A 132,634-nucleotide genomic window follows, 5' to 3' on the forward strand; every position below is an offset into this window, starting at 1 on the left:
CGTCTAGGAGCTAGAGGACGGAAGTGTAAATAGGCCGGAAATTACGAAAAGGGGGCCACGGTGAGTGGAAGTTGGGCAAAGGGATTATGATTGATTGACCGATTAATTGTTGGCTGCTAACAGTCCAGTGGCAAAATTTTCATGCATGTTCAGTGCGATTTTAGGTTGTTATTTATTTACTCATTTTTTTCTTGATACTGTTAATTTAGAATTCAATGAGTGCATTTATTATTGCGAATCCTAAACAACTAGGGAAAATATAAAATCTAAATAATGCGATTGGAATAGTTGCATGAAGGATAATCACTATTGAAATTATGACTACATGTATTTATTATTTCGAACCTGATACATTATTTTCATTGATAAAAACTTCGTTATAATTTCTGAATTTACACAGAAGCATTATAATTAATCAACAAAAAGTTCAGGTTTTGGCTTATAAATCAGATAAAAGACAAGATAGTTGTACAACAATTAATTTTGTCATACAACAGCAGTGAATGTTTCAATAAATGACAGAAATATAGGCAGGTGGAGGTGTAAAGGTATCTGGGAAATTTAAGATAATGACACTACTCCCTTGTTATTAAATCAAATTCCCCTTTTTATATCGGATAACGTCGTCTCCTATCTTCGTAGCTGATGTCATTTTTTTATGAGAAGACTATATATCTAATACTTATAAAATCCTAAAGTTTAATCGATATGTTATGATGTAATAATTAAAATAATATAATATCATAAGTGTATTCAGGAGTTGGGAAACTTCCGTTTGCAAACTGAAATTTCCGTATATTGATATGTATTGTCGAGAGCAAAAAAATAATGTTTTAGGGGAGGTATTAAGATGATGGTTTTTTAATGAATTTATCGATATGTCATGATATATAATAAATGTTCATGTTAACAACATTAACTATCATGAGTTAATCCAGAATTTGAGAACTATTTACAGACTTAATTTCCTTATAATCGAGTATATTCGAGCATCGCTCTAACCCTTTTAGAATTTACAGACCCCGTATATATCGTATTTGATCACAAGCACACTATGTACATGTAACTAATAATATTTTTTTTAATTAAGTAGCGAAAATACTAATGAAAGTATTTAGACATTGCTTTAAATGAGCGATCAGCAAAATCAAGTCTCGAGTAAACAACAGTAAAGAGGTCCATGTATATGGTTAAACACGAAAACGACATATGCATAAAATATTTGTGACATTTCATGTAAAGCAAACAATGATATATCAATCTTTAAGTTATTCGTATTTTTTTTCACATGCACTTGAATATAGTGTTATGAAACGTTAAATATCTTTTCCATCCTTATACGTCATTTAGTATTGAACAAAGATACCAGGAAACTAACAATGTTTACTTTCAATATTTATGGAATATGATATGTATTTAACTGATTATCTTAATTCATTCAGTTAAGATTAACACCCACTAAAATAAAATAAAAAAATAAGATAGAAATTTCCGTTTAACTGAACTCCCAGTCAATAGTCCATCAATTATTTCCGTACTATATGAACTTTTACACGCCTATCGATACATACTTCACGTTATTAATAGAACTCGCTACCTTTTCTCGTCCGGGGTGTTTTTTTAGCCAAATGTAAACACATACCCATATTATGAACGATTGTAAAAACAAAGGAAAGTTGTGGCCTTCACGTTAGGATGCAGCAGCCAAAAATTGATAAAAATTAACCTATAATGTCAAGCTCTCACTCAACCTGAGTCTATAAAAGAATACATTAGGGTCTGAATGATATGGGAGGACTTTCATTTCTGTAATCTATGTTTTTAATACCATCTATTCTTTGTACATTTAGCCATTATTCTCTATTCTTAATATTTTAGCACCCAATTATTAAATGTACTTTTTTTACAGCCAATTGCATTAAGTGTGAATGGACAAAAATAAACTAATAAAGGGAAAAGGGCGAAACGTAATAAGAATTCAGAATATTACAAATACGAAAAAAAGAAAAAAAATGGACATACAGCTTTAAAAATAAAAGAACAAATTAAACAAAAGGTACCTCGCCCGTCCATGACTCTTTTATGCTTCGTAAATGGATACATTATTTAAGGTTGTTCTGGGTTAATGGGAAAACAATACCCTTCATACAGAACTACGACAAAAAAGTATGAAATTTTTTCCACATAATTATATAATAAAAAAACAACTGTCCAATTTTCTTTTTATTGCACACATTTTAAATTATATGTTGTTGTAAACCTTTGATTCAAATTGCACATGAGAAGCGCAAAAGGACGGGTGCACAGTTACAGATACAAGGACGCACACTTTAACCCCCCCCCCCCCCCCTCTTCCAAAAAAAAAACAAATGTGTGTGACTATTTCTATTACTTTACACATTTTCCAACATAGGCATACATTATAAAAGAAAGTAGAAACAGGTTAAACGGGATACGGGACGGACATATGAACATTCGGACAGGAAAACATAATATTTTCTACTATTGTTGGAAGAGTGTATAAAGAAAGAAAACTTCCTTTCTGTTATTATTCACGCTCCCTGTTTCAAGTTGATGACCTTAAACATTATTTAATGTATTTCTATAAACGATTAAAATCTTCTTCCTGTTGTAAAAAAAGACGACTATTTCAATAATTAAAACATTTTCTGCTTAAAACGTCGATTTTTAATGATATGAAAGATTATGTGAACTGAAGGTCGTCAAGAACTTAGAAAATATCGAAACGCATCTTTTTCTATTATCTCTAAAAATAATATCATACGAAATTGTCAACATTCAAGTCTTTCCAAAATTACTTGTCAGGATTTTTTTAATAGGGTCATTTTAGACAAATCCCACACAGATCTTCTTATTTTTTTTAAATAACGTTTCTCAAAGCCCCCTCCCCCTTTCCCCCTCCACATGAAGCTCAGAATTCACTACGAATCATTATTGCCAGATAAGCTAAATAGTTGCTATCTGTTTTATAACATACAAATGCCCTGGGTTTTTTTTTTTTGTGTAATTTTTAACCGCACGCGCTTTGGTGCTTTGGGAATGGATAGGCTATTTTTCTAAATTTTTGGTTTATGTTTTATTCATTGGTTAACATTGATTAATATTTTATAAACAAATTTCACTTATTTAATTTGTTCTTGCTCTTATTCATTCGATTTTACAATTATAACAGTACTTTAGATATGGTACGCCTCTGGCCGGTTTTTATTAAATTTTCAATAGTGGTATAACCTTTACAATAAATTATATATGATGCTCTAAAAATGAAAATAAGCATAAAGGGTCTTTCTATTAAAACTACTTGTATTGCTAAATTGTACGCAAATTAGCAAAATCACATTAAATAAGTGAAAAAAGTAAATATATAATTAAGGAGATTTAATTTTTTATTTGTTGCCCTATTTTCTCTAATATTTGTCCATATTTCTGTATATTTGGAACATAATCTCTATTCTGTAAACCCAATCCATACCCTTAAATATAGACTCGGTGGCATATGTTGGGTGGTTATTCGTCTTTTTAAAAAAATGATTGCCAATGAGACAACTATTCAGAAGAGACCAAAATAACACAAAAGTAAACAACTATGTGTCACCGTGCGGCCTTCAACAATGAACAAAGCAACATACCACAGAGTATATTAATAAGTGTAGGAAGAGACTAACCTGTTGAATAACCAGTTGACATGTTTTGAACTGGAGGTTTTGATGGTGTCAGCACTGGTGTCTGGGATTTCCGTATCGACTCTGATTTTGAGATTTCACACATTTCACAAACTGTTGATACAGAATTGTGAAAGGTACAGTCACTGCAAGTCCAATCTGAAAATGTATGAAAGTGAATTTATATCACTCTGAAAGATCGAAACACTAGTTCCTTTGTTGAAAAAAAGATTTTATCTGAAGCGTTTCAGCATAAACAACAATGAATACATCACATATATGTGATATAAATCGTCAAAATAAAACAATGGTCTTAAAAGTTCCCGGAAATAACAGATATTTCTGGACAGAAAACAAAGGAGGTACATGTAGCAGGAAATATAAACTATTTGCTAGTTTCATTTCTTGTTTTTATATAGAGTAGACCGTTGGTTTTCCCGTTTGAATGGTTTTATACTAGTAGGTTTTGGGGCCCTTTATATAATAGCTTGCTGTTCGGTGTGAGGCTAGTCTCCGTTTTGAAAGCCGTACATTAACCTATAGTGGTTTACTTTAATAAATTGTTAATTGGATGGAGAGTTGTCTTATTGACACTCATACCACAGCTTCCTATATCTATCAGACTCAAAGTAATTGCCTTTAATTGACAAGTTTTTTATATATATATCTATAAGTTTGATCATCTAGGGGTCTCCTCGTGGGGTTTTTGCTTATTTGATTACTTGTCCGTTTTATAGTGATTATTTGATAACTAGTACCAGACCATTATTTTATAATCTCGGACTGTATTTACGATTACTTAATTTTCTTGTTTAAAAAATAATTCCTGATTATATGATTGTAGTGGCAACAAATACAGTATGTGTAATGTTTATGTGATTACATGGACAGCCCCATAAAGAGCCTCATCTAAAACGATATTGGGTGCTTCGCAGAATCGTACATTACTAGTCCAGTCAATACAGCGGATAACCTCGAGGTAATTGCAACAGATTTTTTTTTATTTGCACATTACTAAAGAAGCACTATGAAAAAATCGGAAAAGGGGAAAGTGTTATAATTTCACCTGGTTTTTTTTTTACATGATACCTTGTAAAATCGTCACAGCTACATGGCAAGCAATAGCTTCGAGTATTCATTTATCAACATTTTAAAAAATCATTGAAATAAGAAGGTGTGGTATGGGTGCCAATGAGACAACTCTCCATTCAAGTCACAATATGTAAACAACTTAAGGTCAAAATTTCGGCATACGCCGCGCATTGAGTCTGTTTTCAAAAGTAGCATGAAATGAAATTACAAGATAATAGAACATTTAGAATGTTTTCAGAATTCATGTAGACTTAATACATTTTTTGATTCAAATATAGAAAAAAATAATTCCTGACTGTATGTTAATAAGGGGGTCTCATTGGGGGTTCTGATCCCGGATCCTGATTACTGTTTTGTCGGATTCCCGTATCCCGCTTACACTATGTGCGTAAGAAATTCTCATTTTTTTATGATTTCCCTTGAGACCTCATTTCCCGTTTTCACGAAACAATAATTTGACTTTGACACGCTTACAAAAGATAGGCAATCCCGCGTCACGCTTAGACCCCAATGAGACCCACTAATAAGAAGATGTGGTATTATGAGACAACCAAATAACATAGATATTATATATCAACTATAATGCAAATCACCACGTACATTTTGGTATATAAACATGCATGCATAGGTACATGTATGTATTTCAGAGGATCATGGTGTTTGTACCTTAACCTGTTATCGACATCCTAAATTAAATTTGTTAACTATGCAACTTTTTCAGCATCAACAGTTATATAAAAATTACCACTACTTTTAAACAAACAACACAGTTTTCTCGTTTGAATTGTTTTACATTGTTATTTCGAGGCTTTTTATAGCTGATTACGCGGTGTGGGCTTTGCTCATTGTTAAAGGCCGTACGGTGACCTATAGTTGTGTCATTTTGGTCTTTTGTGCAGAATGGTCTCATTGGCAATCATATCACATCTTCTTTTTTATAGATCCCAATACCCGAAAAACATACCAAAACAACCAACCAACAAAATAAGTTCCAAACAATACTAACACAACACTACGCCAAAGATTGGAAATGTATTTCATTTCAAATTACAATGCCAATGCAATCTTATAAATGTTCCACAGATGGAATAGAAGAAAAACTGTCGGTCGCTGCAAATTTAATAAATCTTCCAGATTATCAATCACACTTACAATAACAAAATGAACTAAAAAGAACACAAATTTGATGAACATACCTTTATCTGCTGTCGGATCTGATCCTGTATGTTTCAGATCAGATGTGTCCGATCCTGGGTATTTAAGTTCGGAGGTAGCGCCATTTTGGTCCATGCCACTATTATCAGGGTACGTTAATACTGCATTAGGATTTCTGAGGTTACACGTAGGACATATATCGACTGTTCCTTTATTTAACAAAGTACAAGACGAGCATTCCCAGTCAGACATGTTGTAAAGAACACAGCCTCTTCCTCGTTACCAAGACATATATGACAATGGCCGATCAAGCGAACACTTTTAAGTGTTTTAATAAATCAATTCTTCATCCTTCACTTATATACTCAACGATGACTAAAATAGCAACTGAAAATTGTATCTATTGTACGTAATACTGATTTGTCATAATATTTTCCTCGTATAAAGTAATTATAACGGTTATTTCCATTTCTGTAACCTTTTTAAGACATATGATATATATATCAACAGTAGGCAATGATCCATCGTATGGCCTCTTCAGTGGGAAATTCCAGAAACTCCTTCAACTTCATAAATATTTCTATATAGGTCTGCTATGTTCTTGCAGTACATACATTGTATTACCTTTTAAATTCAATTTATTCACGAATATGTATACTAAATAAGATTTAATTTCAATGTTGTGTTTTAAATATTGCGCCCATCCCTCGTCGAACCTCTACGTTTTACGTCCTCTGCAAATTAATACATTGGTAATTTCCACAGATTAAAAATATATAAATGAAACTTTAGCTTTCACGTGTCAAACATTTGCATTCTAAAGCACAGTATATGTTACTCCAACACTAGTATCATTCATGATACGAAACTAAAAGTTTATAAAAGTGAAACCAATGATAGCCAATTAACACATTGGACCAGCTGTATACAAAGTTCGATGTTTTTATTTTTTTACGTTATTTTGTAATGACAATAAATTGTGTAAGGTAATAAATCTATACGTACAGGACATATTTGGGGCAAATTATGTAAATAAACTGAGGAAATAATATTTTTGTCAATTTGTCTATTTCCCTTAGCACAGATAACATGTGTTGTTTTATATATCTATGATGTATTATATCGATATGAAAAGCTTGCATAGAAAAAGGTTTAATCATGTACTTGAGATCATGTATTTAAATCTGACTGACATGTACAGCCCTGCATTATAGTGTTCTATTGATAGTTGTCTCAATGGAAAGTCTATATACCACATTTTAGACCGGGGATTCCTGATCTATATTTGCGCTGTATTTGGAGTGCTGTATCCTTAGAACGCTTCACAATCTCCAAACCGGGGATTCTGTTCTGCATGCAGTTGTTGAGTTCGGAGTTATTAGTAAAATTACCAAGTTGAACTTAGTTTTAGGACCGTATACGGAGCATAAATTCGAAAAGCTTATTACGTAAATACGATAACGCCGCAACGTTTTCCGCTCTTTGAATTGGCGTCATGCCCGTCTCATAGTACTCGTATGGATGGAGCCCGGGAGGATATACTTTGGCTACAATTAACGCGTACAATACATTCAGCAAACTTCTTTTATTTAAAACAGTTAACTAGTTTAACTTATCTATTTTAATAAATCAAGGATGGAAAAAAAAAAATTGTTATACAAGTCATGTTTCTGTTTTTTCTTGTTTCTATTATCTCATACTGCCTAGAACTGCGAACCGTTATTAACCATTAACGAAATTGGCCAACATCTTTTTAAAAAGTTGTATTGAAAGATAAATCAGGTCGAGCAGTCATCATTGCTGTTTTTTCTCTTTATTTGATCAAGTTTTAAAAAAAATATGCCAAAATTGCAGTTTCGTCCTCTATTTTCTATTTGAAGCAATGTTAGTTGATGTACCTTGACGAAAATCACAAACAACAAGACATTAAAGCATAGAAACATTGACATCATCATGATCCAACCATGTATTGTCGGACCGATTATAGACCAGTTGATCCGTCTAAAATCTAGTACTCGTATACACCCTTACATGAAGATACCAAAATCCGATATCTATAATTTATTTATTCTATTTTTCAAAAAGTAAAACCTTGTCGGGTTGAAATGCAAACATGATATACACAAAAAACATGTATACAATACAAGTATAAAACAAGTCAATAGACTTGGTAATAATAAGTGTATACTAGTATACAATGCAAGTCTTAAACAAGTCAATAGACTTGGTAATAATAAGTATATACTAGTATAAAATGCAAGTCTAAAACAAGTCAATAGACTTGGTAATAATAAGTGTATACTAGTATAAAATGCAAGTCTAAAACAAGTCAATAGACTTGGTAATAATAAGTATATACTAGTATAAAATGCAAGTCTAAAACAAGTCAATAGACTTGGTAATAATAAGTATATACTAGTATACAATGCAAGTCTTAAACAAGTCAATAGACTTGGTAATAATAGAGCTTTCTTACAAATTGTCGAAAGGTACGTATGCTTGACGAATCATACGTAAGACTCGTTTAAGGGATCCTTTATTTTGACATATTTAAATAATAGTCGTGGAACTTCGGACAATTATCCTACATGCAACGACAGTTTTTAAATTGGACTTTTCCGATATATTTATAGGATGTCGGGACGTACGATATGTTAAAATATGATACCACCAGGTCGGATGAGATAACACTACAAAATATCCTAAATATATCTAGTAGTCAGACAAAAAAAATGCCCCTAAAAAACTAAAAACCGACCCCTCCCCTACGTATACTCTTCAATATTACAATGTTTTGAATCATCGCCCCCCCCCCCCCCCCCTTAATGTGTATATATGATATACCGGGGCAATGGAACGAATATTTTAGCGTATAATTGCGTTTTGCCTATAGTCCTCAACATTCATCAAATATTAGCCACTGGACGATAAGTGATAACTTCGCGTCTATCTTCCAAACTTGTGTATTATTAAATCGTCATTATAAAATCCACAATGTATATGGTGTAAAATCGTAGATTTATTTTCTTGATATACAAAATCTGTTTTTCTAGATTTATTCAACATTACTTTTTCATCATTTTTGTTTAGCAAATCTCGATATTCCACTTTGACAATTTGCTGAAAGTGTACTATAAAAAATAAAATAAATGTTAATCTTGTCGTTAAATTTAGACTAACGTACTTCAATAATGCCATTGAAAAGTTAATCGTGAAACTCGTGCTTAAAAATTTCCCGCGGAAATGTGTGTTCTCGTGGTTTACGTAAGTAAACGTATCGGACGTAAGTGTATTTGACACTATTTTTCTCTGTTTGATTATATTAAAATCGTGTATTATTTGCGATATTATTCTTTTTTGAAAAATAAACTTGATTTAGAAAAGAATTCTGTTTTACTGGATAAAACACAGACTCTTTTAACAGTTATTGTGGAAATGAAATACGTGCTCCCTTTACGTTCGTTCGTACCTTTCGTCAATTTGTAAGAAAGCTCTAATAAGTATATACTAGTATACAATGCAAGTCTTAAACAAGTCAATAGACTTGGTAATAATAAGTATATACTAGTATACAATGCAAGTCTTAAACAAGTCAATAGACTTGGTAATAATAAGTATATACTAATATACAATGCAAGTCTTAAACAAGTCAATAGACTTGGTAATAATAAGTATATACTAGTATAAAATGCAAGTCTAAAACAAGTCAATAGACTTGGTAATAATAAGTATATACTAGTATAAAATGCAAGTCTAAAACAAGTCAATAGACTTGGTAATAATAAGTATATACTAGTATACAATGCAAGTCTTAAACAAGTCAATAGACTTGGTAATAATAAGTATATACTAGTATAAAATGCAAGTCTTAAACAAGTCAATAGACTTGGTAATAATAAGTATATACTAGTATAAACTGCAAGTCTAAAACAAGTCAATAGACTTGGTAATAATAAGTATATACTAGTATACAATGCAAGTCTAAAACAAGTCAATAGACTTGGTAATAATAAGTATATACTAGTATAAAATGCAAGTCTTAAACAAGTCAATAGACTTGGTAATAATAAGTATATACTAGTATACAATGCACGTCTAAAACAAGTCAATAGACTTGGTAATAATAAGTATATACTAGTATACAATGCAAGTCTTAAACAAGTCAATAGACTTGGTAATAATAAGTATATACTAGTATAAAATGCAAGTCTTAAACAAGTCAATAGACTTGGTAATAATAAGTATATACTAGTATACAATGCAAGTCTTAAACAAGTCAATAGACTTGGTAATAATAAGTATATACTAGTATAAAATGCAAGTCTAAAACAAGTCAATAGACTTGGTAATAATAAGTATATACTAGTATACAATGCAAGTCTTAAACAAGTCAATAGACTTGGTAATAATAAGTATATACTAGTATAAAATGCAAGTCTTAAACAAGTCAATAGACTTGGTAATAATAAGTATATACTAGTATAAAATGCAAGTCTAAAACAAGTCAATAGACTTGGTAATAATAAGTATATACTAGTATACAATGCAAGTCTAAAACAAGTCAATAGACTTGGTAATAATAAGTATATACTAGTATAAAATGCAAGTCTTAAACAAGTCAATAGACTTGGTAATAATAAGTATATACTAGTATAAAATGCAAGTCTTAAACAAGTCAATAGACTTGGTAATAATAAGTATATACTAGTATAAAATGCAAGTCTAAAACAAGTCAATAGACTTGGTAATAATAAGTATATACTAGTATACAATGCAAGTCTAAAACAAGTCAATAGACTTGGTAATAATAAGTATATACTAGTATAAAATGCAAGTCTTAAACAAGTCAATAGACTTGGTAATAATAAGTATATACTAGTATAAAATGCAAGTCTTAAACAAGTCAATAGACTTGGTAATAATAAGTATATACTAGTATAAAATGCAAGTCTTAAACAAGTCAATAGACTTGGTAATAATAAGTATATACTAGTATACAATGCAAGTCTAAAACAAGTCAATAGACTTGGTAATAATAAGTATATACTAGTATACAATGCAAGTCTAAAACAAGTCAATAGACTTGGTAATAATAAGTATATACTAGTATAAAATGCAAGTCTTAAACAAGTCAATAGACTTGGTAATAATAAGTATATACTAGTATACAATGCACGTCTAAAACAAGTCAATAGACTTGGTAATAATAAGTATATACTAGTATACAATGCAAGTCTTAAACAAGTCAATAGACTTGGTAATAATAAGTATATACTAGTATAAAATGCAAGTCTTAAACAAGTCAATAGACTTGGTAATAATAAGCATATACTAGTATAAAATGCAAGTCTTAAACAAGTCAATAGACTTGGTAATAATAAGTATATACTAGTATAAAATGCAAGTCTAAAACAAGTCAATAGACTTGGTAATAATAAGTATATACTAGTATACAATGCAAGTCTTAAACAAGTCAATAGACTTGGTAATAATAAGTATATACTAGTATACAATGCAAGTCTAAAACAGGTCAATAGACTTGGTAATAATAAGTATATACTAGTATACAATGCAAGTCTTAAACAAGTCAATAGACTTGATAATAATAAGTATATACTAGTATACAATGCAAGTCTTAAACAAGTCAATAGACTTGGTAATAATAAGTATATACTAGTATACAATACAAGTCTAAAACAAGTCAATAGACTTGGTAATAATAAGTATATTATACTAGATAATTGGCCCTTTCAGAAACTAAAGGACTGTGGGTAATTCAATTGTTTGTACCACAAAATAAAAATAACGTCACGTCATTGGTTGAATTTCATTGTTTAGGGCGTGTTTAACCAATCACGATGCTTTGGTGTACGCTTTTGAAAATATTACCCAGAATGCATTAGATTCTGAAAAGGCGAATTGACTAATGAGAACCTAATTATTTCGCATTTCCATGTATTGCTCTAGATATATAGCCTACAACACTAGACAAAATATATATATTTTTAAGATCTAAAACAGTTTTATATTTAGAGTTTGAATCAAGTTAAAATTAGGATAATGGTTTTTTTAATTGCTTTTACAAGGGGAATTCTAATATAACTGTTGATTTGGCAATGAAGGAAACAGTTATCCTCATCGTCTAATTTTTTACAAGCGTTACACGCTCTGTGTTCTCTTTTAATTTTTTTATCCTAAGTTATTGTCCCTTACACGGAATTTGGTTAAAAGTTGACGACTATTACGTGTTTTTAAGATTGCATATGCAACTAGTCTCCTAGTTTAATTTCATTTTCAAGTTTTCGTAAAAGGTGAAGTTTTGAACTGTTATCGATATTTGATATTTATATAGTAGTCTTAGTAGATTTTTTTAAAGAAAAGATAAAGGACTATCTAGTCAATAAAAGAGCTCGGTTTCTTTGTATTAGTGTAACAATTTCGACTTCGAATAAGATTTACGTATTTTAACTTAGTCTGTCGACGAACACCAAGCGGACAGACGCAAAGTAAAGATCACACAACACTACTGGACAGGTGCGCAAATAGAAAATAACATACAATGAATCATACTGAGAAAGATATCTTTAAAACACCATACAATAACTGTTATATTTTTCCTGGTAGTATATATGTGGGCTGACCACTCCGTTAGAATGTGCATGCACGGAACTCACGACTGACCACTCTGTATGAATGTGCACGGAAGTCGCATGTACATAGTCTTTCTTTCCATGTCACAATTACAATATGGGTCAGACCACTTTGTCTGAATGTGCACGGAAGTCATATGTGTATCATTTCCATTTCAAATTTATATATACATCTTATTAATAAAAGGAGCATGATGACGTATACATGTTATAAGGCAAAATACTACAATAAGTCACATGTATATTTTCACAATAAGGAAACTAAAATCAGCAGGTGTTGGAGAGTTCGTTTTGGTACATCCTTTAGATTTTTGTGACAAAATAAGCTTCCTTTTCTCCCTTATATTTAATATTAACTACATCGCTTGATCATAATTGATATTTGATAATTGTTTGATGCTTCAATTTCCAGCAGCAAATATTACATACAAAAACCATAGTAAAGATATTAAAATAAGTGTTTGGTATAACTTGTAACGGTAATTCTAAAACTGACATTTAAGGATCAAAATGCGCCAATAATTTATGACATATATCTGGGAACAGTATTCCTGCATATATGAACAATTATATGCCACAATTCCTTTTAGAAGTAAGGACCACTTTTCTGTTATCAACACCAAATTCTTTTGATAAAATAAATCAACTTTGAACTCCAAGATTTATCTTCTACATTTCTTAATTGGCAGCGACTTCACTACATTTCATTTTTCGTAAACCAGTGATGGAAAATAAAACTAGAAAGGGCTATCTCGTATTTATCGTTCTTTTGGAAGTTGTAAATCATTCCCTTTAGTTTCTAAGACCATACTGGACATAAGTGTTTTCACACAACAGGACATCCGCAGCAATGTAACAAAGAATATCTCATTAGAAATAGTTCTAGGGAGAAACAAGACTATGTTTCTATGTTGCCTATTATGGAAGATTCCCAACCTTATTCCTTTTAAAATATCCAATTATATATATAAGATAATAATTAAAGAATGATTGCCAATGAGAAAACTATCTCCCACAGTTCAAATGAATTGGATACAAGTAATTATATATGCAACCGTGTGGCCTTCATCAATGAGAAAATTCCATAAATACTCTTTTGTAAATTTATCCTAAATAATGCTTCTGCTTACCATTACAGATCTATAAATACAGTGAAAATTAAATAAATATCTTACAAATTTTCTTAATAAATACTAATTACAATTTTAAATAAATAATAATTTCTCTGACTGTTAAATGCATTGTGTAATTAGGATCAAAATCGTAATTAACATGTGTATTTACTGTCAAGTTGATATCAATAGATATAGGAAGATGTGGTATGAGTGCCAATGAGACAACTCTCCATCCAAATAACAATTTATAAAAGTAAACAATTATCGGTCAATGTACGGCCTTCAACACGGAGCCTTGGCTCACACTGAACAACAAGCTATAAAGTGCCCCAAAATTACTAGTGTAAAACCATTCAAACGGGAAAACCAACAGTATAATCTATATAAAAAACGAGAAACGAGAAACACGTATAAATTACATAAAAAAACGACAACTACTCACGTTACATCAGATTCCTGACTTAGGACATGCGCAAACATTCGCAGCGTGATAAAACGTTTTAATGGTATACCAAAGACTTCATATATATAATATAGTAAACTACCTTACTAAAAAGCTTTAACCTGCTTTTAGTATCGAAACAAGTGCTTCAAAATTACAAATTGTAAAAATACAATAAAATTGAGAATGGAAATGGGGAACGTGTCAAAGAGACAACAACCCGACCAAAGAGCAGACACAAAGACTTGTTACATGTTAAGGGAGGGTCGAGGGCTCACAACTATTTTTAACCATGTCTCATTTTGTATATGCCTATCGAAAGTCGGGAGCTTGTAGTTCATTGGTTGTCCTTGGTTCAAGTCTGTCATATTTGTGCTTTGTAAATTTTTGTTTTTAATTAGGCCTTCAGTTTTCTCAATTGAATTGTTTAAATTTCTTGTTGTGGCCTTTTATAGCCAACAATACAATGGGTTTTTCCTCGTTGTTGAAGGTTGTGCAGTTGCCTATAATTGATTACATCAATTTCATTTGAACTTTGGTGGATAGGTGTCTCGTTGGCAAGCATATACAGTTAGATGCTGCTAGAATACTAATTGGGCATAGAAAAGGAACACCTAGATGGATAGTGTACAAGGAATATAAGGTTGGGACTCTCTCTAGAATATAATAAAGGTTTTCTTAAGTTCATCACCCACAGAAATGTCAATTTTTATCACCATCTTCTTAAACATAACTGATATTAAGAATTGAACTGTGACATGAAGCACAAGACTGTGTACCCTATGTTTCTTATTGTCTTAAGATATGTGTGACAAGCCGTATTTGTTCACTACCTTTTTGAGTTTCTACAAAAATAATCAGCCATATGTTTGGTAAATTGGCAGGATAAGTATCTTAAAGAAATTAGTTAATGGTGTATTGTGACTGGTCCTTTTTTACATTCATTCATCTAAATGCTGTGATTTTTTTTTTAAAAGTCTGTAATATGATGTATTTACAACAACTATCACAAAATATTAACATTAATCAATAAACCATGAAAATGAGGTCAAGGACATGTAAACCCTTCCAGACAAAATGTACACTTTAATCCCGTACACTAAATAATACTTTCTGATAAACTGACAAAACCATGAAAAAATAACAATGACGAAAGTGTCATAAAATAAGGTCAAGGTCAGATGAAGCCTGCCAGACAACATGTGCCCCTTACAATCATTCCACACACAAAGTAATGTGGTCCTATTGTTTATATCATGTTAGAAATATACAAAAACCATTGAACCATGAAAATAAGATCACAAATGTTAGATGAAAAACAGCAGTCAGACGTGTTTCTTGTTTCTCATTTTTTTACATAGATTATACCGTTGGTTTTCCCGTTAGAATGGTTTTACACTAGTAATTTTTTGGGGCACTTTATAGCTTGTTGTTCGGTGTGAGCCAAGGCTCCATGTTGAAGGCCATACATTGACCTATAATGGTTTACTTTTATAAATTGTTATTTGGATGGAGAGTTGTCTCATTGGCACTCATACAACATCTTCCTATATCTGTGTACAGTTTACAAATTCCAAATATTGTTATCATATTGCTTATAGTATCTAAGATATAAGATTTTTCCAAGTAAATTAAAATTAATAATTACGGGTCCAAACATAAGGTCAGTAGTATTGATTTCATATATTTAATTCAATATCTTTAATTTAATTTGACCATATCATTGTTTCTGAGATATATAACTTTTCTACGTTAATGAACCTTGATCACTAGTCCAAAACTGAGGTCAGTAGTATTCTTTCTTAGTTTTAATTTAATAATCCAAATACTACAGATATTTGTGGGAATTTACAGTATCATAATATTGACTTTTTAACCCGAAAATTTCTTAATCTATTATATAAACCCAAACTATATAAATACAATGTCCTGGTTTAAGCAGGGAAATTATTCTTTGTCATGATAGTGTTGACATATTTCACCACTTACGGTCATCAGAACAATAGAAACAGAGGAAACAAGCACTGAAGTATATTTAATCCTTTTCTATCTTTACATTGTCGTGAAGTATCTTTATTTAGATTAATATAAATAAATCCATTGTTTTATTTCATATCTTTCTCATGTTTCTATTGACTATGTGGTGAATCATGTTGACACAATAATTTAAATGGTATCCTTTTATCATAATTCAACATTGTTTTTGGTTAAATCATCATGATCCTGTTACCATGCTTAGTATACAGGCTAAAAATACAAATCTACCTACCCAACCCTATAAGTAACAATAAGAAGATGTGGTATAAGTGCCAATTAGACAACTCTCTATCCAAGTCACAATGTTTAAAAATTTAACAAAGCATGAATAGTCAACACCAAACAAAAGTTGCAGTGGTTTCTTTATACATTTTATTGGTTGGATTTACATGTATGTACCAGTATGAGTTTTAATGTCAACCACAGCATATTGCTTATCCATCCTGAATTAACATGTTAAAGCTAATTACTAGTTTGAATCAGGTGATGCTAGTTCACTTGACTCATTTATCATGTTTAATTAATAAACTATTCAATATGTCTTTCATAAATTTTATTACATTTTGTACTGGCTAAAATGCTAATGCTGTCTCAAAAAACAAATGTTTAGAAAATTTCTCTGTTAATGCTGGTTATATACATTATATATTACTCTGTTTGACATATTTTCTGAATCAAATTTATAAAGTGTTACTTTCATTCACTTCATGATTGTATATACATTTGAGGGTCCAGATAGTGGGGATGGAGTATTCATTTTATTTTTCACACCCTTTTTCTCAGATCTTTATTTAGCATCTTTGGTCTCCCCATTTTATATTCAAATTTTTAGCTTTCCTTTTTTTTTCACACATCTTTCTGAAGTCTTGCCCCATTTTTCTATATATGTAAATTCTTTAAATATTAGACTCAACTGATTCAAATGACTTTGCAATTTCAAGTGCAACTCTATTTAACCCAACAGAACCCATATTAGTTATAATAGTAACAACAATCCCTTGTGGTGGATCAGGCTGCTTTCCATACTTTTCTTCTGAGCTTGTCTCTTTTTGCTTGCCATAGTTTTGAGATGGTAAGATAAGTAACACACTGCTAGCACCTATAGCACCCCCTGTATGGGACACATAATGCCTTTGCTGTTTACAATATCCATTTTCATACTTTTCTGAAACCACAGCCCAGCCCATACCGTAAAACCCATCTTTGTCCCATGAACACTCAGTTTTATCTACTGGGGCAAAAATCATATCCATTGTTTTTCTTTTCAAATATCCTGGTAAAAGTTTTCTCTCTGAGTTATGTCCCTTGTCGACAACACTATTCACAGTTTCTAACTTATTCTTTGATCTAGAGTTATCTTCCTTAGTTTGATTATCTTCCTTAGATATATTTCCAGTTATTGAAATGTCGGCATCATACTGATAGCTGTACAACATAATATTCCCAAATTTGAGCAAATCTGTGACATCTGATATAAATCCACCTCCGGCCCACTTGTAAGAATTGTTGACATATGGAGCATTTATCAGTCTTCCATTCTTATTTTTCACATAATGGCTGCAACAAAAAAAATCTAGTGTTTTAATACAAAAAGTCGGATAACCACATTAATTTAGAAGAAAAACAAGAATGTGTCCATAGTACATATAGATGCCCCAATCGCACTATCATTATTATCATTTTCTATGTTCAGTGGAACGTCAAATTGGGGTAAAAACTCTAATTTAGCATTAAAACTAGAAAGATCATATCATATGGAACATGTTTACTAAGTTTCAAGTTGATTGACTTCAACTTCATCAAAAACTACCTTGACCAAAAACTTTAACCTGAAGCGGGACAGATGGAGGGACAAACAAACAAACCAGTAACAAACGGACAGACTTACAGACGGACTGACCAGAAAACATAATGCCCATTTGATGGGTCATTTAATGTAAAAATGCTAAATCTGATAGTCTACATTGGTTTTAATACATGTATATGAATTCAACAATTTGAATGCTTATCCTTGAATCTGGCAAGAATGCAAACATTATTAAATTCTCTAAACTATTCATTCAGCATCCTATATGAACATTCGTATAGGCTTTTAGTAACAGATCAAGAATGTTTTAAATGTCACTCTGAAAAATAAGGAACAGAAGGATTTGGAGACTTTAATTTTTTTCAGTTTTCTCCCATAAAAAAGCAGGGGATGGAAGGGGGGATTGATTGGGGTTAACTTTGCAAACTAAATTTACCCTTTGTTTTTATCTCATTCATATCAAAATTATAAGTGTGGTTCGTCTTCATAAACAGGTTCATCTTCATAAAGTATAGTCTGAATCTTTAAACAAATTGATCAAACTAGTTTTTATTCAGATCGGAGCCATCTCTGAGGACCCCACTGTTAATAACGTGTGGTAAAAAATTTGTATCTTTACCATAGGACATGGGGTTTTCAACCTTGACCTCTGAAATAGGAAGTTGTAAATACATTATGACACACTCCCTGTTGTTGGTTAATATACATGTCAAGTCTAAATTTTTAAATTATAATGGTTCTCTAGATATAGAGCCGACACGTTCTTTACCATAGGACATGGGGTTGTCAACTGAAAACAAAGTTTTTGAAATTGTCCTTTGACCTAGGAAGTTGTACATACATTACAACACACCCTCTGAAACATAAACTTTGAAATCATTACGGTTCTCAGGATATAGAGCGGACATGATCTTTACCATTGAACACTGAGTTGTCAACTAGAACCAAAGTTTTTGACCATGACCTATGACATAGGAAGTTGTACAAACATTATGACACACCCTCTGGTGTTAGTTGTAATACATGTTAAGTATAAAGTATGAAATTATAGACATAGAGCAGACACAATTTGTTACAGACAGACGGACAAGAGGGTTTTCACTAAGGCAAGTTTATGTGTTTAGGACTCATGAAAATCTGTCTGGACGAACCATTTTCAAAACTGGTGAGTCCAAAGATGCATCAAGATTGAAATATTTTGTATAGATCAACACACATATCATCATTTTATTGCAAAAGTTTAAAAGTAATCTGAATGTTATGTCATTGCATTGCAATAAAATATCTTCTTCTCACTGTTGGACTCACAATGGCTAAATAAGATGATTCCCTGGACTCCCCTTCAAAAATTCTAAGTTAGAACCCTGAATTGAACAGACCGATCACTATACAGTGTCTGCCTTTGGGGCCCATTCAACAGATGCCCTAATTATCACAACTACAAGTTTTAAATATACAGTAAATTCAGACTATTGTGTACAATTTATTATTGCTATTTTTGAAAAAAATAAACAAGAATGCAAGTGTAAATATTGCCATCTCAGGAAAAGCAACAGACAGATATCAATGCTCTTATTATTGCAATTCTCAAGAAGACACAATATTCACATAATAAAAACCACACAACAAGTTCTGAATATACATTTTTAAAATCCTGAATTACCTCCCCCTGTTGTAGATCAGTGGATCATTCTCCTCCAGATATGTATGTTGAAGTCCTAATGTATTGAAGTACTCCTTCATCAGTGTATCAAATGGTTTATTGGCAGCCTTCTCCATCACAGCACTAACTAAGGTCCATCCATGTGAGGTATATAGAAATTTACTGCCTGTAAATATAACAGTCTTTAATATATATGTCCTTATTTTATACTGGTCTATTGGACTATGTAATTTGGACCTTGTTGGATAGTTGCCTCATTGGAAATGATATCTTGTCTTTTTATTTCATATCTTGTTTATTGTTTGTGGTGGATAGTTGTATCATCACAATTATATCACATGTCCTTATTCTAAATTACCTCCCGCATTCAAGATAAATACAATATCATAAGATAAATGAATGAATTTATTTAATCAAAGTGCTGGATAGCACCTCTGGAAAGTTTGCAACTGTAGCTGTGTATTATTCCAAAAAGGTTATAGACGTGCATTATTTCAAAAATGTATTTCATCACAGCTTGGATGTTTTAAACTAAACCATTGTCTTGTCAGTAATTATCAAAAATCACTTTTTTTATGTTTGTCATAAAAAGTTTTGATATTTTCTATTGCAACCTAAAACTGTAGATCTAAAATATTGAAATATACAGAAAGCTCTGATAATTTCTTTTTAAGTACCCATGCCATGTCAACATCAAGGGCCTGTGAATTAGTATTTTTCTATTGGTTTAGATCCTTCATATTTGTTTTTAGTAAATTAACACGTAAGTTTTTTTGTTTGAATTGCTCCACATGTTTCCTATCGGGGCCTTTTATAGCTTTCTGCATGTATATGGTACAGATATTTCTCATTATTGACGACCATATGGTGTCCTATAGTTATTAATACATTTTCCTCCTTTGAACTCTTTTGGATAGCATTGGTTCTTTGCAAAAAATACCACATCCTTTTTTATAAATAAGACAGTTACAGTAACTTAAATCAATACAAATGTAATGAAAGTGAATTTATATTAAAGGCTTTTATCTAAAATAGGGAACGTGTCCATGGGACACAAATGATGCCCCCGCTAGCATTAATGTTATAAAGGGTCACAACTCAAGAACTGTAAATGTGCATGACGCTACCAAAATGTGTACTTGATCTGAGTTATGGGGTAATAAGCATTGTGTATACATTCTAATTACACAGTATTGCACAATAGATTTGTTAGATCTTGACATTTGTTTTGTGTCAGAAACCTATATATTATGTCAAATATTTGATCGCAATCCAAATTCAGAGCTATATCAAGCTTGAATGTTGTGTCCTTTCTTGCCCCAACTGTTCAGGGTTTCGACCTCTGTGGTCGTATAAAGATGTGCCCAGCGGAGCATCTGGTTCCATTTGTAACGAGGCACAACCCTAGAACAGTAAAAATTTCTCCATCAAAATTCAAGATTGATCTTTGTTTTATTGTTAAAAGTATTAACACTGTATTAATTTCATAACATTTGGTTAAGCGAACTGAAGTTAGATAACTGAAACGAAAATAGTCAGCAATTTTTTACATATGTAAAGGGGCATAACTCTAAAATGGTATAACTATCGCCACCAAAATTCAAACTTGATCAGTGTTTGTGGTAATGAGCATTGTGTATAAGATTCATAGCATTTGGTTAAGACAAACTAAAGTTAGAGAACAGAAACTAAAATTTCAAGCAACTTTCCTTTTTGTAAAGTAGCATAAAATGCTAGAATGGTAAAAGTGACGCAACTAAAATTCAAACTTGACTTGTGAATTGTGGTTATAAGCATTGCGTATAAGTTTCATACAATTTGGTTCGGGCAAACTAAAGTAAGAGAACAGAAACGAATTTTGGGATGTACGGAGGTACATGTACGTACAAGTAAGGGAAGGACATACATACTTACAGCAGAACAAGGATAAAACTCAATACGGTGGGAGCATAACAACAGCAGTATGACCACAGGAATAAAAAGTTTATATACACTAGATTCATAGAGGTGCTTATAACCTGTAACACATTTAGTTGCTGTTGTGAAATTAAGCATTGTCTTATGAGTTAAGAACATTTGAGAATTTTTGTTTTAAGCCATTCATTTGATATATTACGGTAATCATTGCCTCTGTGTTTGGGTGACAAAGCAATTGAAATCTATTAATATAGGGCATGGTACGCCTTAAAACTTTTCCAGATGCACAGGCCGCTGTTTGTCTGTAATCTATCTAAATTTTGAGGTGAAAATGCAGCCATTTTAGCCAAAGGGTACACATCATGAACCTTATAATCATTTTTATCTTTACTCGTCCTTGGCGTGAGACGTTAGACATATAATATAATTATCGAGTATTTTATATTCTTTCACCTGTGTTTTGTTTAAACAAACCGTTATCACTTTTCAATTATCCGACGGCTTGGTCAAAATGTCAACTTGTTCTCGCATTTTAATCAGTCATTCCCGATTCTTTCGATACACTCGAGATTTTACCACGTTTACGTACGTACATATAGTAAACAGGTAAAAGTAGAGCGGGGAAATGTTCATTCATGAAATATTCATGAATGAATGAAAACGCAATCTCGCGTAGATTTCTTGTGATTTTCTCTACAGCGCATGGCAGATCCGCGAAGTAGTGTTTGTAATACTCATTTTTAAAATGAAGTTAAATTCATCTGAATCGTCAAAGAATATTCATTTCTTTTTATTCAAGCTGTAATCTTTTCAGTCAAAACAGTAGTTACTCAAAATTTTAAAAGAATCTTCCAAGAATCAGAACTTTTACACTAGTACTACACTATCTCGGAGCAGAATATATTGCGATAATCTGTCAACCAGAAGTTTGAGGCCAACGCCTAAGGAAAGTAGAATAGCAAGCTATAGCAAACTTTCCAAAAACAATCATGGTTTGTGCTCATACAAAAGTTCCTTTCAATCTTAAAGATGATGATGGTTTTCATGATTTAAGGATAAATATAACAACTATCTATGTCTTACCAGGTTTATGTACCAGAGGATCATCTTGGAAAAGAGTCAGACTCTCTGTTATAGATTTATAAGCCTTCTGTATGTAATACTCCTTGTTTTCAAATTCAGATTTCTTTTTTTCATTTTCATTCTTCTTTCCATCTTTACTTTGTTCCTCTTCCTTTTTATCTGATGTTTGGTTTTTGTCTTTCTTTACTGCTTTGTCAACAACATCTTTTGTTTTCGTGTGTAGAGATTTTTCTAAGTTTTCAATATCTTTATTCTGAAAATTAAAAAAAAAATGTCATATTCAAAGTTTTGTTTGATCTGGTATTAAACAAAATCAGGAACTCTACATTAGATGCACCCAACCCTAACACAACAGTACACGGATGCCCCACTCGCATTATCATTTTCTATGTTCAGTGGACCGTAAAATTTGGATAAAAACTCTTATTTGGCATTAAAATTAGAAAGATCATATCATAGGGAACATGTGTAATAGGTTTCAAGTTTATTGGACTTCAACTTCATCAAAAACTACCTTGACCAAAAACTTTAACATGAAGCAGGACGAACAGACATACTGATGAACGAACAGACAGACAGAGGGACGAATGGACATACAGACCAGAAAACATAATGCCTCTCTACTATCATAGGTGGGGCATAAAACTATAAGCTAATAAGCTTGAGCTTTATTAAAAAGTAATCATACACTAAACCAATAAGCTGAAACTTCTAAACTAGAATAAGCTGCATGCAGTAATCTGAAACTTCTAAACCAGAATAAGCTGCAGTAATCTGAAACTTCTAAACCAGAATAAGCTGCAGTAATCTGAAACTTCTAAATCAGAATAAGCTGCAGTAATCTGAAACTTCTAAATCAGAATAAGCTGCAGTAATCTGAAACTTTTAAACTAAAACTGTAAGTGTGCTCATAAAATAATACCACCTAGAGACTAGTACCAAATATTTCTATATTGAAATTGAAATAAATTAACATAATTATCTCCCTTGCTTACAAATTTAGATCATATCCCTTAAACATGTTAAAGAACATCCTGACATGGTGTTCTAGAACTTTATTATGTTTCATCATTTCTATCAATTTTACGATGTAAAGAAGTACATGTAGCTATGCTAATGAGGAATACGGGCGTTGGGACAGACTATGTATTTTCTATATACAAGTAAATGTTGAAGTAAGTTAATTTGATTCACATATTTAAAATATATCATTGAAACATTATTAAGTCTCAATAATACCCATCTTGCCATTTCTTCTGAAGACAGGTTAATAAGTGTATAGGTATAGAACCACTAATTCAGGCCTGGTCGCAAAGAACATACAAGAAAGTAGTACATATTTTAAACAAGCTGTATCTTTGTTAATAGTTGGAATAATTGGGTCATTTTTGTATCAAATGAAAGCTTGGGGACTTGAGATCACTACCGAACCCTTGTTAAAAGTTTTACTTGAATAGTAAAGAAGTATATGAAATTTTAATAGGAGGGCACATTTGGCCTGTTGTTCAGATCAGAAGTTCTGGTTTTTGTACTATCAAACTTCGGGGAACCAGTACGCTCTAATATGCAATTAAAGGTATGTTGATTTTTTTCAGCACAAGTCAGGATGAGGTACAGTTTTGACATGAAATAACTGCCACTTTATTTGAACTTAAGACAAAGTAGCAATAAATGCTTGAAATTGCAGAATTTAACATAGAAAGCAATGGGGCTATGAATTAGTGGTTTTATGCCTATACAATGTATTTCAATTCTTTAATCAAAACTTACAATTTTATTTTTGTTTATATAGTCTTTTTCATAATGTCTTATTCCTCCTAAGTGGGAAACCAATTGTCTTGTTGTTATGTCAACCTGTAGAAAAGGAAGAAGAAATTACAGTCAAAGTACTTTAATTTGTAAATGAAGTAGATGTGCAATGGTAAGCAATTGTACAGCCTTCAACAATGAGAAAAACCCATGTCAGCTATAAAAGTCCCTGACATGAAAAATATGGAACAATTCAAAAGAGAAAACCAATGACCTCATTTATAACAAAACAGTTTATGAAAAACAAATATGTAAACCATGTAGTGGGTCTCATTGGGGTCTAAGCGTAACGCGGGATTGCCGATATTTTATAAGTGTGACACATGAAAGTCAAATTATTGTGTCGTCAAAACGGGAAATGAGGTCTAGCGGGACCCGGGAAATGACAAAAATATGAGAATTTCTTACGTACATAGTGTAAGCGGGATACGGGAATCTGACAAAACAGTAAGCGGGATCCGGGATCGGAACCCCCCCCCCCCCCCTTTCCCCCAAATGAGACCCCCCATGTTGGTTTGACTATTTGGATACAGGTATACTATCTATGTCTATAAAATACATCAACTATCAGTCAACACACTATGACCTAAAAACACCACTTCAGACCAGATTTTACCCATCTTATCTTTAAAAAAAATCTAAACTGAACCACTTCTAATCTTTTAATTCTCATAAAAAATAAGTTTTAATATATGAAAGTTAGATCTTTGATGATGATATGAGATGATAAAGTGTTCATTTCCTGTTTTTTATAATTCTTATACGAAAATAATAATAATTTAATTTTTGGCTTGCTTTTAATTTCATAAGAATTATTTTTTACAATTCTCAGTACATTAGTACCGATAAGAGTCTTTATTAAACCTTGTAGAATGAGTAGGAAGACAGGGATTTAATTTTTTTTAGGCCAACAACATAAATACATATCTTACATAAAAAAAAATGACATTTGTGAAATTTACAAGTGTCATAAAAATTTTCAGCTACATATCATTTTTAGGTGGGAAGGTAGGCAACATTAAACAATTTAAATTTAATTTTTGGCACTACTGGCCATGGTCAGTTTTAATTTACAGTTATCTTCTATAAAGAAAATTTTCAGAACAGCATAAGACCGTATTGATACTTTAAAATATGTTTAGCCCTGGCATATCATATATGTGCCTATCTCAATTCTCTGCAATTGAGAGGTTGTCGTCTGCTGCTGTATATCATATTTGTTTTTCTCTCAACATTTTATACATGTAATAGACTGTTGATTTCCAGGTTTGAATTGTTTAACATTGTCATGTAGTGGCCTATGATAGCAGGGGTTAAAAAATCCACTAGCCCGACGCCCGGGACTACAGCATTTAGGCCTCGGGCAACCAAAACTTGTAACCCAATATGCCCGACGGACTAGTAACAAAAAATTCTTGGCGTTTCCAAAATAGAAAGTGGAATATCCCCTCATCACTATTCTATCTTAGCCAATCAGATTCGACTACGTCATCCCGGATTCCCAGAATTTGAACTAATTTTGTACAAGTTTTAAAATAGAACAAATAACTCGGGGTGGATCTCGTACTTTCAATATCGATTTGTCAGTACAGGGGGTTGTACATTGATTATGCAACCAGAAAAATATAATGTAACCTGATTGTACCTCCTTCTGAATAATTTATTGCAATATAAATGTGAATCCCTTTTGACAGCAGAAACCTGACTTTTGTCAGATATAAATTTGTAACATGTGCACATGTTATGGACGCTATTTGGTTTTTGTTTACATACTGTGAAGGAGCCTCCAGAACCATGACCTAAACATTAACAGTCTTCAGAAAACTTAAACTTGATGAAATAATATTTCATCAATCATGATTATCTTCACTGATATTCAAATGAATTCGATTTTTAAAGAAATAAAATTTATAACAAATACAATTTCAGTTTAGAGACTGTGCTCAGTTTGTAATCTATTTATAGCCCATAATTAGCTTACCTATGATAAATGTAAATATGGATATAACTGTACTTCGTTTATAAAACAATTATAAAAGACACAAACTATGGATGGTGATATTTACATGTATTCAGATAAATATTTGAGGTCATCTGATTTATTTTAATAAATAGAATTTTTAAACTGAAAACAAATATGAGCATTACATATAACCAGCTTTTAATTCTTTTACACACACGTGATGATGTATCTGATAAAAATCACTCCAATCCTTTTATATAATCGTGTATAGCAGTGGTCAAGACTTGTACCATCTCGGGATTTGTTCAACTCATTATTACAGAATAGTCAATGAATATTCAATTATCGATTAATTGAATATATCTGATAATGGGATAGTTTTTTCCTGACAAAAGTTTTGGGCATCCAATTTGCAAAAATCTACTGTACAATGGATAAAAATTGTTAAGTTTATAGAATTCATTTAATTGTAGCAAACTCTGAATTTGTAAGGCATACTCGGGCTAGCAGGTAAGTTTTGTTGGGCTAGTAGTTCTTCCATCAGGGCTAGTAAAATCCTGATACCAATTAGCCCTGGGCTAGTGAGCTATAACAAAATTTCTTAACCCCTGGATAGCTTATAACTATTTGGTATGGGTTTTGTCCATTGTTGAAGGCCATTCAGTGACATATGGCATTTCTTACATCATGATCATTTGGTATCTGCAAATCATTCCACATCTCATTTTTATACCAATACTAAGAAAGATAACTCTAATATTATTAAATTCACAAATATCATTATATACATGATATATATTTATATATAAATAAAAGCTCCCAAATCTTTATTGTAAAAAAATGCGAATCTACATCTGAAAGAGACATTAATAGTTGAACTTTGGCAACAAACAATAACTTGACTAATAGGAACAGCTGACAAATTTTATTTAAAAAAATATTGCTTATAACATGTCTAACATCTTAAATAATTAGTAAACATTGATAGTTTAGTCTTAGTTGCATGATTTTTTTATTAGTTGTTAGTGGCTTTGAACTAGCTGTCAGATAACTGTGAGTACTCTCAGATCTGTTCATTGTGTCTTTTTGTGTTGGGATGTATAAGTACCGGGCCACGTCCACTTGTATTTTTGTCAATCTGATGAGTTAAGCCTTTTTCAACTGATTTTTATAGTTCGTTCTTATGTTGTTCTGTTATACCACTGTCCCAGGTTAGGGGGAGGGTTGGGATCCCGCTAACATGTTTAACCCCGCCACATTATTTATGTATTTGCCTGTCCCAAGTCAGGAACCTGTAATTCAGTGGTTGTCGTTTGTTTATGTGTTACATATTTGTTTTTCGTTCATTTTTTTTTCTTTTTTAAAATAAATAAGGCCATTAGTTTTCTCGTTTGAATTGTTTTACATTGTCTTCTCGGGGCCTTTTATAGCTGACTATGCGGTATGGGCTTTGCTCAATGTTGAAGGACGTACGGTGACCTATAGTTGTTAATTTCTATGTCATTTTGGTCTTTTGTGGATAGTTGTCCCATTGGCAATCATACCACATCTTCTTTTTTATGTATGGTAAATTTTTGTATAAGAGCTGAAACTCTTTTATCTTTATATCATGTATATTCGAATAAAAGGACTTGAACTGTATTTGTCAATAAGACAGAAACCAAATAACAAACAACATAAAAAAGGTCCTCTTGGGCATGTTGGGTTGACAATCTCCGTAAAGTTTGTGAATAAGAAATTGTGGGCTTTGTTCATTGTTGAAGGTTGTTCAGTAACATATAGATGTTAATATTTGGTCTCTTGTGATGATTTGTCTCATTGACAATCATACCACATCTTCTTTTTTATATTCTGAAGATCGGTCACAAAAGCCAAATTTCCTTAATTTCTTTAGTTGCAAATAAAAAAGTCTGGAGTTCTTATTTGCTTTAAATATTACCTTCTGACCATCAAAATATTTAACAGGATACTGAGGCAGGTAATGTTGGACTGGTTTGTCAAGGTCAAGGGCACCATTTTCCCATAACTTAGCAACCATTCCCATGGTGATAGATTTACTGATGCTAGCTATCCTAAATATTGTGTCTGCAGTACATGGTGATCTATTCTCTACATTAGAATATCCAAGACCTGAAAATATATCATGGCTGCCATGTGTCAGTGTGCAAAAAGATAAGAATATATGAACATGTATATTGTTTAAGTATAAAATGAATCTAACTTTCACATACTGTAGATTCATTTATTTTCATAGGTACCAATTTTTGTGGATCAAGGAAAACTTTTTTCATGGATATTTAAATTGTGTGGTTTTGCCATTGTCTGCATATATACAAGCTGATAGAAAATTTGTCATACATTGTACATATAATTCTGTGGTTGACATGTACCCATGATATCCATGAAAATTCCCAGTCCCACTAGACCACAATCCCAACACGCTCACTGCAATCTAAATTAAATTCAGATCGTGGTGAGGTCGCGGTATGAGCGGCATGAAAATGTAAATTTTCTATGCTTTCACGATGCTACTACGTCTCATTACGCTTCTACAACGATCCCGCTACGATTATAACACGCTCTCATCACGCTTATTCTGTGAACTTACTACGCTTATCAAGATCTTTCTACACTCACTACGACCATACCAAGAGTTATCCAATTGCAACACGATCTTACCACGCTTCTACTGCGATTAGCACGTTCTTACCACTACGATGGTACAGCGAACTTGACGATCTTACTACGATCTTAGTGCACTCTCACTACACTTCTTCTATGACCTTATTTGGCCATGACCGCGCCACGATTGTTTTGAACATGTTCAAAGTTGGCCACGCTCATCACAATCTTGAAGACCTCACCCCGACCATGATACAACCTTACTGCAATCTACAACATGTACACCATCGTACTACAATCATCAAAATTTGCATTTTTTTCACAGATGGTAGTGCGATCGTGGCCTAGTGGGCCTGGGTTATTAGAAATAATAATGAATCCATAGTCATGACAGTTTAAGATAAAGTTAAGTAGCATGTTTAGTATTTAAATATTTTCAATTTAATACATCATTCAACTATTTTTACCAACTGTCAAGACATGAACCCTGAGCTACTGTACCAAAATATCTCAAATATCCAGATCAGTATTGGAAAAATCTGAAGTTCTTGGGATGTTTTAATATTACTTTGTTTATGTTGTAGAATGTTCATATTACATTAATATTTAAATAAGAATCAATGAAAAATTGTTAATACATGTAGCTAGCAAAACAGTAACCTAATGACTTGAAAAGAAAAAAAGCATATTTGTATACCTTCTTTCCAAATATCTTTCCCATTCACACTGACACCAACAACAATTCCTGGACTTCCTGTTTCATCCTGTAAGATATAAAGGAATAAGAAATGGTTTGTACATGTAAAAATATTGGCCACTCCCATTATGATTAGTTATAAACAAGGAGATTGTGAATTTTAAACTGACTGTTTTACATATTTCATATCTGATCCTTTGACAGATAGCTGACTATAATGGTACAGATTTTTTTCATGTAAAAAAAGTAATATTTTCTTATTTTCTTGAATTTCTTCTGACTACATCACGTACATTGCTGTAAAATAGAGTCTAGTTTGGTTTCATTTGATATAATTCTCTTCAATAGTTTTAAAGGTATAATTTCATGGACAACGAAAATATCATTAAAACACCTGGTAGGGCACTCCAGTCATGCTTCAGTGTTTTAGTAAATATATAATCAACCGCAGAAAGGGGGTGTCAGTGCCACCTTTTGGATCTGCCTATGACATGTATGAGTTTTAACTAATATTTAACCTTTTGAAACTTGTGAATTACATTTTTGGAAATGATTAAAGGGAGATAATTCAAATATTAATATTAATTTTATCTTGAAAACAAAATTAAAAGCTTGGTCTTTTACACAAAGTTTTTTTTCTATTCATATATATTGCAAACCCAATATACAAATAGCTCAAAAATAAAAGTAAGAGAGGCAAATTAAACTATCTGAAATGATTGAATTCTATATTCATCTTTTTTTTAAACAATTAAAGAGCAATTACAGACACAAAATTGTGACATAAGGAAGACAAATCATACAGACCTACCCATATCAGTTTGCATGGTTTGTATTACTGCCTGATTCAGAAAGATACTGGGAAGGCCTAAATAAATATCAAAGACTACCATCATATTTGTGTCCACATGTGTTATTGAAATTGCAGATTTTTTAACTTTTGGAGACATGGTTGTTTGTGTCGCTTTGACACATCTAGTTCAATACAAAAAAAAAAAACACAGTAAGAGTGGATATTGGAACTGATTGAATATTTCTTATGTTTAAGATTCAAGTATTTTTTTCTCAAGAATGACAAAGACATGTATATAAATATACAAATGTCATTTACCTTTATTCGCTGAATAAGGTCTCTTGCTTTATTTATAGCTTCAAACATTTCCATTGAATTATTAAAATCTCCAGACTTTTCGTCCTTCACTTTATCTGTTTCTTCACATTTACCAACAGAGAATACTTGCTTGCTTTTTGCAAGAGCCAATGCAGAAACACCAATGCAAGTTATCACTTTTAAAACTTTGGACCAAGACTCCTTTTTATTAAAATATTGTCCATACATGTATGTTGAAAATCTTTCTGTGTGTCTGTAATCTTGGTAGTTTTTCCTTTGTATAAGTCTTCTTTGAAGTCTCTTTTTGCTGTTCTTGAAGGTACATACATGAAGATTTGATATTTGCTTCATGATAAAAGGTTTGCTAACTGTAGACATTACACATGCACCCCTTACATGCCACATATTCCTAAAACTCATCGCTGAGATTCTGAAGAACAAGGATTATATCTGAATTCACGTACACTGATTTTTATTTCATGTGCATATCTGTGTTAATAATGTATTTTTAAGGCCTGGAAATGTATCTACAAGTATTTTTTGGAATCTTATGTTTCATATCTATATTTCGATGCACATTATGAAGTCCATAATTCAACAAAACATAAATAAACAAAGAATATTCAACATCAAATTATTATAAAATACAAATTTATTTCTGGGTTAAATTTTTGGAGTCCACAGTGACTTTTTCTTTGGAAGAAAGTTCATTCTTGTTGTGTGCTTCCTCGTCATAATAACCAAAATCAGAGGTTACAAAGATGTAAGATGTAACTTTGTTTATAATTAGAAGGAAGACGAAAAGTATCCCAAGTCGATAAATATAGATTGTTGCTGGTCCTAATGCAGTATATTTATCTCTCCCCCTCGTTCTAAGAGACGCGGTTGTGTGAAACGTTTGCCGGTTTGAGAACTGATATTTTGTGGTTTTGAAGATTTTCAACGCACCACCGTCACTTTTAGGACCAATAAACGAAAAGTTTGGAGCTATGAGCTTGTGGATATTGATAACAGCAACTCTATTCACTCTTAAAGAGGAGTTTTTCACTAAATTCATGTCAAATGTCAGAGACCTTGATGCTCGAGTTGAGTTCAAAATATAGGTCGTACTGGTTCCTTTATGAATTAATTTTCAACGTAGCTCTTTATTGAATTGTCAATCAGTGGTAAACCAGTTCACAATAATATAATTGATTAGTCGGTTCCGGTTACAAAACCGTAAAATATTCCGGGCAAAACATTCAGTTATTTTTGTAATTTGTATTACGTGTATTCATGTCAATCATGTCGTAATCATTTATATATCTTTATTACCAAAGTCTATATAAACTATTGGTATACAATTATATCAACATCAATAATACATGATAATTAATACATAACGTAAGGGTACCCAAATTGCACCTATTTAGAAAAAATAGCAACAAAAATCCTACAAGATTTCCTAGAGACTAATCACTTTGTATTTTTATGTTTTGATACTATGCACGTCTTTTAAAATAGGTAAACATATTTAGATATACACAAAACGTTCACAGTGTTTATCAACAGATGGACTAAAAAAGCAAAATGTACGAAAACGTCATCATGCGACGTCATCAAAGCGTCATCTTCTTAAAATTAGAAAATACAATATATTATAAGTATCCATGTCGTAAAATATGAAGAGTAAGCATGGACTAATATCCACTTGTTCAAAATATTTGAAGAAATTAAACAAAAGCTCGGTTATTAGACTTTTGACGATGTGAATTTAAGCATGAATGCAATTTGGGTACTCCTCATTACAGAATCATGGATAGATAGTTTGGAGGTTGATTCAAACCCATTTTTTTTATGACTCAATATGGATTCAAAATTAAATTGGTGTACCTATACAATAAAGAAGGATAGGGCTACAAAATAAACACAGTATGGACATTTTTTTCTTGATCATAAAAAAACGTAGGTGAAAAAACTGTCAAAATAGGTGCAATTTGGGTACCGTCACGTTACATATGATAAACGCAGACTATGTGACAGCAGAAGGTAGTAATAAACAAACATTATTTTAACATTTAGGATCTTAGATTAAAAGATCTAAAAATAAATTTACCTAAATTACACAATTCCTTTACATTATTAGTACTCATCAGTTTAGTACACTATTTGTTCTATATATAAACGATCTCACAGAACAAGTAGATTCTGATGCATACCTATTTGCAGATGACACTAAGATCTTTAGAATAATTAAAACCCAGAATGACAGACAAATTTTACAAGAAGATCTTAACAAGATGGAATCCTAAAGTGACAAATGGCTACTAAAACTTCACCCGGAAAAATGTAAATATATGAAAATAAGTAAGAAATCTAAAAGCACTGACTAAATTATAGTCTACTAAATCATCCTATAGCACAAGTTAAAGACTGAGGAAAAAGATATTGGCGTCCTTATCGACTCAGAACTCACCTTCGAAAACCACATTAGTGAAAAAGTGAACAAAGCAAACTCCATATTCGCAGTTCTTAGACGAACATTTAAATACTTGGGAATCGAGACATTCATGCCATTATACAAAACCATGGTTAGAACCCACCTAGACTATGCCAGCTCAGTCTAGTCCCCATACAAAAAGAAAGATATCGACAAAAAAGAAGGTGTCCAAAGAAGGGTTACAAAACAATTACCAGGTCTCAAAGACATGAGCTACCCAGAGAGACATAAAAAAACTAGGCCTACCAACATTATCCTATAGGAGAATAAAAGGAGACATGATTGAAACCTTCAAAACAATGAATGGATACTACGACAAAGAAGTTAGCTCATTTTTAAGAAAGGCAGATGGTTCTCAACAAAGATAAAGTAGCAGGACCAACAGTAATTAAGTCGTTCATAAAAGATTCCAATCCAATATCCGTAAACACTCTTTCTCTGTTAGAATTGCTAAAACCTGGACAAACTACCAGATAAAATAAAAAAGTCCCCATCCATAAATTCCTTCAAAAACCGACTAGACAAATATTGGTCAGACGAAGAGATATATTATAATGACTACAGAGCAGAAATATCCTTACTGAAAAAATCAGCTTCCTGCAAACATTTGCTGCAAGTCTGCTGCGAACTTGCTGCAGACTTGCAGCGAACACAGAGCCCATGTTTGCGGCGTGTTTGCTGCAAATACGCTGCAGGTCTGCTGCAAACAATTTACCATGCAAATGAGTGTTTGCTGCAGACCTGCTGCAAACGTATTTATGCAAATTTATCTTTCTCCTTCGTGTTTGCTGCAAACCTGCTGCAAACATTTATATGCAAATGAGGGTTTGCTGCAGACCAGCTGCAAAAATATTTATGCAAATTTATCTTTCTCCTTCGTGTTTGCTGCAAACCTGCTGCAAACATTTATATGCAAATTAATCTTTCTATATATAATAGTTCTTGAAAAACAGGTAATTATCCTGATATATGGACTGCCCACAGGACAGTGGTATTGACTAAGATAGTGATAATAACTGAGCCGAAGGCGAGGTCATTATCGCTGTCGCTGTCAATACCACTGTCCTACGGGCAGTCCATGTATCACGATAATGACCAGTTTTTCAAGAACTATTATGTTATATAATTTCAATGAGAAACCATGTTTTGGAAAATTCTCATAAATTCAAAATACCTACAGCGAAATCGAGTAGATGTACGATTTCTATAGCAAAGAGTGAAGACCAGTCGTAGTAATACTGCCATTCATTTTAGTGCAATTTTTCAGTATATAAATACTTAATCAAGTTATCTTTAATTTTATAATTAACGAAAACATATAATAAACAATACAACTTAAATATAAAAATAAAAACAGGAACATGTTTTATAAAAGGTACATCTCTTTAAACAGAGAAACCACGCCCGACCGGTCATTAACAGAGAAATCACGGCCCAACGGTCATTATCAGACGAAAACCACGCCCCAACGGTCATTATCAGACGAAAACCACGCCCCACCGGTCATTATCATGTAAAAGTTCCGACCGGTTTTCTGGTCCGCTTGTTTTTGTTAATGACCGATGGAATTTATTACTGAAGAATAATGAATGTCATGTGACCCCTTTTAATCCAATAAGAGAATCTTATTCTCAACCGATATGAAATAATAGTGTTTTTATGCTCCATTCATGGGCATTATGTTTTCTGGTCTGTGCGTCCGTTCGTTCGTTTGTTCGTCCGTTCGTCTGCTCGATCGTCCGTCTGTCCCACCTCAGGTTAAAGTTTTTGGTCGAGGAGGTTTTTGATGACGTTGAAGTCCAATCAACTTGAAACTTAGTACACATGTTTTCTATGATATGATCTTTCTAATCATAATGCCAAATTACAGTTTTTTACCCATTTTAACGGTCCACTGAACATAGAAAATTATAGTGTAGATGAGGCATGTACTAGAGACACCTCAAAGGGACACATTCTTGTTTCTTCATCTTTTCGTCGTATCTCTGTCAATTTGTATTAAAATTTTAAAGTCGTTATCAAAAGATATTTCATTGTTTACGAGAAATTTGCAATTTACTATCATTGTCATGAACTCAAAGTACGGCAAATAGTTATAAATAAATTGATGAAACATGTTTATATCCGCTAAGCCCCTATTGAGACAAAGACAACAAAAAGCAATGAATACAAATACGGATATTCTTAGAATTGAGGGTCATCATTTAAAAGTTACGATCATCCTTTATAAATTACAGTCATTCTTTACAAATTATACGGTCATCTTTTACAAGTTACGGTCATCTGTTTACCAATCACGGTCATCCTTGTTTTATGTTACGGTCATCTTGAAAATATCTTGATAATGATTTACGGACATCTTAGCGATTTTTTCAAATTGAATTTCGCGTTTCCTGAACATTTTTCGGTAGTAATTTGTGATTTCTGTGTGAATCTTTTATAAATTTACATCGTATCAATGTATACTTTTTAAAGACAATAATATAGAAACACTGTAACAGACAATACAGATACTGACCTAATTTTTCATCCGACATCTTGGGATGACCGTTCACGAATGCAGGTACGGTCATCAGCTTTACCCCAGTGCCATTGATGTGAAAAAAATAGAAAACAACACGTTTAATGATTTCTTGCGTCCGAAGCGCTTTTCCGGATGTACCTTTATCAGGAACACTTTTATGTGTGAGCTTTATATATCTTTTATTCTCATCATCAAATACATAGGTACAGAGAAGACATGCATGTATAATACAATATATTAACTACATAAACATAAATATACAATATATATACAACAACAACAAAGAAAAAAATAACTTATTCAGGAGGACACACTCGCTTGCTTATAATTCGTATACACTTACATAAATTAATGAGATCTGTCCTATTTGTCGACGACATAATTTCAGTAAATAATATAATATTTGGCCTTATACTAAAATTTCGATTTATAAATTTATTTCTCTCTTCTCTAAAATGTGAACAATTATTATTAACCAACTAAGTGCATTATTGCCAAGAGTGTCTGTTTATTAAAAAATACATATTTTATGTAATGGCCCTGTGTTTTTCTGTAATGGCCCTGTTTTTTCCGTAATGGCCCTGTTTTTTCTGTAATGGCCCTGTTTTTCTGTAATGGCCCTGTATTAATGACCAGTTTGTCTGTATTAAGCCCTGTTTGGGTTTTTGATAAAGTTAATAAAACTAAGTTGTAAAGAGTATAATACCTTTTTGTATTTTATTTATTTTAGTAACCAGCAACCAACATTAAAGAACCATATAAAGGGATCACTGTTCATCCTGTTTTTTTAACACATATCTCTTTCAACTTAATATCTTGGATATTTGGTATATTTAAAGCTTTATAATGGTGAAGTACAAATTATTTTGTTCAAACTAAACTGTCATTAAAAGAGTAAGACAGTACATCAAGTTAGCAGCAACACATACACTTTTGTTCAGTTGGTTAATAAATGTATTAAGAAATGGGTGTTTTTATAATGGCCCTGTTATATGTCCTCGATCAGTAATAATGGCCTCGGATGTCTGTAATAGCCCTCGACGTTGCCTCGGGCCATTACAGACTTCCTCGACCATTATTACAGACCTTGAACATATAAAAGGGACATTATAAAAACACCCATTTATTAATACCATAATAATGCAATGAAATTCATCTCCAATATCTTGCTTACATAAATTACACTTTCTTTTTTCCCTTTCTATATTGTACCATCTTCCAAGTTCGACTAGCAGTTTATGGTTACATATTCTAAATGTACATAATGTCAAAAAATCTTTTTCGTCTAAAATATTAAAATATTCTTCAAAACACAATAAATTCTTAAAAATACGATAATTCAACTTGAAGGCTTTGGAACAGTTTTGAATAGTCTCGTTCCATAAAATTGAGAATGGAAATGGGGAATGTGCCAAAGAGACAACAACCCGACGATAGAAAAAAACAACAGCAGAAGGTCACCAACAGGTCTTCAATGTAGCGAGAAATTCCCGCACCCAGAGGCGTCCTTCAACTGGCCCCTAAACAAATATATACTAGTTCAGTGATAATGAACGCCATACTAATTTCCAAATTGTACACAAGAAACTAAAATTAAAATAATACAAGACTAACAAAGGCCAGAGGCTCCTGACTTGGGACAGGCGCAAAAATGCGGCGGGGTTAAACATGTTTGTGAGATCTCAACCCTCCCCTATACCTCTAGCCAATGTAGAAAAGTAAACGCATAACAATACGCACATTAAAATTCAGTTCAAGAGAAGTCCGAGTCTGATGTCAGAAGATGTAACCAAAGAAAATAAACAAAATGACAATAATACATAAATAACAACAGACTACTAGCAGTTAACTGACATGCCAGCTCCAGACTTCAATTAAACTGACTGAAATATTATGATTTCATCATATGAACATCAGGCACAACCCTTCCCGTTAGGGGTTTAGTATCATGCCATCATAACATATATGAGAAGAACATAACCCGTGTCATGCCAACAACTGGTTTTTGAATAAATGTGTTTAGTTCCGATGCAAGACCCTATCCTATAAGTGAATCAATATTAACGCCAAAATATGCAATCTTTAATGACCTGACAACAGTCTCGTAACTATATCCCTTCTTAATAAGTCTATTCAAAGGTTTTGTTAATTTTGAGGTGAATACTGACACCTTTGTGCTTTATAAAGAATATTTCCATAAAAAATTGGATGTGAAATACCTGAACGTATAAGAAGTCTGCATGTTGAGCTATATTTACGAATGATGTCCTTATACCGATGATAAAATTTAGTAAATGTTTTGACTAGTTTGTGATATCGAAAACCCTGGTGTAATAATTTTTCAGTAATACATAAATTTCTCTCGTTAAAATCTAAAACATTGTTACATACACAAGCGAATCGTACAACTTGAGATATATAAACACCGTAAGATGGTGACAAGGGAACGTCACCATCAAAAAATGGATAATTAACGATAGGAAATGAAAAATCATCTCTTTTATCATAGATTTTAGTATTCAGCTTTCCGTTAGTGATATAGATATCAAGATCGAGGAAAGGGCAGTGGTCATTGTTAGTACTAGCTTTATTTAAAGTAAGTTCAACAAGATAAATTTCTTTAATATACATACTGAAGTCGTCATTATTGAGAGCCAAAATATCATCCAAATACCTAAAAGTATTATTAAATTTGTTTATAAGATGTTGTTTCGATGGGTCTTTGCTTATTTTTGTCATAAATTGTAACTCATAGTAATACAAAAACAGGTCCGCAATAAGTGGTGCACAGTTAGTCCCCATTGGAATTCCGATAATCTGACGATATACGGAATCCCCAAAGCGAACAAAAATGTTATCTAGTAAAAATTCAAGGGCATATATAGTATCAAAGCATGTCCAATTGACATAGTTTATTGTTTATTGCTACTAAAAAATGACCTAAAAGAGTTTGAACATATATATTCATATTCTGACTTTTTAAACGCCATTTAATTAGGTGTGTGCATTTTTTCTTAATGAGAATGTGAGGCAATGTGGTATACAGGGTAGAAAAAACTCAAAACTTTGAACAGATTTAAAATCACCAATATAAGCATGCAATTTATCAAGTACTTCCAACGAGTTCTTGACACTCCAAAAGTAATTAATTCCACTATTTTCGAAGGCCTTATTTGAACAATTTATTATCAGGTTTTTAATTGTACCAAGTGTGCTGGTAAGAAGAATAGACAATTTAGTAGTGGAACAATGGCTTGAAGACGAAATAAATCTATATTTGTAAGGTGTTTTGTGTAGCTTCGGAAGCCAGTACATAGTTGGGACTTTCATTGTATTTGGCTCTGCTTGTAAAGCGGTAGCTAAAAGTTTATGTTTGTTACAGATGTCGTTTTCTGAAAATGGAGTCAGTTGGAATGTTGGTGAATTGTTGATTTCTTTTTTCAGAACCTCAATGTAAAATTTACGTCAAACAATAATAATATTATTAGCAGCTTTATCGGCCGGGACAAAAACAAATTTCTTGGCTAGTTCTTTTAGTTTATGTTTGATACGAGAAATAGGTTTTTTGTGGTTATTGCATTAATTGTTAATAGTAAAATGTTCTTTAAATTGTCCGGTAATCTTCCATGTGAAAAACATAATATTTTGGTTTTGGATACATTTACTTTTAATTTCAAGTAGTTACAGTATTCATTAAAAAAATTTAACTGTATTTGAAGATCTTGTGGTGTTTCAGACATCAAAACAGTATCTTCTGCATATAATAATAAAATGATGCTGAGAAATACATCAAGTTCATGTTCTAATTCTTCTGTAACTGTGAAAAGGCCCTTACATTTTTTTGTTTTAAAAAAAATTTCATGTCATTTGAAAAAACTGCAAACAAAAAAGGGGACACATTTTCCCCTTGCATTTTCCCATTGTTTCACGGAAAATAATCAGACTTGCTGTTAATAAAAATGTTATTTGATTTATTTTTTTTGTAGATACTTTGAATCACATTTAGCATTTTCTCATTTACATTGTTTAACAGTAGTTTATGCCAAAGCCCATCCCTCCAAATTTTGTCAAAAGCCTTTGAAAAGTCTATAAATGCACAATAAAGTTTTTTCTTTCTTTTCTTCAGAAGTTCAAACAAAGAATTTAATATAAATAAATTATCCATAGTGCTATAGCCTTGCCTAAAGCCACATTGTGTTTCGTGTAAAATTAGGAAATCGTCAGAATATTTGTTCAAACGCGCGGCAAGAACGACCGTAAACAGTTTACCCAAACAACTGACAATGGTAATTGGCCGAAAATTTTTAGGATTATTTCGGTCTCCTTTATTTTTGAATATTGGTATAATATAACCAACTTACCAACTCTCTAATACAAATCCGGTATCAAATATCAAATTAAATAATGTTTCATAAATATCGATAAGCTGGTTTGAAGTTGCTTTAATGTATTCATTTATAACAGCATCTTCACCACCAGACTTATCGTTTTTCAAATTTTTAATACATTACAAAATTTCTCCTTTTTCTATATACAGATTCAAATCATAATTAAGATGATTAACCTGGTCTTCATCGAGAGGTGGTAAATCAGCTCCATTATCATCCGTCGGAGAAGCATTTATAGTACGGTGACCAGACCCAATATTTTTTAGATTTAATCGTCAAACATACTATATGGCTATATTATATATCATTGGATTCGGAAAAATGAGTACTATTAAAATATCGATGTCGTCAAAAAGAAATGTGGTAACAGTTTTGCATAAAATGAGGTCAAAGATCAAATTCTGTTTTTATTTCTTCTTCTTCTATACTTTCAAAATTTGAAGAAATATACAAGAATTTAGGTTAAATTCTAGATACATACATTTTCTTATATCAATTTTCAATGAATCATCTCGAAAATGTATAAAAAAAAATGAAAAAGAAATCGATTTATTCTGGAAATTGGCGTTTTTTCAAATATTAGTTCTATTACACAAGATCAACACATATTCTGTTAAAATTACTGTAGTTACCTTGCCGGCTAACATTCAACCTCATCAATAAATGATGAATATTATTTTTACCTGCATCCTTCTGTCATGAAGGCATATTTTGCATAAGACCATTCATGAAATTCATTAAAACTAAAAAGCACTCAATTACTCGAAAATAGTTACAATTCAACATTCCAATCAAAGAGATCCACACAACAGAATTATATCTTCTGGTTAATTGTCAAGGAACATGATTTGAAATTTCTACATAATTCTGACCCTTTACAGGACCAAAGCCCCGGACATGTAAGGTTTTGTAGTGAACAAGCACATGACTCTTTCACATGCAGATTTTCCTTCAATGAAGACATAAGATCCTGCAAGAACTCTGCTGAAATATGTCTTTTAAAATACACGGGGTGTAATGAATCATTTTACTCTCGCCAACCGTATTCTAAAGGTGACCGGATAGGGGTTTAGCAATGTGTAATGCGTTTCAAATTTTTAGTTTGAAACCAAACGAAGTACGTAAAACATACTGTTTCAGTGCCGTCTCGCAGGAAGGTAACCTGACTAAACTTACGTCTTACTTGTGGTAAACTTGAATAATTATTATGATGTAGTGGTTTTAAAGAGATAGCTCTGATCATAAACCTTTGAAATTATCTTTCATGCCAAAACAAGGGCTTTATCATTGTCAATATTACCGAAACTCTAAACACAACTGAAATAGTCGTGCGTGTCCTTCGAAGTATTGTAGACAGTTTGTATACCTACTCCAAACAGAGACGATGTTGCGTCGCATCCGGTAAGTACATGTGCAGCAGGCAATAGTTTACAAATTGTTGGCGAAAGACAGACACATAGTTATTGAATGGATGAAAATCTCCGCCCATCATTTACACTGCTAATGTTCTACATCTGCAACCACAACTCGCTTGTATGTGTCCTATTTTTATAGTAGCGAACACACAAAACAATTACAATTGTATAAGAGGTCTGTATGATTGTTCTTCCACTCTTTCACATTTCCCTTAACTCCGTGTCAAAGTTTAAGGCATTGGGTATAGGCCTTCTCTTAAATGCCGAACAAGTTACGACAGCCATGAACAGTGTTGGTATAAATAACTAAGTTTCAAACGTTCTGACTATGTAAAGCTCACATCAGGTGGAATCTTATCGGATTTGTCAAGGTTTTCCAGTCAGGAATACTTCTCCGCTCTATAATCTGATACACTTTGATGGAAGCTGTAGTCTTTGTGCGGCGTTCCCTTTCGGCAGACTTTATAGAGTTGTTCGTGTCGTAGCGGTCAAAAACATGTGCTACTATGTGCGCCATAGAAATTCATTGGGACATATTTTTTTAATAGTAAGCTGCAAGGTCGCCGCATGTTTTACCTTTCTTAGCATTAATAAATTGAACCAATGCCATACCATCTCTTATGTAAGTTGTGAGCGATGATATAAAGGAAGGTAGGATAAGTGCACAAGAGACTTAAGATTCGAATTGATTCACAAAATCCGACTTGCATGATTTTCTCATGGTGCCGTCATTTTGAAAAGGGGATAATGGAATGGGTGCGACAACACATGTTCTAACATCATCTCTACATTTTGCCGAAATTAGTGCACGTCTAATTAAAAGTTATGGATTTATGCGATCTGAAAGTATTTCCCCCGATTTATTTTTCAGGTTTGTGTTTGACTTTGATATTGGACTATAAAAACTCCTTGTGATCTTAAGAAAGAGCACTAATGATAAAATGTTTAGACATTTTCAAGCCTTCCTCCTTGTGAGCAAAGAACCTCGAATATGTCTTGAGCATGCATTTGAGAAGAGATATTGATAAGACATTGAGGGTATGATTCCACACCAAAGGGATCAGTCATGGATCATTTAGATGGTTCACAATGGCAATAACATGTTCTTCATCTCTGTTCATTGCTGTTGGCTTTGTTTCTTACTGTGAATTTGCATAATTTTCAGCATTTCAATCCCTTTTCAGTATTACATGACTAATGGATTCTATGAAATGTCTAGTAAAGGCCCATCTAACAAGCCCAGACTTTTGAATTGTTATGCCTACAGTGCCACCTAATCCTCTTGAGGCTTTATAACGGTCTTTTCTGTTGCCATGTCATAGTACTTTTAAAATGTCCAGGAATCTGTCTAAAAAACAAAGTAGCCATCTATAAAAGGTGATCAAATGTTCACAGAAAATTGAAGCATATCGAGTATGTAAAATGGCATCCACCTTCGTGGAGTACGGTTGGTTACAAAAATATAATTTTACATTTGAGATGACGATCTCAAAGAAGAGACCAATTTCCCTCTCGTTCTGCTCTAACATTTGACTGCTAAATGTCTACTGCTTCAGGGAACATATCCCAGTATGTAAATGTAAGTAATACATCACATCCCAATAGCGTATATGTATCTATAAGAGGCTGTATATGAGCTTCGAATAGCTCCGTCATTTGAGCGTTATGAATTTTGTCTGGCTTGAATTGCTGAAATAGTGCGTCTGAGACAAATGAATTTGATATTATTGATTAATAAAGGTACAAATGTATGGAATAACATATAAATGTTAATTATTTTACATTTTGCGTTAAAAAAATTCATGAAATTAAATTGGAACGTACTCTATTAAATGCAAAGTATTCGTAGTGTTAAACTTTTACAAAAACTCTTTAATAACGAATTAATTTTGCTAAACTTTCTTTGAAATCGTTAAAATAATATGAATAAGGTGTAACAACAATGTATATAATAACAGAAATCATATCACGGATGTTATTTTACAAAGTTGACCTCAAAACTTTTCTTAGTCGATTTTTCGTTCAAGTTAATTAACGTACTTCAAAGCCCATTTTACGAAAATTGCACCGTACGATTTTTTGACGACAAGTCAAAATGTTAAGTTTAACCTTTGAACTACCAATACTGTGATTTATAGCCGTATAGTCCGAATGACAATTAAACTCCTTAAATAAGCGACTTTTCCTTACTCGGTCACCGTACTATTAGATCCTTAAAGAAATCAAATAATTTCTCTATTGGGATATCCGGTTGGTTTTTACGCTTTCCCTGGTTAAGTACTTTCCAATATAATAGTCTCTATAATTTTTGGTTCTCAATTCTTTCAATTTTTTTTTAAAGATTTTGGCGGTATAATCTATGATTTTTGTGTAGAGTTTTCTTGTATATATGTTATCTGATCCAGCCAAATTGGATCGACTGTAGTTCGATTTTTTTTTTAATTTTTCGTCTGAATTTACGATAATTTTGTCTCGCAAATTTACATTCTCGGTTAAACCGGGGTTTATTCATAAACGATTTCTGACGTGTTTTTCCCGTTTTCACTATATATGAGAAATGCCAAATGTAGCTTTTGCACTTTCTATAAAAATTTCACATATGTATATTCACATTTACATCAAGCCTTGGGTTTTTCAAGTTATACAAAATATCTTTTATTTTACCTTGGTTTATATTTTGCTGGAATTCTAACAATTTATCACTGTCCCACTTTCTAATCCTTTCTACACTTTTTTCTATATAATCAGGTACCTTACATCCGTCTACATTTGTTGCATACACACTAATAGACAATGGACAATGTACAGCTTGTTGGCGTTATTAAGCACTAACTGAAGGTCGCTGTGGTAAATGAATCGAGTGACAAAAGGGCGAGCACCATTCAGACCAGGCTTACTAAAGCGATGGACGTTTCCAAACTCAATGAAGTGATTTACTTCTAATTCTTGACGTAAGAATCCTCAGAGTTTGTTTTCACAATTTTCAAATGACAAAGGCCTGTGAAAATAGGGTTATTCTTCATACTACGGCACTGGAGGTCTAATATTTGTTCTTTAAGTTCAATTATTTCATCGTCTTATGCCTGTTTTATAGACGATTGACAGATATTTTTTTGGCTTTGCTCCAACTTTTTTTCACTCAAAGCCATGCATTTGAAATCCGAGGATTTAGAAGAGTTATAAGTTATAACATGTACGATGTACTTTTGTTACATGTTATAACTTGTATTTTAGCATTGTACAAATTATAACATGTACAATATTTTAGTACATGTTATAACCTGTAAAAAATTGCAACTTGTACACGGCATATATATATCATGTTAAAATCACAAATGAAAACATAGTCCATTTAACTGTTGTTTTTTTTTAAATTTCATTGATCTAATTTCATCAATACCTAACATGTGTCTAATGAATATATACATATACAATCCGGGATATCAAATAATTAACCATTTTATAAACTCAAAATTATTTAAATGTCCTGTCAATGTAAATGTTTAATATTACCTCCTACAAGGACTATGTAAGTGATTTCTTTAGAATTGTATTGAAATCATAATTGCTGTTTTTGTTGCGTTCGCATTAGTCGAATTTTCATCGATTCATATAACAGGATGTTTACCACAGTAAAATATATTTACATGTTATGTTAAAGCAACCATAGTTTTATATTTTAAATTTTTTTCGATGCAAGTAGATAAATAAATCACGGACAAATTAATTTAAACCCATTTTTGTATATTTTCTCACGGAATTTTGTGATATTGATGAATATGTAAGTTTTTATACAGTTTTAGTGATTACTAAATAATTATATTAATCGTTTTTTTATACGCCCGTCAAAATTTTGACGGGACGTATTATGGTATACAAATGTCCGGTGTCCATCCATCTGTCTGTCTGTCTGTCTGTCCGTCTGTCTTTCCGTCTGTCCGGTGTAAACATGTCGCACCGTAACTTGAGAACGACTTATCCAAATTTCATGAAACTTAATATAGTTGTTTCTTATGATGGTCAAATGATCTGTATACTTTTTGGTGAAAATAAGATGTAAACTTTTTGAGTTACGGCACTTTATAACTAAAACAGGGGTGTGTTTTTTTCACATGTCGCACTGTATCTCAAAAACGATTCTTGATTATGACTTAAAACTTTAAACACTTCTTAGTTATATTAATCTCAATATCTGTATACTTTTTGGTGATGATTCAAAATTTCATTTTTGAGTTATTGAGTATTTTGTAAAAAAGGGGTAGGGTTTTTTTACATGTCGCGCCATATCTCAAAAACGATTTATGATTATTGCTTAAAACTTTACACATGTCTTTGTTATATTAATCTCAATATCTGTATATTTTTTAGTGATGATTCAAAATTTCATTTTTGAGTTATTAGTATTTTGTAAAAAAGGGGGAGGGTTTTTTTTACATGTTGTGCCGTATCTCAAAAACGATTTATGATTATTGCTTAAAACTTTACACACTTCTTTGTTCTATTAATCTAAAGATCTGTATACTTTTTGGTGATTATTTAAAATTTTATTTTGGTAATATTTAGTTTTTGTAAAAAAAAACAGGGTGGGGGGTTTCACATGTCCCGCCGTGTCTCTAAAACAATTAATGGTTATTGCTTAAAACTTTCTCATAAACTATTCATGATTATTGCATAAGACTTCCACATAAGACGTCGGGCGTATCATGCGCTCATGGCGCAGCTGTTTATTTTTAAATATTGTTATTATTGTAACCCGGGAAGGGACATGTTATATATCATTTTAATCCGTTCTCACGGATTACTGATGCGTTATAACGGACTGCTAATCCATGACCGTGGATTACTAATCCGTTTCCACGGATTACTTATCCGTTATAACGAATTACTATTCCGTATCCACGGATTACTAATTTGTTATATAACGGATTAGCACTTTAATTTATATATATTATGAGCACAATTGTTTTGTTGTTGTATTCGTGCTTTGTCGCGAGGTGTGCTTGTTTTAGTGGTTGTATTTTAAATTTTGAATTAATAAAACTGTGTTGCAAAGAATGTATATATCGAAACAACATCTGATAAACAAATTTAATAATACTTTTAGATATTTGGATGATATTTTGGCTCTCAATAATGACGACTTCAGTATGTATATTAATGAAATTTATCCTGTTGAACTTACTTTAAATAAAGCTAATACTAACAATGACCACTGCCCTTTTCTCGTTCTTGATATCTATATCACTAATGGAAAGCTGAATACTAAAATTTATGATAAAAGGGATGATTTTTCATTTCCTATCGTTAATTATCCGTTTTTAGATGGTGACGTTCCCTTGTCACCATCTTATGGTGTTTATATATCTCAACTTGTACGATTCGCTAGTGTATGTAACAATGTTTTAGATTTTAACGAGAGAAATTTATGTATTACTGAACAATTATTACACCAGGGTTTTCTATATCACAAACTTGTCAAAACATTTACTAAATTTTATCATCGGTATAAAGACATCATTCGTAAATATAGCTCAACATGCAGACTTCTAATACGTTCAGGTACTTCACATCCAATTTTTTATGGTAATATTCTTTATAAAGCACAAAGGTGTCAGTATTCACCTCAGAAACTTACAAAACCTTTGAATAGACTTATTAAGAAGGGATATAATTACGATACTGTTGTCAAGTCATTAAAGATTTCATATTTTGGCGTTAATATTGAGTCACTGATAAGGTCTTTGCATCGGAACTAAACACATTTATTCTAAAAACAGTTGTTGGCATGACACGGGTTATGTTCTTCTCATATATGTTATGATGGTATGATACTAAACCCCTAACGGGAAGGATTGTGCCTGATGTTCATATGATGAAATCATAATCTTTCAGTCAGTTTAATTGAAGTCTGGAGATGGCATGTCAGTTAACTGCTAGTAGTCTGTTGTTATTTATGTATTATTGTCATCTTCTGACATCAGACTCGGACTTCTCTTGAACTGAATTTTAATGTGCGTATTGTTATGCGTTTACTTTTCTACATTGGTTAGAGGTATAGGGGGAGGGTTGAGATCTCACAAACATGTTTAACCCCGCCGCATTTTTGCGCTTGTCCCAAGTCAGGAGAATCTGGCCTTTGTTAGTCTTGTATTATTTTAATTTTAGTTTCTTGTGTACAATTTGGAAATTAGTATGGCGTTCATTATCACTGGACTAGTATATATTTGTTTAGGGGCCAGCTGAAGGACGCCTCCGGGTGCGGGAATTTTTCGCTACATTGAAGACCTGTTGGTGACCCTCTGCTGTTGTTTTTTATTTGGTCGGGTTGTTGTCTCTTTGACACATTCCCCATTTCCATTCTCAATTTTATATTCAAATATGCAGGTTATAATTTTGGCGCATTCATGTTTATTTATGTTGAAAGAGAAAATCCCAAATTTGGTTGATTTCTACCCAATGTGAACTAGGGTAACTTATTCGAATTAACTATTCCGGTTTCGACCCGGAGCAAATATAATTGTGTGAACACTGTATAATTATGTATTCAAAATTGAATTCATGTGTCAAATCAAATGGACAATATTTCAATTTGGTTGTATGTTATATCGTTTAATGCAAGGGCAATTCTTATTTCCCCTACGTTGTTCATTGTATGTAAATGAAACGAAAACAGTAATGAAAAATCCAGGGTTGTCAGTCATATGAATTAAGGGAGATAAATTTGTTCTTATTAATGTATGCTGATAATCCTGTGATATTAGGTGAACATTTATAAGATCTACAAAAGATGATATATTATGTTAATATATGGTCAAATAAACAGGATTATTATATAAACCTAGAAAAAAAGTTTTGCCAAATACAGCTAAGGTAATCTATTCCTGAGGTAGAAAAGCCTTCGTTTTTCCAAAATTCAAAGTTTTGTTAACAGTTAATTTTTAATTATAAACATATCAATGATAACTCAAATCAACACAGAAGTGCTGACTACTGGGCTGGTGATACCCTCGGGGAAATAAATCTCCACCAGCAGTGGCATCGACCCAGTGGTTACAAATAAACTCATCATAGATACCAGGAATAAAATTTAATATTTACGCCAGACGCGCGTTTCGTCCACAAAAGACTCATCAGTGACGCTTGAATCAAAAATGTTATAAAGGCCAAAATAATGTACGAAGTTGAAAAGTATTGAGGACCAAAAATTCCTAAAAGTTTTGCCAAATACAGCTAAGGTAATCTATTCCTGAGGTAAAAAAGCCTTCGTTTTTCCAACATTCAAAGTTATAGTGGATGTCACCCTGGTCCGCTAATTGCCATTAAGTGGCAGCCATTTCGAAAATTTAACATTGAATTAACATAATAACTTAAAAAACATCTTTCTGCTAAACTTCAGAAAGTTCAAAGCATTTTACAAATTTTCATGTTTGTCCTGTTTCTACGGCAACGGCCACCATTTTTGAAATTACAAAGATGGATTGCAAGTCTTCGCATGCCAAGTAACATTTCCGTAAAGATTGATTCATTTTGGAAGACTTTCCGATTTTTCACATTATTTCTGTTTCCATGACAACGGCCGCCATCTTGGAAATGCCAACCCCCGATTGCACATCTGGACTTGAGGGTTAACATTATGGTGAAGGAAATTGGTCGATGCAATTCCAAGAAATAGTCTGGACAATAAAGATGAAAACTATAAATAGACAAAAGTGTATTTATAAAGATAAGACTGTTGGTCTTCCCGTTTAAATGATTTTACACTTGTTATTTTTTGGGACCATTTATAGCTTGCTGTTCGGTGTGAGCCAAGGTTCTGTGTTGAAGACCGGACCTTGTCATTTAATGGTTTACTTTTATAATTGTGACTTGGATGGAGAGTGGTCTCATGGGCACTTATACCACATCTTCCTATATCTACGAAAGGTCACTGTTTCCTTTCTTCAAATGTAAATTAGATTTAAATATCAAATTTATTTGAAAGTCATCTTTGCATATTTTCAATTGTGGTTTTTCATTTCAGTTTACTGTCATGCACGTGGGCGGTTTAACCAACCATTGTCGTCGGAAAATGCCTGTACAAAGTTAGGTTTATGGCAGTTGTTTATTACTTGTTCCGTTGATTGATAGCGTTTACTGCCAGTTTTTGTGCACTTCCCCATTTTGAATTTGCTTTTGATGGTTTTGTTTTGGTTTTACTTCAAATCTGTACTATATTTGATAGTTTTAAAACAGAAATAATCTTTTCTTCAGTTTATCGAGTTTATATGACAGAAATACCAGAAAATGTCGTTAATACTCATAACTTTCGAAACAAATAATGTGAAGTTTTGTCGCTAAAATAAAGGAGTATATTATGAAATGAGTTTACGCTTCAAAACGAGGGGTGATAAGGGCCGTGTTTGTCCTCACCACAAAATTTCATTTGTCAATGATTAGTTAAGTTGTGACTCTATACCACAGCCCTTTCAACATTGATAGCATTTCAGATCTATCTTGTATAGTATACAACGTGTAAATGTCGAAATAAACTCCATTAATATGGATTGCTGAGAATACAGCTTGAATATATTTATATATAAGATACAACCTGTTCAACAGCAAATGAATAATTTAATAACTGAACAAATACATCACAATTTCAATACACATTTTTTGACAAAAACACTCTAATTGTTCTCTAGCAACCACACTATCCATAACAACGGCAATTTATCTACTATTTAACAAGATCCAACTTTATTATTTTACATCAAAACAGAAAATTTATTATTCACATCTAACACCACTTGGTGTGTTATACTTCAACAAAAACTATTACTTATGCATTACCTACAAATTATACTTTTCATGATACAAGCCAACATCGCAAATATTGTAAACATTTTTATTTATGGGCAAAACACATATAAGGAGTCTTTTGGTAGTTTGGTTAAACAGACAGCAGATAGTTCTTTACATTTTAGACATTCTTTGTCTTTCGGTTTTTCTCTGTTTACAGCGGTTTTCACGATAGTAGACAACACGACAACAGACTACGACATAAGATAGATGACGGACGACGACTGACGACAAATAAAAGATCCCGGTGAAGGAAAAAAGACCACATGAGTTCTTGTTGAAAATCGAATGTAGTGATGATTTAAGTCGTAATTTCACATCCTTTTATTAAGGCCATATAGTATGAAAATACTCACAGGGAAAGTTTCAATCAAAATATGCAATTGATATATCTTTTGCACGTTAAAAAACAACCTTGTAGATTTTTAAAAAGAGCAGACGTATGCCGCTACAAGGCAGCACACGCACCCGTAAAGTGGAAAGGGATTAATATAAGTTGAAAAACTCGTTTCCCAATCCACTTTAAATAAATATGTTTAAATTTAACTAATAAATGGCACAAAGAGTATATTGTTTCTGATCAATTTGTACATGAGAATAGAAAAAAAAAATATTTATCTTCCATATTTTTTTAGTCTCTGTTAACTTTTGGAAAATATCCTGAAAGAAAATAGAACTTCTAAATAAGGAAGTATAAATAATGTCAGTGATTCGATGTAGTCGACCGTTTCAATTAAGTGTCGAAAATCATATTTTCATTGCAAAGTAAATGTTTTTGACTATTACTTTAAGTCTATTTTTGGTCATACAGCTCTTCACATATTTTCGTACGTATACATTCCTGGCTTTCAAATATTCCTTTAAACGGTTTTGAACAGAGAAGTTTTAATGTTTTGTCGTTGTTCTCCTGTTATATTTAATGCGTTTCCCTCAGTTTTAGTTTGTTACCCCGATTTTGTTTTTTGTCCATGGATTTATGAGTTTTGAACAGCGGTATACTACTGTCGCCTTTATTTAATTGTATATTCTTTTACCATTTACTCTATATATTTAGCAGATATTAAGTATCCAAATACATAAACATATGCCTTGAAGATGGGAGATCGGGATTCAAGGTATGTGTGTATCTGTTGAATTTGTATGTGCATTTACCTTTTATTTCTACGGAATTTTTTTTTTATACTTTTATCTATATATTTTTGAAAATGCCGGAGATACCAAAGGGACATTCTTAATTCATACGTCAAAGAGAAACCGAAAATAAAATATTCGGTCATCTATGAAACATATATCATATACTGGATCATAAATCATGATGGCATCCATCAAACATTCGAAGGAAGACTACCAATTACCAACTAGAAAATCATTACTGCAATGTCTTCCATGTATAAGAAATGCAATTTCTTGCATATAAAAGGAACTAGAAGATGCATGTGGATTGTTGTTACATAGAAAGACAATGCTCACAAATGGAAAGCTGACATGTTCTTTTTTGTTTTAATGATTTGTTCTAAACCGACCCTCGTTGTCAATTTCAAGATCAAAATCAAGATATGGACGGAATTAAATGTGTCTGTGGTATCGATAATTGCATCCAACTTAGAACAAAAAGAACTTGATCTCTATAAGGTTAAAGAGCAAGGTAAGCTTCTGTATGCTGTATGCTACATATAAAGACACTTGCTCGCAAGAATAAGAGGAGCACACTTGGTTCCCACAAGAATACCGATGTGTTAATAAAAACAAAATATTGTCAATAAGATAAGCAAGCATCTTGATGATGCTTCCGAGAAAGTTTCAGAGTAGATTTTGAAACGGAGTTGTATTGATAACTTGAAAAATATTTTTGTGTGCAAGGTACAGAGTTATTGTCCTTTGGTTTTCGTTGTCTTCAAATAAAGTCGCTATAGTGGACAGTGTATTTCATGAAAAATATTGTATACTCCGTCCCAATGTATTTCTTCATGGTTCATGCCTCAAGTAGCAATTAAGAGGATGAGATTACACTGTAAAAATTTGGGATCATGAATTTTAAAGTAAAGTCGTGATTTGGTCTAAACTGTGTTTTCGGGCTATTCACTTTATAAAGTTTAATTTTCTTTAATACCATAGCTTCTCTCTGGTTTTCCATGTGAATCATTTTATTCTCCAATTATTTAAAGACTCAACTTACGAAGACATATAATATATATCACATCGCATGGAATGTCAAGGAAATTATATTGTTTTAATAAAAGCTATATCTAATGTAATAAAAATGCCTATACGTGTATGATGACATAACCGATGACCCAATTAACATTATGCTACCTTAATATGAAATGTAATACAGTTAAGGTATATTGATATATCAGATACTATCGCGAGTGTAATTCTACTGATGGTTCTGTTCTGTGACATCTCAAACATTTGTCGGCCATTGCAGTCATTAAGATTGTTCAACTGTCAGAAGAGTAAGCTCACTTGATGAAAAGTATTTGTGACATTGCTCCCATGCCGATTCAAGCCTTTGTCAAATGGATGCTTAGAATCAATTAACATTTTCGAGGGCATAGCCATAATGTCCTTTTCAATCATTATATTGATACATTTCGAACTTTTTATAGCCCACAGTTTTCAAAAATATTTCTTTGTAGTCTGATATTTATTACAATCTTTTCATTTGCTAGAATCCAAGTTGACAGCACGGTATTTATCTAAACAATGGTCCCGACTGCTCTCTGATGGTGCAAATGGAATCTATGAATTAAAACTATTTTACCATCCCAACTTTAGGTTAATTTGCTAAAGATTTTCTAGTAATTTTGTTAATGGATTGTCTTTCGTACAGTGTCATTGGAATTATAAATATGTTTTACTTCAATACATAGACATGAAAAACACGATAGAGACAATCAAGGATGGAGACAAGAAAGGAGTGTTTCTCCAGTTGTTACACCAATACAAACAAAAGACATGCAAAGAAGGTTAGTTCTCATTTACCAGCTACTAGGGCTGTATAACGACATTGAATACCAATAAAGGTCTCACAAGGTTGCTATATCATTTACTAAAAGGTATAATTAGTATTTGTCAGCAATTCTATTTTTTTAAAGCGTGCATAGTAGTAAGTTTTATACATACTTCTGTTCTTTTGAAATGTCGAAAGTTGTTTGACGAATTAATATGTATGTCCATTTGCATCTTTATAGAAAACTATCTTCATTAACACAACTGCGCCAATGTAAAACATTTTACACTTAATGATCCAAAGGGTAATTAGTAAACATTTGTGTTTTTGTCTTTCAATCTACCACTATGGCCGCTGTGGCTAAAATAGAGAAAAATGCATGAAACGTTGGACATCTTGAAAAACAAAAGGATAGGGAAACCACCGGGACGAACAATTCTCTGAATGTTGAGATCTACCTCCTATCTTTCAAAATTATCTTATGACTACTTGAAAGGGCTTTTTACTTGAAAGGGATTTTTGACGCAATTTGTTTGTGTTTTTGCATATTTCGAAAACTAAACTAGAAACATAGATAATCATGATAATTCAAACAGGAGAATAATCAACTATACATAATTAACATTGATCCTTATATAAACTAATCCATTAGTGAATGACTTATTATAGAAGTTGTTGAAACTACACTTTTGATTGCTGAGCGTGTGATTCATACTTTTTTGAGCCTCTTGTGTGTTTTGTTTATTAATCTTTCAGTAGGTTTTTTTAATATTCTTAATTATTTTAAATTATAATATTTTATTTTTTTTAATTAATAAGCTTATTCAAGTTGCAAATAACATAATGTTTTGACTAGTCGGTCAGCTATTTAATGCACTCGTCCCTCAGTCATCACTTTGATGTCATTTTTTGGTCTTCAATTTCTGGACATTATTGCAATATAAAGATTTTAACTCATACAAAAACTGATTAGATCGAAAAGCAGTAAAAGTTGAAATTGGGCCACAATTTTCTATCTTGGTGATTTTGTGAAAGTAATAATAGTATATCTTGTCACAATAACAGTGCAGTCGATGTTTAAATCTCATAAACCAGTTAGGATGTCGAACCTAGGTAATAAACACAAACCTAATGAATCGCATCAACTTAAAAAGTAGCGTTACTAGGTGCATTGAAAAGGCAATCATCTCCTGCTATGCATGCATTACCCACCATTCGCATCCACACTCGTTTAAAGTGAAATAATCTGTTATTGGCCTCACTAGATAAAAATTAATGCCACAAATGATCCCGATAATCAGAAACAATATGAAAAGTCGAGCTTACATATTCGGGAGAAGTACTGCTGAAATGATTAACAACCTCATTATAGATATTCTTTCTTCCACCCGGATTGTTGCCTTTATTTTACACCAGACCTTGTCAAAATTTGGGGGAAAGTTTCCATATCAAAAACATGGGATACTAATAACCATTCCACGGGCTTTCCAGAAGGGGACCTGTAGGAACACCCAACACTAATTAGATATGTTGCGTGCTACATTTGATCTTGCTTACATAAGAATTTTTTATTGATCAAACTTGGCAACGTAGGGAAAAGCAGCTGGTCAATTATGTTAAAAATGAATCAATATACTTGTACATGTCGTAATGTGAAACTGTTGTTCATCAAATGATGGCCATTACAAAAGTAGACCTTTGTAAGGGAGGGTCGAAAAACCACTTATTCCAATATCAAACATTCTGAATTTGATATGTTCACAGCTATGGACTTTTATAGAATTGATATTTCAAGAATTTGTTTAAACACAACAATTGACCCTTCTTTTGTAATCATATTAAATTCATACGCATTTCAATAAAGACAAACGTATCTTTTGCAAGTTCTTTGACTGAACGTTTAGATACATAAATGTATAATAAACGACAACAAAATAACCCTAATGTAAACGAGTACATGTATATGCATCTCATAAATCATAGTTAATAACAATAATGTTTGCAACAAATACACATTACGACGATAAATAGTTGGAAAATTCACAACCTACTACAAACGTTGACTTATTAGACGATTTTTTAAAAATATTAAGTATAGATGTGACCTTCAATCTAATCCAATAGTTCGAGATGGCTAACGCATGCACTAGGCGTTTTCAGCTATTTACAGGAAAGGAATGTTAAAATTAAAAGAAAAACAGAGGTGAACCATTTGATTGACTCTTTGATCCACACAAAAACATTCTTATACAGTGAAAAAAATCCAATTGCATGTGCCTGCTATCAATATATTGTTATATTCATGTTGATATCGAGTAAAATTACTGTAGGCAGTCTTCGGAGGTCATCCTGACGGTTAATTATATGGCGTCTGGACTGAAATACACACAAAATGTTTATACATATTATTGAGTTCATGCATTGTAACAGTTGATTGTTCATTTTGACCTTTGTTACACAATTATTTAATTTGTAATAAGTTGCTAGATTATGTTGTACATGTTTAAATGAAATTAACTTCTTTGTTATCCACAGTATCCCAACATATTTGATAGATTCTTGTTTAACACAGTTTGACCTGCAGAAGAGTGCATCGGATTTATAATTTTGTTTTCATTCTCTCATAAACCTTCTTTGGTCTTTTGGAAAATGTTGTTTGTGCTGTATTTAGACACCTCTACCAAGACATTTGTTTTGCATGCACACGTATAATAATTGCGGGTTTCATCCAAAACAATTATAGGTTTGAACGAATTTAAACGTCTATATTTTTGTAATAACACCAAAAACGCAAATTTTATTTATAACAGGCGTATTTTGTAAACTGCATAATAAAAGGGAAATATATTATTGCTCTATTTTTCACTTTTCACATCATTGCGGTTATTCATTTATTAGGTGAAGAAAAATGTTAACAATTGGGGAAAAAGCAGAGTATTCATAACCATTTAAGTACATGTATACTTGAACCTTGATGCATAAGTCATTCTCAGACAACCGTTTAGGCAATCTTTTTTCGAACAAGAATGTTAAGTAATATATTGTACATGTTGTGAAAAAAACATTTTTTGGTATCTGTTCGAATATTTTTTAACCAAAATTAACCTAATATTTCTATAAAAAAAGTCTATTTATCAAAAACATGTTTTTATCAGTATTATTAGAAAGAATTAACTTTTTAAAATTATTTTTAAAGAAAACATACATGTCTTATATTTATTTCAAACAGAGGATGGCGTCTCGATACACTAGAAAGAAGATTGGCACACTATACACCTCTTCCTCCAATTAAACCAAAGTTAGTATTTCTCATCTATCATTGATTGAATAAGAGCTGCAGATATTTTTGATGGGTTTTGGATTAGTTGATAACATATTTGTTACTTTTGTATTGTGCTATCTTGATGGTGTTTATTTATTAAGTGAAGAAAGACGTAAACTATTGTAAAAAACATCATTTTGTTATTAATACCATTTAAGTATATGTAAACTTGATTCATAACGCTTTTCAAGTCAATCGATAAGAAAATCTGTGTTTCAAACTAGCGTGAGATGGAATTGATTGTAAAATGAAAATTTTATCTTTTATGTGTTCGTTTCGTTTCTAATCAAAATTTACGTAATGTTCTTTGAAACGGTCAACAACCAGCCTTTTCCTTTATATTATTGTTAAAACAAACATCTACTCTATTTCTATTTTTTTTAAAGTTAAGTCATACATGTGTAATATTTATTTCTTACAGAAAAGTGACTCCCAAAGTACACAAAGGAATATTTGAACATCTTTTATCAATGAAACCAGAGTTAGTATTGTAATTATCATTTATTGACCAAGAGCTGCAGATGTGTTCTGGTGTTGTTTTGGAATAGTTAAAAAATAACAAAAACAACTGAAAATCAAATTTGACTAAAATTATGTTGTTGTTGTATTGTGCTACCTTACGGTTAATTATAATTATTGAAAAAAAAAAAGATTGTCTATGACCATTTTACTATATGTACAACTATGTAAGCGTTGATTTATAAGGCGTTCCAAGTCAATCGCTTAGAAAAATCTGCTTTTCAGAAAGGCGTGTGATGGAATGAACAATCTGTTTTCAAATAGGCGTGTGATGGAATGTATTGGGTTTTTTTTATCTTGATGTGTTCGGTTCTTTCTAATCCTAATTTGCATACCAAAAATACTGTTATATCAAACAATCATCTCTATTTCTTCTTTTTAAAATTAAGTCATAGTTGCATAATATTCATTTCTTACAGAAAAAATATTCCCGAAGTACACGAAGAAAGATCTGAACAGTTTACACCTTTTTCTTCGATGAAACATAAGTAAGTATTTCTTATATGCTATTGATTGAGCAATAGCTGCTGATGTTCTTCTTCTTCTTTTTTTTGGTGTTCTTCTTCTTGATCTATGAATAAATTCTATTAAAGGCAGATTAAAATCCGAATGTTTGTGTCTTAAGTCGAGTTAATATCGATGCGTACAGTTACCTCCTAAATTACATTTATATAATGAAAACGTTTTTACTTATCATTTCGTTATTAACTACATTGTTGGTCTTGTGTTAGGAACAGTAAAGAGTAACAAAAACAACTAAAAGTTGAATTTTGATAACATTTTTGTTGTTTTTTTTATTTTGCTATCTTGATGGTATTTATTTATTAAGTGAAGAAAGACGTAAACAATTGTAAAAAGAATCATTTTGTTATTATTAACATTTTAGTATATGTAAACCTTGATTCATAACACTTTTCAAGTCAATCGGTTAGGAAATCTGTGTTTCAAACTAGCGTGCTATGGAAAGAAATGTTAAGTAAAAATTTTATCTTTTATGTGTTCGTTTCATTTCTAATCATTTACGTAATGTTCCTATGAAACGGCCAAAAACCACGCTTTTCCTTTATATAATTGTTAAAACAAACTTCTACTCTATTTCTACTTTTCAAAATTAAGTCATGCATGTATAATATTTATAATATTCCCAACAGAAAAGTGACCCCCGAAATACACGATGGAATATTTGAACAGTATTCACCTATTTCAACAATGAAACCTAAATTAGTATTGTTATCATTTATTGACCAAGAGCTGCAGATGTGTTCTGATGTGGTTTTGGAATAGGTACAGTAACAAAAACAATTGAAAACCAAATTTAAATAAAATGTTGTTGTTGTTGTATTGTGCTACCTTGATGTTTATTATTTATTTAGTCAAGAAACACCTTTTCAATTGTGAAAAATAGGTTGTTTTTTACCATTTTATCATACATAAACCTTTATTCATAAGGCGTTCCAATTCAATCGCTTAGAACAGTCTGTTTTTCTAAAAAAAGAATAAAAAAGCGTTTGGTGGAATGTATTGTAAAGAATTTTTTTTATCCAGATGTGTTGAGTCCATTTCTAATCCAAATTTACATACTTTTCCAAGAAAACAAAAGAACAACAATCACGTTTTCCTAAGTAATACTGTTATATCAAACACAATCTCTATTTCATATTTTTAAGTTAAGTCATACGTGTGTAAAATATGTATGAAACATAAGTAAGTATTTATCATATGCTATTGATTGACCAATAGCTGCTGATGTTGTTATTCTTCTGTTTGTTGTTATTATTCTTCTTGATCTATGAATACATTTCATTAAGGGCAGATTAAAACCCATGGTATGTTTGAGCCGCAAATCGAGTTAACTATCGATGCGTACAGTTATATCATAAATTTCATTATATGTAGACATTTATATAACGAAAATGTGTTTTCTAATTATTCTGTTATTTACTACATTGTTGGTCTTGTGTCTTCCACAGTTCTAATGTGGTTAAGGAATAGTAAAAAAGTAACAAAAACAACTCAAAATTGTAATAACATTTTTGTTGTATTTTTGTTGTGCTATCTTGTTCATGACCATTTTTACTGTATGTAAACCTTGATTCATAAGGCGTTCAAAGTCAACCGCGTAGAAAATTCTGTTTTTCAAAAAAGCGTGTGATGGAATGAAAAGTCTTGATGTGTTCGGTCCATTCTAATCGAAATTTACTTACTATTCCAAGAAAAAAAGATCAACAATCACATTATTCATAAGTAATACTGTTATATCAAACATCATCTCTGTTTCTTCTTTTTTAAGTTAAATCATACATGTACTATATTTTTTAACAGAAAAATTACTCCCGAAACACACGAAGGAAGACTTGAACAGTATACACCTTTTCCGTCAATTTTACCAAAGTTAGTATTTCTAATATATTATTGATTGACCAAAAGCTGCTGATGTTGATCTACTTTTTTCTTCTTCTCCTTCTTGATCTATAAATACATATTTTTAAAGGCAGATTAATATACGCGTATTTGTGTGTCGCAAATTGAGTTAACTATTGATGCGTACAGTTATTTCTTAAATCTCATTATATGTAAACATTGATACAACTTATACGCTTTTTTTTAATCATTTTGTTATTTGCTACATTGTTGGTGTTGTGTCTTCCAGACCATGTAATTTGAACTAAAAACATATTTTACATCAATCTATAGACATGAAATACACAATAGAGATAATCAAGAACGGAGGAAAGAAAATAGTTCTTATCCAATAACTATACTTTCACGAACAACAGACGTGCCAAGTAGGTAGGTACTCATTTACCGAAAGGTAGACTTACTATTGTTTTCGTTAAATTTAAAAAAGAATGAATATTCCGTGTAATCAATTCTACTTTATTTCTTAAAATCGTGCATACATACTTCTGTTCTTTTGTTATGTTGAATATTGTTTGATAACAAACTATTTATGTCCATTTGCCATCACTGGGCACCATCATGTCATCGTTATAAAGACCTATCTCAATTGACACCACGTCAACAATTTAAACTGATCAATCCCATGGGTAGCTAACATACATTGGTGTTTTTGTCTTTCAATCTACCACAAAATAATAAGGGGAAAATGCAAAAATGTTAGACACATTGATTGACAGAAGGATAGAGAAAATCAAATGGACGAAAAAGTATCTAACTGTTAAGAACTTTTTACTCTTCATATCTACCTTTATCATATGTTTAGTAGTAAAGACAGTAGTTGAATATGTGATAAATAGCCTGCTGTTTAATCCATATCTCGCAACTTTGATGCGCACCCTTTATCGCATACCCTTTATCCCACCCCTACCCTTTATTACATACCCTTTATCACACCTTTACCCTTTATCACACCCTTACTTTTTTTTTACAGTCAGTTTTTATTTATGTAATCTTAAGAAATATTTTTCCTCAAAATAGGTACGGTCATCGGGTGTGACGCAATTTATTGAATGACGTGATTGTTTCGTATGTATATGTGACGTCACGAACGTCAAGTTTTCATATTTTTTGACACACTAAATGCAACTGTAAAAAATACAAAACACACAAAAAAATACAACAATAAACAATTTTTTTTTAAAACAACAGCACGCAAATTGTAAGGTAACCCAGGTGCTTTGGATAAGTAATTGAGCAGTTCTTTTAAGGCTTTTAAAACCAGACAAAAGTAGAACTGAAGGTAACCCAGTGAACAGTTCATATAATATAACTCTCCCGTTGAAATATATAATAAAGCGTATAAAACATGGCAAAATCCGTATCACATGCCGTATCACCCTCGACCAATATCATCCCTCGGGCCTAAAGGCCCTTGGGCTGATATTGGTGTCTCGGGATGATACGACATGTGATACGGATTTTGCAATGTATTATTCTCTATATATAGCATATGGCTATTTGTCATAGTTACTTACAGGAGTAGGATTTTTGACGTATTTTATTGTGCTTTTGTCTATTATCTTGAAAACTCTGATATATATGTAGACACTGTATACCGAAGAATAATCAAGAATACACTAATTGTGATAAAAAGAATCCATTTATGCATGACTTATTGTAAACGTTTTATCCATTAATTGATGGTTTTTGCATCATTTTCGAGATTTTGTCTTTTATCTCGAAAAAATAATTGATAGGTATAAACTGTTAACAACCAAATTAATCAGTTATACAAGTTACACTTTTGATGAGCCCTCGATTCAGAATCATTTTGAGCCTCTTGTTATTTATATACGTAATGCGTAAAGTTGTAGATAGTATAATGTTTTGACCAGTTCGTCAGTTAATCAATCAATCCATCAGTCCATTGACCATTACTTTGATGTCGTCATGTTAAATTTACACGCAAACATAAATCGAAATTTGTTTCCCATGTTAAAATCTGAAAAATGAAGGATACTACTAGGATCATGATCAATTATAAAGATCGTTCTTTAAGTGAGTCCAGAAATATTTAAAGTAAGTCATTCCTCAAATATCCGTTAGACGTCAGAGCAATCTTTGACTAGGTTAAAGGTTGTTTTTACATTTTGAATAACACATCTGTCTCGTGACCTGATACATGTTATATATAGGTAATCACGTGCTTTCAACTAGTAACCTCTTTTCGTTTTTAAAACGTATTCGATAAATACATTTGCTTACATTTTTCTACATTGAGACGATAAGGAAAATATAAAAAAAGGGGAAACAATTGATTAAAATTTACAACCTTCAGCGTAAAAGGAGTAGGTCCGGTAAGGACTGATTTTGGACTCAAATTTCAGGTTCGTCTGACGAAAGATGTTGACCACTTTTTAAACACTTAAGTGTCTATTTCATTTGATTTAATTAATTTATGTGAAAGATTTTAACTAATTTAGTCCTAAAAAACGATCCGATTCAAGCTTAAACATGAAAAATCTACCAAATATGCCGAAAAATGTCACTTTCAGATGGTTTTTGTCAAAAATGAAAGTGGCGGCATCCGTGTTCATCCTCAACCTTTATATATATGATGTATTATTATCAAATACAACTTACATTTCAATATCGAGGATGAACACGGATGCAGCCACTTTCGTTTTACACGGAAACCGTCTAAAATTTAACTAAAATGCTATAATTGTGAAGATTTCAGTTATTTAGCATGACTTAATGGTGCTAGTACCCGATACATGTGCATTGTATTGTCAAAAAACAGCCCATATGTATGTAGCAGAAGCATTCTACTGTGCAATAAATAATTAACAGTTTATATTTAAATAATTTTGTAAAACTGCTATATTTTGGGGCCAAAAAGGGGTCTTACTGGACCTACTCCTTTGAATAATCCTTCGCCATCCATCACACTTCAAGCCGATCACATTATTTTCTGAAAACACTCTACTACAGGTACATAATTTTATTATTGTAGATTTCACAATTTCCAAATTAAACAAAACTATAAATAATCTTATGTTGAATATGGACCGTATGTTTTAGACCTTTACATCTTACGCCTCCATTGACTGAATGAAAACACGTGTCTGGTATTTCGTATTTATTTACATTGGTAGGTTTAGTACTGCAACAAAGGTTATTTTTTTAAATTGTAATGTATCAGAAAAACACACACCTATATTGTATTTCGTTGGAAAGAGGAAAATGTGTGCAACTATAACAGTTTGTCGTAAAAACTCAGAGTGGTCACCTTTTTGCGAGATTCAGTTCAAAGGTCAAACCTCATAAATTAAAATATCAATAAAAAAGGAGGAGTTTTCTGAGATATATTCAGTACAATGCAATAACAATGATTTTTAAACAAGCATATATACTGTAAAGGATGACAAAATGACAAGTTTATCTATTTGTATGAACCGATGCCATTACAAAATGATGACAATTATGAATCTTCTGATTTTTTCCATGCATGACAAAGAAAATGTAGATGTGTCTTGACCTTTTCACATCCATTAACCTTTACATTGCTGATCAATTTTCACGATATGTTTCATGTATTTTTCTTTATTTAAAATAAACAATTCAATCAATGAAAAATCGTCTAAAAGAAATACTTTACAATGCTTTTCAATATAAACATGGAAGCATGCGCTGTAAATTTATCACTTTGGGATACCATACGGCACATTTTGTTAATAGTGAACAAAACGGTTAAACATGCTACACAGAGGAACAAGTGATCATTATGGTGTAGTTTCTTTGAGGAAAGAGTCAAGTACCTGACAGTATTAAATGTCTAAATATTAATAATTGTTCTATCTGAGACAACTTTGTTTTCCTTTAAGAACGGTAGCGGATCGACCATATGGTACCAACTGATACCGAGATACAGCTTCAGCTTCTATTTTATGACAAAGACTGGCCTTACATGTTTCACTATGGTACCGTCCTCGTGGAAAAGAGAGATAGGCAGAGATTCAATTGAGAGCGATATAGCCTTCTTTATCAAAATGTTTTCACGACACACTACAGTAACTAGGGCAAGACAGAATACTCGTTCTGAACTAACATGTACATGTAGTATCCCTACTGACCTGCACTTGGTTTAAGACTTTTTCGTTAATTCTTCGAAGGTTTTGATTTTTAATCTTGATATTAGGCCATATAAGTCACAGTTGTCGCCTTCTTCTTGTCGCCTTCTTCCAACGCACCACTGACAAACGACTTGACAATTTTTATACCGGTCCATTAACAAATGCGTTTTCATTGAGGACCCCATTTCCTTAGGCGCGTGCATACAAATAGAGATGTTGATCAGTGACTTCAGAAGGGACTTTACATCAAATGATTTGTCAGTCTCTGGTGAGCATGGTCTATACTAAGTTTATGCTCTTCATGCTGCCTTAAGGCAGTTGGTTAGACTCATCATAAGATTATTTATCTTCAGCAGTGAATTTAGTTTTAATTTCATTTCTTCGAGTATCCATGCTTCAATGATATTTTACCGAGCACTAACATGGATACACTACAAACTACTCAGAGTCTGAATTGACAAGTTTTTGTGCTCGACCAGTAAAACCGAGCACATATTTTACTCGACTAGTCTCGACATTGTCTCAACTGTACTTAACTGTAATTAAGTGTACTCGACTATGTATCGACTTTACTTAATTTGTCTGATTCAGCACTTGATGATCTATGTGTAGTCTGAAATGGTCTTGACCAAGGCTCGACCTGTCTCGACCTGTCTCAACTAGTCTCGACTCAGTCTCAACAAGCCTCGACCTGTCTCGACTAGTCTTGGCCTTTAATAGTAGTTTTGACTGGTGTAAATCAGCCCATCTAACTAAATTAAATATTGATCTTACAGAATTCAAGCTTATTAGGTAGTTTGATTTATTGCTGTGAAATGAAAGAATTTAATTTTACAATAGGTAAAAATAAAAATTATTATATAAATTCAGCTAGGCATCTTTAATTTTTTTTATAACTTTTTCAAACCAACTTGGATTTTCGATATTAATTGCTCTTGTGGCAAACTCAAGTTCATTCGTTCTCCTTTTGTGAATAGTAGGAGTTCACTTAAAAGGACTACCAAAACTGGCCATTATAAAAAAAAGGGAAATCAAATCTTATCCAAAGGATTCGGTTAACTATTATAAAAAGTCTAAAATTTAGAACGAAAACCTAACTTATTTATAGAAAAAAGAACACCATTTCGTTATAATAAAACACCCATGCAACCATGGTCATTTTAAGATACATTATTTGAATATAATCAAATATAAAAGTAATTCATGTATCATAATATATTGATATATTTATATTTTAATTGTTCTTCAATAGATCTAGTTACTATGACCCATCATCAGGGGTCCAACTGTCAATTTAATTTTAAACTTATACGCAACTATTGGTGCTGTTTTGAGTATTTGTACACAATCTTCGTCGAACTGTAATAAATAACAGTGTTTCAGTATACGTTTCTTTATTTTACGACCCTTTTTAGTAATTCATTACGGTCAATTGATAAAGCATCAGTAATGCTATCCTCTATTTCCACGTAATTCATAACCCCTATCTTATAATTTCACTTTGGAATTAGTTAGATTGTTTATTAAAATATATAATTTGTTATGGTCACTTGTGTTTTTAATTTGCCGTATTGCTTAACCTTTATAAATCCTCTGAATACATGCTGTGAGTGACAGCTCAGGCGCGGATCCAGAGGGGGGTTCCGGGGGTTGGAACCCCCCCTTTTTTTGGACGATCAATGCATTTGAATGGGGACATGTAATTGGAACCCCCCTCTCTTTGTCCTGGGTTAGGAACCCCCCCTTTTTAAAATGGCTGGATCCGCCCCTGCAGCTACTTCTGTGCAGAAACAGATAAGAATTTATTTCTTTAAAATGTATTTCAAGGTCATGAATGCCATGTGTTGTAAATCTTTGACCTTTAATTACATCAACATCTAAAAACGACATTTTATCGTTTTTGATTTCATAAGGGGTTATAATAATTTGCTAGACGAAAAAAGTCTATAATTTCGTCTGACATTCCATCCTATATTATGAATTCATCGTCTCTATATCTGCCATGATAGAATATTTTGTCTTTATATTGAAATGCAGAAATAATTTGATTCATTATCTCGAACATAAGTATGTCACAAATTTCCGGTGAAGGAACTTCACCAATTGCCGTACTTATTATTTGTTTGTAAATTTTCCCATCAAATTCAAATACATTGTTTTCTAAAATGATTCTCAACAAATGTATCAATATATTGACTGGCGGAGCATTAACTTTGAAGTTGGATTTGTCAAAACTGTCATAGGCTCGTTCAACCGCACTCAATAACGCTTCTTGATGTAGATTGGTAAACATCTGTGTTATATCATACGAAACCAACAGGCTGATTGCCAAAGGATTTGATTTCTCAATGATATTAATGAACAATGTAGTATATGTAGACTGATTTTAAACTATTGGTTCAGTTACAGAACAACACTGTGATATAATTGGTCTGCCAGGTGGAATTATATTCAATTCATGTAATCCATCATGTTGAATTTGTTTAAACGTCTCTGTCTCAAGACGGTGAATTTGTTAAAAATTTAAATGATATTTTGTCTATTACGCCTTGGTCGTATAATGATTTATCATACACTTAATGACCTAGATTTGTGGTTCTGCCATGTTAAATGAACCTAATTTAATGTAATGTTAAGTATTTAGTTGTCTTGTGACTTTTGTTATGTAGTCTAGCCTGTCTAAGATAACATAATTTGAATTTTTATCTGCCTTTTTTATTGCTATTGTTTCATCATTTTTCAAATTGCGTACGCAAATATTTCAATAAAATAAGCCTATCCCAGCACCCAAACTCCATACATCATAAGGTGTTTCGAACATCTATTTAGACCAATTAGAATGAACAAATTGACCATGGCCATGTTTATCGTCAGGAGCCCAAGCCATTGCATAGTGACACTAATTTCAAAAATACTGTAATTTTTATTAAGGACTCGACACTTGGTGATCTGTAGGACTAATATTTTTCTATACTCTTTATCTACTTAACCTTGTTTATCAATTTAACGAATACAGTATAGAATATATTTCTATAAACTGCAACATATTAATTACCTAGAGTTCCTGATGTTACTGTGTCTTTCAAGTTTGTATGCCTACGGAAGGCAAACAGACGTCTTTTATCAAATAAAAGTTTTGCCTCTTCGTCATCATTAAGTTATCCCAGAGTTTTAAGATATTGTTCTTTATATGTGATTTCTGTCTTGAAAACACTGTGGAGAGTACCAAGGGAGGCGACTGTAATACAGATTTGGGTTTTCCTATTAATGTGTCCTTTCTTTGTTTTGCAGTCACGTCCTGCATAACAGTTTTAATTTCATTTTTTGGACATCCCTTTTTAATAAGGCGCTCAGAAAATAACTCATATTGTGTTTGCAAATCTACTGGACTGTTTGTACACCCCTCAAAACGAAGCATTTCTCCTTTAATTATGCTTCTGAAAGAAGAGGATGGGTGGCATCAGGACCTCTCTTAGTACTGATAATATTCAGTTCTTTTTGGAATGTCGTGAGGTTTAAGATTCCTGTTTCTCTAAATGTTGTGGCCTTTGAATAAATACACACCTAAAAACTGCATTTTAGTTTGTGATTTTTCTTGTGTAAATGTGCATGGCGTCTGTTATCATGTTAAAAAAATTATGCTTTTTTATCATCAGTACCTGCATTGTAAATGAAAAAGCCATCGTCCGTTAACCTATAGAGGCTTGATATTTTCTGTTTATGTTGGAAAGTCTTTAGAATACTATTTGAGACTTAGTAAACTCTCAGATCCGTACTTTCAGGTGATAAACTATTTCCCATTGGAACTTCGTTTTTGAAGTTTTATAAAAAATACCATAGAACATAAATTCGTTATTTTAAGGAACTATCTTTAGAAGTTCCAATATATATCGCAGCGGTGGTAATAGTATCGTATGTAAACATTTAATTATCGTAGGCCAAGCATGCTTGACTGCTTCAACTATTTCTATATGGGACATATTGTTGTACATTTCTTTTATGTCAAAACTAAGTAGACGTCAGGTTTTACCTGCAATTTCTTAATAATATTTTTAAATTATAATGAGTCTCTTAAATGGGTCTCTTGTTTTACTACTGCTGGAAGCATGAATTTATCGAAATACTTCCCTATTCTCTCTAAAACAGTACCCGATAATGAAACAATAAACCTTCTTTGAATACTTACATTTTGATACAGTGTAGGATTCTGTTGAACCCTTTCTATTAGTTCAGAATCCAGTTTGTGCAATTGAGGCAGAAGATACAACCTTCCTGGTTTATGATCTCTCTTAGCAGAAGTTATTTAAACGTGATTTCATCCATGACCCCTTTGCTATGCATTCCAAAGATAATAGTATTGATTTTCTGGTTGGTCTCTATTATTTCTAATTTTGCAATTTCTATGAAGTGGGTAGCACTACTCAATTGCATCAGTCCTTCATTTATATATTCTGTTTTAACCCAGATCACTGAAGTATCATTTTTATCTGCTTTTCGAATAACTATGTTTTTGTTTAGTTTCGGGAAAGAAATTGCCTTTCTTTCCAGCGTAGTGCGATTATCGTGTGCTTTTTAAATTGTTATATTATCTATCTCAATTTTAGTTTTGAATATATATGTCTCAATTGCACTGTTTGCAAGTTCCGGTTCATATCCTGATTTTGTATAATAGTCCCAGGAAGTTAATTCATATGCACTACTATTTTGTTTTCAAATATCAAAATATAGGGCTGTGTGGCATATTTTCAACGTTTATATGCCTGGAATTTTTAAGAATTTTAACTTTAACTAATATTGTGTACTACGTACATGTACCTTGTACGCTTAACTCGACCAAAAGATTTATTAATATCATATATCTCCCAAACATGGTTTGTGGAACAGCTGTACCATGTGCAATTTATAGCATGTTTAATTCCGACATTCTACCAATTTTATCAAAAGTTGAACTTAAATTATCAGAGATGATATCTGTGAAATAAAAAGAATATTTGACTAGAATATAAAGCCATTGCCCGGCATGCATTTCCCACCATCATCGTCAAGCAACCTGTTAAAAGAGCTAACACTAAGCATTTGTCTTATTTTACTTACAACCCTAGAGACTAAGTGTTTAAATTTTCGTGTGTCCCGGTGTTATTAATAAAAATCTTAAAGATTTCAAGTATAAAAAAACAGGACAACGTTCGTCATAACATGATTTCAAAACTTTCAACATCGATTTCAATCAAATGGTTTGAGTGTTCATGCCGAACGCTCACGTGGTACCAAATGAACTCAACCTTATACACATGTTATACGGGGATGATAAAACGCGATGATTCCGTTAAAAAAGTTTTGAGCGGGAAATACAAATATAAGATTTTCGATAGGAACGAAAAGATAAATAAAAATAAAATATTGCTGGCAAATACAAATAAAGATTTTCAGTCGGAACGAATTTATAGGATCGGTCGGTAAAGGGCAAACACACAATATTTTAATTTAAGCCTGATTTTTAACAAAACTATTTGCAGTTTGTCCACCAATATCATATGTTGTTAAATGAAATATGAATTAATGTTTTTGAATCATATGTTTTCTCGTTTAAAAAAACAAAGGCTTTCAATTTCCAGTTAAAAACATGCCAACTTTAAGTTTAAATTTTATATAGGAATGGTTTATTATTTATGTCTTCGTCATTCCAGTGACCCTTGCTGATAAGTGCATCTAAAATATTAACAAATTGAGCCTGAAATAAGGCATTCATTTTTTGAAAGTGATTAGCCAAAAAATTGAGGAATACCAATAAACAGGCTAAAATACAAAAATATGACGAAAGAAAGTTTTTACGACCAAACGAAAATTGAAATATAGATATTTTTCTATCATTTAAAACGATTCCCAGTCGTGTGTTATTCTGGTACATTTAACGCATTAATTAATTGTCTTTTTTAAGATCATTTGCAGTACTAGTAGATAAAGTTATAACATTTAATTTCAAAGCACGTGATAAATTCATTTTTTCCCCGTTTATTTCTATTCTGTACTTAAACAATTAATGTACTAAAAGTTGAGTCGGGTTTAAAGTAAAATATACGTCAATATTTACAAAATAACTAAAAAAATAAACAAAGCATTCTTATTTCAGCACTGGTTATGGATCAATTTTTTCAGGTACGGTTATTTGTAAGAATGAACAAATGTACATATCTATCTGAATCATATGCAATAATTGAGGTATCTAAAGTGATGCTCAAGGCCCAACATTAGATAGCTCTAATTGGATGCCTAAATCGTGGAATTGTGTCTACAACTTTTACTTATCTATAAAATATTTGATGGTTGCATGCATAGACACTATTCAGATTTAGTGTCTTTATTATTGAAATTTAAGCAATTCTTTTAGCTTCCTTCCAAAATGTCTAACCATACTATATCTAAAAACAGGCAAGTATTGAAATATCACAACAAAATTAAGAATAATAGATAAAAGACATGTTTCTTAAATATATTTTCCCGCGTTTCGGAGTATAGCGGGAAAATGTTGTCTAAAAGGAACGTTTTATAAGAACGGTATATATTTTTGGCGGGTTTTGTTATGTGTAGTTGTACACGTGGTTACGTGGACCAATCATTTGGATTGTGGTGAAAGCTGGTTTTTAATTTTCATGTGTTTGAAAATCATTCTAGCCGCAGACGTTCAACACTAAACATGTCGGAGCCGGCAGAAATAAACATGCTTATCGACCGAAAAATTAAAGACGCTTTGAGCCAGAACCAAAACGAGATACTGCAGAGATCCGTTCACGAAACGCAGAGGCAGCTATCAGAAACTCAAATGTCTAAAATCCAGCAGATGAACACCGAAAATTACGTTTTTAAGCGAAAGGGAAACGAAGAGCAGTTCAAGGTTAACACAAAAATCGCCAACAAGATGAAAGAGGCCAGAAGTATTCTAACAGAATCGCAGAACAACAACGAAAGTACAGAGGGCGCGATGAGGAACATTTGTGAAGGTTTGGACATTCTCAATCATCGACAAAAATTGATTAAGCTCGCGGATCAGTCCGAGAACGGCTGGAGAACAGTTACCGAGTATGAAACGCACAACCTAGCAGATGATTCAGAAGACGAAAAACGCATAATACGAGCTGAAAACAAAGCGTCGAGGAAAATGAAGAGCGACAAAAAGTTTAAGACACGCACAACTCCTTACAGTGCCCCACAGTCTACTCGATTCAACTCAGTTAATCGACAGAGTACAGTTAACATCCTGTGGTGCATCGACCCGGAAAATGTTATGAGTGTGGTTTGTCAGAACATTGGAGGTCAGACCATTATAAACAGGGTTGGCAAACTCAGAAAGAAAAGTCTGATAAGATAAGTACTAGATTATTTAGTAATGATTTATCTGTTAATTTTGGTAGAGAAAATGCTATAGTTTCATGTAATTCACCTGTAGGTAAATTAAGAAGTTCAATTGATTATTGACGTAATATTGTTTGCGCTAACGAGACAGTTATTGATATCATAGAACATGGATATAAAATACCTTTTCACACAGAGCCAGGTGAGGTATTTTTGAATAACAACAAATCGTCTTTAGAGAATTCAGATTTCGTAGATAATGAGATTTTAAAGATGATAGAATTAGGAGGCATAAAAGAATTTTCATGTAAACCTAAAGTAGTCAATCCGTTGACGGTAGCTAACAATAAAAACAAATTAAGATTAGTTTTAGATTGTAGACACATTAACCCACATCTTCATAAATTCAGATTTAAATATGAAGATGCTAGCGTAGCCAGTCAAATGTTTAAGAAGGGAGATTACTGCTTTACTTACGATTTGAGATCGGCATACCATCATGTAGAGATATTTGAATCACACAAGACATATTTAGGTTTTGCTTGGGTCAAAAATCGTGAAACAAAATATTACGTCTTTAATGTTTTACCATTTGGTATATCTACTGCTGGTTATATATTCACCAAAGTTGTAAGGTGTATTGTTAAACATTTACGAAATTCAGGTTTGAAAATTATCATGTATTTAGACGATGGTTTAGGCGGGGCTGACGAGATAAGTCAGGCCCAGGAAACTAGCATAGTTGTTCAGAAAGTACTAAAAGCTTCTGGGTTTTTGATAGCAGAAGATAAATGCAATTGGACACCTAGCCAAAATGTGGTATGGTTGGGTGTAGTATGGCAATTTGACAAAGGCATGGTTTCGGTCACAAAAAGGCGACTTTCCAAATTGTTAGATACTTTAAATAGAATTATACACAAAACAGGGAAAGGAGAAATACACGTTTCGGCAAGGTTTCTTGCTTCTATAATTGGTCAGATCATATCTATACAAGGGGCAGTTGGTCCTGTAGTTAGACTATGTACAAGAAGTATGTACGAATGCATTTTGTATAAAGCAAGCTGGAATGCTAATGTTCTGTTGAACAGTAGATCTCTTGATGAGATAATTTTCTGGAAGGAAAATATAGAGAAAATGAATGGCAGAGAATTGCATATTGTTGAGCAATACTCGAGTGTAGTATACACAGATGCCTCGGGCATAGGTTATGGTGGCTATTTGGTAAAAGCCATAGACGAAGAGATTATGGGTAGTTGGAACGATGGAGAAAAATTGAAAAGTTCTACTTGGAGAGAGCTTGAGGCAGTTTATAGAGTACTGCAGTCTATATCTATGTCATTAAAAGGTCAAACAGTTAAGTGGCACACAGATAATCAGAACGTAGTAAACATAATAAAAAAGGGCAGTAAGAAATCTGATTTACAAAATATTACAATTAAAATAGCAAACGTATGTGAATCAAATAGCATTAAGATCGTACCAGAGTGGGTACCTAGACAAGAGAACGTTAAAGCAGATAAAATTAGCAAAACTATTGATTGCGATGATTGGAAGATAGACGATATTACATTATATTCGTAAATATAGCTCAACATGCAGACTTCTAATACGTTCAGGTATTTCACATCCAATTTTTTATGGAAATATTCTTTATAAAGCACAAAGGTGTCAGTATTCACCTCAGAAACTTACAAAACCTTTGAATAGACTTATTAAGAAGGGATATAATTACGATACTGTTGTCAAGTCATTAAAGATTGCATATTTTGGCGTTAATATTGAGTCACTGATAAGGTCTTTGCATCGGAACTAAACACATTTATTCTAAAAACAGTTGTTGGCATGACACGGGTTATGTTCTTCTCATATATGTTATGATGGTATGATACTAAACCCCTAACGGGAAGGATTGTGCCTGATGTTCATATGATGAAATCATAATCTTTCAGTCAGTTTAATTGAAGTCTGGAGCTGGCATGTCAGTTAACTGCTAGTAGTCTGTTGTTATTTATGTATTATTGTCATTTTGTTTATTTTCTTTGGTTACATCTTCTGACATCAGACTCGGACTTCTCTTGAACTGAATTTTAATGTGCGTATTGTTATGCGTTTACTTTTCTACATTGGTTAGAGGTATAGGGGAGGGTTGAGATCTCACAAACATGTTCAACCCCGCCGCATTTTTGCGCCTGTCCCAAGTCAGGAGCCTCTAGCCTTTGTTAGTCTTGTATTATTTTAGTTTTAGTTTCTTGTGTACAATTTGGAAATTAGTATGGCGTTCATTATCACTGGACTAGTATATATTTGTTTAGGGGCCAGCTGAGGGACGCCTCCGGGTGCGGGAGTTTCTCGCTACATTGAAGACCTGTTGGTGACCCTCTGCTGTTGTTTTTTATTTGGTCGGGTTGTTGTCTCTTTGACACATTCCCCATTTCCATTCTCAATTTTAGATATTTCATTTGAATATCTTAATCAGAATTGGGGTCCACATACCGTAGATAGGTTTGCCACTGATTACAATGCAAAATGTAGCATATTCAACACTAAACACTGGTGTCCAGGTACACTGGGTATCGATGCTTTCAATAGACAGTGGGGTAAAGAAAATAACTGGATTGTGCCACCACCTTCAGACATATCCCGATGTATACACAAAATTATACAAGATAAAACAGATAGCACTTTATTTGTTCCTTTATGGGTTTCAGCACCATATTGGCCACTTTTACACAAAGTCTATGGTAATGTTGTAGAATTCGAATCGTTCATTAAAGATAGTAAAATATTACCATCAACAGTTATCAAAAAAGGCCGAGGTAGAAATGGTTTGTTCGGAAAATCAACAGATTTCAGGATGTTGGCTATGAAAATAAGGTTTTAATTTATTTCATTCTTTCCTACAGGTATCGGTCTGAAATGCAGGGTGTTGGAGGAAATACAAGATGGAGGGATTCTTTCGGCTGATTTTGACGAATTGGGACGTAAGATGTCATCGTATTTACTGCAGTCCAGGAGTGACAATACTAACAATAAATATTTTTATGCTTATAAACTATTGGAGAGATTTATATTAAAACAAGGGGGACTATCTTTGCCAGCAAAACCTATACATGTAGCTTTATATTTAACCAAACTGATAGACACAGGTTCATCTTATAGTGTAGTTCAGTCAGCGTTTTACGGTATAAAATGGGCACATACAGTTCAAGGTAGTTTCAGATCCCACAGAAAATGCTTTTGTGACCAATTTACTGGAGTCATCTAAACGTCAACCACATAAACCGAATGTTAAAAAGGAACATATTGATTCTGAATCTATTATTGAACTTTGTACAAAATATAAAGACAGTGATGATATAGCTATTTTAAGGGATTTATGTATGATTGTTCTTAGTTTCTCTGGATTTCTTAGATTCAATGAGCTTAGTTCTCTTTGATGTAAAGACGTTCATTTCAAAACTAATTATTTAGAGATTGATATTGACCAAAGCAAAACTGATCAGTATAGATTAGGGGAAAAATTAGTTATTTCAAATGGTGAGTCTGCTGCTTGTCCTTATAATTTATTGTCCAAGTATTTCAGTATTTGTAAAATTGAGTCCAGTTCTGAGCAGTATTTATTTAAACCTATTTTTAGATGAGGCAAACGGTGTTCGCTAATTTACAAGAACAAAAAACTGAGTTATACCAGAGCTAGAGAGTGTATAGTAGCTAGACTCAAAGAAGTTTGTGGTGATATAAACATAGGTTTACATTCTTGAAGGGCGGGTGGAGCCACTGTCGCAGCTAACGCTGATGTTAACGAACGCTGCTGGAAACGGCACGGTCGATGGAAATCTGACACTGCTAAAGATGGGTACGTGGCAGACTCACTTACACATCGTTTAGAAGTTACTCAGAAGCTAGGTATTTAGCATTTTCTTTTTATTGTATATCATTTACAGTTTTCCGCCCTTTCTTTGTGTTTGTAGTCTGCACGGCTAAATGCAATTTGTGTTTGTTATTATTGTAGTGTAGTTAATACATGTATTTTCCCGCGTTTCGGAGTATAGCGGGAAAATGTTGTCTAAAAGGAACGTTTTATAAGAACGGTATATATTTTTGGCGGGTTTTGTTATGTGTAGTTGTACACGTGGTTACGTGGACCAATCATTTGGATTGTGGTGAAAGCGGGTTTTTAATTTTCATGTGTTTGAAAATCATTCTAGCCGCAGACGTTCAACACTAAACTTCAATGTTTCATAATATTTGATATTGTATATTATTTTGCTGTTTTTTCTTGTGATGGAGTTTGGCATCAATATCCCGAGGCGTGCCTTTCATTTGCTCCGAACACAGGTTTCCATATCAATTTTCTTTAGTAAAGTTTTTTGATGGTTTTTCCTGGGCGGCGAGGTTACGTTAAAGACGGATAAATATACATACATGCATAAATACAAAGAGATATGGGCTGTTATTGATTCAGAGTAAACTTGTTTCAGACGTTTATTCTTTCTGTGTACCTCATTTGGAATGTATTTGTATTTCATATATGTCATGATATATAATATAAAATATAAATTAAACGCCGGCTATGTTAGTCTGCACGGCTAAATGCAATTTGTGTTTGTTATTATTGTAGTGTAGTTAAGACATATACCTTATCTACATGTATTACTTTAAGTTTTTAATCAGATATGTATTTAAAGAGGTGAGATTCTATAAAATTATTTGTTTGTTTGTTTGTAATAGATAAAAGTTGTACAATAGGTGCAAAAAAATACATGTGAATTGTTGGTAATCATATACGTGTATATATGCCTTCACCATTTCTCGAGGTCAAATACCTTATTCGTAATAAATTTTGAATAGACTAATCACTAGCTAGGTATTTAAACAAAGTTTGGTCAACTTATATTTCGTAAAATATTAAACCAGAAGTAAAATACAATCACTGCTAAAGTTACTGACGAATTTAGCGCTTTCTTCTTAAGTTTAATAATTTCACTGACAATGAAACCATTTTCAAGGATATTGCTTGGTTGTACTTTAGATTTTAATGTCTAAACCATTTCGAAAGATTAAATACCTAAGGCTTTATAACTTGTGAATATACATTATACGATCTAGGTATTTAAACAAAGATACGGGAGGTTATTATAATCAATCGAAAAGTATTCTTGCAACACAATTTTCGTCTTTGTCCCAATTTGTTTTCTTCAGTAGCAACCCACTTTGTTCAGCACAATTAGCCTGACGATAGTCGAGTTGTCGAAATTAGTTTTCATTTTGGTTACTTTAAAAACAACTTTAAAACAATGTTTTAGACCATTCTATGTCAAAAGAATTTCCACACATGTTTCCATGACAACACAGTTACATCAATATGCTGCAGGGTTAAAATTGGTTTTATACAATTAACTAAATCAATAGTGTTATTGTGACAATGTATCACTTTAATATGTGTAAATTCATCACTTATCTTCACTGAATTGTTAAAGTAAAGTATTTTTCGGGTTATTAAATCTTTGTCCAAGCAGAAATCATATTTGTATGTTTTTTTGTTAGATTTACAAATTATGAGATAGTAATAAGAATGCAAGCCCCTCGGGCAAAATATGACTCTTATTTATAGATTCCCTTGATTTGTCTTAAACAAAAGCATTAATCTAGGAAGGCTAATTCATTTGCTAAACATAATATTTAAACACACGTTAAACACAGGTCTAGTGTGAACACAGTCATGGTAAACTGCAAGTAAAGGTTTGCCTGTTGTCATTTTTGTGTCATAGGGCGTTGACGTACAAAATCAAAACTCTTTCTGTTGGATATTTTTCACATTGGATATCACACAAATATCCGTATGTCTTTCTTAAAAGCAAGAGCGATTTGAAGTCTCTCTTTTGATCTTGCAAACAACAAATGTTCTGGCTACTAGGTTTTTCAATACTCATAGAAGCTCTGTTAATCCAAATTCGATATTTCAATAAATAGTTAATTCCGTATTGCTTGTTTAATTGTAAGATAAGTTTTGATCGTTAAAATGCTGAGCATCTTATTTGTTCATGAATATATATAATGGTATTTGATATAATCGATGACACTAATTTGTTTTAGATCGTGGAATATCAACTGTTAATACTAACATTGAAGATAATAAGCAAGATGTGACATATTTTCCAGCCACCCCACCATGTAAGTACGCCGAAATTTCAAAGCAATGTTGAATTACAACAAGACAATACACATGTATGTTAAAATGTTGTAAGTTCAACGATGACTTTAAAATGTTTCAGTTAAATATTTCAACATTGAATGTCTAATATTAAATCAACTACAAATTTCGGTTGATTAAGTAGATATTTGAAAAAACATTGTAGGTGTCTAATATAGCACTGAATAAACGTTAAATGAAAGTTGATAGGTTTGGCATACAACTGCAAATTAGAAAAAGGTTTTCATGTTTTACAAAATATTGCATTGTACAACAGACGATACTAACCACGAACTCAATACTCATGATACAACTCCGATCAAAATATGTGTAAAAAAAAGCTAAAACCTATGAACAAAAATGATCAAAATAGCGTAGCAGGTTGAAGATTGATTATTTGACAGGGTTTGCTTAAAATGCATTGCAAATATTTCTCGCAAGTTAAGGACTATAACGAAGGAACAGAAAATATAAAAGATAGATCCTGGTATAAGAATTCGACCAGGTTGTAGGGCGCCTTTTTTGGAATGCACCTTGAAAATTAGTCCTTATAGGAAAGGGACCGACATTTTGCTCTGCAACAGGCCATTCACGGACCAAACACATAGTTAATGCAAGGGCTTGTTACGCACAGAAACAGTGGCATTTTCTACGCATGGTGCATCGGATTTATCATAATGATATATCAATATCATAGTATTTTATTATATTTTAACCAAAACCGAAGATGGAGTTCGATTACCAGTGCCGGCAAACTAAATTGTAAAAGTAAAAAGTAACTTTCTACATTAATATCATTAGTGAACAGAAATCAGTAAATTACCCAATTAAAAAAAAAATGAAATTAAGTACAAAAAGAAAACAATTGATTATAAATTGAAAAAAAGTCTATTTCAGCGACAGCTTTACGAAGAGTTTATCATAGGAAAGAAAACCACGATAAATAAATAGGCTAACAGATATAGTTTAATAAATATTTAAATATTTTATAAAAAATTAGACACACAAAAAATAGTTTCTTGTGCACTAAAAAGCTAGAAAATGTCATAATTTTGCATCCAGTCTTTACAGGATTGGTATCCATTTGGTCAACTATTTTATTCCAAGAAAGTGTAAAATAATTGGCTCAAATTTCCCTCAGTTTTAGTTTGTAACTCGGATCTGTTTTTTTTTTTCTCAACCGATTAATGAATTTCCAACAGCGGTATACTACTATTGCCTTTTTTCTGAACAAAATGTACATGGTCCAGGTTTTTTTAAATTTTCATTTAAACACTGAAGTATTAAATAGTAGAATTCTATATTTGTATACCCTACGTTACAAAGTTCCGTCGAGTATAATATTTTTGAGATCGTCTGTACGGCAGTCCGGCAGTCCTGTTTTTGTCATCACAACTTCTCTGAAACCACACAAAAGAATTTTATGAAACTTTGTAGATAATAAGGATATACTATTGAGATGTGCATATCGACAGGAATTTATTATTCAATTATTTTCCTGGCGTAATGTCCCTTTGAATTTACAAGTTTTGCCTGAGTGTACTAGTGCAGCAGTTTGTCATTGCAACTCCTCTTAAAGCACAGAACATATTTTCATGAAACTTTGTAAATAATAAGGACAAACTAAATCAATGTATATAGATGTTCATACTGACAGGCAATAATGATTCATTTTTTTCTATGAGCTATGCACCTTTGAACTTTCAAGTTGGCTAATATATTACTGCAACAGTTTGTCATAGCAATATTATAGATAATAAGGACATTATATGTAGATGTGCATATCCATAAAAAAAAATAATCTGTTGACTTTTGTCTTTTAACTAAGGAATCTGGTGAGATTATGTTTGCCAAGTGGCAATGAAGGGGTATGTGAGTGAGCAAGCTCACAAAGGTTCTTTAACACGGGTAGAAAGATCGTCATATCGAGGAGCGTTTAGTACAGTGATTTTGTCATAGTTTGGATATGTTTGACATGGTTAATTTATGTTACTTTCCTAAACTATTGCCTCAGTTCTATGCACACGAGCAGATGAAAAGCAAATAAGATGTTTGAATCTTTATTGGAGGTCAAACGATCTACATTGGAATAATTGTTTCACGAAATTAATGTAGAATAAGCAAGATATCGGAATTGCTATGGTTTGGTTAAGCGATTGACATGGTTCGGTTAAGAGTCTAGAAATTCGTCAAGGTTTAGGTAAAGTTTGTCATGGTTTAGATCGAAATAAATATGTATGTGTTTCACTTTAAACTTATTGGTTTTAAAACTATATGTGTAATTACAGTCCTCGGATGGGGTAAACTTCCCACTAACACCATACACCATTACACCATATACCATACACCATTACACCATACACCTTGTACCATTACACCATACACGTTACACCTTTGCACCATACACCTTACACATTACACCATACACCATACCCCATTCTATCTACACCATCCGAAATTACCCATAATGCAATTAAATTTCAAATATTGAGATTATTTTTATTGTTTATGTTCACAATCCGAAAAATTAAAATAAAAAGAACTTCGTTTTCAACCAATGAAATGTTGTACACCGTTCATTCACACCATTCCCGATCGCACGTTACAAAATCACACCATTCCTCATACACCATTACACCATTCCCCTTACACCATACACCATAAAACCATACACCTTACACCATTGCAGCATATGCCATACACCATTACACCATACACGTTTTTTTGGGAAGTTTACACCGTCCAAGAGCTGTACAATAAAAAACACTTTCAAAGTTCGGATTCAAAGTATGAAAGATCACAATTCCGATTGAGTTTTAAGTCGACATGACGTTCAAGTTTATCAATTATTATTACGAATCAATAAAAATCTTTGTAATCAGTGCATGTAATGTGCGAATCCTGAAATACCATTTTCAGAGTTTCAGTGATGAATTTCTTATGTAGAATGATAAATAAACAGACGACAAATTTACGATTTTTTAATAAAATAAGACATAATATACAATATGTACTGTTTTTATAAATTCATGATAAATGTATTTGATGCGGACCCTACAGCCATACAGGTGTAAAATTAATACACATATAGATAGATATTAAGAATAGTTAACGAACAGAGCGTACAAAAGTTTTTAAAGTAGCAGTCAAGTTTCATTTGTAGAAAAATGCACCTTTTAACATGATTAGTAATGTAGTATAACTTAAAACTGGGTTTGTTGTTCCGCTTGTTGATATTAAATCATTTCCACTTTGTTGTTTGTGTGATGAGAATCATGTTTACTGTTCAATAATGATATCAAAATTTCATTTTCACTGTAGAGCGATTCATTACTGTTGTATATGCGATGCATTTTCACAGAAGGATTTTAATTAATTTTCATCATATAAAGTCGTAATTTAGCCGGCTCTCTAACATGATTTATGAAGTCAGAAGGATTGATTATATAAGCACACTTTGTGAGTGAAAGTCTGGGGTAATATATCAATAAATGCAGTAAAAATGGCATTTATTGCTAATTTTTGAAGACCGTACGATTACCTATAGTTGTTAATTTCTGTCTCAATTTGGTCTCTTGTGGAGAGTTGTCTTATTGACAATCGTACCACATCTTCTTTTTTATATTGTCAATTCTATATTCTCTGATAATTTGTTCAGACCCATATGTAAGATTAAAAATATCTTTTCCTATAACACGCCATCATTGTTTACATATATCTTGAAAAGCTAAAGTAGCAACCATTTGATTTTCTGATGGGAGGAGGGGGGCTTTGGATTTTTTTTACATTGAGCCAAAGTAACTTGTAATTTTTTTTCCATGCAAAATAACCTGTAATTTTTTCTAGGCAAAGTTACTTGTAATTTTTACCAGGGCCAATCAAAACATTTGTGATCCGAACCTACTAGGAGGGTTTGGATCCTCCCCACCACCCCCCACCCCCCCACCTTTTTCTTCAATAACACATTAACATAGTTATTTTTCCAAAAAGAAATCTGTTCTTATATAAACAAATGTGCCATTTCAAGTAACTCAATCCCCCCACCGAAAATCAAATGATTGCTACTGGAAAAGCAGTTTACGATTTCGTTCTAAGTATACAGTACATACTTAAGACTTGCTTGCTTGGATTGTATTCATGTTTGCCTAGGCATTGTAATTGAGATAGAGCACACATTTATACTAAAAAAGCAAACAAGCCATCCAAACCGTTTAACTACAAGCATTATGCAAATAGCTCTAATGGATGCATCTATGCAAATCAAAGAGAAGTCACATAAAGATCTTCATTTCACGATTGATGAGTGGTAACGTTTTCGTTTCGAACAAACAATTGCTTTACATTTGACGTCTGGATGGCTGCATAATTACTTTTTGTAATGCCATTTTATATACATCTTATACAGTTAAGAAAGTTCGAACAATAATCAAGTCACCTTGATATATGTTTGAATTTCCCATAACTATGTTCTTGATGTTTTACTTACGAACGGTACAAAACTATGACGGGAAAAAAAACCCAATGAAATTAAGTACAGAAAAAATATCGATGAACAGTATACAATGTCCGAAATCAACCACAAGTTGGATATACCCGTGTATATTCAACGCAACTATAGTTAAAATGAATAGCATCCAGTCAACGATATTATGGATTCAGCTGCTTTAATTATTCTTTTTTGGACTTTAATCTTGTGATTATACATTAGAAAGTTATATTCTTATTAAATTATGTTAAAACATACATTAAAATAAATTATTTCGTACTTTCAAAAAGTAAACAAACGCAGTTTTTCTCATCATCCTTTATTCTACAATAGACATACTCGCATATAACAGTGAAAATGAACAATCTGGATTCGCACTATACAATGGCATTTATATTGTATAAATGCATCGTGCATAGTAGTATCACTTAATTCTTTCAAATATTTTACTTTTTATGTAATGATTTAGTATGGTATGTCCTAGAATTGAAAAATATGTTTAAATTGTACAGCTCACAATATTGGCAGCAGAAATCCATCCGAAAATTTAAAAGGAAGCTATCTTGGAATCATGATTTTTTTATAATTTGTTATCGGTTTGAAACTAGGTCCCATTAAATCAACTTGATTTTATTTTTTAAAGCCGATCTGGTAAATCTCACATGTCTGCCATATGGTTAAAACGACGAAGAGGTTCGGGAGCCCGCAAACATGTTTAACTCAGCAATATGTTGTAAATACTGTCTCAAGTTACGTTTCTGTTATGCCGTGAATATCGTTTGTAACTGTATATCATATTTTGCTATTTATTTTGAACAGAATTTAGGCTGGTGGTTTTCTTATTGGAATTCCTACATATTGAATTTGTCGTAGCCTTTTATAACTTGCAAAGAAGTATGGTTTTGCTCATTGTTGAATGTTGAAGGCCTCTTGATGAAATATGGTTACTAATATCTACGTCATTTGATCTTAGGTGGATCATATTGCATCTACTTAGAACATATTACTACATTGTATGTGCGGTCTTATGCCCTTTTGTGTTTCAAATGAAACACTTGTTGTTAATTTTGATAGCAACTCGTCATTATACACGACAAGAATTACATGACTGAACCATGTACAACATGAACTAAACCATGACACGAATGAACCAAACCATGACACAGATATTTCAGTAATTTTTAATTGACTGCAAAAGTAGGTATTTTTCAGAATAATTGACGGCAATATTATATCACGAAGAAATATGTGATGTAACAGACAGAAAGATAAACAATTTTTTTATGCACGTTAAACCAAATAGCAACTTTTAAATTTTGACATACGCAAGCTTTGTTCTGTGTTAAATCATTAACTATATGATACAATTTGTGATGTACTAACATATTAACTCTATACAAAGGTACTTACCAGCTTGAATTATTGATCAGAAGTTCCTTTTACAAAATATCCGAATGTTTACATTTTTACATTGATTGTCATCAAAAACACTTATCACAGTCATGTCAAACTTATCCAAACTATGACAAAATCACTATACTAAACGCTCCTTGATATGACGACCTTACTACCCGTGTTTAATTATTCTTAAAATCAAATAAATCGGAAATAGATTTTAATATGCAGTTGAAGATTCTATACTATTTTCTTTGTGCCTTTTATAACAACAAAAACAAATACCCTTTCACAAAATTTTGAATTACGAAAATTTATGATTCTACTATTTGATGCGTCAGTATTAAAAAAAAACACATTGTTTATGTATACGGAAAATGTATACGGAAATGTAACAAACAGTAAAGTCGCGTTGAAAAAAACGTGTACACAAAGTAAGTACCGCGTTATTTGTTGTGTCTTTTCACATGAAATGCTTGGTCTCCACACAACTGGTTCAATGGACATACATGTCTCATAGTGTTTAGAATAAGGAACTTAGTATACATTTTAAAAGTTGATTCTTGTCCGACTGCAATCGTTTTTTAGTAAATGATTTTCAAATGATATACTGTGAATGAAATTGAAGGTTTCATAGATATGGACTTTTACAATTGTGTTGGATATAATTTGACTACAACAGGTATTTTTCCTCGATTTTTTTTTCCTGAAACGAAGGAAAATTTATTTTTTCGAAAATCTTCACATTAGCATTTGCAACAAAACAGTATGTTGTAAATTATCTTTCAAACGATGATTTCAGTAAATGTAGACATCCGTGTGCGCAAACTGGTTTCACTGGTCCACTTGCGATCAACATGACTTAATGAATGGATATTATACTTCTGTGGTCGGGTCATTTCAAACAGTCTGAATTGAAAGTAATTTTGAAATTAACCAATAAAAAAATGAGAAACCATTTGTCAAGAATGAGATATATTTGACAAGTGTTCAGATGACTAATGTAATATAACTTACGGAGGAAATAGAAGTCACAGAGGATTTACGAAAATGTATCAAATTACATGTACTTAAAGAAGAAAGCTTTTTTTGACGGAAGGATGTTAACCAATTGAACTTTACAAAAGCATCAGTATCTTTACATAATAAACCAAAGTCATTTTGAATGAAGATTGATTAAAATATACGACAAAAAGTCGTTCTATTCTACTGTTTTCTTTGTTAACAGTCTTCAAATCTCGTATATGAAATACTTTTTCCTCTTTTTTCTAACCTATTCATTTTTATTGTTTTTTCTTTATATTGATGGGGTTTGTCTAATGACATTTTTTGGTCATATTTTTCTATTTTAGATGAAGAAAAGCAAACAAAAAGACCACTTGAATTACATGGATATTCTTTTGGACGAGAAAATTTCGAGCAGGCAAGTTATTTATCCATATTTAAACCTGCAAGACATATTTGAGTAGACATTTGCAAAAGAAACTTAAAATAAGATAGCAATTATAGAACATGTACATGTTAGTAATGTATCAGAACGTTTAAACAATTCTGTTATTCAAAAAATGCAAGACAAGGCAATATTTTACAATTTTATTTGTTTATGTAATCAAACAAATAAAAGTGATATGCTCTCATCACGTGTTCGACCATTCTAAGTTTATTTAGAATATCAACTAGAATATTTTGACATTTAGTTTTAAATATAATGCAAAATACAGACAAAACCGAATACGAACAATAGGTACCAGCATCTACACCAGATGATACAGGCTCCTCTTTTTGTGCATTTATTTAATAAACTTTTTCGAACATGCGGAAAGAGTCTGGTAGTACACTGGTCAGATAAACTTCACACAAATGGGCAAAATGGTTTTGTTATTTTTTTACCCTTGTGTTAGTTTTTGCTTGATGTTTGCCTGATCGAGAGGATGTGCGATTTGTGCTTTCGGCGACAAGGGTTTTTTCACGGCGTCATTGTCAAATTTTCACTATCTACAACTTTTGTGTTGGCGTCTTTGTTGAAGATTTATTTGACGTATGTTTGCTTGTTTGATCTATTAGTAGTAGTAGTGTTGTATGTCACTCTGTAATTTATGTTTACACCGTTTTGGCAGCTGGAATTCATTATTTTCACATTGACCTTTTATGTCTGTTGGGTTGCTCACAAACTTTTGTCAATTAAACGGAATGTCGTACATGTTGGAGGTTTAGCTAGCTACACAACCAGGGTTAATCCACCTTTGCTTCGTAAAATGCTCATCCCAAGCCAAGGTTATGGCATACATTTTTCACTTGTTTCGTTGATTGATATCGTGTCCGTTTATCAGTTTTATGGACTCCCCTATTTTAATTCGCCTTGGAATTGATTTTTATTCAACTTTTACACAACGTGATTTACGCCAAATACTTTGTTTGCTGAGAAAAATGTTAAAAACGACAAAAAATATATCCAAATTATTATCTGATGCTTTAATTGGTGCTGGTTTGATTGTTCAACTAGAACTTATCCAATGTGTCATATTATACAAGGCTGATGGAAGCTATGCAAATAGTGCTTAACAAATAAAAAGATATCCCTTAACACGATTGTCACTAAATATGTGAGTATTTCTATGACGTCAACGGCCGGATTTTGTGTGTTCTATGTTTCAATCGAACTCTAGAGTATTATTAGAAAACGGGCCGTGCATGCATCCATAGTTTATACTTCCGTTTTGTATGACGTACTAACCAACTATGTGATTTAAATTACCTTTGAAATGATGCTGATCATGTGTGGAACATTTTAAAAGCAAGCAAACGCAGTCGCGATTCTTAGATAAAGTTACATGGTTACAAAAATGTGCAAATCCTAACCATATTGCATTAGAAATGTTTGCTTTATTGATTGCATTTAAATTGGAGTCCTTCCATGTTGAACTCCTTGAAGAATTATTAACAAAAAAAGCAAATCCAGATATTTGAGGTGTAGATGAATCAAATTGTTTTCATTTAGTCATGTTAGACGTTCACATAAACTTAACGAATTTACATATGACAAAAATATTATCATATTAAGTGCTAGTTAAGTATGGTACTAATAATGAAGTTTTTACCCGTTAAACTACTAGTCACCGTGCAAAAAAACTCAGAAGAATGCATCAAATCGCGATAATACCTAGCAGAGAAATGGTTGATTGATATACAGAATGGCTGTATATCCAAAAAGGAGCCTTAGAAAACAGTTGATACGCGTACAAATCATTTTTGTGAGGTAAACAGATATAATGAAAATGCAAAACTTTTCTTTCTTTTGCAATATCATTTAACCATCACTAATCGGTCTCTTGTTCGAGTGTTAAGCAGACCCGTATGTCTTGAAATGGGAGAACCATGAAAGAAAAAGTTTCTGTGAGACAATCAAAACATGCCAATGTCATAAAGACAATTTTGAAGTTAACTATACTAATGCCATTTGTTCAAAAGCTATTTCATAAGCACATTCATTTCAAATCAGAATAGCAGATTATTACGTGTCTCAGCTAGTTGGCCTAATTTTAAGGGATGTCCATACTACAGACGTTACAGACAAAAAAAAACAACCTACAAATGCAAAAACAAGGTATCAATGTCATTTTCAGCTTAATTGAATTTAATAGAAGACCTTAGTAAATCAAAAATAGATATGACCGAGAAATGCTCCAATACTTGTTTACCTTGATGGTAAGGACAAGATATAGTACTACAGTCGTGGAAGGCCTTAAAAAAAGACTACAAAGCTTCTAAAATGGAACAATGTAAACCGTGCTAATGGAATCGGGGCATTGCAATCTGTACACGTTTACAGCCGGTACAAACTTGTTGAAAGGTGAAAAATTAACCTGCAGCAGATGTTTCAAGCATTGTAGCCGGGACAGACGTTAGCATAGGTGTGTGTAATGTGAAGTTCTGTTTCAAGATTAGAAAAATGACATTTATAATACATGCTTTGGTTACCAATCTATTTATTGACGGGATACCATTTTTGGATATGATGGGAAACGTATCACATGACTCCAAAACAGTTTATATCGGGAAAGGATCCAATACTAAAGCGAGACCTATCGTTTAGCGTTTTATGGAAACTGGGAATATTAGAATATCACCAGAAACAAAAACATTTTATAAAGAAAATGCTAAAAGGGACAACGCTTTCCTGGCAAATGCCTTAGTTGAAGCACAAGATCACGTTCCGATTAGATTACTTAATGTGCCAATCACTGTAACGATTTGTTTCGATTGGACGATATATCTTTTTTCTGTCAGAATTAACTTAATATGTTCAGCATCGAATTTGCGTTTTCTTCCCATTACCGACATCCCCCATATAGGTTATAAGAGCGCAATTATTTGTTTACATATTACCGGCAAGTTTTTTTTATTCCAAAGATGGTACTCAAAATAGACTCTTGTACGGCTTCTGATTGGATGATACAGGATAGGGATAACTTTTATCAAATTTTACATAAAATAGAAAACATCTTCCATTTCTGATGTTGTAGCTGTTTACAATATGCATTTTTCTTTAACCAAAAACAAAGCAGATGTTCTTCAACTGCATTTTGAGTCAGCCTGACCATATATATTTCTTTGGTTGTTATGCAACACTGGCATTTCCATTAACAGGAACTACTCCCTTTTTTCAGAGAAGTTTGCTGATGCTATTATAAATGAAATCAAGGGGCTGAAACCAATGATTGATGGTAAATATATGAGTGTCATAACCACAGTTGATGATGTGACGCGATTTTTGCTCGATCGTAAAAGAATGAACATGGAACTTGAAATGAACCCAGCTAGGATGATCAGTTCAATCGAGAGACTGTTATCCCAATTAGAGAAAAGGGAATATGCTCTTCGTAAGCAAAAGATTGGGTCATATACATTTCTGGTATAACAACATTTTCTTATAGAGGAAATTTGTTCAGTCTGACATACGAAACAGTTATTCTTTTCGATCAATGCTTATATCAAACAATACAACTTTAAAGGAAGATCAAGGAAATATAATATCTCTAAGAACAAGACAAGCAAAACTAATTATGTTAAAGTAAGTTATTGAAGGATAAACATTACTATCTAAGGCGATGTCACACGGTTACAACCTTAACAAATATTGACTATACAATGATGTTGGAATGAAGCCAAATATATATGAGAATTAACCGAAAGTTTCGTTGGTATCATGACACTGATATCCTATATATTGGTAGATTTACGGCCTTTAGTTGATTGGGTGGACACACTAAAGTAGATTTGGTTCGCAGACAAGGAGGTTGCTTTAGATGTCCCAAGGTTGGTCACATATCAAGATACTGTTCGAATTGGCAACCATGCATGCGATATCATTGATAACGAATCAGCAAAGGGGTGGGACAAATGTATCAAGCTTTTGGAATTCAAATATTTCCCTTTTAAAACACAACTTTGCAAGAAGGTTAAATCTTACGGTTAAATATGTTACCTTATATGTGACTAAGGTTGGTAACACTACAGAATATGTGTATAGTAAGGTATACGCGTTACTAGGGTAAATATTCGTAGAATTGCAAAACTATTCAATAGCGTGAAAGATATTAATGTTATTCGATCAGCGAAAAAATCGATATTTTGATAGGTAGTGATTGCTGTGTCCTTCTGCAAACAGATGTACAATTAAAGAAAAAAACAATTTAGTTACTGTTTGAGAGGAAGTCATTCTCTTCTTCAAGTGTCATCTGTGACTCATCATGACGTACGTATTCATCATGTAAATGAACAACATTATGACACTGGTAGCATACTTTTTGTAAACTATAATGGACTACAGGAAAGCTTGAATTATGTTTTCGACATTTAAAGCTTAGGAACCCACTGCAAACCAAAGTGTGGAAGCTGTCAGTGTGGCAAATGTCCGATCGGAAATGGTTATATACTATATATAGCTGACAAACCGGAACTGAACATGATAAAAAAGTGGCTTTATTATGACGAGGATGGGAAATGCATAAGAGAATCAATGCCTGACAATGTTGGAGCAGCAATACATCGCCTCCAGTCAACAGATTTACGATTACTACAACAAGCAGGTGCAAACTATGCCAATGCATACCACGATCAAATTGTAGATATGGTTAACAGGAGCTTTGCTAGAAAACATTTAGATACCAAGGTCAGGAATTATGAGGGACCAATACATTATCTGCCACATTATGAGGCAATACAACCTAACCTGTTTTCAATTCCTCCGCCATGTACATGGGACATGTGATACATGATTATTAGGCAAAGGGACAGAAAGTATTGAATGACCTGTTAGTGGTGATGCTAAGATTTCAACAAAACAGAATGGAATATCAGCGAACAATCAAAGATGTACAATGCCATACAACTCTCATTTTTTTACCAACACACATACACATATCGGTTTGTGTGGAGAGATTTTCAGGCAAGTAGAAAACCGGATCATTATGTGTTGAAGTCAGTAACGTTTGGGGACAGACCAAGTGGCACTATTGCGACAATTGCATTAGGGATGGCTGCGGAGAGATAATATATATCCAGAGGAAGCTGAAATAATTCATAGAAACAGTTATGTTGATAATATTATTTGGTCTGTCGATAACGATGACGAAGCAAGAAAGGTTTTGGAAGATACTGAAAGAATGAATTTGCCGTTAAGCACTTTATATTGGGAATCAGTCAGATCAATGGAGTGGATTACATATTTGAAATGAACCAACAGAATAGGTTTAAGGAATAAGTTTGCAGCCGAGGGACGACATGTTTATCTCTCAAGCACAAATTAATGTTTCAAGTGTTGAGGTATGCATACAGACAAGGATTAACAACAAACTCAAACTGATGACATACCGTTAATGCTCATTAGAAAAATGGTTTAAGTCAAGTGGCGATCATTTATGATCCTTAAGAATTGGCTACTTATTTTGTATTAACCTCAAAATACTTTTAATATCAATTTGCCAAGGAAATGAGGGATTAGATGATCTAATGACAGAGAAAAGCAGCAATAAGACAAAGGTGGATTGAATTCTCCAAGGGTATTTGAACTAGAATCAAGACAGTTTCCTACCTGTATTAAGCCAGCGCCTGTACTCATTGACCCAGTATGATTAATATTTTCACACGGAGGCAGTGTAGCATACGGAGCTTGTGTTGAAAAACAGGTCCAGAAACATATGAAGAAAATCTGAATATAGCAAAAAATAGGAGAGCATCTACCAAGCAATTGTCCAATCCGCGATAAGAGATGTGTCGGGCAATCATAATGAAGATTGTGGAGGAGATGGACTTTCATGAATTTATTAGAATAATTCACATTGTAGATTAAACAATAGTAAGCTCTCAGATTCAAAGGGAAAGATTTGGGTTTGGAACAGTTGTGGCAGCCAGAACAACGAACAAAGTAAAACAGAATCATCGGATAGGTGGTGGGTACAGGGGAACATTATCCTGTTGATAGGACTACAAGAGCATTCGAATTGGAATCTGTATGGCAAAGGAACTCAGATTTTTTTCATGCTTGCAGATTGAACGATGACTAATTAGGCAAGATTATGCAGATTCAAATCAATCACCAGCTGTAGTTGAAATGACAATGTCATTTGAGCATGCAGGATAGCGATTTTGTCCCGGAGTTAACAAATATTGATCGGAATCGATTTTCCAAAGAAAGAAAAATGTTGCGTTTAACAAGTTTTATTCTGGAAGTACCTAAAAAAAGACAAAGTTCAAAGGTGCAGCAAACAATATTACAGCAGAAAATTTACAATTAGCAGAAACATTCTGGATAAAAAATATTCAGCAAAAATCTACCGAAGGATTCTGCAGTGAGATTTAGAAGGTAAGGTGTAGAAAAAAACAAGATGGTATAATAACAGTAGGGCAAATAATGCAAGAGTGGATGCAACTTACTTGGATTCATACTTGATTTATTTTTTTGCCAGCTAAAGGTCTGTTTTTAAAATTGATTGTTGTTTTTTTACATACAGAAGATCATACAGGAGAAGATGCGGTATTATCCAATTAAAGGAGCAGGTACTGGATCCCTGAACGTCGAATAGAACGACACACATGTCAATGTTGCCTAATGAAAGACTGTAACCTACACCAGCGTTTTACAATTGTTCTAATGATTTATCTTGGCCGTTTATAATTCGAGATACTGTGCAGAAACGAACAAATGGTCAAGCTCATGGAGTCCTTTTCAACTGTCTGACCAGCAGAACAGTATATGTTTACTTTGCAGAGGGTTATGATGTTCGCCAATGGGACTGGGAACCAATTCAGACATGTGTTAAAGGTAAAGGAATAGACTGGCCTGGGTCGTAACGGCATCCACAGTAGTGAATCATTGGTAAAATATGTAAAAAGGAATTTGGAAGTTGTTATATGGAAATCCGTTATGACATTCTCAGAGCTACAGATTTTAATGCCCCACCTACGATAGTAGAGGGGCATTATGTTTTCCGGTCTGTGACTCCGTTCGTCTGTGCGTCCATTCGTCCATTCGTCCGTCTGTGTGTCCGTCCGTTCAGGATAAAGTTTTTGGTCAAGGTAGTTTTTGATGAAGCTGAAGTCCAATCAACTTGGAACTTAGTAGACTTGTTGCTTATGATATGATCTTTCTAATTTAAAAGCCAAATTAGACTTTTGACCCCAATTTTACGGTTCACTGAACATAGAAAATGAAAGTGGGAGTTTCAGGTTAAAGTTTTTGGTCAAGGTAGTTTTTGGTGAAGCTGAAGTCCAATCAACTTGAAACTTAGTAAACTTGTTGCTTATGATATAATCTTTTTAATTTTGAAGCTTAATTAGACTTTTGACCCCAATTTCACGGTCCACTAAACATAGAAAATGAAAGTGGGAGTTTCAGGTTAAAGTTTTTGGTCAAGGTAGTTTTTGATAAAATTGAAGTCCAGTCAACTTGAAACTTAGTACATATGTTCCCTATAGTATAATCTTTCTAATTTTAATACCAAATTAGATAATTACCCAATTTCACGGTCCATGGAACATGGAAAAGGATAGTGCGAGTGGGTCAACTGTGTACTTTGGACACATTCTTGTTTTTTTAAGATTCTAGTTTGTTCAACGAAAGGCAGATTTGTACGAAATATTCCGATCCAAATGAAGGATTCTCATGTGTCCAAATGATTTTTTATTAAGTAAAGCAATCATCAGTGTTGTGATACCGGGAACATTATGGAGAACAATTATTGTAGAATATGATCGACATTCGTACAGTAATTAGTCCTAAAATTTGGACACGAGACTTTTCCCCGACGCTAACTGTTCGTCAAAAATGGCACACGAAAACAATGAATGTAAAAGTAGGGATCGTACAAGATATCAATAATGTTTGTGAACGTTGGAGAAAAGCGAAGATGATTAAAGCGAAGATTGAAAGAGATGGGCTTGTGCAAGATGTGATTCACAAGTACAAGAATGTTGGTCAAAGAATCTCAACACATTCGTCATTCCGTTTACAGGCTTGTTGTCAAATAACCAGTTGAGGAGCACGTACAGGAATGACTAGTTGCGTAAATTGCATCGGACGATTTCTCTCTTTTCTGTCAGAATTAATTTAGCATGTTCAGCATCGACTTTGCGTTTCTCTCCCAATAAATGACAATCCCTATAAATCGGAGACAAGGCTATATAATACTAGTATTGACTTATAACTTATGTGTTTGATGAGATGTAAATGCGTAAATGGACTTTTAAATATATTAAGACATGAACATTTAGAACAGCAAATTTATAGTTTTTATGAAGATAGTACAATGACACTAACAGATTGATTGTTTGTTGGTGTTATAACGCCACTTTTAAGCGCCACATTTGGGCTATTTCGGTCAGTTTTTATTGGTGGGGGAAGAAGACAGAGTGCCCGGCGAAAACCACCGACCTTCGATAGGGAAACTGACAACCCCAGTCAATTAAGATTCGAGTTGAGTGCACCCACACGTGCGAGGTTTGAACTCACAACCTCAGTGTTGACTGACACCAAACAGAAGATTTAATTTTCTTATCAGAACAATGTTTGGTCAAATGTAACGAAGCACATCGAACGAATGGACAACAAGTTCCATATTCCTGAATTGGTACAAAGCGATTTATGTGCTATCAGATATCTATCTCGGTTGCACAAGTATCGTTCGCCATATGCATCGAATAAATATCGGAAACAAATCTACGTGTAAAACAAGCACTTTGGTAGACACTAGCAGCTATGCGTTGATTAAATCAACAAAATTGTTGCAATATGTGAGAGCAAGATGTAATTGTACCGTCTTAAGGACTATGGTCGTCAAGGATCGTGCTTGTCAAAAGAAGGACGGTTCAACTCGTGAATAATCGTCGAATCATCAAAATAACGCTAAAAATCCCGTTTCTGTTACCTCGCATTTACTTCTTTGAGTAACTACCCGATACCAACTAGTTCTCATGGTTATTTACACTAGGGCTTTGCTAATATAATTGATTATTGGCAATTCAAATATGAAACGATGACCGCGCCAATACTGCGTTTGCGGCACGACCTGCCCTCTTTCAAATTTGTGAATATTGTTTGGGATGGCATGTGTTCCTACGACGTTCCAGAGGCGAACGGAGAAAGGGATGGTTGGAATACAGTGGAATCGTTGCTTGATATATTTTGATATACAAATGAAGTCATCAGGTGTTTTGAGAGAACATGGTTGACGTTTCTTCCCCCAGGGTATAACCAGCCCAGTAGTCAACACTTCGGTGTTGACTTGAATATCAATAATGTGGTCATTTTTATAAATTTCCTGTTTACAAAATCTGAATTTTTCGAAAAACTAAGGATTTTCTTATCCCAGGCATAGATTACCTTAGCCGTATTTAGCACAACTTTTGGGAATTTTGGATCTCAATGCTCTTCACTTTTGTACTTGTTGTCTTTATAAATATTTTATATGAGCGTCATTGATGAGTCTTGAATAGACGAAATGCGCGTCTGGCGTACTAAATTATAATCCTGGTACCTATAACTAACTAACTAAGCAATTTGCAACAAGATTTTGATCGATTGACTATATATAGCTAGCCCCGGCTAAAAATCAAAAACAAATAAGTGCTCGTTCTTTTCTCTTTCTTGGACATTTTATAATTGAAGATGGCGTTGCGACGCCATTGCAAAAGTAAGACGGCATTTGACAATTGCCAAAACCGTCAGCTTTTAGCGAGTGTTCTCTTTTGTCATTTTGAAAAGTATATTGACATCATTGCGAAGATTGCGAAATGTCTGCATACATTAATAGCAAAGGGTCGAAAATTTCTCTGCACAGTTGAGTGTCAGATGGTTATCGAGAAATTAAAATTCAGGCTCCTCGGGTGCCAATACTCTTACATTAACATTTTATTAGACATGTACGAATGCAAGTTAGTACGCAATACGGATGGTATTGTCACAGAAAATAGATAGAAATTCATCACATAGCACAGTCGTACACTTTCTTAGATTGTGCGATTGTGAAAGAGTCTCTCGTCGAATGTATTTTGTCAAGTATTTAAGGAATTTTCTGTCTAGAAAAGATGTATTGTAAGAATTGGCCAAAGCTCTTAAATGTTGATAAAAACTAATGACACAGAAGGTCGGTAAGCAAGGGATTTTAAAAAGGTTCTCAGTTGATAAAATTAAGCACACTCCTGACATCAAACAGAGATGCAGATTCGCTCTGCAGGACTTCATGTAAACGCTTTGGGAGAAGAAACAGCGAGTTAAAATCGTATCACAAGCACTTATATTTTGTATTGTCATTTGTTTTTAGTTTCACTTCAGTGTGTCTGTTTTTTCGTAGTTTTCCTCTTAAACTTAATGTGTTTCCCATGGTTTTCGTTTGTAACCCGGATTTGTTTTCTCTCAATCGATTTATGACTTTCGAACAGCGGTATACTACTGTTGCCTTTATTTAGGGGAATGAAGTAGACTTAAATGAATAAATAAACATAAACAAATTTCTGTTGGTGCTTCATCAAGAAGATAAAAACAATTATTTCATAATACTTGAGTATTAAATATCAAGATACTTCTTTTTCGAAATATTTGGGTTTTCTAAAACTTGAAAAACGACAACGCTTCACTGTTTAAATAATGAAACAAAGGAGGCACAGTACGCGTCATTGTGCCTTGATCGAAGGTGTTCATATTTAGAGCCGTGGCATGACAATAACATAAACAGACATTGGGACATATTGGAATACGAAAGACAGTAGTAAAATTAAAACATAGATTTTATTGGCATGGAATACGAAGTGATGTGGTGAAATGGGGTGCAACTTGCGTAAAGAAAACGTGTACGAAAACGAAAGAGATATCAAACGCAGATTCAAACGTCAAGATACACTATTGAGAGGATATCATTTTCATTCATATAACAGCTGACAAAACCGATACATAGTGGAATTGTTTCACATTGGGAATATGGAAACAACAACGGTTGCTGATATGTTAGTGATAGAAGTTATTATTTGCAGATTATTTTCACTAATAGTTCCCCATTACGTTCAATGAGTACAGTTTGAAGGTGAATGTTTCGCGGAAATGTATAAACTTCTCCAAATCAGCAAAACCCGTACGACATTGTACCACCGGCTGAAATGTTCAATAGTGCGCTGATACAAATGATTAGCGCTTACATTGACGAGCATCACTCAAACTGCTACCAGTTCTATTCCTATTTGTCGAGGCTTACAGAAAACCTGATCATGAACCAACCATCTGGAGCCATCAGCGTATGATGATGAGAAGAACAGTTGCAACTCTTGTCGATATTATAAACGAACCTCAATGGTGCGCAACCCCCTAAGCTTACGAGTTATTGGTAGGGTTCCTACAAAAACAATATTCAGATATAACTTGTCTAGAACTTCATGTTATACAAAGAAAAAGCCGACAGCAGATTATTTACGTTGAAGGAAGGAAAAAATGCAATGACCAACATTTTTAAGGTGAGTAATTACAAGGGTAATTTAGTAAGTACTTGCAAAAACGGGGGTTCAGTTGTTTTGTTTTAGATTAATAATGTTACGAAACGCTTATGTACATGTATAGTTATCAAAGGTACCAGGATTATAATTTAGTACGCCAGACGCGCGTTTCGTCTACATAAGACTCATCAATATATATAAGATCCTGTAAATTTGTAATTTTATACATACATGTATATAATTACGTACTTTTCTGTTCTAATTGCAGATGGCAAACACGATAGATACACAATGGAGATGTCCAGTATGCCGAATTAGATGTGAATGTGAGAACGACTTAGACAAACACGTTAAAGACTTTGCCACCAGCAGAAGGGGTGCCTCAAAATGTAAAAGTTGGATGCATCAGAATCCATTAGCGACGGTAAAGGAGACAGACAGGGAATGGGAAAAGCAACATAAAGGGTATCTGTCGGATAATATAGGAGATATTTCAAAAACGAAGACCAGTAAAATGCTGACCACCGTGAAGTCAGCATCAAGTTTTTCTCGACAAATCAACTCTGGGAGGAAGAACCCTTCCCCAGCACCAGTAATACATTCAACAAATAATTATTTTCTGAAGAGTAGTAGGTGGCCATGGTCTGAGGAGATAGACCACATGTCATTTGATTTTACAAGAATTCCAAAGATCAATGCAGCTATTGAGGCACCACCATTATCCAACACGGTCTTAATTCCAAAGATGATTAAATCGTACTCGGAAAAGTCTTTCATCGCGAAGCCTGCACCACTATTGTTTTCTTCCCAACCCATGGACGTTGCTCGCATCACAGCAACTACGACAGGAACAATTCCTTTACAAACACAAGGAGCTGCACCAGCAGGGACCACTGGGTTATCAATAGTTGAGAGACGAGTCGAAAGAAGATATAGGGAAAATGGCAAGGATGTTACAGAAACAGATATTTGGAAATAGTTTAGGAAACAGACACCATTTACAAAAAATCTTAGTGTCGAGTAGGCTATCATGACATTATTCATTCTTTTATGGATATAAAATAGTCGTCATAAATTTCGTGCGTCAAAGTAAAATATCTCATCAAAATACATGAATAGTTGTGTCCAGTGATCAAAAAATATATTTTGATTTGTTTTGAATAATTATATCGTTATTGTCTTGTCATCTGAAATGTTCAAGTCTTTATTAATCTGTATAGATTGTTTGGTATTAGTGTTAAATATATTTGGTTTTCGTATGTTATGAATAATTCTATTGTAAATATGCTATTACTCGGATTATATCTTCAGAAGTAGATTTGTGTTATCCAGTGGTAGACTTTATGTTGTTTTATAAGGTTGCCAATATATTTTATTTGTAATCGTCCTTCCACTTTCTAACCACAATAAGTAGTCATTTGTTTGTTTGGTTATACATGTATGTCTATTTTTTGTACATTTGAATGTTCTACCGGAAAAAAAAGTAAAATCACAAAAATACTGAACTTAGAGGAAGATCAATTGGGAAAGTCCATAATCACATGGCAAAATCAAATAACAAAACGCATCAAAAACGAATGGACAAAAACTGTCATATTCCTGACTTGGTACAGGCATTTTCAAATGTAGAAAATGGTGGATTAAACCTGGTTCTATAGCGGCAACCCTCTCACTTTAATGACAGTCTCATCAATTTCCGATATTTTTACATTGATGCGTTAAATAAACAGACACAATAAATATAATAGTCAAAATATGGGTACATCAGTCATCATCGTTTAACAATTTTAAAAAGAACAATTTAACAGAACACAAAAACATCTACTATCTACGAACACATTTATATATTTGAGTGTCTGACGTCAGAAAATTTTATACGTCACATAAATTTGTCGTTCAATGTACGTACAAACAATTTAATTTTTTTTCCCCATGGGAATGTTAGCATACAGGGTTAAAAAATCAAAAGTATGTAAGAATAAATTTAAGAAATAGACCGGAATTATCATACTCCGTTACTATTTTAGAATTAAGCTTGTATGGATTTTTTTATAATTCGAAGATAACTATTCTCTAGCATTGTAATTTGTGTATGAATGTTTACAGCTCTTGGACGGTGTAAACTTCCCAAAAAAACGTGTATGGTGTAATGGTGTATGGCATAATTATGCTGCAATGGTGTAAGGTGTATGGTTCTATGGTGTATGGTGTAAGGGGAATGGTGTAATGGTGTATGAGGAATGGTGTGATTTTGTAACGTGCGATCGGGAATGGTGTGAATGATCATGAACGGTGTACAACATTTCATTGGTTGAAAACGAAGTTCTTTTTATTTTAATTTTTCGGATTGTGAACATAAACAATAAAAATAATCTCAATATTTGAAATTTAATTGCATTATGGGTAATTTCGGATGGTGTAGATAGAATGGGGTATGGTGTATGGTGTAATGTGTAAGGTGTATGGTGCAAAGGTGTAACGTGTATGGTGTAATGGTACAAGGTGTATGGTGTAATGGTGTATGGTATATGGTGTAATGGTGTATGGTGTTAGTGGGAAGTTTACCCCATCCGAGGACTGTACATTAATGCAATGAAATTAAACAAGATTTTTGAGATTTAAGATCACATGTCAAATGTTATCCTTCTGAGATACTGTCATCATTTAGCGTCCACCGTCCAATATTTCCGTCATTAACTGTTTATAAAAGAAGAATTCCTCGGCAAGAAGAAAATGTTTAAGAAAAAGATAATCGAAAAATCTGTACGATCCAAGACGAATACATAAGTTTAAATTCATTTGTAGAAAAAAATATGAAAATGTCAAGGCCTATTTCAGCCTTTATGTTTAATACTTAATGGCCGTTTCCTTTCAAAATTCTAGTTTTATTGCATTAACATATCAGTTGGTGTATATTGGTATTTTTTTCTCTCTATAGTCTTGATAGTGTTGTTCTCCTGATCTTTTTGGGGTTCCAATACGTCGATGATCCTATAACTGTATTCATTCGATATTTCAATTTTTGTAACCCAGATTTTTCACCAGTACTCATTTCACAGTTTTACAGCAACAATATTCATAATCGCTCATGGTAATTGGAGTCGCATGGGCAATATCATGGTCGCATACTAGCCAATAGTGTATAATATAGTTGGTTCAATCAACAGCCGTGAAACCAGACTATTTGATATCACGCTGCTGTAAGGGCAGACTTTTGTGTTCAAAGCCAGAAAAGACCATTTCAGAGTTTGAGCTAGCATATATGAAATCCGACTTGATGCCAGGATATCTTCATATTTTAAAGACACGAGTGTCGAATATGCAAAGTAATGTGAAAATTTGTTCACACTATTCGTGATATCTTTTGCTGATGATACATATCTTTTATTGTAGCACATTTGTAGCTAGTAAACATTTCAATTCAGATCACAAAACAATCTAAATTTATGAACAGTATCATTTACAGAAAATAAATCATATACAATAAACTGCTGAACAAAGTATCCAACTCAGATCATTTTATATATACCACATCAGTTAGCAAAAGCAGATTAAGATTCGAGTACAAAAAATAAAAACAAGTATTCTCAAGTATTCTCAAGTGAACTGCATTTTCAATACATTTTTTAGACAAGCGTAACTTCAGATCTTTCTGATTGAGAGGTGTCCTGTAGTACGACGCTAGATTAAAACTGACGTGGAAAGGTAACACTCGGCCTACGAAAGCTTTATTTTTATGAAGCCCAGGTGGTCGTGTGGTCTAGCGGGACGGCTACAGTACAGGCGATTTGGTGTCACGATATCTCAGTAGCATGGGTTCGAATCCCGGCGAGGGAAGAACAAATTTCGCAAATTTACAGATCTAACATTGTTGGTCTGATGTTTAGACGAGTTATATATATATCCCGCTAGACCACACTAGCCCAGGTAGTCGTGTGGTCTAGCGGGACGGCTGCAGTGCAGGCGATTTGGTGTCACGACATCACAGTAGCATGGGTTCGAATCCCGGCGAGGGAAGAACCAAAAATTTGCGAAAGCAAATTTACAGATCTAACATTGTTGGGTTGATGTTTAGACGAGTTGTATATATATATACTATGTACCGGATCGTCTAGAATAGGCGATACTATGCAGATAAGGAAAAAAATATATCAGTCTAAAGATTTGCACAAGTTGTGACACTTGAAGAAGGCCATTTGTTGAGCCGAAATATTTGTCAGCACGATTTAATAACAACATTTTCGTATTATAACATCTTATATCAGTACCGTTGTGCAAATCTTTAGACTGATATATAAATATATAAAAGTCTATAAAAACGACCAACCAGCAAATTTACTATGTACCGGATCGTCTAGAATAGGCGATACTATGCAGATAAGGAAAAAATTATATCAGTCTAAAGATTTGCACAAGTTGTGACACTTGAAGAAGGCCATTTGTTGAGCCGAAATATTTGTCAGCACGATTTAATAACAACATTTTCGTATTATAACATCTTATATCAGTACCGTTGTGCAAATCTTTAGACTGATATATAAATATATATATATATATGACCCATTATTTATCGACACCACCACCTTTTGTGTTCACTGTCGTCCGTAATCCGTAAATCATTTCCCTTTCATCCTCTTCACATAACCTATTTTGGTCAGTTTTATTAAAACTAGACTGTGTGATGAACAGATGTTAAAATACAGCATCATCATTTATGTTTTTATAACGGTATCATTAACAACTGTACAAAAAATGGGATGTTTAGCTAGCTTTAAAACACTTTTTTTAAGGTGCCTGTTCCATATAACATGTATAAGGAATATTGCAGTCATTTTTCACTTATTTCGTTGATTGTAAGCGTTTGATTTTGTAATTTTATAAGGACTTCCCCATTTTGAATTTGCCTTTGAGTTCAGTATTTTGTAATAGTTTTTTATTTATCTGTTACACAAATGGATTACATGTATTAAATACATACGCTATGAATTATGGGAAGGAGGTTTTCTTCGAAACACCATCATTCGATTTCATGAATAACATGACTGTGCAGGCTTTTTTTATTAGAAGGGATTTTAAAACAATTTTAAAGCCATATAAAAAGTGATATTGAACCAAGATGTTCATGTGGCTGTTACAAAACGAACACCTGTGATCCTGATAAAAAATACTAGCTAGTATCTCCTTATTTCCACCAGTCCATGTCTTACTTTGAACGAGCTTTACAAAATAGCTACTTGTTATGTTGTTCTATATCTTTCAACGAAAGAACATTTTTTGACCTGTTTGAGCTACAATTTTATTTTGAATATAAAAAATACTCTTAAAGATGTACTTCTGTGTAATAATTACATGGATAACTGGAGGTATTCATTTTATCGTCCAGACTGTATAATAAATCAAAACATATCATTGTAAATAAACTCATCAAAGACACCAGGGAAAAAAATAATATTTACGCCAGACGCGCGTTTCGTCTACAAAAGACTCATCAGTGACGCTCGAATCAAAAATGTTATAAAAGGCAAAATAAAGTACGAATTCGAAGAGCATTGAGGACCAAAAATTTCTAAAAGTTTTGCCAAATACAGCTAAGGTAATCTATTCCTGAGGTAGAAAAGCCTTATTTTTTTCAAAAATTCAAGTTATGTTAACAGTTAATTTATAATTATGAACATATCAATGATAACTCAAGTCAACACAGAAGTGCTGACTACCGGGCTGGTGATACCCTCGGGGAAATAAATCTCCACCAGCAGTGGAATCGACCCAGTGGTTGCAAATAAACTCATCATAGATACCAGGAATAAAATTTAATATTTACGTCAGACGCGCATTTCGTCTACAAAAGACTCATCAGTGACGCTCGAATTAAAAATGGTATAAAAGGCAAAATAAAGAACGATGTTGAAGAGCATTGAGGACCAAAAATTCCTAAAAGTTTTGCCAAATACAGCTACGGTAATCTATTCCTGAGGTTAAAAAGCCTTAGTTTTTCAAAAATTCAAGTTTTTTTAACAGTTAATTTATAATTATAAACATATCAACGATAACTTAAGTCAAAACAGAAGTGCTGACTACTGGGCGGGTGATACCGTCGGGGAAATAAATCTCCACCAGAAGTGGTACGACCCAGTGGTTGCAAATGTACTCATCATAGATACCAGGAATAAAATTTAATATTTACGCCAGACGCTCGTTTCGTCTACGTAAAAGACATTTTCTAATATTTAAACAAACGTTAATTTGCAAACTTTTCTGAGTTTTGTATTCTAGTTATTTATCCTGTTAATCAATTAAATAGTCAAAGACACCAGCCTTTTAATTTGGCACGACAAACTCGCGTTTTGTCTACCTAAGACTCAGTATTAAAAGAAGAGATGTGATATGATTGCCAATGAAACAAATATTCACCAAAGTTCAAATGTAGAGGATGTAAGTAATTATAGGCAATACACTCATATAAATTACTATGCTCTTCAACTTCGTACTTTATTTGGCCTTTTTAACAATTTGTTTTATTCGAGCGACGTTACTGATGAGTCTTTCGTAGACGGAACGCGCGTCTGGCGTAAATGTAAAAATGTAATCCTGGTATCTATGATGAGTTTATTTACTACGCAGTTTAAGAGTATACATTACAGAAAAAATCGAATTTTGTGCAAAATACGGCTAGGGAAATATGTATCTTGTAGTAAATAAACAAACAACCCCAGTGTCGTTCACTGTAATTTTACACAGAAAATGAACATTTCATTTATATTTCATGTCTAAACAAAATTGCCGACTATTAAGCTGGCGATACCCTTGTGGACGAAGTGTTTACTAGTATTGGCTGTGTTCCAAAGATTTAAAAATGGATAAAAGATACTTGGGTTGTTATTGTGATGTCTTATTGATCTGACATCAAAATATTTTTTACATTTCCGCTGTTTATATCCGACATGGTATCTTATCTTATCTTACCTTTTTCAGAAAGATTATTATAATTCATTTTTTGTAACTCACGATGGCGTAACAAAATCAAGAGATACAAATAAACCACTAGACAATAGAACCCGACAAATTCAATCATAAACTTACAGACACCTACATACATTTAAGACTGTTACAAATAATCATGGTTTCCGTTTACTTTTACATACTAGTAATTGAATTTACTATTTCAAAAGGTAGTACTTAACCCACTCGTAATATTTTTAGAGAATAGTTGATACCCATTGTTATCTGCAACATAGTCCAGTAAACCGAGAAGTTATATAAATAGCTTTAAACATATGTCATGTTAGTATTTGTTTATTTTTGACACTAAAACAAATAAGAGGGAGTCAAACGGTTTGTGTTGATACCGGTCAGCAAAGCAATTATGATTGTGATGCTGATATGACGTAAATTCCAAACGGACGAGCTCAGGAATGAAATTGAAAATTCTTCTAAATTTACGTATGTGCGCTCATATGATAAGCAGTTATTTCATTACACACAGCTTTACGTTTCTGAAATTTGAAGGTCCCTACTTTGTATTGGTCATCTAAACTACACAAATACCCATTTCATCTCGGTATTCACTACGTTTTCTATAACTAGTTCAAAATACTGAACTAATTCCTTCACTTCTATCAAATTACTTATTATTGGTTGCTGTAATAGAGCATATGCAAATAGTTGAATTAACTTTTGTAAGTGTAAAAAATCTTTGGATGTTTTAGATGAAGAGCTTTTTTTAATGAGAAAGGTAAACTTGCTATATATACTTGAGATATGATGAGATGATTGAAACTGTTACGTTATCCCTGACAACATTCATGTACCTTTAGTGATGACGTTTATTGATAAGTTTCGCCCATTTAATCACAGTCTTGTTATCGTAATGTTATGAATCACAATGCATGTAAAACCTAATAAAGAGTCTTTATAGCATATAATTGGTAAAATCAACAATACTTATAATGTTTCGTTAAAAAATCATGAATTTTCTATATAAACTGCCAACATTTACCCAAAAAAATATGGATGGGACTTGTTTTGATAGCGTCAATTCGATCCAAACGAGATATTATTGTTTATACATATATGCATTCATGGTCCTATAATCTGTCGATATCTGTGATTTTAAATTGCACAAAATCGTGTTTTCTCTAAATTTTAATGAGGTCGTAATACTTAATCCATTGAATGTAAGATGCATAATTGTGTTTTAAGTTTGTGTTTTTTTTTGGCCTTGAAATAGCTGTCAGTAACTGCAAGTAGTCTTTGATCTGTAATATTTGATTAGTTATTGTTTGTTGTTGTTGGGATGTATAAGAACCCTTTCATGTCAGGTCTTTGTTTTTGTAAACCGGTTTTTGATTTTGTTACTTGTTGTTCTGCTTTTTTAATGTGATGAATTAAGCAAATTTAAACCGATTTTCAGAACCTTGAACGTTTTATGCACAAATATCGAGTCAATTCGCTAAGCAATACAAATTCACAATCTGAAAACAGTTCTATTCGAGTATAGGTCATATTGGGTACTTAGAAGACAGACAAAACAGATGTTAGACCTAAATCGAAGACAAGGTACTAATTATTATATGCAGTGCTCACAACATTATATGCAGTGCTCATAGCATTATATGCAGTGCTCACAACATTATATGCAGTGCTCACAACATTATATTAAGTGCTTACAACATTATATTCAGTGCTCACACCATTATACACAGTGCTCATAACATTATATTAAGTGCTCACAACATTAAATTAAGTGCTCACAACGTTATATTAAGAGTTCACAACATTATATTAAGTCCTCACAACATTATACGCAGTGGTCCAAACATTATATGCAGTGCTCACAACATTATACACAGTGGTCCAAACATTATATGCAGTGCTCACAACATAATATGCAGTGCTCACAGCATTATATGCAGTGCTCACAACATTATATGCAGTGCTCAACAACATTATATTAAGTGCTTACAACATTATATTCAGTGCTCACACCATTATACACAGTGCTCACAACATTATATTAAGTGCTCACAACATTATATTAAGTGCTCACAACAATATATTAAGGTTCACAACATTATACGCAGTGGTCCAAACATTATATTCAGTGGTCACAACATTATATGAAGTGGTCAAAACATTATATGAAGTGCTCACAACATTATATGAAGTGGTCACAACATTTTACGTTTTTGTTGATGAAAGTGATGATCGGTGATGGTGATGATGATGTTTGATGTATGATGAGATTGATGCATGATGAGATCATTCGGTAAATGGCGGAAATTACCGAATCTATAATTGGTAATGCCCAGCTAACAATTAAAGTCATGTTATCATTAAGGCAGTATACAATATTCAAAATTAATTGAAATAAGTAAGGACAAGATGAAACTAAGAGGCGAATGAATGAACTAGTTCTATTCGTCATAAGAAATGCGATTGGCAAAATGTAAGTTAAATAATAAAAAGTTTATTTAATGAAATATCGAAGGAAAATTTGTATGATATATTCCTCGAAGAACTCGAAGAACTTTAGCAAGGTGCAACTTTATAGTCCGTACTCAGTTTTAAAAAGCTTAATTACCTTTTAAATAAAATAGTCAGCTTTCTATAACACCTAAGTGCCATATTACGCTAGCTTATATATGTCATGATAGAGTAATTTTTTGGCATCGATTTTCAAAATTTGGCATTTTTACATGAATAAGTATCTAACAGTTATGGAAAATGCAGTTAAAAGCATTTCATTGTAGGTGTTCAACATAACTTTACATCAATTATTTCATTTTTTAACAAGCTTTTTAGCACGCCAAGTAGTTTGTCTTCTAAATATGATCAGCAGTCTTATATAGAGATATAAACTTTCAAAAGAAAATATTTACCCTTTCAAGACCTAGTTTAACATTTTCATTTAAAGTTATCATTTCTTATGAAAACTGAGTTTGTGGGGTTTACTACGCTTGTTCGTCAGTTTTCACGGTTAATATATAAAAAAGTGGTATGCTTGCCAATGAAACTAGGCTAGGCTAGGACTGTTATACTAAGGTAATATAACACATACATATACCCCTATAAAATCATTACAATAAACGTAAAACATACCTAATTTATGTACAAACAAACGATCGAAAAACGAACATGTACATAACACATTAACAAACAACAACCACTGAAATAAAGGCTCCTCCTGACTTGGTACAGACACATATATACAGAATAGGGCGGGTTTTAACATGTTAGCGGGATACCTACCCTCCCTCTAACCTGGGACAGTGGCGTAACAGAACAACATAAGAACGAACTATGAAAATCAGTTGTAAAAGGCTTAACTCATCAGATGGATACAAAGATAAATAAGTACATCTAACAAAAAAATAGAGTGGACGTGGGCGGGTACTTGTATAACCCAACAACAGAAAGACACTATAAGTACTGATCTTAGAGTACTCGCAGTTACTGACAGCTAGTTCAAAGCCACTAACAACTATTAGAAAAAACCATGAATCTAAGGTTTGCATTTAGGTAAAGATTGAAACAAACTGTGAGTAAAAAAGAATGATTTACTATTATTGGATAGTAACGATTGTCCATTAAAAAAGAGTCATCCTGACCTTAATTAATTCTTGTTAAGGTACATTAAGATACAATATCTAATCAACTAAAAGTCATAGAAGAATAATGTCTTTTAGATCGCGCTTCTTGGATAACAATTGACCTTGAAAAAAGGGGGTCCTAATAAACATTTTTATAGTTTCCAGTCATTAAGTGTATGAATCTATCTGAAATTATACCACAAGTTTCCAAACCACAAAGGGATGGTTATGATTTGCTCGGAGGGGTAGATGAGGGAGGTATTATGGCTCAAACCGTTTAGGAATTAGAGGCAAAAAAGAGGGAAAAACAAGGGTTTCTTGGTTAATGGTCAATTAAGACAATTTGAAACCAGTGTAAGGAAGGTAATCCAAATATATTGATGTAATCCAGATATGTTGTGAAGAGCCTGTTTCTTTTCTTTAACAGAAAAAAACATCTTCCAATCAGGAATACATCTCGGTTCAATAATCTGATACACTTTGGTGGAAGCTGTAGCCTTTGTGCGGCGTTCCCTTTCAGCAGACTTCATAGAGTTGTTTATGTCGTAGCGGTCAAAAATATCTGCTACTGTGTGCGCTTTAGAAAAAAATTGACACATATTTTTTAATAGTCAGCTACAAGGTCACCGAATGTTTTACTTTTCTTATCATCAATACATTGAACAAATGCCAAAGCACCTCTGATGTAAGTTGTTGGTGATGGTACAAAGCAATGTAGGGAAAGAGACTTCAAATTTTAATTGCTTCAACAAATCAGACATGTATGATTTTCTCTTGGTGCCATCATCGTGAAAAAAGGAAATTGGAATGGGAAATACAGCGTGCGACAGAACATTTTCTATTGTTACATCATCACTACAGTTTGCCAAAATCGGTGCATGTCTAAATACAAGTTCTGGATTCATGTGACCTGAAATTACTTACCCCGATTTAAATTTAAGGTCTGTTTTTGTGGTAATGTTTTCAAACGTTTTTAGTTTTGACTTTGATATTGGACTATAAAAACTCCTTGACTGACCTAAAGATAGCGGTCTAGTAATCAAATGTCAAGACATATTCCAGCCTTCCTCGACAGCTGCAAAGAATCTTGAATATCTCTAGAATCATGCATTCCAGAAGAGATATTGATAAGACATGGAGGATGGGACTCAACATCAAAGTGATAAATCAAGGTTCACAATGGCAATACCATGTTGTTCCTCTCTTTTCATAGCTGTTGGTTTTGTTTCCTCTTGTGAATTTAACTTATTTGCAGCAATTTCAGCCCTTTCCAGCATTACACGACTAAGGGATTTTAGAAAATGTCTAGTAAGGGTTCGTCTAAAACGCGCATACTTTTGATTTGTTTTGCCTACAGTGCCACCTGATCACCTTGATGCTTTTATAATGGTATTTTCTGTTGTCCACAACAAAATGTCCAGGAGTCTATCTTATAACAAAATTGCCATCTTTAAAAGGTGGTTGAATTTTCTCAGAAAGTTGAAGCATATTGAGTATGTAAACTGGAATCAACCATCAGTAATTGGTACGGTTGGTTACAAAAATAAAAAATAACATTTGAGACGACGATCTCAAAGAAGTTACCCTTTCGTTCTGCTCTAACATTTGACAGCAAAATGTCTACTGCTTCAAGGAAGATATCCCAGTATTTAAATATAAGTGATACAACACATCCCAAATGCTTATATGTATCGATAAGAGGCTGTTTAATAGCCTCGAATAGCTCCGTCATATGAGCGTTAGGACTTTTATCTGGCTTGTATTGCTGAAATAATGCTTTTGAGATAAATGAATTTGAAATTCTTGATTAATTAAGGTATATAATATCATATGAATAATGATTATTCTACATTTTGCGTAAAAACAAATGATGAAATTGAATTGAAACGTATGCTGTTAAATGCAAAATATAAGTAGTATTACACTTTTACAAAAACTCTTTAATAACGGACTGATTTTGCTAAACGTTTTTTTTAGACCGTTAACATAAGGTGTAACAACAATGTATATAATAACATAAATCATATTACGGATGTCCTTTTACAATTAGGACGTCAAAACTGTTCAAAGTCGACTTTAAAGCCGATTTCACAAAAATCGCACCGTACGATTTTTTGACGACAAGTCAAAATGTTCCGTTTAACCTTTGAACTACCTATACTGTGATTTATAGCCGTATAGTCCGTATACGACAATTAAACTCCTTAAATAAGCGGCTTTTCTTTACTCAGCCACCGTAAAAATAGCTCCAAAATAAATAAAATCGATGAAAAATGGGAAAATCATCTTCAACAATTATTTTGTTAAAGTCTTATAAACCCGAAAATCAGGCTAAGAAAAAAAGTTTAATTCTAGAAATTTTTGGCTCCTCAGAGGTTTACATCGTTAAGAAAATACCTATATATCTTGTTAACAACTTCAGAGTAATTAGATAAACATGATGACTTCGTAATTTTTCTGTGGATTGACACTGCCTTTTATATATAACATAACCCTGTTCAATAGTTTCCAATATTTATTCGAAAATGATTAGGCGTGTAAAAGTAAAATAACAAAATAAATCGAACTCCAAGGATAAAAAGGACGCTACCTAAACTTACACGACAGCTTCATCCTTTTATATTATTCATCTCATGATTTTTTCCACAAATGACTTATAATCGACGAGACATATACATAATACTGGCGGTCAAAATTCATTTTTTAATTGACCCATGCGACTCTCTTGTGTCTTCATACTAAACACTAGCGACATGTGTTTGTGATCTTAGCTCTTTAGTGATTTATAAAGAAGTCGTTTAACAGTATCTCATCCAAGATTATGGATTCGCAGCATAATATTACCCTGTTCATTAAACAGTCTCTTTCCTTCATGTGACTGTCACTCTCTCAGATTCTATTTTTAAATTTGTGTTCTCTTTATGAATTAACGAGATTTCAATACTGGCTGCTTTACTTTAAATGAGATATACCGTTAAACGGCAGAAATCAGTTTACCGTTTTAGTGTTAAATCTTCGTTTTCAAATCAACAAATGCTTCTCGAATTGTTATGAATGTGCCAAACAGCAGAGAACAAATGACAAGGTAATTTATCTTATCTGTTACAGACATGTCCTAGACTTTGAAATAAACATACCATATAGGATTATATGTACATGTAATTGGTGTGATAGGGATATTGTAACTAGTGAAATGTTAGGTAAGTGCATAGACGTGAGGAGAACAAAACAATATGAAAAAAAATATTCATCAGATATTTCGAGACGTGTCATCATAGAATATTCAACGGTAGCTATTGTTGCTGGTTGATTAGACACTTTTAAAGAGATTTCATTTACAACCTTATATTAGCAACAAATAGGATGGGAAGTATTCGCTGATAATACAATATACAAGAAGAATATTACTTTGTATACAAATATGTTACATTAAATCAAACATTCCGATTAAGACACAATTTTAGACATGTATTCACCAAGAAATCATTACACAAAGACCTAGTTATGTTATTATGATTTAGTTGGTCAGTGCATATGAACTATGCGCATGTACTAGTTCACAAACAATGCGTAATGCAAACATAGTCATTTTCCTTGTACAAAATCATATAAAAGTGACTTGAATTGCGTTATTTCTGGTGTATTCATGACGTCATAAAATTTAAACTACACATATATTACATTGTCTCAACACACTGAGAATAAGAAGGATATATTTAAAAAAGTCGTTCACTAAAATTAACATGATTGTATATTAGTGCCGAATGACACACTGGTAATAATTGTTAATGTTGCACAATTTGATCGACAATTCTACAAAAGCAGTATAAAAATATGTAATGTCTCATTCTGTAACTTTTAAATCTAACAACCTGTCTGTTCTTAATAATCTATTCGTTAATCGAATACCATCATTCCGACTTGTACACAGCGTGGTGTTACGAATAATACATTACATTTGAAGAATGTCAACAAAAAACCGGAACAAAATATGTATTCGTGATATATCAATTGAGCAACAAGCTTAATCTTGTTTTTATTGATATTTTCATACAGATGAGCATCATGATCATCTATGTTCTATTCTATGAACTAAATAATAAGTTACAACGCATATACGCTTTTAGTGAAATCGTGTAAAAATAATATTCCTTGTTTGAAACATTATGCAAATCAAAACTATAGCATGTATATGTATGTTGTAGATCGATATATGTTAAGATGGCTTAACATCTTGATGATACTATTGCAGGTTACTCTTTCTGGCAAGTAACGTTTGAAGGATTCAAGTCTACTTATAGAAATTAGTTCAAATGAATAACTTTAAACTGTTATCCATAAAACCATGTCAAAATTAGTTTTCTTCGCTATGCCACATGCAATGTAGAACTTTACTATCTTTTTTTCATGTTTGGTGTTTTACGACAGCCTAGTATGGATGTTTAGATATACATATCTTTGGTCTGGTAGGATTTATTAAATTCATTAAACAGAAAGAAATCATTATACTCTACATACATAATTTCTTTTTCAAACAGCTAAATAAGATAAGCGAATACGTTAATTTGTATAATGTACGTCAACTGGAACCATGACAAAATAAACATCAGGAGAGTAATACACAGTTCCGACAACGTTTATTCTTGACTTATGAGTTTGGATGACTCTCAGGTACCTTTAGCATCTCTTTTACATTCATGTTAACTTTATAATTTCATGTTTATGCTTGAACTACAACTGATATATTTTTATATATGAACAAGCTAAAAAGTTAAATCACAAAAATACTGAACTTAGAGGAAAATCAATTCGGAAAGTCCATAATCACATGGCAAAATCAAATTACATATATGTCATATTCCTGACTTGGTAAATGTAATGAACTGTCATATTCCGGACTTGGTTAATGTAATGATTGTTCCTTTTTTGAAAAGTTCATTTGACAGGTCGATCTACGTCTATTCAATAAAGCTGTACTTGCAATTATTTTCTAGAAAACAAATCATTGTTTGACTTTTATTTATTGTTCATTTAGATGCAGGCCAGCAGTGTTTGTCATGCAGTAATGTAGAAAGTGTACAAGATTGTCAGCATTACGTATTTTGTGACAATACAGAGATACTTATTTTTTTAGTCTTGTTGTTGTGTCCCGTGGACTGTTGTTTGTGTTTTTTCTTCATTTGTATCTTCCGAGTATGAGATATTATATTGAAAGTGTTATGTTGTATGACCGTATCTTGACCTCTAGATGTTGGTTTCATTATTTCCAATTCAACGATATTAATTTCATTCTCCTTTTATTTATATTTAGGTTTATAACCAGTTTAGCTTCATGCTGACTACAAAATGTCCATTAATGTACCTTAAATTATGCTATATTTGACGTCAAATATCGTATAGAGAAGAAGTCTCCATAAAACTCTCACTTATGAGTAAACAATGAAGTAAATAATTATTTATTTGTAACATCTCGATAGTTTCCCATAATAAACATAAACAAAATCTTGAGTACATATCTTAAATTTTCTAAAATAATACTGTATGGTGTCTTTAACTAGTTTTCAATTTTTAATATATAGAATCTTATTACAATAATCTTATACGGATTTTATGCTCTTTACAGGTCTGTTTTAAACACAAATATATGACAGAATCTGGTGGATCCATGTATGATTTTGGATGTGCAGTGCCTGCGGTAAGTGTTAAAATATATATTGAAGCAAAGAAAACTTCAGTGAGGATTTCATATTTTACTGCACAATCTATCTTTCAAACAACGAAATAACAGGCAATAATACTTCACTTAATGGATTTCAATAAGGCTACTATTTTCCCCCAGCAGAAGCGCATTTCGCTTCGTCTCCCTCATGATCACCAGCCATAAATATAAGAAGATGTGGTATTAGTGATAAATAGGATTTGAATTTCTTTCGTGTAATTGTTATAACGTTTTCATTTTTTTCTATGATTTCTGAACTAGTAATTTACGAATTTGTCAAATCCCATTAGCTTTGATATGAAATATAAACAAAATGTAGCATTCACATGTGTCTTGCATGGAACATTAATCAACATTATTTTAGACATTTAATCACCTGATTGGATCTATTTTTGGGAAAAGATCAGAGGGCCATCACTTAACATGTACTGCCTGCTGTAATAATACTAGGCTATGCAACCAGGATATACCGTGCACTAACACGAAACCTAATGGCTAGTATGCTTTTGTATTGAATATTATGGAGAACCTCTTTTTCACAAAGAACCTTTATATAGTGGTTTAGAATTTCTCTTATCCTATGTTATTTTAATCAGCTATACAATTCACAACAAATCTGAAAGTTGACAAAAAAAAGATCATCAACATTACAGTATACTAGTATTCAATTTAGATGCATACATTCCTTGCCAGAAAAGCTACATTGTCTTAAAGATTAACGCTTAAAAGAATGATGTTGTCCTCTCTTTTTTTAAGAAGAGAGGAACATTAACACCTTTAGACATTAACACATAAGTGTATTTGTTTCTCATGATAATGAGTGCCTAAAAATATAAAGACTATATCAAAGGACATATTATCTAGAACGAAACGTATCAATTCATTGTTAGTAATACTAGTGTCAATTTGACATACAAACTATGGACTATAATTTGTTGCATCAGTTGGATTAAAATTGATAAATGTGATATGAATTAAAGTTTATTTACTTTCAAATATGTCGACTGTTGTTTTCTTTTTGTACCGTATATAGTCCTAACAACGTAAAAGATTATGCGTACAGTTTGGATTTACTCTTAAATCTCCAATGAAAAAAAACTTTCGTAAGATTTTAAGTACAAATTTTGCAGTTACATCCGAAAAACGTTTTGACAATTCTAACCATTTATTTGCAATACGTTCTATACCATATATAACTGGTGACGAATGTGAAATATAACTGTTCAATTTCTAAGCTGTCCTAACAAGAAACTGTTTTAATTTACTTTATTAAAAGTGATCCTCACTGTTCTAACCTAGAGAAGATGCAAACATTATCAACTATTAAGAATCAATACTTTTTGCATTTCAGTCACAAAACTTCCACGAGAGTGCTCCGACATTGAAATGACAAATCCAGCAGACGGTGTTTACACTATCTATCCTGACGGCAAACGAGCTGTACCTGTTTATTGCGATATGACCACTGCAAATTTCAGATGGACAGTAAGACTGATTTCCTTTAATCCATGATGTATAATGGAACGAAAGACATTATGTGTACCTTGAACAGAATATTTGAAATTTCTTGTCACCTTCGATTCTTTTTTTTATTTCTCATGAACCAATCTTAAACATAAAGCATACGAAATTTCATCTCAAATAGAAGACAATACAAAATCAAACAAACAAGTTTTGCAAAGTTCATATCTCCAACGGTAATACTCGAAGAAAGTCAAAATTAACGATAGCTTCGTTTGTTGCAACCAATAGTTTATCAATCTATTTCACATGTTTAATATCTTTTTTTTTATTATTTCATGTAAATATAGGTAATACAAAGAAGAATTAACGGATTTGTCCATTTTTATCGCGGATGGTCTGCCTACAAAGAGGGGTTTGGTAATGTTAGTGGTGAATATTGGTTGGGTAGGTATGACTTCACTTAGTATGCTCTATTGAACAAAATGAACTTTTATTTCATTTCTCAAATATACATCAAAATCAAATTTAACGAAGCATATCATTTTTGTAAATTGTAACTTTGACCTATTACTTCAATTAGGTAGGACAAAAGTAAGCTAAGGGATGGCAGATTATTTTCAATTGCATTTTGTTTTCTGCATGTAATTTTTGATTATCAATATTAACACAAAGAGTTCTCCCACACGATCAGCATTACCTGCATATTTAAAGTTTGTATATTCCATTATTGATTCTTTATAATATAACATGATCAGTAATATGTCAAGCAATTATGACTATAGAGCTTGAACATTTACAAACGTTTTGAATCGGCCGTTATTTCGTAACTTCAAATATTTCAAGGTTAATATTTAATGCACGTGTTATAGATATTTCATATAGTTAAATAATAAAACAATAACACATACAGAATTCGATTATCTTTGTGATCTCGCATGTTAATATTCAGCGTGTCGATCAAGTAATAGACATGGTTCACATAATATGCAAATGTTTTGGTAGAAATGTGACATCTGTCATTAGACTTAAACATCAATCCGTTTTAAATAAACCTATAAAATTACTTCTAGACACATGTATACTACTTAAAAAGCCAGGGATTTCATCATCATAAGAAGTACGAAATCCAAGACAGCTATCGATAGACACACAAGTCTATAATTTAACAAATGCATATATATGTCAGTTAAATCTATTTCCGGTCTCATATTTGTGCCGTTTCCTTAAATCTATGTACTTTGATCTGATGTAGCCCAACTATATGACCCTATGTTCAGCCATAAATCTTTGTCCTTTCAGCAGAGCTATGTCATGTTTCTTGGTTACCAACATAACTTATCAAATGTTCTTATCCCTGTTAAATCCTGATTTATATAATTGTTCAGTGTCTTAACTTATTTCGATTTAATTCGAATATAAAACAAACATTCATCAAATACATTTTGATAATTTTGTCGTCAAAAAGCTCAAACACACCAAACGAATGGATACCAACCATCCTATTCCTGACTTGGTACAGGCAAGATATCAATCGCACTTGTACTTAGTAAACTCATAATAGATATCAGGATCAATACCTTATACGCCAAACATGTTTCGTCCAAGAATGACCCTCGAATAAGAAAAATAAATATAGCTAAATAAAGCTGGGGAATATGGCTGGAATATGGCAGTTGTCGTGTCTATGTATATTGAATATTGAATTGTCTTTTATTTTAAGTTGCATTTCTTAGTGCTCCTGTGTTTTTTTCCTCTTATAGTTGATGTGTTTCCTCGGTTTTAGTTTGTAACACGAATTGGTTACTCTCAACCGATTCATGCTTTTTGAACAGCAGTATACTACTGTTGACTTTATTGAGAATTATGTAATAGAGACCAAATCTTTTAATAGAGACCATAAATAAATCTTCCGAAATATTTTAAGCAACAAGTATATGACCAATTTTCCGTTTTGTAATCATATTAGATAATATACTTATATATACAATATGGTAACACCTGTCAAAATGAAAGTTGATTTTCGTTTTCTCAAGATAGATGCAGAGTTAATGTGGTGTTTTCTTAGATATGTACCTGATGTCTGCCGCCTTACTGATGATATTTTTTTTTACTTTGTAATTTACAGGTAATGTTAACATCCATGAGATAACATCCCATAATAATCATGAAATCAGGATCGAATTAGAAGATTTTGAAGGAAACAAAAGGTATGCTGAATATACAGTTTTTGCCGTTGCTGATGAAGAGAGTAACTTTCGTCTTCTTGTATACAACTACTCGGGTAACGCTGGTAAGCTAATAACAAATAGTTACAAATAGAAAAACGTAAAATTACAAGAACATCGAACTCTGAGGAAAATTCAATACGGGAATTAACGTAATATAACGATAATTAGAGAATCAAACAAATACCAAATGACAAACATAGTAAGGACAAATCTTACAAAACAAATTGTGTAGATTATTGTGAAAGTTACAACCAAATGGGACCTTCTTTGTTTAAAAAAAAAAATCCGTATTAGTGCCAACAATCAGACAGCGATCCATCAAATACCATATGTGTTTGATGTAAACATCTTGCAGTCTTAAACAATGACAAAACACACCGTATTGTTATTCATATATTCAATTATACGTGTACATACTATTTTTTACATGTATATAAGGTACACTATTTTAAATGTTTACTTCACGTAAAACGTTTACGAAAATCTCCTGCTGTTAAAAATATTTGTTTAAGTATAAAGTTTATATATATATACAGTTAAAACATAACATATCTAATAAATCTAACGAACTATGAAAATACTAATAAGTAAAACAAAAACAATACTAGAAAAGTTATATCGATATAAAAAACTTTTTTCTGTGAAATAATAATGATTAAAATAGAAAAGAGATAATGGTAAATGAAATTAAAACTGTATTGATATCTTGATCAATGTTTAATTTTCCTAGATTCGAACGATTTTATTCAATTCTAGATAAGTGATTCCAAAAACAATTTTGCAAATGAGAGTTTCTGTCGGAAACTGTTTTATAGACTGTCACGGAATATGTCTTCCAACAGTGGCCGAGTGGTTTAACATGTTTAAGTAGTTACTACTGTAATCACTAGCCAGTATCTATCAAGGTTGTGAGTTTGAATCTTAATTGACTAGGATTATCAGTTTTCCTATCGCGAGTCGATGGTTTTCTCTGAGAAAACCGACTTTCTCCCCTTATAAAAAAAAAATAGCCGCTACGAAATACCCTAAAGGCGGTGCTTATAAGTGGCGTTAAAACGCCAAAAAAAATCAAAAACCAAAACCAACAGAAATCGTCAGATTTGAAGAGCGGTAATGACTAATCTTAACTGTATTATGTAATATTTGACATTGCATTTCCGTTGATCATAATGGCACAAAACATTTTTTTCTAATTAAAAGGAAAATCATTAAAATACTCACCTCATGGATATTTAATAAATATACATTATTTAAAATCTGATTTTTTTATGTTTTGTACCTTCTAAATATATTGAGGACGAAGCATGATGATACCAAACAATATTGGAAATAGTGAGAATTGTTGTCAAAATATTGTTTTACTTGTTTTTCAACTGAGGTACGTGTATGAAACCCCTTAATATCACAAATTTTTTTTTAATTTTTTTTTTGTAATAATTCAATAATGTCTTTGTCGTTTATTTATAAAAACAAAGAAAACCTTCTTCATATTCTGATAGAGACGATACAATGATTGAATTGGAAATTAATGTCACCTTATCTCAAATTGTAGGTGACTCTTTTTCGTATCATAACGGTATGATGTTTTCAACGTTTGATAAGGAGAACGATCCGTTTAGTCAATATAATTGTGCCGTAAAGTACAGTGGAGCTTGGTGGTACAATAAATGTCATTATTCAAATCTAAATGGAAAGTATTTGGCGGGACATCACACTTCAAACGCTAACGGTATTGATTGGTATCATTGGAAAGGTGAATACTACTCAATGAAGTCAACCAAAATGATGATTCGAAAGTATTGACGAATAAAGAATTTTGAAGTATAGTTAATTTTATTATCCTCTTACATTTAATATTCAATAGCAAACAATTACTACAAAAATGGGGGAAAAAATACTGAAATCCGAGAACAAAAGCTTACAAACATCAAACGAGTTACCATTCAAAATAATGTTCCTTCAATAATACTCCAGGCCTTAAAGATCCCAATAGTTGCCTAAACATTGAGGTGCTTATAAAACCAAGATGTATATAAAGTCTGTTAATATTTAGTTAATTATTTAAATAGATGATAAGGTATATTACTTGGTTTCAATAGATTTCGAACTTATATAACATCATCATAGAAATCACTCGTTTCGGAATTCTATTTTCATTCATGAATCGTTAACATACTTTCCTGAAAATAGAAAAAAGTTAGAATTCGATGATTGCCAAAATGTTTTAACATCAATTATCCTCTGTTTTTACAAGAAAAAAGAAATCATATATTCAGTACTTAATGGTGAATTTAAAGCAAAGTATATTACTGGGTTTTCTGTTGAGACTGATCAGTTTTTTTGTAACTTGAAGAGGATCGACAAAACTTACCAAAAAGGACAACGAAACTCATAACACATACATAAGGCAATACCATAGGTAAAAACGGTAACCCACTGCTGTGTTTTTTGTATAATATGTCCAACGACGTTACCGTATTCAATGTGAGTTTTCTAATAGGGCTTCATATGACCATAATTTCAAAGAACATTCATTTGATAATGTTAGTAAATGTAATAATTGTAGTACAATCTTCACATAAATAAACTCATCATAGATACCAGGACTAAATTTAGTATACGCCAGATGCGCGTTTCGTCTACAAGACTCATCAGTGACGCTCGAATCCAAAAAAAGTTAAAAATGCCAAATAAAGTACGAAGTTGACATTCTTTTATGTTATTCAGTATTTGTCATTTGTTTATGTGTTATATATTTGTTTATCGTTCATTTTTTGTACTTAAATAAGGCCGTTAGTTTTCTCTTTTGAATTGTTTTACATTGTCATTTCTGGCCCTTTTATAGCTGACTATGCAGTATAGGCTTTGCTCATTGTTGAAGGTCTTACAATGACCTATAGTTGTTAATGTATGTGTCATTTGGTCTCTAGTGGAGAGTTGCCTCATTGGCAATCATGCCACATCTTCACAAAAATCAACATGAATAACATAAAAAATAAAACGTTGAGACTTGAGCGTGTACACTCGACTGTTAGCTAGGTCGATACCCCTAAAACGCAAAATTTTCGTTCAGTGATTAAAAACTGAAATTTCTTTAAAAAGCATTGGACCATAGAACTATATATCACACTCATGGTTTAAATAAATGTATGCAAAGATCTAAATTTTAAACTCTAATTGTGTGAAAAACGGAATGATTAGAACAAAGACATTGCTGATATGATTAATTGTTTGGAAATGAATCATACTTCACACCCTACCAATTTAACCAGATATGTGAAAATGTCCCAGCCATATAAAAAAAATCCAAGGTTAATATACGTTAAAGCAGAGAAATTGAGGTGAGGGCTACCATTACCGCATGTTGTCGATGTAGATGTTCTATCGTTTAGATCTATGCATGATTTTAGCATTACGGGGTTTCAACTTTTATTATAATAATGATCTGATTCAACATATAAAACATATAGTTACTTTCCATCAAATAGGTACTTAAATGTCTTGTTAAATTGGCATAATTTTAAGAAAGGGAAAGACAGTTATCTTTCTTACTTCATAAGATATGACAGTGAAGTATTGAAAAAGACAGCCTATAGATAAATTTCGCACAAAATGACATACAAGCAGATTCAAGGCGCTACATTGTAGTACTGATTTCGTCTCAATATCTGCCTATTCAAAATAAATAACACGAATCGAGACATTTATTTGGCATCTTAATTGAAAAGATACAAAAATACAGGTATTTTATCTAAGTGATTGGAAATTCATTAAAAGGATCTCCCTTTGACTTCAACACTGTTCAATACAAAAATATTCCGAATCAGATTAATACCTTGTTCATCTTTAAAAATAAGAAGCTTTCATCAATCATTCATCAAAGTTAAAATGTAACCAAATGGTTTGCTACAATAAAACATTGGGTCATGCAGAATGTTTGTGCCATACCAAAACACGATAGATTCGCACTAGTTTCTTACTCTGACTCCATTATTCAACCCTGTATTGAAAAAAGATTAAGTGCATTCAACATTATTTTAATTTTTTAACCCTTGTTTTGTTTCATCTATCGAACAAATATTTATAACAAACATTTTCTACCAATCAGTCAAGGACAGAATTTCAGTGTTCCACAGAAAGATCTCCTCTTAATTGGTGGTCTTCAAAGACCCACGAACTTCCTCTTTTGCGAAATGATAATCCGAGACTACTACCCCTAAAGGTTATTTCCTTGTATTCAAGCTAAGGCTGATATTCCCAAACATCTTTTTTTTTTAAATAAATTACACACATGTAGAAATTTATTTGACACTTTAATTCGTAAGAAACGTAAACATTGCTACTATGTTATCTTATCTTGAACAGACTTGTCAAAATGTGACATAAATTATTATACAATCAACTTGTGTGCTATTGGAAAACTACGCATTGTTCTCTAAAAGTTACTGAAATGATGGGTGAGTTATATTAATTGAACGTATTATGTTACTAAATTATTCGTCGCAACAATAGTGTAATATATGTGGGAAAGGGGTCTCTATTTGATGGATAAACCAACTAAGAATATCATAGTTTCGGTCGTTCTAAACATTCGTAAAATAATTGCAACTTTTGTTAAGCTAACAATAATCATCATCAAAGCTTATTATTAGAATAATATATCAACTAATCTGTGTAGCAAGTGTTCTCTGGTAAACAGGAATTAGACACGCAATACAATTATAAAGATGCACCAGTCAGTCATTACCAATAAGAAAGGAGGTTAAAAAACTAGTTTAGAGTTATGGTATCTATCAATTGAAATGTCGAAACAATTAGATCAACTTTAAACGAATTTTCTCACTTCACTTTCCAGGTAAATTATTTCCGACAAGAACAAACAAAAACTCAACTTGACAGCAAAATAACGCGAAGCCAATCAATAGAAATAAGAAGATGTGGTATGAGTGCAAATGAGAAACGAGAAACACCTTTGAACCACATCAACAAACGGCAATCATGGAACAAGAGGCTATGAGCTTAGGACAGGTGCAAACACATTCAGCAGGTTTTAAACGTTTCAACAGGCGCCAAGATACATCATAACATGAAACAGTATCATAATATTACACCATAGAAAGACACACTATTACATATCAAATGAAATGGCTTAACTCGATGAGAATTTTAATATCGACTCTATGAATATAAATGAGAAATATTTCACAATGGGTGTCTTAAATATAAACATGATAAATACAAATCAAAAAGATTTAAAAAAAAAAAAAAAAAAAAAAAAACACTTGATAAAAATGTTGGTGACTTTATGGTTTTATTTTAATTAATAATTTCAAAGAACAAATTAATATTATTAACATGCCAAAAATAACTCTGCTTCACATGTATGTACCAATATTATATACATATATATTTGTGTGTTGATGTGTATTATAAGTTTTTGTAGATACTCATATCTACCGATACCTGCATATATTTGGGATGCTGGTAGTTCAACTGATGCTTTCTGGTGAGTTGCAGTTAGTAATTAATAACAAATTATTATGTGTTTATCAATATTTTTATCATCATATTGATTGTATAATGAGCATCGGTGACCGAGAGTTATAACTAGTCCAACTACTGAATTACTAGCATATAACATACGTTTATGACACAGAAATGTTTTACTGCAATAAAATGTAGAATCAATTACCTACAACTGTCCAACTCAAGGAAATATATTTTTCGACCTATTTTCGTATACAACCGGATATAACGTACCATGATTTGGTGGTATTACACCTAAAGGGATGTGTAAATACCCTGCAATCGTCTGTGTTTGTATTACTTGTGTTTTCTAATTTGTATCGATCGGGTGGGTTAAACCCTTTTTGATTAATTTTTATAGTGAATATAGTGTGTTGTTGCACCACTGCTCCATGTTAGGGGAGGGTTGAGTGCTCGTAAATATGGATAACTTCTCCGTATTCGGTACGTGATTGTGCCATGTTAAGAGTCTATGGCTAAGTGTATGTCGTTTGTTGTTGTATATCATACTTGATTTTCGTTTATGGTAGTATATATAAATTATATCTTTAGTTTTCACGTCTGAACTGTTTTACATTTACATGTATCTTATTTATGATTCTGTTACTTTATAGATGACTCTGCGTTACATGAGTTGTTTATTGTACATTCACACGGTAAAGGCTGTGTAGTTGTTAACTGCTTTGTCATTTGGTCTCTTATTGACAGTTGTCACATTGAAAATCATACCGCATCCTCCTTTGTTATAGATGTATAATGCATTTCTAGTATTTTGTAGATGGAGGACAGGAGTGTTTATCATGTAGTAATATAGAAACTGTACAAGATTGTCAACATTACATCGTGTGTGACAATACCGAGGTATAAAATATTAAATCACAAAAATACTGATCTCAAAATTCAAAACGGAAAGTCCTTTATCAAATGGCAAAATCAAAAGCTAAAACACATCAAAAGAACATTCATATTCCTGACTTGGTACAGGCATTTTCTAATGTAAAACATGGTGGATTAAACTTGTTTTCATAGCTATCTAAATCTCTCACTTGTATGAAAGTGCATCAAATTATTACAACATATAAACATAGTTAAATTGTTAACGAAACATTCAGTGTTAAGCTGGTATCTGTATAGTTAAATAAAAACAACCGTCAAAGATAATTAAAAAAAATGTTAAAACATGAAAGTCAACAAAATATGCTTAATAGATAAGTTAATTATCAAAATAAAATATTTACTACAGATGACTTAAAAAAATAAATTAATGAATAACTGATAAAATGAAAGAACATTGGACAAATAAGTAAACCGAGCTAAAAGTGAAAGTTTTTCGGAATATAATTTCGTATGTCTTTGTATATTTTTATATAAATTTTATACACAACCAGAATTTTGTAAATCTGAATATGCATAGCTGATAATTACTCATAGATTTTAATTTGATTGCAGGTGTGTTACAAACAAAAGTTCGCCACTGAATCTGGAGGGACAAGTTATGATTTTGGATGTTCACAACCAAAGGTTAATCCGTCCTGACATTAAAAATGGTTAAATCGCAAAAATACTGAATTCCGAGGGAAATTCAAAACGGAAGGTCCCTAAATGAATGACAAAATCAAAAGCTCAAAAACATCAAACGCATGAATTATAACTGTCACATTCCTGACTTGGTACAGGCATTTTCTTATGTAGAAAATGGTGGATTAAACCTGGTTTTATAGCTAGCTAAGCCTCTACTTGACAGCCGGACGAGGGAAGTCATATGTGTATACATCTCTAGTACATTTGTAGAAGGATATTTGTATATATAAAATGATTAAATATTCCAAACGGCAGATTTGGCATTTTGAATGTTGTTTTTCTTTTCTTTATAGGGAATATATTATGAGCACTTTACACTATTAGTAAAAACATCCGGATAAAATTCGTAATACACATATCATCGATAATATTTAGCTTACTCAGCTTACTCAGCGCAAAAAAATGAATGTATTATAAATGAAATAAAAAACATAAATGTTTCAAAAGTTTCTAACATTCATGACCTCGGAATTCATAACGAAAATTTTGCAGACATGTAATCATCTGATTGGATCTATTTTTGGGAAAAGGTCAGAAGGTCATCACATTATATGCTCCGGCTGCTGTAATAATACTAGATTGTGTAATCAGGACATTACATGTTCAAATGTAAAACCAAATAGTAGGTATAGCTGTTTCAAACTTCTATAATACGACTGCTATGTTTTGTAAAGTTTAAAAAGAAATTTCATTGAGGTGGCATATTTCATGTACATCGTAACTATAGCTTTCAGCAGTCGTTAACAAAAAAAAAAGAAGTTTACATAAGCTTTTTTATTATTAAATAATGAGATCAAGATGATTAAGAAAATGTAAATTTTCTGCATTTTCATATTAATATTTATAACTAAGGACTGGAATTGACAAATGTAATACAATTTAAACGAGAAAACTAATTAACGGCCTTATTTATGCACAAAACAATGAACGAAGGTCAAATATGTAACGCATCTACACACGACAAACGACAACCACTTAATGATAGGCTCCTGACTTGGGACAAACACAAACAGATTGTGGCGTTGTTAAACATGATAGCATGCGCTCAACTCCATTCTGAGACAGTGGTGCAATAGAATATGTTAAAAAATGTTCAAAACAATATACAAACAATGCATATGATCAACAACAACAAACAACAACCACTCAATAACAGGCTCCTGGCCTGGAAATGGTAGAATGATAAAATGAGCAAGGCATTCATATAGGAACATCAATTATATGATTGAGGAATAGCACCATCACTGGTTTTTTGTTCTTTACCTGAGCTTCAACAATTGGAGGTAGGTTAAAACTAATCGATAAAAGTTTAGATCACAATATTCAAGGGGTTTTTGAATAGAAATTTAAACTCTGTCTGCAATTATATATTATTTGAATATGTAGAACAGAGTTTGTTATTTTCTACTAATCATTAATTGGGTAGTGACTTTAGTTTTTACATAACATTGCATAACTTTTTTTAATCCATATCTCCATTACAGACACCAGAGTTCCACAAGAGTGTTCAGACATAAACATTAAAAACAGAACAGATGGTGTATATACTATTTATCCAGACGGTCAACGGGCGACTCCTGTATATTGCGATATGACTACTAAAAATTTAAGTTGGACAGTGAGTATCGTTCGTTTGTTGCTTGTTTCTATGTGTCATGCTCTACATTGTCGCGATTCTTAAAGCACTCTTTAAGATGTAATTAAATTTAGGGAAAGTATCATAAACATTTAGAATTTAAGTAAACCCATATTTTCATGGTAGTTTTTTTTTTTTTACTGTGGATAACTCATTGCTCACTATGAATAAACCATGTACTACAGCAAATCCCCTTCATTAATAAATCATAACTGAATCATTTAAAATCTACTTTACTTTGAAAGTCAAAGGAACAAAAATATCAATTACAATAGATTGTCGGGACTTAACTTTGTGTTACGTCAATATAATCGAGCACTTAATAATATACTAGTATCATTTTCCGTTAAACAAAAACGAAATGGAAAATAAATACATAATTCCACCTTTTGTTGATATTTTTCTCAGTGGAAATCATACAGCATCTCCCTATATTTACAAGTTCAATCAAACAAAGTTAAACGATAACAGACAATATGTCAACAAAAACAAAGAAGGAAAAACTACCAGCCAATTAATCAATTAATTGTACCATTATTATATTATGTATTTTTCTCTGCTATCTGTTGTTTTGTCACATTGTATATACTTGTTTATGTATTGCCATAGCATATTATTTATGCTTTCGCAAATTAAATATTCATTGATTCATTCATTCAATTACACTAAAAATTACAGATTTAAAAGGACAGGCAAATCTGCAACGTAAGAACCGCCATTTGGAATATAGCGTTTAGTTAAAACATGGGGTAACTATTACATGCACTTATAACTTTGAATATTCATATAAATGTCCCTTAAAAATAGGTTATACAGAGAAGAATTAACGGATTTATTGATTTCTACCGTGGATGGTCAGCCTACAAAGACGGTTTTGGTGATGTAAACAGTGAATATTGGTTAGGTAGGTAATACTCATATCAAAAGGTAACATTTATTCTAGCTCGATATCAAACATACACTAAAATTTCAACCATAATCATATTTAGTTTTTAATTATTGTAATAATATAAAGGGTACTAATGTTCCGGCACCAAATGCGCATTACGCTAATAAATGTCTCTTCAGTGATGCTAGAGGACATTCTATTTGAAAAATCTAATACCTAGAATACATTTACCTAAAGTATAGCCAAATCCGGACGACAAATCAGAGCTTTGCATGAGAGAGATATTTTCTTATTTTAAAATGATTTCAAAATTTAATAACAACACAAATTCCATATAAATAATAGCCGTATTTTCATACCAATACCGTATTGTCAACCGTACGGCCTTCAACAGTGAGAAAAAAAACTGTTTAGGCGGATAACAATTCAAGTAAGAAAACTAACGTCATAATTTATAACAAAACAACTAACAAAATCAAGTATGACAGACGTGAACCAATGACAACCACTGAGATACAGCTGTGAGACATGTATATACAGAATGCAGTAAGGTTGAACATGTTTTTAAGCGCTCAATCCTTGCCCTAATCCGGGAAGTTGTGTTACAACGCAACATTAGAACTATAAAAATCAGTTGTAAAAGTATTAACTCGTCAGATGTGTACAAATAGAAATACATCTTAAAAACACAGAGTGGACGTTGACAGGTACTTATACATCCCAACAAAACAGACATTAAGTTCAGATCTCAGAGTACCAGCAGTTACTTACATCTAGTTTGAAGCCAAAAAAATAACTAATAATAAATTCATGTACATTGAATCTAAGTCTAAAATACCAATTATACATTGTAACACATCCAATATCCAATTGAATTAGTGTACAGACGTCAATAACAGTCAGAAAAATATCACTTATTCGTGCAATAGAATAAGAATGTTTAAAGAAATAGTCAAGAATTATCTTTTGTAGGAAATGATAATATCCATGAAATAACTTCTCAGGCAACCATGATCTTAGAATTGAATTACAAGATTTTGATGGAAACACAACCTATGCAGAATATTCCATTTTTAATATTGCCGATGAAGGAAACGACTATCGTTTGCTAGTGTATAATTACTCAGGAAATGCAGGTATGTTGTAAATAATATGAAATCTTTATTTGTCTTGGTCAAACTGTTGTCTGTATTTATTTGGCTTTTGTTCCCTCTCTGCTCCAAAACAACTATTGTACTTGAACTCAGTCGTGTATTTTAACAACTCTACATAAACATTTGTAACTATGACAACTTTGCTACAAAGAACGCTAGGGAAAAACAACTGTACTCATTTATTTGAACTGCAAACCTCAGATTAGGTAACATGAACCAATGAACACCGATGTTCTAAAAGGGTCCATGTATTGCTCAGAAAATGGCTGAGGATGTTAATCAGTGTTTGACTTAGAGAATTGAGAATACCAATTAGAGCGCTGTTATTTTACTTTAAGTGCCTTTTGCTGGGCTTTTTGATTTTTGCATTTTGTGTCATGAATGAATGCCCAAAATTCTTTATTTGCATGTGTATTTCTTTTTTAATGACAAAATTTTAACAAATACAAAGCTTTTTGTTAATTGTATATTTTAAAACACTTCATTCTGTGTTTTGTCATGATCGTATATTTTTGTAATCTATATTTAGTATATATTGATTATACATGTACCTATATGTTGTAAAACATTTGCTTAATAAAGAATTGAATTGAATTGAATAAAGAAAATTATTAATTGTGAGTCAGAGTTTTTTGCGTTTACACCCCAGCCACCAGATTATCCCAGTTTGAGTTTCTTTGTTATGCATGCTTTCCTTTGTTCTGTAACATTTTGGCGGGATTGTCAAATCCACTATAAAACTTATAAGTAATTATACGGAGAAGACTATCTATCAAAATTCACGTAGAAAAGTCCAGTGTATATGCTGGGATTCGATCTCAAGACCTTTAGCAAAACAAACCCCACGACACCTATCAATACACAAGGACGACTGGTTACGAACTTTCAGTAATTAAACATACTTAAAGAAAGCAAGATATTTTAATAAGTGGGGCGAGTTGGCAGACCTTTATTCAGTGGGGTTTAAGCCCTTTTCGTTAATAAATGAGTTGTCAGACTGATTGTTCAATTTGATTTTACACTTTTTCAAAAGTGGGGCGAGTCGGTAAACAAGAGTGGGGCGATTTTTTTTTTATAAAGTGGCGATATAGTGTGAGCCGATTAGCCAGTGGGGCGAGTTGACATTGTTTGAAATCTACTCATCGTGTTCGGGGGTCATAAAGGGTATACATCATATAGTAATATATAAAGTATATTATAATGGTTGTGTGGCGTTCTAAACTAGATTTTATTAATTGTAAATGGTTTTTAGTCTAATCTAAAACAGCTGGGATGTAAAATAGTTATCCCATTCGGACTTGGTGTGTCAGTGTAAAATGCGCCTCTGGCCTCCGGCCATCGGGGTGATCTTACACTGACACACCGCGTCCTCGTGGAATAACTATTACTGAACATGTAAAAGTACAAACTTATATGTACGTGTTAACAAAGTAATAGAAAACAAGACATTGCAAATATATATTTTTTTTAAATTCGTATTTTTGCTCTGTCTTGATTTCTTTAAAAATTATGTATGCATACATTACATGTAGCAACATGTGAACACTTAGAATGAACATAAGGAAGCTGGCTTGTCATGTTTTGGATTTTTTGTCAGATTTTCGGAATCCTCTTGTTTTATCCATTTGATTGCCTTGAAAAAATATGACCGGTGACCCCCATTTTTCTTTTTGTACATCTTTTACATGTATAATGATAAGCCTTCTGTAAAAGTCTTATAAAATTTTACTTACTTTTTAACAGTTTTTGAGAACTTCAACTTGTGATAAAGCTATGAAAAGTCAAGAGAAAATATTTTCCTGCCAAAATTTCAATTGCTTATATCTCAAAATCAAGCACGGTGACCTATATATTTTTTTTTGCATTTGGATTCCTTAATTAATCCCCAATCAATATAAACTAGTGATTTGAAAAGTTAATTACTTTGAAACTGAGAAGCGAACTCCCATAAGCTAACAGCATTGCAATAAATGAATTTACTTTTTTACAATTATATATTCATCTTTCATCTCATCAAAATCATTTTCTGGATTTATATATATTTGAGATAAGTTTCATTATTTTTAATCCTATGATATCTTTACTAAATTATGTTCGCTCCTCTTGGTTTTGAATATTTTACCATATATTCGGAATCCTCTAGTTCAATCCATGTAGTGCCATTAAAATATTTTCCCCACTAATCACTACTTTTCTTTTCCTAATTTTATTACACATCGTTAAAAAGCTATATTAAAAATGCAATAAAATCCTTGTTATTTTTCAAATATTTTTAAAGAAAAAGGGTGCCACAATATGAAATAAATGAAAAGTCTAGATATAATGATTTCCTGCCAAATTTTCAATGGCTTATAATTTTTTCTGCTTTTTTTTTTGTTCCTTTATTTATATACTATCAATTTAAAAAAGTCTTTTAAAAACCTTGTTATTTTTACTCTGACAGGTGATTCCTTAACACATCATAATGGTATGAGGTTTTCTACATTTGATAAGGACAATGACCAATCCGGATCAAACTGTGCAGTTAGTTTCAAAGGTGCGTGGTGGTACAGAGATTGTCATTTTTCAAATCTGAATGGTAAATATCTGGCAGGATTCCATCCTTCAAGTGCTGATGGTATTAATTGGTACCATTGGAGAGGCCATCACTATTCACTAAAGTCAACGAAGATGATGATACGAAAATATTGATAATAAAGAATAAGCTAAAAACAACACTTTATTAATATCATTCGTTCGAAGTGCTACTGTGGATTTACCTCCATCAGGAACGTCAAAAGCCGAATACATTGTATTTAAAAGCCAATGCTGTATCCGAACGGAAACAGGTAGAAAGTTGAATGACCAAACAACAACTAAACGTAGAGCCAAATTCATCTTTGATTTTTCATACTAGAACCTGATGTTCAGTGGTTGTCGTTTGTTGGTGTGGTTCTTAGGGGTTTCTTGTTTCTCGTTATATTATTTTAATACATATATATACATTAGACCGTTGTTTTATCCTGTTTCAATGGTTTTACATTAGTCATTTTTGGCACTCATTTCACATCTCCTTAAACAGATCAGAAGGACACACAAAACAACATAAAACAATGGATACGGAACATTTATACAAAACAGTTTTTGTAGTCACTGAAAGCTAGTTCAAGGTCAATTACAGCTAATATATAAATCAATTTCTCTTGACTTGCTATCAAAAAGTAAACAACCTGCGAATTCATTGAAAAGACGTCATAAACAGTCTGAACAAAAGGAACTGAACGCTTATTTCACCGAATTCAATGATTTCAAGTATTTTTTGAAATGTATATACTATTACAATAAAAGTAGTGTATAAAAAAATATAAAATTGTGTGATATACTTTTAGAAAATTGAAAGAAACTCATTGAAAAATTATGTAGAACAATAATATAAATTGAATTAGTTTTGTGACCATGCATACTGTACGTGTGAGCTAAAAGTACGGTACCTTTAATATTGCATTAATAAATGTACAAACTCTATGACCAAATTTTAACTAGTTCGTTCAAAACGAATTGAAAAACAAAGAAAAATAATTCCACAATTTAAACCTGTTATTGATCAAAATTCAATAAATTGAATAAAGATAAATTAATCAATTGATCATAAATATTTATCTATGTGACTTTATCCTCATTTGATTATTGCTATATTTTTTGGGAATTCAGAAGATTTACATCTAGCTTAACTACACATTAAACATTCATGTCACTTAGAATGATGTACAAAGTCGTCGCTTAAATGACACAGATTAAACGGTGTATCTCACACAAAGAGATTAGCCCTCCGACATTGTCCGATCATTACTGTCCGTAATAGTACAAGTGGTTTAACCAAATGCCCCGGTGGTCCTTAACTTCCGTGCTTTATGTCCTAATAGGCTTGTACTTTTAACTCATTAATATGAGTACGCATGTACCGTTTATTCATAAACATATACAATTTGACAATAAAATGTTGTTTTGATTTTGATTCACCCACAGAACGCATGGCCACTTATAATCAATTAATTCCACAAAAAGAGTTACATATTTTGGAACTGAGTGAAATTACTATGCAAACTTTGAATAATATTGGAACATATCTTATTTCAAATATATTATTATATGTCATCCCAATTAATATAATTGTTATAATAATCATCTAGATATACGAAGTGTGCTACATTTGGAGCCGGTTATGTGTGCCCTTCCGGAGCACCTAAGATCCTACCTTTTTTTTATTTGGTTCGTGTTGCTCAGTCTTTAGTGTTATATATACTGATGTTTTACTTTTTTCGTTTTTCGATTTTTTACATTGACATTTGTCAAAAAGGAAAGAAGAAGAAAATAATCTACAATAGTCCAAATGAGTTAGACCATAATTACTGTAAGTCATCGTACGGTCGTCAAACAATAAGCAAACCCCATACCAAATCACAAGCTTTAAAAACCCCGTATCGACAATAGACATTCCAATGAGAAAAAGGACTTTTGTACAATAAACGAAAATCAAAAATGATATACAGAGACAAACGACAACCTCTCTTTGGCATCTTTCGCCTTGCTTTTAAATTTTAAATTTCTTGTCCTTTAAGCAGGTTGGTCAAATTTCTAGAGCCTATCAACGACAAATAATTATTAATTTGTTATTGTTCTAAATACGCATGAAATAAATATCACTAGACGTACATGTAGCAGCACTCAATTTTCGCAAGTGTACAAAGGGAAAATGCGCGTGAAAATTGAGAAATAGACAATTTTGAATAATGGAATGGACATTTTGAATAATGGATTGACTGCTGTGACCCTTCAGCCACTAATAACATATATACCTTATACTTCATTCGAAAGCCTATAAATAGAGGGGAAAATGGTATATAGTCAATATGTTCCGCTACACATTAAAGGGGAGACACGAAGGACTAAAATATCGAAATGCGCGTGAACATCATACAATAGCTTATTTTGAAAAATGGAATGAACTTCTGCGAACCGTCAGCCCCTTATTAAGGAAAACTGTATACACCATTTGATAGCTTATTGATTGACAATGTCAATGTATCAACATAGAAACAAGAAGAATATTACCTTCTATAGACCAAATGAGTTGGATTATAACTACTATAAGTCACCGTACGTTCGTCAAACAATAAGCAAACCCCATACCGAATCGCAAGCTTTAAAAACCCCGTATCGACAATAGAAATTCCAATGAGAAAAAGGACTTTTGTACAATAAACGAAAACCAAAAATTATATACAGCAACAAAAGACAACCTCTGAATTACATATATATGAGTTTGAATATCTCTTTGGCATCCTTCACCTTGCTTTTAAATTCTACATTTCTTGTCCTTTTTAAAATACTGGTTCTCTGTAATTATTTAAACTCTTACAAACATTACATACATTACATAGGGCGTGTGGCACGCATGGTCATGGGTTTTCTTCAAACTTCACAAATTTACTAGTCTTGATGAAACAAACAAAAAATCGCAAAATTGTGGTTGCTAAGCACATTGGTTGCCATAGCTCTTCTGGATATCCATGAATTTAACCGCAAAAAGGCTATTTCCAACATATTTTTAAGAGAAAGAATTTTTTTTTTTATTTTATTGAATATT

The 132,634-nt window shown here is 32.4% G+C and overlaps 5 protein-coding genes across 6 annotated transcripts in view; 3 read left to right on the forward strand and 2 right to left on the reverse strand.

Moving 5' to 3' along the window:
* The window catches only part of LOC139496007 (GTPase IMAP family member 4-like), a 13,061-nt gene extending 6,163 nt beyond the window's left edge, over window positions 1–6,898 (reverse strand). The window contains exons 1-2 of one of the 2 annotated variants that reach the window (XR_011657524.1): window positions 5,972–6,898; window positions 3,687–3,842 (exon numbers count right to left, since the gene is read on the reverse strand). Coding sequence is in view for 1 of the 2 variants with exons in the window: in XM_071284445.1 (XP_071140546.1) it covers window positions 3,687–3,842; window positions 5,972–6,182 (367 nt within the window). In the remaining variant the exon portion in view is untranslated. The remainder of the gene's footprint in view (window positions 1–3,686; window positions 3,843–5,971) is intronic. The other variant, XM_071284445.1, reaches the window with a different exon arrangement.
* Window positions 6,899–15,930: 9,032 nt separating this feature from the next.
* LOC139496003 (serine beta-lactamase-like protein LACTB, mitochondrial) lies at window positions 15,931–32,009 on the reverse strand. Its single transcript, XM_071284438.1, has 7 exons — window positions 30,847–32,009; window positions 29,736–29,802; window positions 28,356–28,546; window positions 24,415–24,498; window positions 22,645–22,897; window positions 19,645–19,810; window positions 15,931–17,731 (listed from the first exon to the last, which is right to left on the reverse strand). Exons 1-7 carry the CDS (start codon window positions 31,264–31,266, stop codon window positions 17,071–17,073), a joined length of 1,842 nt encoding a protein of 613 aa, XP_071140539.1. The 5' UTR covers window positions 31,267–32,009; the 3' UTR covers window positions 15,931–17,070.
* Window positions 32,010–51,585: 19,576 nt separating this feature from the next.
* LOC139494461 (uncharacterized) lies at window positions 51,586–84,709 on the forward strand. The gene is made up of 9 exons (XM_071282622.1): window positions 51,586–51,605; window positions 53,364–53,459; window positions 56,673–56,741; window positions 57,187–57,246; window positions 59,607–59,675; window positions 59,979–60,074; window positions 69,951–69,976; window positions 77,267–77,344; window positions 84,597–84,709. Exons 1-9 carry the CDS (start codon window positions 51,586–51,588, stop codon window positions 84,707–84,709), a joined length of 627 nt encoding a protein of 208 aa, XP_071138723.1.
* Window positions 84,710–113,739: 29,030 nt separating this feature from the next.
* LOC139496019 (microfibril-associated glycoprotein 4-like) lies at window positions 113,740–118,048 on the forward strand. The gene is made up of 4 exons (XM_071284458.1): window positions 113,740–114,015; window positions 114,342–114,438; window positions 116,120–116,284; window positions 117,775–118,048. Exons 1-4 carry the CDS (start codon window positions 113,917–113,919, stop codon window positions 118,023–118,025), a joined length of 612 nt encoding a protein of 203 aa, XP_071140559.1. The 5' UTR covers window positions 113,740–113,916; the 3' UTR covers window positions 118,026–118,048.
* Window positions 118,049–121,675: 3,627 nt separating this feature from the next.
* On the forward strand, window positions 121,676–129,721 carry LOC139496018 (uncharacterized). The gene is made up of 8 exons (XM_071284457.1): window positions 121,676–121,728; window positions 122,527–122,609; window positions 123,198–123,269; window positions 123,822–123,951; window positions 124,814–124,947; window positions 125,773–125,869; window positions 126,827–126,990; window positions 129,452–129,721. The coding sequence occupies exons 1-7, from the start codon at window positions 121,701–121,703 to the stop codon at window positions 126,964–126,966; spliced, it is 684 nt and encodes a 227-aa protein (XP_071140558.1). The 5' UTR covers window positions 121,676–121,700; the 3' UTR covers window positions 126,967–126,990; window positions 129,452–129,721.
* The last annotated feature ends 2,913 nt before the right edge of the window (window positions 129,722–132,634 follow it).

Source organism: Mytilus edulis, chromosome 11 (assembly GCF_963676685.1).
Source record: "Mytilus edulis chromosome 11, xbMytEdul2.2, whole genome shotgun sequence".
In the NCBI taxonomy this organism is placed as follows: domain Eukaryota; kingdom Metazoa; phylum Mollusca; class Bivalvia; order Mytilida; family Mytilidae; genus Mytilus; species Mytilus edulis.

Excerpts from the sequence above, each read along its gene's own strand:
- LOC139496003 (XM_071284438.1), bottom strand. The coding sequence starts at position 31,266 with ATGAGTTTTAGGAATATGTGGCATGTAAGGGGTGCATGTGTAATGTCT. Across the intron at positions 28,547-29,735 it reads GAAAGATATTTGGAAAGAAG|GTCTTGGATATTCTAATGTA; the intron begins GTATACAAATAT and ends ATATATTTTCAG. Across the intron at positions 22,898-24,414 it reads ATATAAACAAAAATAAAATT|AATAAAGATATTGAAAACTT; the intron begins GTAAGTTTTGAT and ends TTTAATTTTCAG.
- LOC139494461 (XM_071282622.1), top strand. The coding sequence starts at position 51,586 with ATGGGAGATCGGGATTCAAG. Across the intron at positions 51,606-53,363 it reads ATGGGAGATCGGGATTCAAG|ACATGAAAAACACGATAGAG; the intron begins GTATGTGTGTAT and ends TTCAATACATAG. Across the intron at positions 57,247-59,606 it reads CTTTTATCAATGAAACCAGA|AAAAATTACTCCCGAAACAC; the intron begins GTTAGTATTGTA and ends ATTTTTTAACAG.
- LOC139496019 (XM_071284458.1), top strand. The coding sequence starts at position 113,917 with ATGACAAATCCAGCAGACGGTGTTTACACTATCTATCCTGACGGCAAA. Across the intron at positions 114,016-114,341 it reads CTGCAAATTTCAGATGGACA|GTAATACAAAGAAGAATTAA; the intron begins GTAAGACTGATT and ends ATGTAAATATAG. Across the intron at positions 116,285-117,774 it reads CAACTACTCGGGTAACGCTG|GTGACTCTTTTTCGTATCAT; the intron begins GTAAGCTAATAA and ends CTCAAATTGTAG.
- LOC139496018 (XM_071284457.1), top strand. The coding sequence starts at position 121,701 with ATGCTGGTAGTTCAACTGATGCTTTCTG. Across the intron at positions 122,610-123,197 it reads TCGTGTGTGACAATACCGAG|GTGTGTTACAAACAAAAGTT; the intron begins GTATAAAATATT and ends ATTTGATTGCAG. Across the intron at positions 123,270-123,821 it reads TTGGATGTTCACAACCAAAG|ACATGTAATCATCTGATTGG; the intron begins GTTAATCCGTCC and ends AAAATTTTGCAG.